This window comes from Rhinatrema bivittatum, chromosome 10 (genome assembly GCF_901001135.1).
Source record: "Rhinatrema bivittatum chromosome 10, aRhiBiv1.1, whole genome shotgun sequence".
Taxonomy (NCBI): Eukaryota; Metazoa; Chordata; class Amphibia; order Gymnophiona; family Rhinatrematidae; genus Rhinatrema; species Rhinatrema bivittatum.
The window spans coordinates 127060325-127192027 of NC_042624.1; the positions used below are offsets into that span (position 1 = coordinate 127060325).

Here is a 131703-nt window from a genome sequence, read left to right on the forward strand (position 1 = left end):
GGCAGAGCAAGGATGAGTAAGAACAGGAAATAAGTGGAAGAAAATACAAAAGGGGGGGGGGGGGGGGAGAATAGCGAGGAGCTACTTTGATACCGGAGGAGCAGAAGAGAAGATGACAGGGGAGAAACTGAAGAAGTACCTTGCAAATAAACAATGACATGGTACAGGAACTAGCGGATAAACCATATGACAAGATACAATCTTGAAAGCACGGAGATATAGTGTTGTAAAAGTGCAATGGAGGGATTGGGGGGGGGAGGGTAAAAGGTTAAGGGGAATAACCGGGGGGAGAGGAAGGAAGGCGGGGGGACGGGGACTGTAAGCTGGACAGAAATAGGAGAATAGAAGTGCAGGGAAAGGGGAGGTCTAGGTGGGGGTCCAGTTCCGGATATGCCTGTTTCGAGAGCCAGGTCTTTAGCTTTTTTTGGATTTGAGTACAAGATTCTAGTCTGAGATCATGGAGCATGGTGTTCCAGCGGGTGGGGCCTGCGACAGATAGGGCTCGCTCCCTGCTGGAGGTGAGGTGAGCGATTTTGAGGGTGGGGGTATAGAGGGTACCTTTGTGGGCTGTTCTGGCGGGACGGTTGGAAGGGCAGAAGTGGAGGGCGTCATCAAGCCAGGGGAGATTGTGGTTGTAAAGGGACTTGTGAATGATGGTGAGGATTTTGTAAATGATACGGGAGGAGGTGGGGAGCCAGTGGAGTTCCTTGAGGACAGGGGTGATGTGGTCAGCTTTGCAGGTATTAGAATTCTGGCCATTGCATTCTGCAACATTTGGAGTGGTTTGATGATAAGTAGGGGAGGCCTAGGAGTAAAGAATTGCAATAATCCATTTTTGATAGTAGGGTCCCTTGTAAGACTGTACAGAAGTTTTGTGCATGGAACAGGGGTTTAGGTTTTTTGAGGATATGGAGCTTGAAGCCTTCTTTTAGGGGTTGAGTTAATGTGGTTTTTTTTGTTTAGTTGGTGGTCTATGGAGATTTCAAGGTCTCATATGGTGTGTGGGAAAGAATTCAAGGGGAGGGTGGGGTCGCAGGGGGTGGGTGGCGTAAGGTTGTGGTGGTTAGATATGAGTTCAGTTTTTGAGGTGTTTAAGGCCAGGTGGAGGTTGGTGAGGAGTGTGTGTTTATGGAAGTAAGGCAGTTTCCCCAAAACTTTAGAGATTGGGGAGGGATTCTTGTATAGGGATGAGTATTTGGACGTCATCAGCATATAGGAAAAACTTGAGGCGAAGGTCAGAGAGGAGATGGCAGAGCGGCAACAGGAATATATTAAAGAGGATGGAGGATAAGGAGGAGCCCTGAGGGACATCTTGGGTAAGGCGGATGTGAGAGGATTCAGAGTTTGCAATTTTTACAGTGTAGTCTCTATTATTAAGGTAGGAAGTAAACCAATGAAGGGCTGTGCCTGTAGTGCCAATTTCAGATAGGTGCGATCTTGTGGCTAATAGTATCGAAGGCTGAGGAGATATCGAGGAGGGCAAGAATAAAGGATTGCCCGTGGTCCATGCCCTTGAGAAGAGTGTCAGTGAGTGAAAGTAAGAGGCTTTCTGTATTGAGAGACTTACGGAAGCCGAATTGGGATGGGTGTAGAATATTATGATCTTCCAGGTATTCGGAGAGCTGGGAGTTGACTTTTTCCATAATTTTGGCTAAAAAGGGAAGGTGGGAGGGTAATTGGAGGGGTTGGTAGGGTTGAGGGTGAGTTTTTTGAGGAGGGGTTTGACGGCAAGTTTGAGGGGGTCTGGTACTTTGCCAAGGGAGAGGGAGCAGTTGATTATATCGGCAATGGGTTTAGCGATGATCGTGGGGATGGATAGTAATGCTTTAGTGGGGATGGTATCAGAGGTGTGAGTAGCAGCCCATGCTATAAGATCTATCCTGGAACTTGTATTTCATTTATTTATATACTGCAGAAACTAGGCTTACAAAGCCGAACAATGCTGTGAACTGCCAAAACAGATAAAAATACATCATTTAAAACACCCAAAAACAGTCCATTTTTAATTCAACCATCCCTTGAATAGAACTTCGGTCCTGACATCTACAAACCTGAAGCCCATTATTCCTCCACTGCCCACCTCTTCCTCTTTCAGATTTTTCTTCCTTCAGGCATGTTTTCACTTTCTTCCTGAAAATCAAAGCTCCTCCTTGGAGTGGAATTCTCTAATTCTGCTGCAAAGACTGAGAATGTTCCCCTGCGATGCCTCATCTTACCTACTTCTCTCCACCATGGCACCTTCCCAAAATATGCGATTGCAAATCTATAATTACCCCCAAGTCTCTAACTTTATCCACTAATCTACTTCCTTCAAATGTACTTTTATTTTCAAAGGAATGAAAGGGTCCTCGGATGCTTTTATCAACAGTTGTTTTAGATGCATTTACCCACAGATTTACAACCAACCAGTCAGAGATCCTGTGCAAGCCCTCATTCACTGTAGAAGAGCTCACTCCACAATCCTTCCCACAGGGATCACCAACTACATCCTCCGCATATAAAAACCTTAAACCCAAGGAACACATTACAGCTCCCAAAGGTATCAAAAGCAAGGGGGACAGTGTAGAGCCTTGTGGGACTCCACACTTCATTTCAAAAGCTTCAGCCAAGTCCCTTTGACACTGACAACTGATTATCTTTTACTTAAAATAGAAAAAAATCCACTGTACTGCCATCCCCTGCCCCCAAACCTACCTGCCTACAGCGTGCAAGACGATCGTATGATCCACCAGATCAAACAATCAGCAGAACGGGCTTCCTCATTCTCTGCCACTCGGCCAAACCGTTTACTACAGCGTGCAAGACGATCGTATGATCCACCAGATCAAACAATCAGCAGAATGGGCTTCCTCATTCTCTGCCAAACCGTTTACTACAGCGTGCAAGACGATCGTATGATCCACCAGATCAAACAATCAGCAGAACGGGCTTCCTCATTCTCTGCCACTCGGCCAAACCGTTTACTACAGCGTGCAAGACGATCGTATGATCCACCAGATCAAACAATCAGCAGAACGGGCTTCCTCATTCTCTGCCAAACCGTTTACTACAGCGTGCAAGACGATCGTATGATCCACCAGATCAAACAATCAGCAGAACGGGCTTCCTCATTCTCTGCCACTCGGCCAAACCGTTTACTACAGCGTGCAAGACGATCGTATGATCCACCAGATCAAACAATCAGCAGAATGGGCTTCCTCATTCTCTGCCAAACCGTTTACTACAGCGTGCAAGACGATCGTATGATCCACCAGATCAAACAATCAGCAGAACGGGCTTCCTCATTCTCTGCCAAACCGTTTACTACAGCGTGCAAGACGATCGTATGATCCACCAGATCAAACAATCAGCAGAACGGGCTTCCTCATTCTCTGCCAAACCGTCTACTACAGCGTGCAAGACGATCGTATGATCCACCAGATCAAACAATCAGCAGAACGGGCTTCCTCATTCTCTGCCAAACCGTTTACTACAGCGTGCAAGACGATCGTATGATCCACCAGATCAAACAATCAGCAGAACGGGCTTCCTCATTCTCTGCCACTCGGCCAAACAGTTTACTCTCTCCAGTCATTCTGGAAGTGGCTGAACGACACTGTTACCTTTGGATAAAAAAGGAATATTTGCCACCAGGCGATAGTTCAAACGGTTTGACACGTAGTGTCTGCATTTTAAACATTTCAGCTTTGCAGGGAGAACGCCCTCCTGCAGAGAGGCATTAACAATCTGAACCAGCAACAAAATAAACCATCCATGAACGTTTGGATCACAAGTGAGGAACATGGATCCAGTAAACACCAAGCTGCTCTACATTCAGACAAAATCCTCTCTAACTGCAACTCATTCAAACCTTCCTCCACTTGCAGCCTAGCAGCCCAGCCTCCCAATTCCTCGTACAATGAGAAACCTGGGAGAGGAGACTCGCCTTACCCAAATGTATTTATTTTAAAGAGGTGACTCTGCCACAGCTTGAGCAGCTCACTAAGGAATACCCAGTAACCCAGGGCTTTGCTGAAAGGGGGTAACTTTCCAAAAAAATGTACGTGCTTAGAACTGGGTTTTACCTGTATAAACCCAATCTACCTGAGTGGTACCTGTGTAACCGTCTCTTTTTAGTCAGTAAGGAGGCCCAGACAACTGATCCGTAAAGATAGACTTTTATTGCCAGCAAGATGCAGCTAAGACAACGGACGGCTTAGTACAACTGCATGCCACGCCCCCTTAGGAGCAAACCTTTATACACTTTACAGTTCTTATCTTTCACACATGCGTTCTGGTTTTTGCTGAACAAACAATTTACAAACTGCTGAACAAGCAATAGCTAGCGTGGTCTCTAGTAGGTGTAGCTTATGATCAGACTATTGTTTCGTCATTTAATTGACGGGTTAGACATTTGCGGCAGCGTTCGTATTAATACAATACAAATTATGATTCCAAAATGGAGTTACGTTTCACTAAATGTTAGTGCGTGAGTACGTCACTACGTATTAGGTTCCGTTTGCGTTGCAAATGTTAGTAAATCAAGATGGCTGTGCGTTTCACTGCAGGCATGAAGAGACGAGAGGCGTCTCAGTGGTGCAGTCTTCAGGGGTTCATGGAATCGAACTCCTTCACCTGTGCCCTCGAATTGTCAATAAGTTTTGCCCATGTTAAGTGCACGTCATGCAGATAAATGAGTTTTGGAAACTGCTATGATAGGTATGTAAATGTAACATACTAACTCCTTTGAAAATGACCCTCATAATGTCATCCTGTTAATCGCCAAAATGTGGCAGTTCTACTGCACCTCCACCAAAATCCTAGCTTTCCATTTTGGCATCCGTGAGTTGGCCTCAGATTCTGCCCTCTAGCACTGTGAAGACCTAAAGGTGTTGCAAGCCTTGAGTCTGGCAGAGTCGGGCCACTTTTACATAGATGCTCTCGCCTTTTTTTTTTTTATTATTTTTATTATTAAAACCCCAATTTTCCGGTACTGTGTTGTTACTAACAATAAATAGCATGTGGCTGACAAATAGATAAACGAGAGTCCAAGCTATTATCCAGAGTCATAGTCACTTCATTGCAGCGTGAAAGAAAAGCTTGTGATTGCTCTCGTCTTTTTGACTCGAGTGCGGAGGCAGTTTAGCACCTGCCCCTGCAAGAAGTGGCTCCGTTGTGATCACAGCAGCAGGCCTGTCCCGTCCCTGCGTAGGCAGTCACAGGAGTGATGTTAGGTTGGTTGTGTTGTGGCGAGTCGGGCAGTATTTTCCATCCTGTTCATAGAGAGTGTTTAGTGTACGCTGTTGCCAGGCCATGACGTTCGGATGTCTGACACTGCTATTCCAGCAAGATTAGTTGGTTTAAGGAAACCTGTGACAATTCAGCAACTGATTCATCATTTGGTCAATGTTTTTTCATTGTAAAGGCAGTGCATTTTATATATAGCAAACCTAGGGGCTGATGCAATAAATCAGGGTGGGAAACGGGTGCTCAGCACCTCTCCTGGGCCAGAGATTGAATATTTAAATGAGGGGGTCGTGCTGCTGAGGAGGCGCTAGGGACAAATGTGCACCCCTAGTGCCTCCTTGTAAGTTAATTGAGCATCGCTTTTGCCAACCAGACAGCCAGCACAGTTTTGTTTTTTTGTTTGTTTTTAAGCCTTTTGGTTCCTGCCATGATATTAAGACAAGCAGTATTTTCTGTTTTTCTGTGCACTTTTTTGGGCTGCTCAGAAATTAACGCCTGCTCTGCAGGTTGGGTGCACGTTTTTTATGATCTGGGGAGGATGCATTTGCGTGATGAGTGCTATTAGATTCGGGGGCGGATGTGCATTTTGGACGCGCTAATCCCTTTATGCTACAAGGGGTTGTGGATGTGTGTCCATCCACGGGTTAAACAGTGCGCTCGGCCCTATAGTGAGAAGTGGAGTAAAATACACTAAGCACACTAGTTCTGATCAGAGCTTAGTGCATGAGTTTGCAAGATTATGGATGATTCCTATACTGACAGTTTTTTTTTTTTGTCAACTACCAAAGAAAGCGTTGGTTCTCTTAGTTTCCTCGGTGTTTTCTGCAGACAGATAAAAGGAAATGGGTCTGAGTAAGATGTAGGCACAACAGGCTCAATTCAGCAACAGTTTTAATGAAAAGAACATAAAAATCTGCCTCTCCTGTCTTACAGCAATGCAGGAGGAGCAAATAAAGTAAACTTCCCTTACTGGGTAAGCAAAGTGATATCCAACAGCGGCTGGAGCTCTGGCCACAGAAGTACAGGGGCGGGCCTGCCCTGCCTTTGGGCCACCGAGCTGCTGGCTGGCAATGACCCAGCCCCCCCCCCCCCCCCCCCCCCGTATCTGGAAAGGAACAGCACTGCTGGATCCTTAGTCACCAGAGGGAAAATCTTCAGAAATATTTCTTAAACATTGTAGAGAGAAGTTATGGAAAAGGTATAGTGATGTCAAGGTCACGGGGAGCCACAGTGGGATTTGAACCCTGGTTTCCTTTGTTCCTAGCCTGCTGCTTTAACCATTACACGACTTCATGTGACCTTGTTCAAAACAGTTAACATCTTTACAAATACGCAATCAAAAAAACATAAATATAAAGCATGTAAACTATAATAAAATATTAAAAAGATTTTTAAAAAAGCAAGCAGAGAGCCTTATGCAGCCATAGCAGGAGGAAAGGTGCGGGCAGCAGAAGTGGGTAGTGTCATGGTAGAGGCTGTGAAGCCCCGAGGTACGAGATTGCCTCTGACGGGGGACGTGACGGAAGGGACGACGGCGCACGTGTATAGCTGCGGTGCTCGCCTCTGACGGGGGACGTGACGGAAGGGACGACGGCGCACGTGTATAGCTGCGGTGCTCGCCTCTGACGGGGGACGTGACGGAAGGGACGACGGCGCACGTGTATAGCTGCGGGGCTCGCCTCTGACGGGGGACGTGACGGAAGGGACGATGGTGCACGTGTATAGCTGCGGTGCTCACCTCTGACGGAAGGGACGACGGCGCACGTGTATAGCTGCGGTGCTCGCCTCTGACGGGGGACGTGACGGAAGGGACGACGGCGCACGTGTATAGCTGCGGTGCTCGCCTCTGACGGGGGACGGGACGGAAGGGACGACGGCGCACGTGTATAGCTGCGGTGCTCGCCTCTGACGGGGGACGTGACGGAAGGGACGACGGCGCACGTGTATAGCTGCGGTGCTCGCCTCTGACGGGGGACGTGTATAGCTGCGGTGCTCGCCTCTGACGGGGGACGTGACGGAAGGGACGACGGCGCACGTGTGTAGCTGCGGTGCTCGCCTCTGACGGGGGACGTGACGGAAGGGACGACGGCGCACGTGTATAGCTGCGGTGCTCGCCTCTGACGGGGGAAGGGACGACGGCGCACGTGTATAGCTGCGGTGCTCGCCTCTGACGGGGGAAGGGACGACGGCGCACGTGTATAGCTGCGGTGCTCGCCTCTGACGGGGGAAGGGACGACGGCGCACGTGTATAGCTGCGGTGCTCGCCTCTGACGGGGGAAGGGACGACGGCGCACGTGTATAGCTGCGGTGCTCGCCTCTGACGGAAGGGACGACGGCGCACGTGTATAGCTGCGGTGCTCGCCTCTGACGGAAGGGACGACGGCGCACGTGTATAGCTGCGGTGCTCGCCTCTGACGGAAGGGACGACGGCGCACGTGTATAGCTGCGGTGCTCGCCTCTGACGGAAGGGACGACGGCGCACGTGTATAGCTGCGGTGCTCGCCTCTGACGGGGGACGTGACGGAAGGGACGACGGCGCACGTGTATAGCTGCGGTGCTCGCCTCTGACGGGGGACGTGACGGAAGGGACGACGGCGCACGTGTATAGCTGCGGTGCTCGCCTCTGACGGGGGACGTGACGGAAGGGACGACGGCGCACGTGTATAGCTGCGGTGCTCGCCTCTGACGGGGGACGTGACGGAAGGGACGACGGCGCACGTGTATAGCTGCGGTGCTCGCCTCTGACGGGGGACGTGACGGAAGGGACGACGGCGCACGTGTATAGCTGCGGTGCTTGCCCGTAGTAATATGGGGGATGCCGGCCTGGAACTTCCATTCGGTCTAGGGTAGTGTGCGTTGGGGTTTGCATTCCCACCATTAGGGGTGGGAGCTGATTGGCGCTGCGGGGCTTACAGGGAAGGGGAGGAGTTGAGCGCCCTTGCCTGCCGTCACTGCTGCTGCCTCATCCCGCCCACCTGCCCTTCTACTTAATCTGGTTAGTGATTTGTGATTGGTTGCAGCTGGGGGTGGGCGGGTTACCCGAGCTGGTCGGGGTTCAGCCTTGTGCTGATTGGTTGCCTGACCTGACAGAGGTGGTTGTCCCACGTGTGGCTCCTTGCTGGGCTGTGGCGGGGGTCATGGGAATGGCTTGTCAGGTCCTGTGACCCAGCAGTGCTGGATGTTCACTGTGTGGGTTATTGGTTTCCCACTTATGTTAGGTTTGGGCACCTGTTATGTAAATAAAGATGCGGGGTATTTGATCTCATTTTGGTGTCCGTGTATCTTATTACATTTGTTGTTGTTAGAGGGCGGATGCTGGAAGAAATGTCCTGGCTCCCGATATTACCTTTTAATGAGGGAGGGGGCACTTCTGGCAGTATATGGGGGAGAGGGGGACGTGGCAGGAAGCAGAGCTTTTAAGTATCATGGTGCCGACTTGTGGCGCACGTTCGTGGCGCTCCTTCGTGGCGCACGTTCCAGCTATGCTGCAAGCAGCCCTTGAGTTCTGTGCTGTGGATCTGCCAGGGGAACTCCTGCCTTCTAGTCCCAGAATTTCTGCTTTGGCTGCATCAGGCTTTGTTTTATTTAAAAGGGAGGTGCAGGGGCTGCTTCTGTCCTGCCCTTCCTCATGGAGGTGTCCCTGTGGGCGGTGGGAAGAGGAGGACTGGAGTGCAGGGAAGTCGCAGGATTGGTAGAGGAGAGGGAATATTCCCCCAGGGAGGATGTTCCTTCCATCAGGACGGAGTTGTTTTCTCCTTTGATTGTTCAATCTTGCTTGATCTCTAGCATTTCAGGGGAGAAGAGAGAAAATAGGGTTGGTCCTCTGGCTTATCCTGTGGAAGCCTTCCTGATTCATAAGCTCATAAAAAATGACTCTTTGGCGTGAGATGCTCCTGACGCCAGTCTTAAGGCGGGAGCGTCCTTGTAACAGGTTTAAGCTCCAAGGGTAGCTGTGCAGCATACAAAGATGAGATCCTGGCTCATACAGGCCTTGAGACTCCTGGATATGTGCTGGCAGGATAGCTGGAGCAGGTTTGTGCATTCTCTCAACTTCTTCAGCTATGGCCAGGGTATAATCTCTGATCGGGGCTTGCTGAGTTGCTTGCAAAACTGGATGGCAGACTCTGTACTATAAACTATGGCGCGTTTAGTTGCGTGGTTTTTTTTACATCTTTATTTTTGCAAACTCCGGGTATAGACATGGGCATACAATGTCTAAAGACATCTTGCACGATATACAAAAAATGAATCAGTAAAACAATATTACATCAATATAAAATCTTTGAGATATAATAAGTTTATGTATATCTTGCACTGTAAGTCACATAGCTCAACAATGTTGGATGTTGTGGATTATAAATGAAACAAATATAAAAGTTGGCAGTAAGAACAGCCATCCTGAAATAGTGACAGTGCTAATAAACAGAGCTCTACAAACTCAACTTTTTGTCACTAGGAGGATACTTTTCGGGAGGTCTTTCAGAAGTATACGAATGTGAGATCAGTCTTATTACTGAGGAAATAAAACCATGCTGGACCCCATGATAGCTTCCACAGTTCCCCCAAATCCATGCCATACCACCACCATGTATATTATAACTCCCCTCTTTGTGACGTCTCCAGCAAAAGGGACTCGAGTCACTGAATCTGGAAAAACTTAAGGGATAGTAATATCTGCAGTGTAAGAAACCGTACATCAGCTCCTGGTTTTTACTACAAATAGACCATTTACAAATGGATCACAGATCAATTGCCAGTCTGCATCTAGACCAGTCCCCGAGTGCCACAAACAGGCCGGGGTTTCAGGATATCTACGATGAATATGCATGCACTACCTCCATTGCATGCAAATCTTTCTGATGCATATTCATTGCAGATATTCTGAAAGCTCAGCCTGTTTGTGGCACTCAGGGACTGGAGTTTGCCATCACTGATCTTGACAGACAAATTCTCATTCCATTTTTCAGACAGACAAAGACTAGTAGTCAATCGCTAGCTCCAAAATGGAGAGGGAGCTTTGTAATTAGTTTAGGAACTGCTAGTGATTGTGAACAAGTTCTCCATCCATATTGGTAATAGCCTCTCACATAACTTCATATGCTTTATAGAAGTCGTTATTAAGCAGTAAATACCCTGTTAATATCAGTGATGCAAGGTCCCCATATCTTTCACTCTACCAATCGCCAACCTGATGCTCTAATTGCCCTGACCAGAAGAGACCTCCATTTTTAATTTCCATGCTCATAATAATTGTGCCTGGTAAAATGTAAAGATTTTTCCATTGGATTAGCCTGTAACCTATGCAGTTCTTCTTGTCTAGCAGGTTGCAGCTCTCTATATGTCCTGTCAGAGCAATTGCACTTCTGTTTCTCAAGGTTGTGAATGGTAGAAAGTAGTCCATCTGCATGCGCGATTGCTGCTTATTATAGGGACCAATAAATGCTGTTTTTGCTTCAAGCACTGCCTTTAGTGTTTCCCATCTGAGGACCAGGCTGTAATCTTCTGAGTGTATACTCAGGCTCTGTAATGGTGCTCCTAAGATTTAACCTCCACTGACCACGAGTGGAGCCTGTCAGTCAAAGCCAAGGTAACTGGGTAGTAAATCGCAGTCCCAGACCTCGCCATTGCCAATTCACTACACAGGAAAATCTCTCCTACCTCAGGTTTCGTGGCAAGTAAGTATAATCTCAACTGCTGGCGTTATGCTCCCTCCATACATCTCTCAAACTAAAGGTTTGTACCCAAACTGTGCTGTCCAGCAAGGGCCCGCGATCTGTCGTTCCTTATCCATTCAGGCAATTCCAGTCTATCCCCAAGATGAGAGAACCATTCAGATCTAGCCAGCAAAGCAAAACACCTTTGTATATATTGCTTTGGTCAGCAGATTCAGAGCTTTTCCATATAGGATAGTTTCTAATATGATAAATCAACATTCAGAGCTTAACAGGACTTGATAATTAGTGGCAATGCCTTATTTATAAGGACACATGCTGCCAGTATAAGAAGTGGGAAAATTCCACTCCGCCCACCCTCTCCTTGATGTGGCAGGCTCGGCATGTGATGGACGATGTATGGACGATGTACTGCAGTATTTCCGCCTGCGTGACGGGGGAAGAGATCCCCCGCGCATTATATGAAGATGAGATCTAGCCGTTCTGCTTAAACAATAAAACTGTAGCCTCATAGCCACCCCTCCCAACCAAAGATTTGGATATGAAACACAAATCTCTTATTGCAGTATAGTCCTGTAGGGGGAATTAAGGTTTTATTACCTCTCCCCTGCTGCTTCCTTTTTACCAGCTAGAAAAGTACTTAAGACAGTTTCTGAGAAAAATCATTTATTTAGGACCTAGTGCAGGTCAATGCTCCCCATTAGTTTAAGCAAAACAAACAAATAGTTACAAAAGCATGCCTGGCATCTGCTGCTTATCAGGCTACAGAATTAACTTTGGACTTGCGTAAAGGCTGCGAGGGAGCCTAATTTAGTAACTTATGGAGCCTCCAGTTCCTCCCAGATACATAGGGGGTGCAGAGGGCTGTCTGCCACAGACACTGCCCTGCCATCATAAGTCAGGCAAGGGACAATGGGTGGGCTCCTCGGAAATAGACTTTTATTCATCCGATTTGGCAGGACATAGCATTCAGAAAATAATAATTCCTATCTTTAACATCCTGGCTACTAAGCAGCAGTTTTCCCTATAGAAAGCTCTGTGGCATGGCACAGCCCTTGGCCTGCTTTGATATAAATAACTGTGGCTAATTCCTCTGCACCTGAGACGCAGGCTCTGGCTGGAGAGCGAGCCGTGGGGGAGCCTTGCTTCCTGCACTGGCTGCAGGGAGATCTGGCAGGCTTCAGACCCGCCTTCTGCTTCCAGGGACATCTTGGCACAGCTTCTCGCTCTCAGGGTTTGTGCTCCTACAGGGGTCCATGCCGCTACCTTTTAGGCTTCTGGGTCCCCTCTGGCCTCTTCCTTTCTGGAACAGAACGTCCTCCCTTCCAGATTCTTAACATTTTTTTCTTTTTTTGGAAACAGAACTCTGTGCCCCCTTGTCTCGTGCTTCTCCGCTGATGAATATGCATAAGCTCATGCGTACCCTGCTAGTGGGTGGAGGGTACTGCCACGTAGTCATCCCAAGCTGTCCCCGACGTTCTGCTCCGTTTCTCTCTCCAGTCTGCCTTCTTTATTTGCATAGGAACTTCTGATAATGGCCCCAGTGCTGCTTGCAAGGTAGTTTAAAGCTCAGGGTAGCAGGGTTTGGGCCTCTCCTGTGCGTGGCTATTATAATTCATAACCGGTGCATCGCTGGTGAACAAGAGTGCCCCCTGCTCTCAGGGGAGGGAACCCCAGCTCCTTCATTTCTACAGTAACTTAAGAGACATGTGGTGTCCTTGTTGCAGGAGCCTCTCTCACTCTACGTTATCCATGGAAATGTAATAATGTCTTATGTATTTTTTGTTCCAGAACAATTAAGGACCTTTTTGGACTCTAAAATAAATAAATAAACCTGGTTGAGTCCTGCACTTCCCTGAGTCTTGCTCAGTTCTTAGTTAGTAGCTCCTCGTGTTGAGCCCTCTTTTCTCTCCTGTAAATTTGGCCTCCCGTTGGTCTGATTTTGAGATGTTGATAGGTAATCAGAAATGCTTATAACTTCCTTTTTCTTTCCTGTGTAACTATTTATACTTTCCGTGCTACCTACATGTTACCATGCACAAGCAGAGCTTTGCTTTGTATATTTGAAAAAGTCATTTAAAAAAAAGGTTGTAGGAGACCACATGATATCTAAACGTTAAGAGAACTGAGAACTGCCAGCGGATATTCCACATACTTTGCTTTGAAGATGATCTGTGTCCTATCCTTCCATCCTCAGGCTAAAGCTATGGACAAGGGGGCATTTTATAAATTGTGCTTCTTAAAAAGGATTCAACCTTAGAGCTGGAGGATTTCTGCAGGCAATGATCTCGCATAGGTTAGATTATTGCAGGGCACTTTATGTGGGAGAGGTTCTGGGGGGGCGGCACTGAGAGAGATGGTATTACCCCTGCTCTCGCATAGGTTAGATTATTGCAGGGCACTTTATGTGGGAGAGGTTCTGGGGGGGCGGCACTGAGAGAGATGGTATTACCCCTGCTCTCGCATAGGTTAGATTATTGCAGGGCACTTTGTGGCAGAGGTTCTGGGGGCGGCACTGAGAGATGGTATTACCCCTGCTCTCGCATAGGTTAGATTATTGCAGGGCACTTTGTGGCAGAGGTTCTGGGGGGGGGGCAGTGAGAGAGATGGTATTACCTCTGCTCTCGCATAGGTTAGATTATTGCAGGGCACTTTATGTGGGAGAGGTTCTGGGGGCGGCACTGAGAGATGGTATTACCCCTGCTCTCGCATAGGTTAGATTATTGCAGGGCACTTTATGTGGGAGAGGTTCTGGGGGCGGCACTGAGAGATGGTATTACCCCTGCTCTGCACTGCTTGCCCATTCCTTGACTGGTTAGATCCCGTTTCATTCCTGGAGCTTGCACCCCTTTGTATGGGTCACTCCGAATCCTGTGAGAGGATGTGGGCTGGAACCTCATTCCAAGCCTTTACGATGTCTCCGTTTGATTCAGCCGCTCCGAGGCTTGTTTAGAGGTGATTGGGAGGTTGTGTTTTGCAAAGTCAGCAGGCGCTCTGAACATTTGACACGGGGCGATGGAGAAATAGTTTGCATCAGCAGTCGGTTTGTTAGTTTTGTGCTGGTTTTTAATTGTGATCTGCTTAGGACTAAGAATAATGAGGAATAAAAATGACTTATCCACTCTGAATTCCAGGTTGGTAAAATCCCTGTGGTGAAGATGATTAAGGCTCTGCCTTTCCGTAATTTTATCAGTGGAAAATTGAGTTGATGTAACTTGTTCTGAATATTTTTGAGGGGAGTGGTCAATCTTTCCCAGCCAAAGAATATTGCAGGATGAACCTTTTTACTGTGATTTTTTAAAATAATTCTTCTGTGCTGCCTCTTGAATTAATCATGCAGAGCGGTGTGCACCTTTGAAGACCTGCTCCAGTGCGTCTCCTGCTGCTTCCGCCTCTGCCGTCTCTTCTCTTTGCACGCGGCGCTTGGAGAATGTGAGAGGGATGGGAGAAGCGTTTTTGCAAGCTCCGAGCAGAAAGGTCATTGTAGAAAGGAGGCATTGTGTGAGTATTGTAGTGCTCTCTGAGGACAAGGCGTGGGACACAAGTCACATCAATAGGAAAGATTTACACAGAAATAATAAAAATTTTTTGAGGCCAGGGCAAAGCTTGCTGTCCCAGTTAGCAACAGGTTCAGCGACTCCAATCCAGTTTGCGATATTGAGCTAACGCAGCTGTACAATGTGGAGTTGGTCTGTAGTGCCAGAGGTGTTCAACCGCTCCTGCCGCCTCCTCGGGCAAGATATGGACAGATTATTAGGCCTAGTGATGCTGAGTGCGGAAGAGGAGCACTTCCTACATGCTGTCCTGGACCTGGTCGTACTGTTGTGCTATCAAGAAGCCTACTTTGTCTCCTCAGTCTTCAAATCTGCATCACTGTCTCCACTTCCACTTAGGAAACCTTATAAGGCCTCTGTTTGATGAAACCTTTAGGCTATTCAAGGGTTGATAAGTATCTCGTTACTATATTTCTTTTCTTTTCTGTTTGTCAGTGTGTGTTGCTTAATTTTATATTAGGAATTTTTTGCATTTATTAGAGTATTAGGAATGATGCAATTCTCTATACAGGCTATGTCCTCACTCTAGTCTACAACAATACACCATTAAACCAGCATTTGAGGAACCCAATGTTTTTCAATGAATTAAAACTTTTTTAGAAAACATAAGTGTGGGCAAGAGCCAGACGACTGTGCCTGCTATAACAGCACATTATTTTCTGATACTAATTCCCTTATGTTTTCTAAAAAACATTTAAATTCATTGAAAAACATTGGGTTCCTGATAAATTTATTTATTTTTATTTATTTAACATTTTATATACCGACATTCATGAAAAATATCATATCATATATATCGGTTTACAAGGAAGGAAAGAAATAACATAACCTTAACTAGTGGAAGTTTAAAGTTTCAATAAACAGGGGTATGTAACTGGGAAGGAAGAGCATAGAGGGGGATAGATAACTCATGAACTAATTACAACGAGGAAGAAGTAAGTGCAGGAGAGTTATGATCGTATCTAGATGTGTCTAATGTTAGCCCTGGTCGGGGAAGGCTTGTCTGAACAGCCTTCCCCGACCAGACACAAGCCCCAAGAAGCAGACTGTGGAGAAATAGACCCGCACTACTCTTGTGTGCAAAATGCAAAGATGCCAGAGATGCACATTTTCCCCAAAGCTCACAACGAAAAAAAGAATGAGCAGGAAAAATTCTGAATAATCCTGGGAGGAGGAGAAATAGCAGATATAGCATCAAAACGTTTATAGAAGCAGTATGGCCCGTAGCCTGCCTGCCCGCCCGATTAAACCCTACTCTGGCAGTGCGGCACTTTATTTCCTTCCTTTCTTGGCTGATCGTATCACTTTTTGGCAGCACATGCACACAGTCTGTTATCAGCCAAGTGATGCTGACAGCCCCCAGTATGGGAGGAGGAGCGAGAAGAGCAGTTCCTGCAGGCTGCCCTGTGGCGATCGGGCCCAGAAAGGTTATTAAAACTTCCCTATCACGGATTCAGGCTCCCACCTGAGTTGGAAGCAGAGCTGAGATTTGGTGTCCCCCAGGGGTTTTTCTCCTACTTTCTCTCCATTCCCAGGCATTACAGTGATAGTCCTCGGCTAGGGCCCAAGCACCAGCCATGAGATATCAGCGTTGCAGAACATTTAGTTCTCACTCTCCTTGTGCCCAGGGCTGTGAACAGTATCTCATGCTACATCCTGAGTTGGGAATCCAGCCCCGGTTCTTCGGCAGAGCTGCTGTGCCAGGGAATGGGAGGAAGAGTGAGGGAAAGATGGTACAAAGGCAGAGAAAATGCTATAAACAAAACCTAGAATAAGGCAGGACTTGATAAATTTTCTTTTGATCTAGGAATCAATGCTTCTAACGCTTTATGGTGAGTCCGCACCTTGGAGCAATTCTGGTCACCGCATCTCAAAGGTACAGAAAAGGGCAACCAAAATGATAAAGGGAATGGAACGGCCCTTTTATGAGGAAAGACTAAAGAAGTTAGGACTGTTCAGCTTGGAAAAGAGACTGCTGAGGGGGGATATGATAGAGGTCTTTAAAATCATGAGAAGGCTAGAACTGGTAAATGTGAATCGGTTATTTACTCTGTCAGATAATAGGACTAGGGGGCACTCCAGGAAGTTAACAAGTAGCACATTTAAAACTAATCAGAAAATTCTTTTTCACTCAAGGTCCTTAATGTCTGCACCATGAGGAGGCAGCGGGTCCACTCATTAATAACCATGGCGGAAAGCTGCTTGTAGGAGTTTTACAGGGACTGGACCCAGATAACCTCAGGTCAGTGGATGGTAGAGATAATCCACACTGGTTACAAAGCTTTCTGGCAACCCATTCTCCATGCTTTTATTGTTTCTCCTTGTTTTCAAGCCAAGCAGAAGGTGGTTCACAAAACACTATTGAAGCTGCATCTTTTAAGGGTGGCTATACCGGTACCTGCTTCGAGCAGGGCCAGGGATGCTAGTCCATCTGCTTTGTGGTACCCAAAAAAGGATGGCTCCTTTTGGCCTATTCTGGATCTCAAGGGGGTAAAGCACAGTTTGCGAGTTACCTACTTCAGTATGGAAACACTTTGCTCCGTCCTCATGACAGTCTATCAAGGGGAATATCTGTTACCTCTATTTTTGTCAGAGGCCTCCCTCCACATTCCCATTTGGCAAGAGGATTAAAGGTACCTTCAGTTCTGTAGGAGGAATTCCAGTTCAGAGTGTTACCATTTGGGGCTAGCGATTGCGCTACGCATATTTACCAAGATAATGGTGGCAGTTCTGAGATAGGAAGGCCTTATGATCCAACCATATCTGGATGACTAGCTGATCCAGGCAAAGTCCTATCAAGAGACTGTATGTACAACAGGGTGATTCACATCTTAGAAAACTTGGGTTGGATAGTCAATTTTGCAAAGAGCAAACTTCAACCTGCTCAGTCCCTGGAATATTTGAAAGCATGCTTCAACACTCAGCATGGCCAGATGCTCAAGGACGAAAGAGTGAACAAGGTGATCCTGCAGGGGTGGAGGTTGCTGGCTCTACTTATTCTGACAACTTGCAAGTCCTTGAGTTGATGGTGGCAACACTAGATCTGGTCCCATGGGCTAGAAATGCATATGAGGCCACTGCAGTCTTCACGCCTGACTCGCTAGCCTCTTTGGTGGCTGGTGTCCTCTTACCTTCTGCAGAGAGTCTGCCTAGTCACACCCTGTTGGATTCTGGTTATGACAGATGCAAGTCTGACCAGGTGAGGCTCATTGCTAGCAACAGGTGACTTGTGGCTATTGGTCTCTGGTGGAGGATTTGTGGTCTAGCAGCAGGTTGGAAACCAGGGCAATCCTTTTGGTCCTGAAACACTTCCTCTCTGTTCTTGAAATCAAAGCAATCCGGGTTCTGTCACTCAGTGTGACAGCAGTGCCCTATGTGAACCGACAAAGGGGCACCAGAAGTCAGTGGGTGTCAGAGGAGAAGACACTGCATTTCCCATGGGCGGAGGTGAATCTTTTATCTGCTGCATACATCGCAGGACAAGAAAACAAAGGAGAACTTCCTCAGCCTGACACACCTGGATTCAGGAGAGTGGGAGCTGAGTCAGGCAGCCATCCGGCTGATCAGTCAAAGATGGGGTTATCCTTTAATGGATCTAATATGATCCACCAAATCACCAAGTTCCATCGGTGGAGAGAGCTGGACACACACCCCCTTTACATCGTCCCCCCGTGGCCTTTCATGGGAAGAGTGCTTTGGTGTGTAGAAGTGGAATGCAGTTGATTATTTTGTTTTGGTCGTGCTGGATTGGCTACAGAGACCCTGGTACGCAGATCTGATGTATCTCCAGGTAGACCGTCCATTGCAGCTGCTAGGGAGCCCTGGGCTGTTGATTCATGGACCATTGGTCATGGAGGACCCATCTGCATTGCCTTATGCCATGCTCTTGAGCAGCAGTGGTTGTGCAGGAAGGGATATTCCCCTTCAGCGACTTCCACCCTTTTGAGCCCTTGAAAGACGTCAACCTCATTGGCCTACATTCAAGTTTGGCATTTGTTTTGAGGCCTTCTGTGGAGCTCTGTTGGAATCTCCCTAGCGGGCCACGATTCCATGCATCCTGGCATTTCTCTGAGGTGGGGGGGGGGGGGGGGGATTGGAAAAGGGATTCATGCTGCAATTTCTGAAGGTTCAGGTGGCAGCTAATTCTTGCTTCTGAGGGAGGCTGGCAGTGTCGAAGGTAGGTTATCCAGATGTCGCTAGGTTCCTTCAGCGGGGTTAAGAGGTTGTGCCTTCTTTTTGGTTACCAGTAATTGTTTTCATGGGAATTTAATCTGGTGTTGAGTCCTGATGGGGGCTCCCTTTTAAGCTCTTAAAGCACAGCTCCCTGAAGGATCTCTCCCTGAAAATGGCCTTTTGGTTGCTATCTGTTCCACTCATTGCATTTTGGAGCTATAGGCATTGTCTTCCCGTGATCCGTAACATAGTAAAACAGCAATGATGGCAAAAAAGGACCAAATGGTCCATCCAGTCTCCCAGCAAGCTTCTTATGGTAGTATCTGCCATGCTGTGCAGGTTACCCCCAAGTTACTCTGAAGGGTAGTAACTGCCACTCTGCAGTTATCCTCAAATCTTATAAGGGTAGCATTATGTACAATCTCTTCTTCTGAAGGTCAGTTCAATGTTCCATATCAGTTAGATGGTCTCTCTTCTGGCTTTTCACATTATGAATGCAGAGACTAATTCAAATCTGATGTCTGGATGTCCATAGGCAGTTGATTTAGATATCTGGAGGAATATCTTGGGTACTTGCCAGGTTCTTGTGGCCTGGTTTGGCCTCTATTGGAAACGGGATGCTGGGCTTGATGGACCTTGGTCTGACCCAGCTTGGCAATTTCTTATGTTCTTATGCTTTTTGCAAATCTGAACGTTTTGTAGTTTTTGGGGGACTGCGTAAGGGAGAAGCAGCTTCAAAGGCCACTCTGGCATGCTGGATAAGAGGCAATTTTCTTGGCTTATGTGCTAGTTGGCAAGAGGCCTCTGGAGTTGGTTCGAGCACATTCCACAAAAACCCAGTAGTAGTCTTGGGCAGAGGTGCTGGTGCTTACACCTGCAGATATTTATAGGCTCATGGTCCTTCTTACATACATTTGTGAAACATTACCTACTGAATGTTTTGGCCAAGGAGGTTCTCAAGGGGGCCTTTGCCCTTCCCACTTGGGTCAGTATGGCTTTGGTATTTCTACATGTGTAGGATGAGATGGAAGGAGAAATTTTCCTGTTAATTTCCTTTCCTTTAGTCCTGTTACACCAGTCCAGGACCCTCTTGGGAAACAAGGCCAACTTATATCAGGTGCTAGGTGTTTCTTCTGTCTGTTGCCGAGCTGTACATAGTTGTGACCTTCTTCCTGTCTTTTTCTCTGTGTTCAGGATAGGTTAGAGACCACAGAGTCTTCTCAAGTTCAATTTATATTTGTTGCTGCTATTTTAAGTTCAGTTTTTGGATCTGATCTGGAGCTTTGTCACTGGTATATACTGGATGCCTTCTGAACTGTATCTCCCTTAAGTAAGATGTTACTTAAGGAAAACCGTGTTCTTTGCTTCCATCTGCTGGTAGGGGGAACAAACAACCTGCGAGGCCTGTCCTGATGTAACAGAACTAATAGGAAATTTAACTTCTCCTCTTCTAACATCCTGGTGGTGTTGATCAGCCCCCAGGATCAATCCCTGAAATACTCTTTTTTTTAATCTTTCCCCAGTAAATTTCATTTCATCCCTTTCCACTGATCTAAGCTCATGGTAAGGAAAACCCAGTTATTCCCAGTTCTGCTTGCTGTGGTATCCCAGTTCCTGGCAAAAAAACAGAGAAAAATAGGCTGTATTTTCTAGTTTTCCTGCCATCATATTTCTATTTAGTCCTCCCATCTATACCAACTTGTCAGTTTTATAATCCCTACCACTGCCTGAGGTCCCCTGTGCTTGTCCCATGCTTTCTTAAGTTCAGATACTGTCCTGGTGGCCTCTCTGTAAAGAAATACTTCCTTAGGGTTTCTCCTGTCTGCCCCTTTTCTCCTTTCTTTTGAGGCCCATCTTCTGTATTTAAACATGTTTAAATCTTTTTTTCCCCACAGTCTTAGTAGCCACCCTTTGGACCAGTTCACCTCCTATACTGTGTTTTTGTAGCCTAGGAGCATGACTGATTTTTTAGCATTAAATCTCAATTGCCAAACTTTGGATAATTCTTTAAAGTTCTCTACTTCGTGCCACATGTTTTCCACACCTTCCTGGCTGTCTATCCTCTTGTAGTTCTTGGTATCAATTGCAAAAGCAAACCTTTCTTGACAGTCCTGCAATATTGCTTACAAAAATGCAGAGAAGCAGTTAGTGGGTCAGTTCTCGAGGCAAACTAACGACTCCATTTATTGCTCCCCTTCATTGCCTGCCACTCAGCCAGTTTCAAATCCAGGCCCACACCAAGGTCGCCTATAGGGAAGCAGGTGAAAGGCCTTACTGAAGTCAAAGTAGACTGCATCTAATGCGCTCTGGCCACCCAGTCAGATTCATCTGCCGAGACTTCCCTCTGGGAAAACCCTGTTGTCTTGGATCCTGCAATTCTTTGGATTCCAGAAATTTCACTCTGCTTTAGCAGCGATTCCACAGAGGTCAGACTAACTGGTCTGTAGTTCCCAGCTGCCTGCTTACTTCTAGGAACAGGAACCAGAACGGACTCTAAAGAAGCTGCCAGGACATCTCCAAGTTCCTCCGCATCCCATCCGGCCCCGTCTCATGACCACAATCTTCTGAAAATGGATTCAGCTTTTCTGCACTTCTAATTTTGTCTGTTTTCTGTGGTTCCATTCCTGGCCCTTCCTCAGTGATCGCTTAACAGAAATATTAAGCAATTTGACCTTTTACTCATTGCTTTCTACATTCTCTTCCCGACTCTCGGTGCCACATCTGCACTTCCTCCTGTATCTAACACATCTAAAGTTTTCTCCCCAACTTTACCATTTTTGCTTCCGTGTGCATCTTTCTTCTCTTGACCACTTTTCCTAGCTTCTATTGGCTTTTCCAGATACTGCGGTCTCTTGTAACTTATGAATATTAACCTTTCTTTTCCTTACCTTTTTAGCTGCTGCTCTAAAGGAAAAACCCCAAAGTTGCTGCTTTCCTCTTACCTATATTTACTTTCCTAACAAAAAAGTTAGTTGCTTCTAGTTTTCCTCATTCCTTTTGTACTTCCCCTAGATTTTCCCATCCAGCTAATGACTCCTTGAGGGGCTCCCCCCATTTTAACAGTTTTTCTGAAGTTAAGATCCTTGCCCTAGAATGAACAATCACTGCCTGTGCTCTAATACTAAAGCACAGTGTCCAGTGGTCACTGCAGCCCTGCTTGATAGGTCATCAAACACTGGCTCCATTGGTAAGCACAGCGTCCAGTGGTCACTGCAGCCCTGCTTGATAGGTCATCAGAAACACTGGCTCCATTGGTAATACTAAAGCACAGCGTCCAGTGGTCACTGCAGCCCTGCTTGATAGGTCATCAGAAACACTGGCTCCATTGGTAATACTAAAGCACAGCGTCCAGTGGTCACTGCAGCCCTGCTTGATAGGTCATCAGAAACACTGGCTCCATTGGTAAGCACGGCGTCCAGTGATCACTGCAGCCCTGCTTGATAGGTCATCAAACATTGGCTCCATTGGTAAGCACAGCGTCCAGTGATCACTGCAGCCCTGCTTGATAGGTCATCAGAAACACTGGCTCCATTGGTAATACTAAAGCACAGCGTCCAGTGGTCACTGCAGCCCTGCTTGATAGGTCATCAGAAACACTGGCTCCATTGGTAAGCACAGCGTCCAGTGGTCACTGCAGCCCTGCTTGATAGGTCATCAGAAACACTGGCTCCATTGGTAAGCACAGCGTCCAGTGATCACTGCAGCCCTGCTTGATAGGTCATCAGAAACACTGGCTCCATTGGTAAGCACAGCATCTGTAGCTCCCTCTCCTACCAGCTTACAGCATACTTCTTGCATAGAGCCCAGGATCTCCCTGCTTCTAGAAGACTGCAGCTGGGATGTCCCAGTCAACATCTAGCAGATGGAAATCCCTAATTTATTGCAACTTCATGAATATTCTCCATTAAATCCCTATCCATGTCTTCTGCAGCAGTGGAACATCCATTTATATTAATTTAATTTTAATTTTAAAAACTTTTCTATACCGTTGTTTAGTACAGCACCATCACAATGGTTTACAGTTAGGCACAAATATGTTTGGTTTGGTTTTTAAATTATCCAAAAAGGTGCCAGTATTATACGGTTACATAGTTCAATAATATACTCTAAATGGGAATGGGTGTGGTTACCATTTATGATTGTTAGTGTAATCATATGTTTATACTGTCTTTCTAATATAATACTTAAATATGAGAAAAAGTAATAAAAATAAGCAACTCTGCATTTTATACTGGTGACTTTCAGCTGTTTTTGTGTTGTTGTTCCACTAACTCACTGTGAAATGCTTTTTTGAAGAGCCATGTTTTTAAGCCTTTTTTGAAGAGTTTTAAATCTTTCATTAGTCTTAATTCCAGGGGTAATGTGTTCCATAGTAAAGGTCCTGCCAAAGATAGTGCTCTGTCTCTGACTTGGGTCAAGTTAAGTCACAGAGCTGCCTCCTCATCTCAATAGTTCTTCTGTTCTGATGCTTTAGTTTTTCTTTTTATATATAGCACATTCTTCCTTCCCTTTCTTCCTATCCTATTCTTCCTGAATAGGTTGGAACTTGGAATAACTATTTAGAAATATTTATAAATCTTTCCAGATTTAAAAATTGCTCAGTGATGTACAAAATACTTCTACAGATTTCATCAATTATAACACACAAGTGAAGGTAGTAATCATAGACCAATTAAAAGGACATAAAAAGAACTATATCCTAATCATGGTTTTCCATGTACCATATTTCCGAGAGCCAATACCTCCAAGGCTCTCTAGATCTGGAACTTTATTTCCGGTACCATGTGGAAGAAGCTACTCTATCAACCTTGTACTGGCCCTGGGTGCCTTAGTCTCCTGCATTTGCATTCCATTAACCCTGCACTTTCATTAATGAATGGTGAGGTTCCTTTTGGCATTATGGAATGACATCAAGGTGACTCTAAGGTTTAGAGATGAGAAGATAAGTGCTATGCTAAGTTATCGGCAGTTCGAGCCTAGCATCCTATCTCGTCAGTGGCTGGTCCAGGTCTTCTGCAAGTAGTTGGCAGATCCCATTCCTGTCCATTTCCAGATGTAAGAGGTGGCGATCTCTAAGTTCACCTGGAGGGCAATTGTTTAAGGACTGTTCTCCAGAAACTTGTCCAACCCTTAATTCAGCTATACTATTAACCTTGATCACATCCTCTAGCAACGAGTGACATGGCTTAACTGTGTTCTGGATGCAAAAATACTTTGTTTTGAATCTAGCAGATTCATGGAGTGTCTATTAGTACTACTGGAAAGAGTAAACATCAGTTCCCCATGTACCTTTTCCACCCCACTCATAATTAAACCTCTATCATGTACGTCCTCGCTCATCTCTCCAAGCTGAAGAGCCCCAGCTCGCACTTCCATTACCTTTGCCGTGGTCTTCCGCACGTTTTCTAGTTCAGCTGTTTTATAAATGGAGTGACTGGAAGTGCAGGTGCACCATGGCTGAATAGAGGCAGTACATGTTCTCTTCTATTCCTCGTTTCTATTCAGATCGTTCCTAACATTTCATTTGCTTTTATCCTGCAGCTGCAATCTGAGCTGAGGATTTCATTCAAAGTGACTTATGCGGCTAAGTATCGGCCACCGAATATGTACCTAAGTTCAGCGGCCGCCGTATAATCTACACTCCCAGCGTAGAAGCCGGCATCGTCTACCTGCAGTTGGGATTACTTTTCCCTCTGTGCATCACATTGGATCTGAATGGCAGATGAAATTTAGTCTCCCACCAGTTCCTCAGTCTTTTTCTGAAATCCTGTTTTTTTGCCAAGTTACGGATGCTCCCCAGGCTCTAACCTCTTGCTTCCCTGCTAACAATTTTCTGTATGTTCTGCAGGCTTGACTTTTAACTGGGTTAGATGTTTGCAATTTACTATGTATTGGCCGCCTGACTAGCTACTTCCACATTTTGTAAATAGTGCAGAACTCTGCTGCTAGAATCATAAAAAGTCTTGGCCCTCATGATCTTATTACTCCAGTTGTACAATTTCTTCGTTGGCTAAGATAAAATCGTGGTACTAGTTCACAAGTTTTTAATTAATAAGACTATTCCTTGGATAAATTCTGTACTTCAGGTTTATGGCACCTTGCTTCCTTCTCATTGAGAAGAGATCCTAGCTGCTTTATTAGATGAGGCTCAGGAGCAGGCTCTCTCTGTTGTGGGGCCATCTTTAACCCTAACCAGCCATTGATTGAATAGGATTGCTTAGGCCTAAAGCTGTCCAGCTTCATGTGGCCGGATATCTTCAGAGAGATGCAGGTAAGTAGTGCACCTCTAACTCCACGTCACAGGTCTCCCAGCTAGATGCTCACCCCGCTGACCCAAAACGTTGTCTCAACCTAAAAAGCATTGAAAGCTACAACAGGATCTCTGCTGACCTGGGCTCCCCCTCCCTTCCTGCTATAAATAAATACCTGCCCCTCCTCCCCCATCCCAGGCAGACCCCTCTCACCCACCACTTACCTTCAAAACTGAGCCCTTTGCCCATGCTGGGATCAATGTGCTATGTGATCCTGGCGGCTTCCAGAGTTGGTTTATAGAAGTTCCTATTTTGTTCTGGGTGGATTACAGCAAAGTAGCACAGGATGAAAACATAATCAGTAAAACCTATGAACAATAAAGCAACAAAATGTGTATAAAACAATCTGATAACAGCAAAGTAGCACAGGATGAAAACATAATCAGTAAAACCTATGAACAATAAAGCAACAAAACAAATGTGTATAAAACAGTCGGATAACTTCTAATCTTTTATAATAAAAACAAAAAGCATAGAATCTCAAAGCATTAAAAACTAAGAGACAACGAAGACCTTAAAAGCCTCACTAAATAGATGTCTTGAAAGCTTTCTGAAATAATCTGTAATCTGATATTGAGCAGAGCTGTAAAAGCAGCAGAGGGGGGCGATGCAAGGAAAGGCCCAGCGCTCGGTACGTGGCACTAGCACCAGGGATTGATAGTAAATGCCCTCAGCCACCAGCTTCATCCATAATCCGGGCCCTAAGCAATGCTGGAAGTGGCTGGGCATCCTGGCATGGACAAGGTAATGGCTGGGGCTGTTGCAGGGGTGCAGAAGGGATCATTTAAAGAGGGGGCGGCCTGACTTTCAGTGCCTTTTTTTAGGGTGAGGCAGCAGGGAGGTGGTGGAAGATTTGGGGCTCGGGTAAGTAGCGAGTTATCTGGCCACATGAGGCTCTGAAGCAGGTCGAAGGCTATCCGGCTGAACCCCAGGACACCCCTTTTATATCTGGCTAAGTTACAGCGAGGATAAGTGGCTGAAATTGCCAAATTAGGCATTTAAATGGCTAACCTTTCAGTTATCTGTCTAAACGACTTCTGAATTATCTACCCCTCTGTGTCTGAGCAGAAAGTAATTGAGATTCCCAGAGGTGTAACTGCAGTGTGAGGGCGGTGTTTTCACACTATCCCCGGCGGCACGGGAGGAGCCGGAGTGGGAGTGCGATGTCACCTGAGGGCAGGTCAGAGGGGCAGTGCTGGAGTGTGTCTGCATCCTGCCCTGCTTTGCCTCTCCTCTCATTCCTGCCACCTCCTCGTTCACGGGCAGAGCCCTGCCCAAGGTGCCAAATCCCTGCTGAGTACAAACAGGTCTCCCCCTCCTGTCCAAGAAAGAGAGATGTGGCGAGCCCAGCCCAGTCCTGCTCTGCCTGTTCTGCAGATACCCAAAACGATTCCTTACCTTCAGGGTGTCTCTACCTACAGCTCCTCTTTCTGTGCCGAGCGACAGGAAGAAGGTTGCCAGGCCTTGCTGCTGGCCAAGTTGCACGTTTTATTGAGATTTGTATTGTGCAGGTCCTTCCTGCTGCCCAGGGAGCTCTCATCTTCTGTTTCTCAGGCCTGGCAGTGCATGGGAGCCCTGCAGTCTCGCTGCTCTTTCTCCTCTTTCCCTGAGCACTAAACTGGTTTTCTTGCTCCTTGCTTTGGGGGAAGCCTTTCAGCTTTGGGAAATGTGCATCTCTGATATCGCAGGAGGAAAATCCCATTTCTTTCTCTGTGGGCAGACTCTCACCTTGGGCTGTGCAGATTAATCTTGGTCTGAGGGTCGGCCCGTCCTGTACGAGTCCGCCTAGCTTCTTCCCAGGAGCAGGTGTATTCCTCTTCCAGGTCACTCTGCTTTCTTAGGTAGCAGGTTTACTCGTTTGTGCTGTTGGATTTAATGCTGGTTTGCTAGGCTAGCTTTGCCACATAGGTCCTGAGCTTTGTTTTATTTCACGGAGAGCCTGGTAGCTTGAGGCAGTTTTGTGTTTTTTGCAGTTACGGAGGTGACATCAGAATTATTTACTTTTGCATGGTAAGTAGTAAGGGAACCGGCCTGCATTCCCTGTAAGAAAAAGCCAGAATATTGAATGTTTATAAATAAAACGACTTGTGGTTTGTTTGCAGACGTGGAGGTGCATGCAAGCCACGTTCATTATACATTTATTTATTTTTAACTTTTATATACCCATATTCCTGTATGGATACTGATTAGGCTAATTCCTATTACCCCGTTATGTAAAATCATTGTGCACCCGATGTGCACATTTTTACCCTCAAAACTTATAACACCAGTCCCGGAGCTGGCGTTAAGTCTTGAACAGAAAATACTGCTTTTCTGTGGCTTCTCCAACTTGTGGCAGTAAAAAGTCAGAAGAACCACAGAGCAGCAATGCAAAACAATAGTTTTGCCAGCAGTCGGGTTAGGAAAATGGATGCTCAGTTTTGAGCGTCCGTTTTCCTAACCCGGGCACCAGATCGCAGGGACGCACTAGTGATGCTCAGTTTATCCCTTAGTGTGGTGGCTCATTTGCATGTTGCATTGAGCGCCGTGCGGGCATTTTGGTAGTGCATGGGCCTCTTGCTGTCTGTGTGCTGGTCTTGTGACAATCAGTGTTTCTTTTCCAGATTCCTGTAGGGCTCTAGCACCTCTGTGCTTGAGCAGCCTGCTGGGGGAGGGTGGGGATGGGACCAGGGAGGTCAGGCCCATGTGGGTGCGGTGTCTTGATGGATAGTAGGATATGCTGGGTGTGCCCTGGCTTTGTTGTGAAGCTGGTTTCACTGGTGCAGTTACTGTTTGCTGTTGGCAGAGGAAATGTGAGTCACTCAGGGCGGGACCAGCATAGTTTGCTCCCTCAGCTTGCAAGATTACTTCTGCCTGCAGCAGGTGAGAGTACAGCGGGGCAGAGCTCTCTTCTCATCCCAGCAGCAGCCAGGGACACGAGACGCAGAGCTTTCCTCACTCCTCTTCCAGCCTTCGTCTACAGCAACAGGTGAGGCAAGAGTGGCAGTGCCTAGTCCTGGTGGGAAGACACCTTGCATTGCCTCTCGGCTGCTATCCTGTTGTATGTTTAAGGACAGACACATCCGGTTATCTGGCTGCACTTAGTCACTGCCATTCAGCCGGGTAACTTCTGACTTTTCGGGCTGAGTGACGGCTCTTTGCCTTATCCAGTTAAGTGGCAGTGAGCAGGAAACGTTTTGCTTTTCTTAGGGCTGGGAGTACTACTTAACGTCCTTATTTGCATGGGATTTCCCTGTGAAGGCGCTAAGTAGTGCTCAGGCTTTGTGATGCACATTTTGTGAGCAGGGTAACTCCAACCCCCCCTATTTGAGGGCTGGACATCAGAGAAGGAAGAGATTTGATGTTTAAAATGTTTACCTATTGTGATGTGATGTTTCTTTCTCTGTGTTTCCTATCAAGAGAATTATCTCGTTAGTTTGTAAAAATTGCATAAACATAAAATAAAGTCCTTGCTACATCAGCAATAAGGTTTATGCTCCTAAAATGTGTATTTTAAATGAGGGTTCAGCTCTGCATTTGGCTGTTGATGTGGGCTTCCACTGCGAGATTTAGGGTCGAGTTGAAGGCTTGGGCGTCATACGGAGTGCATGTGAGACGTTGTCACTGCAGATTGTATTTAATGCCAGGGCATTGAGGCCTAACTTGCAGTGGAGTAGGAGAGATCTGCACATCTTTGGTATAATTAGTGTTGAAATGAGTTTGGGTGGCTGTGAGGTTCCCCTACCCTATGTGACATGAACATGGAGAGATGTCTTATTGAAACACATCTGGGCTGCCTGTGCTAGTCCTGAAGGAGAGTGTTAAAGAGTAGGTGAAGAGAATTTAATAAAGAAGTATTGATTAGTGGTTTATATATCTCTCACACCTCTCTCCAGTAAGAATAAGGAAAGATGTATTGTGTGTGTGTGTGTGTGTGGATAGCAGGGTGAGACTCTGTCATGTATTGTGGGAAGGGGGAGAACTTGATGTACATGGGCGGGAGTTATTCTAGGGTAGGAGACCTCCTCCATGGGTTACTCACAAGGCTTGGGAGATGGGGAAAGAAGCCACGTTTTCCTCAGCATCCTGAAGATGCTTGCAGTGTGTGGCCCCAGTGAGCAGGGAGAGAGTCTTTTTGTCCTGCTCCTACAAGATCATGCTGGAGGAAGGGGCAGGAGTATTGGTGTAGTCTCTTCCTCAGTCTTTCATTTCATTTCTACCTATCTCTGGTTTTGAAGTCCTCCATCCTAACTCTGTCCCCACCAGCAATCCATCAAGAACTGAGCAACTTTCCTTTTACTGTCTTCAGCTCCTCACTGGTACTGCCCAGACCTGTCCTCTGGCAGTGGACTACGGCTCAAAGACTTTTGTGGGATGCAATCTCTTTATTATCCAGTAATGCTGATTTTTAAAATTTGTATTGGACTCTTTGCACATCGGAGCCCACTTGCTTCCCTTATGTTCTCAGCTGTCTCAATAGTGCTGCTCATCATTCTCCTTTCCACCCTGACCTCACAGCTCATCACTAGGTTTCCTCTTGCCTTAATCACAGCTTCTGGGTCCTGCCTAAGAGCTGCTCTTCATGGGATGTTGCTGTTCTTCAGGACTCTTTTCTGGGTCTCGGGGACCTTCTCCTCATATTTTGGCTGCTCTTTTATGCTTACCTTTACCAGTGATACTTAAATATTTTTCTCCCACCTACCTCGCTAAGTTTCATCTTAATGCTAGAATGTTAGGAATTATTTGGAAAGGAATAGGAAACATCTTTGTATAGATCCATCGTGCGACTGCAGTTCTGGTTGCACATCTCAAAGACGTAGGTACAGAGAAGGAAAGCAAAAAGATAGAGGCTGGAAAACCTCGGGTAAGGAGAGAGACTAAACATGTTAGGGGATAGGATTAAAACTTATAAACTCACGAGTGGGGTGGAAGGGTAAATGGGGACAGTTATTTACCCTTTCAAACACTAGAACTAGGATGCTCCACGAAACTGGCAGCAAGCAGATTTAAAAGAAATTGTAAAAAGTATTTGCTCACTCAGCACACAATCAAGCTATGGAAATCTGCTGCCTGAGGATGTGGTCAAGCTTCAAAAAAGGATTGGATAAATTCTTGAAGGAAAAGTCCATAAAACAGTTGTTAGGCTTGAGAAAGCCAGCGCTGCTTCTTCCTGGGAGAATGATCAACTATTGGGGCTTTAATGGGCACTTTTGACTGTGGCTGGGCTCAGTGACCCAGCAAGGTATTTAGTTTTACATATTCCTGAACCCCATCTAACACGGACAACCTGGACTCTTCCAGAGCTTAATCCTCTTTAAACTTTCACCATTTAACTTGGCTAAAAGTTGGGGTGTAATCATTGACCCAGCACTCTTCCTGCCAGTCTCTTATTTCTAGTTTCTATTCTTCTGACACTTCTGCATGCTGTCCTCTTCTTCTGATTCTCGTCTTTACCCTCTGCAGCTTCATGGTACTAGGATGTGGCAGTACTGACGGAGGTAGGATGCTGCTGCTCAGATTCTCCTTCTCATTACCGGAGACAATTCCCTGCTATGCTCACATAGGTGAGTCCAGGACTCTACCTGCTCTCCCTCTACCAAACACGTGCTGGCCCTTAGATCAGAAGAGCTGCCATGCATAGAGTCCAGCATCCCGCCTCCCAACAGAGGCCAATCCGGGTTACCAATAGCCGGCAGATCCCACAAAGTAGACGAGTTTCTTGTGGCTTCCCAAAATCTACCTGGCCTACTGATGGTTTATGGACGTTTTCCTCCAGAACCCTTTTCAAAGTAGCTTTCTTAGATACCTTGAGAGAATCCTCCAGCAGCAAATTCCACAACTTAAGTGCCTAAGAGAATAAATGCTCACAGGACAGCAGGATGCCAGTCCTCACAGATGGGTGACGTCATCAGATGGAGCCGGCATGGAACTTTGATCTCAAAGATTCTAGGACTTCCAAACATGCCCTACTGAGCATGTGCAGCTGAGGTCATCACCCTGGCCCCTGGGCAGAGTCCCTCAGTCTTTTTTTTTTTTTTTTTTTCCCTTTTCCCCATGGAGCCGTATGGTCTTGAGAGACTAATGTGTTATGGTATTTAGTTTTGCTCTTTCCTCTCAGTTTTGTAAGTGATTTTTTTTTTTCTAGAGCTGCAGCTGTTTTCCTTTCCTTTCCCTTATGGTAATTCTATTTTCTTTTACTCTTCTTTCCACTGTCTGCCCAGCTGCATGGCGTTCCTTAGTCGCTGTGCAGCCTGGCAGAGTCTAATGCTATTCCTTATTAAATACTGCACCTGCAGTTTAGTATCTGTGTCCTCTCCTTGCTCTGTTTTTGCACCTTTGTCAGATGCTGGCAGGACTGATGGAATGCAGTCCATGGGTGATCTGTGTAGGCCGCTGAGCCTGGGGCCTCACCTGAGTTCTACCCGGGCAGAAGTTCATGTCATTTCACCGCTCGGCATCGATGGAGGTTTGGACAGTGAAGAGATCAAGGGACCACACTATTCCTGTCGGGAGGGGAGAGCTCATTCAAAGGAGCCTTGGACAACGTAGCCTTTCCTCCTGCTTGCTTGTGATGAGTGTGGTCTCCTTGAGAGAGAGGGTGAGCAGCAGCCATGTCCAGTAATTGCCTGTGCACATCTGTGACCAGTGCCCCAATGATCTGACACATCAATGTCAGGAATGTGTCAGGGACCAGGACTGCCATTGAGTGCCATGGTCACCCTTGATGCTGTTGAGTTGCCAGGGTACCCTCTATGCCATAAGGGACATTTAGATTTATATGCCACTTTTCGCAACGCTTCAAAGTGGATTACATTCAGGTACTGTAGGTATTTCCCTATTCCAGAGGGCTTACAATCTAAGTTTGTATCTGTTTGTATTAAGTTTGACATGTGGGCACCATCAAGCGACGTGCACGCTTCGAGCACTCTGGCTCAGCCTTCTGTGCCGTAGGCATCTTCGGGCACTGTAGAGTTTCAGTGCACCGGCGGAATCTCATCTACCTTAGCATCATAGAGTGCCTTGGGCCCTGATGTGGAGGAGTAGCAGCGCTGACCTCTAGTGTCAGACTAGGACTGCCATTGAGCACCATAGTCTCCCTAGACACCATCAAGGTGCGTTGGGTAGATGCTTTCTACAGTGACAATCACCATTGAGTGCCCTGGTCACCCTCGAGGTCAAAGACTGGAACTCCTGATAGCCCTTGGGTTACAGGGGTGTTTTGGCCATGGACGAACTTAATTCTGTCAAGCGCTGGAGTCTCCATCTACTCAAGGCATCCAGGCACAGTGGTCCAGTACCCTAGAGGCTCCTTTGCAGTGTCCAAATGGGGCATCATGCTGTCCTATCTGGCCTACAGCTATTGGCAAAATGAATGCAGATTATCTCAGGGGCCTTGAGCTGCTGGGATCGGGGAGCATTGGAGGCCCCACCTGGCTTCATGCACCATCTGTGCTAATGAGCACTACGGTTGCTGTCGAGGCTATCATCGGCCGTAGCTGCTGGCAAGGGATGCCATCAAGCTCGCAGCATAAACACCCTTGGATGTATAGGTGAGCCAAGAGGAACCATCGATGGAGCTGGCAGTCACCAGTTCCTTTGGGCATATTTGGGGCCGCAGAGCCTCTGCCACTGCTATTAATTGCATCAGTAGCATGGGATCTTCTTAGTGTTTGGGTAATTGCCAGATTCTTGTGGCCTGGTTTGGCCTCTGTTGGAAACAGGATGCTGGGCTTGATGGACCCTTGGTCTGACTCAGCATGGCAATTTCTTATGTTCTTACGTTCTTAAGACTCTTTACACAAGAATGTCTTACTGGTCATACCATCAATATCAGCAGCCGCTTCGGTCACTTCGATAACAAAGCCAACCTTCCCAAACTTGAAGTCACCAGATACACAGCAAGAGCCACAAACCCAGCTGGCTCCTAAACCCCAGCAGGCTTTTAAGAATAACACCACTACAGCACATCGGTAGGGGCAGGATCCAATTTTACCAACAATGGACTGGGATAATTACCGACCAGTGGGTATTGACTATAGTTCAGAAGGTAGTTCAACAAGGGTAACACCTGAACTTTTTTCAGTCACCCATGCCTGCCTCATCTACCATCCTTCTCAATAGATCGCTCCCCCTCTGCCATCTTGTCCCAGGAGATTGCATACTTACCTCAACAGAATGCCATCCAGGAGTTGCGTCCTCCCCCAACACAAACAGGGGTATTACTCCAAATACTTCCTCATTCCCAAGAAATCGGGGGGGGGGGGGGGGGGGGCTTTGCCCCTTTAGATCTCAGGGTGCACAAAATACATCCAGTGAGAAGTTCAGGTAACATCTCTGGAAATATTACCATTTATCCGACCTCTTCATTGGATGTGCTTTCTCTCGACCTCAAGGATGCTTTTGCACACATCCCCATATACCCCTCTTGTTGGCAATACCTCTGCTTCAAAAAGTAAGGATGAGGCACTATCTGTACAAGTTCCTCCCATTTGGAGACTTGTCTTCCCCCAGAGTCTTCATGAAATACCTAGCTGTGGTGGTGGCACACTTGATGATCGGGAATTCGCATATTTCTGTACTTGGATGACTGGTTAATCACAGCCCCTTCCAGGGGAACTCTGCTGTCAGACATGGTAGCAACCCTGTCTAGAGTAGCTGGGGCTTCCTAATAAATTACAAAAAGTCGAATCTACAAGCAATTCAAGTTCTGCAATTCATAGAGACCTGGACAGAGACACTTCAAATCGGGTCTTTTCTTCCTGATGGAGCCAAAGCTCTTTGGCGATGCAGTTGCAGCACAGTGAATCCACAACAGTGTGCCATATGTTGTGGCTCCTTAGACACATGGCAGCAAAGATCATGTAGTCCCTTTCATCAAGTTACACAAGACACCTTCAGTGGGGGTTATGGTTTCAATGGATCAATTTCTACAACTCCTAAAGTCCCAGATTCAAATGACTGACCCGATGAAAGCGGACACTTGATGGTAGCATTGCCCAGATGCTCTAGAGATGGGGGTTCTTCTTCAACCACTCCTCTACTGGATAATGCTAACCACAGATGGGGGGGGGGGCGCTTTCATCATCTTCAGTTCAAAACACAAATTTTTGGGACTTTCAGAGAGAGTATCAAATCAATCTGCTGGAATTATAAGTGATGCACTACACCCTATGTCCATTGCAATATTTGCTTCAAGGAAAATGCATAATTCACACAGGCAACCAGATAGCCATATTATATGTGAGCAAGCAGGGGGGAACTGGCTCTTGGATCTATGTCAAGAAGCCCTTCAACTTTGGAGCCGAGCTCACCGCAGTGGTGTGATGTTGCAAGCAGCATATTTTCCGGGCATAGAGAATAAGGAAGCAGCCAGACTAGGCAGAATTTTCTGCCCACACAAATGGGCCCTAGCACAGGAAGTCAGACAACCTCTTCTGATGATGGGGACAACCATGCAACAGAAAACATGAAGTTGAAGTGTTTCTGTTCCATTCGTCCCAGTCTGTACAGAGAAGCACCAGATGCCACCTTAATATGGAGCAGGGGATTTCCCTATGTTGTTCCCAATTCTGTTACACTCCAAAACAATTTAGAAGTGCGTGCAGGATGAAGCCAAAATGACCTTGATGGTTCCGGCATGGCTAAGACAACCATGTATGCATATCTCGTACAATTTTCAAGCAGCTCTCTGCAGAAGCTGGGATGCATCCTGACCCTCCTAAGCTAAGAGGAGGGCTTCCTCGTGCTCACACTTCAATCTTCCCTCACTGCATGGATGCTGAACATGCAGCTATAGCACACTGGGTCCTCCCCACCGATATCACAGATATCTTATCGTCAGCCCTGAAGCCTTCCATAAGAGGAAGTTATGCATTAAAATGGTACAGGGAGCATTCAGTCAAGCCCCTCTCCTGCGGAACAAAGCAGCTATTGTTACACCTGCAGCAACATCAGTCAGAATGCATATTGGTACTATCACCAGCACATTGGAGCCCTGATCTGTTCACCCACTGATCTTCAAGTTCATGAGGGGTCTCCTACATCTTCTTTCCCCTATGAGGAAGCCTCCAGTTCTCTGGGACATCAGTGTGGTCCTAGCAGCAATAATGGAAGCCCTATATGAGCCCTTGGACACAGTTGACCTAAAATTCTTGGGAAAGTACTGTTTTTAGTAGCAATTACATCCACACGAAGTGAGTGAGCTGCAGGCCTTGGTTCACCTCCCTCCTTTATTACAATTCTACCATAATAAAGTGATGCTATGAATGCACTCAATGTTTCTACAAAAGGTTGTAGCTACTTTTCATATCAATCAAGCTATGTCATTTTATTTATTTATGCTTTTTATATACCGTCCCAGCGAATGATCACAACGGTTTACATAAATTGCATATAAGTGTACAGTGTAATAAACAAGATTTACATATCATTAAAGAAGCAATAATTAAGTTATATGTTCAATAACATTAGTTAGATGCAAAACAATTCACTAGATAAAGTGTTCAAAAAGGATGGGAAGAGGTTCTGATATATTAGAGTATAAATCTATAACCAGGGTAAAGATATAAAAGATTTAGTTTTGAAAAGCCAGGTCTTTGGTTCTTGTTAGAATTTTTTTTCTGTTAAAATTCTTAAAGGACTAGATAGTATATTCCAGAGTTTTGGTCCTGCAAAAGAGAATAGTCTATCTTATATGAGAGAGGTGAATGCTATTCCAAGGCTTAGAAATGGAGGTTTAAGGGATGTATTGTTTCTTCTTAGCCATATTATTTGTTTTGTTCTTGTTAAGGGTTCGTTTTAGATTAGAAAGCTCTTTGTGTATTGATTGCAAGTGTTTTGTTAAGGTTTCTGTAGTTTTATCAAAGGGAATTTAAAATCAGATGTCAGCATATATAAAGAATTTAGTACCACGATTTTCTAGAAGTGAGCATAATGGAAGGAAGTAGATGTTGATGACAATGTTGAACCGTGTGGAACTCCAGTATTTATCTCAAATATATCTGATATTGTGGTGCCTAATTTTACTTGGAAAGATCTATTTTCTAGGAAGAAGAGAACCATTTGTGAACAGTTCCACCAATTCCAATTCTTTTTAATTGATTGCAGAGGAGATTGTGTTCTAAAAAGCTGCTTTTAAGTCTAGGATCAGTAACTATGATTCATTATGGTCAAATCCTTTTAGAATGTTAGTTAATGAAATCAGCGATGTTTCAGTCAAGTGGTTTTTCCGAAAGCCAAATTGAGTTGGCAATAGAACTTTGTTGTCCTCAAGGTGATTTTCTAGTTGAAATAAGTCTTTTCTTTTGAAATGAAAGGCAAGTTTGAAATTGGTTTGTAATTGTCCCAGTCATTAGGATTTCCAGCTTTGTTTTCTAAGGTTGGTTTAATAATAGCTTGTTTTTGTCATTTTGGGGACTATTCCAGATGATAGAGAATGATTTATAATTGGGGGGGGTATGGTGGTTGGTTGGTTTTTTTTTAGTGTATTTGTAAGGATTGGATCAAGCGGGTGAGTTGCAGGTTTTAGCTTATTAATAATCTGATGCACTTCAAACTTTGAAAACTATTTCAAAGGATGTCCATATTGAGTAGAATTTAATTCAGGAGTATTTAGTTCTTGGTTGTTGGGGGGAATTGAGATTTTAGATTATTTTATGTAATAATGAGCATGCATAATCATTACATGATTTTGTGAATTCATTGTTTTTGTAGATGAGGATGGGTCCTTTAAGGTTTTTTACTGTTTGGAATAGTAGTTTTCAATTGAAGATAGCAAAATGGATTTGGTTAGCAAAGTATTGTCTTTTTATTTTGTTTATCAGATCTCTGTATTTTGCTAATTGAGATTTGTATTTTAATAAATTTTCTGTTGAAGGATTTTTTCTCCATTGTTTTTTCTGTTTGTTTTTTAGTTCTTAGTTCTTCATTATACCATTTGTGTTTTGATTGTTTATTTGTTGTTTGTAGCATTTTTTCTTGTTCTGGGGATAGATCAACAGCTATTTCTTTTATAATCTTTTGCCAGAGTTCAAATGGAAATGGGGTTATCAAAATTTGATTCAGAACACTGGTCTACATGTGAAAAAATGGTTTTCTGCTGACCTAATTATTTTTGCTGATTTTACCCATATGAAAGGTGCTGATTCCAAATATGAAGTCAAAAATATACAATACATCACATTTTTTCACAAATGAGAAATGTTTGATTAAAGATTATAAAGTCGAATATCAAGAATAATAAGTTCTGAAGAAGATAGCACGTAATATTTCATGCAAAAAAAAAACTAGTCTATTGTCTAACCAAGAGAGCAATAGTTGTGTAAATTTTAATTGTTAGGGAGAAATGTTCTCTTTGGATTCTCCGGAATAGTTTATGATCAGGGTTGTCGCGCTGTAAACACCAGCAGTAGTCTGCCATCATATTTGTGTCTTATAGCTGAGGGGAGATTTGGGTACTAGATGGAAGATTTTGTCTGTGTTCATGCCGGTAATAATTACCATGCAGAAGTAGCAGTCGTCAACATGGTTTTGGGGCTCTCGCCACACCATTGGAACTCCGAAGCTGAGACCTATTCTCTGATCTTTAGTCCACACTGTCCTGCACACTTTATGTGGTGCCCAAGGTTTGTCCTGGTCATCCAGTTTAACCCTGAAATATGCATAAGCTTTTTGTACAAAGTCAGATATATTAGAGTGTTGTAAATCTATAACCAGGGTAAAGCCTCTTGAACGACTGAAAGCTGCCGTCAGGTTTCACACTGCTTATATAGCCATAAAATGCTGACATAAGCAGTCTTCCTGTTGGTTATACCGATTGCATATTCAGCATGTCTTTTTGCGTATTCAGCATATCTAAATGATAATGTTACGTTATTGCTATAAGAGTTTGAGTAGAGAGCGTTTTGTGGGAAAACCGGATGTGACTGGAGGAAACGGATGAGATTTTTTGATTCAGCACACTAAAATACATAAAGATCACATGTTATCTTGCAGTCAGCAAAATTGATATACACCTGTGTAATTTATTTTTGAAGTGGTGTTCAAGGGTTTCTGGTTCTATTTTTTTCCGGAATTTAATCATTTGAAATTTTTTTTTATTTGGTTATGTTGATTGTAGAGTAATATCTGCTTTGATTAATTAATGATCTGACCATGGTATAGTTGTGTGGGTTAATTTGATTTGGCAGTTTTTTTTGGTATGCAAATATGAGGTCAAGGATGTGACCAGCTTTGTATGTTGGTTTATTTACAAATTGTCCATCCCATTGCTTCCATTGTGTCCAGAAATATTTCGAATGGGCTGTTTTTGTTTATATTATCAGTATGAAGGTTGAAGTCCCCTACAATTATTGTTGATTCATGGTTTGGGAACGATTTGAAGGTTTCGATTAAAGGTGAGCAATCTTTTTGGAGTGTTCCAGGTGGGCTGTAGATTGATCAATTTTTATTATGGTTGATTTAAATATTGCTATTTTATTTGGAGAATTTATTTCTACAATATAAGGATTTAATTTGAGATCTTTTAATTTTTTTTTTTTGACTGAATACAAATTTTAGTAGATGTGAAAACTGTTTGAAAGGGTATTCAACTGTTGTGAGGATTCTATATGAATGAGTGTTCAATCATTCAGGAATATTCATTAGAGTGATTTATTCGGTAGATGTAAAAACATAGAAATGACTGCAGAAAAAGACCAATCTGCCTAGCAAGCTTCCACATTTTCCCATACTTATCTGTTTCATCAACCACCAAGTTCCAGGGTCCTTGTTGGTAACTGTTTGATTCAAATTTCCTGCTATCCTGTCATTGATGCAACTCCAACATTACTCTCTGCATCAAAGGTGAGCATAATGGTTAAGGGTAGTAACCGCCTCATCAAGCAAGTTACCCCGATGCTTGTTTCCCCAGACTGCACAGATCAGTGCCTTGTTGGATTTTGTCTGAATATAAATCCTGTTTTCCACATTTCCCCCTTCCATAGAAGCAAAGAGCAATGCTGTATATGCATTCAAAGTGATATCAGGTTTAATTGGTTTAGGGTAGTAACGGCCGTAATAAGCAAGCTACCCCCATGCTTAAGACGCTGAATTAATATTCAATAGATGTTATGACTCTGAAAATTACGTTGAAGTGAGAACTCTGTTAGAATGAGTATTCAGTTCTTGTGAAGATCTAGGCATCATAGTGGATAATACTTTAAAATCGTCAGCTCAGTGTGCTGTAGCAGTCAAAAAAGCAAACAATGTTAGGATTATTAAGAAGGGAATGGTTAATAAAACGGAAAATGTCATAATGTCTCTATATCGCTCCATGATGAGACCGCATCTTGAATTCTGTGTACAATTCTGGTCGCCGCATCTCAAAAAAGATATAGTTGCGATGGAGAAGGTACAGAGAAGGGCAACCAAAATGATAAAGGGAATGGAACAGCTCCCCTATGAGGAAAGGTTAAAGAGATTAGGGCTGTTTAGTTTGGAGAAGAGGCTGCTGAGGGGGGATATGATAGAGGTCTTTAAGATCATGAGAGGTCTTGAACAAGTAGATGTGACTCGGTTATTTACACTTTTTTGAATAATAGGACTAGGGTGTATTCTGTGAAGGTAGCAAGTAGCACATTTAAGACTAATCGGAGAAAATTCTTTTTCACTCAACGCACAGTAAAGTCTGGAATTTGTTGTCAGAGGATGTGGTTAGTGCAGTTTAGTGTAGCTGGGTTCAGAAAAGGTTTGGATAAGTTCTTGGAGGAGAAATCCATTAATTGCTATTAATCAAGTTGACTTAGGGAATAGCCACTGCTATTAATTGCATCAGTAGCATGGGATCTTCTTGGTGTTTGGGTACTTGCCAGGTTCTTGTGGCCTGGTTTGGCCTCTGTTGGAAACAGGATGTTGGGCTTGATGGACCCTTGGTCTGACCCAGCATGATAATTTCTTATGTTCTTAGTAGTTGTGGGGTCTTTGTATTAATGATTTTAGTGTTCAGGCTCAACTTCAGATACGCGCAAAGAGGCAAGCCTGTTGACGCAAGCGCCTCTGACGCAGTCAGTTTAAATTGTTGCCGATGGGATGACGTCGGGAGGTGGGCAGGTTGAGGGGGGAAGGAGGGATCCTGCTCTCAATCTGGTCCTGCCCCTCGCGTCTGCTCCTGGGCACTTGTTGACTTCTCCAGCCCCATCGCGCCGAGCTCGCAGTCTGTCCAACTACCTCCTCTTCTTCCAGTGCAGCCACCAGCCTTCTTTAGATCTTCACTTTTATCTGGTGAAGCTGTCTGTGAGGTATTAATGGAGGCTGGAGGGTGTTTACTTCTCCTGCAGATGTCAAGGGGTTCATTTTCCAAAACCACACACAGGAGAGAAACTCCTGCACACCCTGGATTGTAAGAGAGCCTTAGCCTGTTATAAACTGAGAGCACAGGAGCATAGATGGTCTTCGCAACTTTTTGTATCCAATGATCTCAATATGCTGGGTGCTTTGGTTGCAAAAAGGACTTTATCAAATTGGATCACATCTTGCATACAGGATTGTCATATCTCCAGGGCCTCATTTGTCTTATCCAATAAAGGCGCATTCTGTAGGGCTGCAGCAACATCAATTACCCAATTGCACAATGACCATTGAAGACATTTGTAAAGCTGCTAAATTGTTATCCATGCACCTTCACGTTTCACTACTGTTGGATGCACTGGCAAGTGCGGATAGTTCAGTAGGTCAAGAAGTGTTTAAACCATTTCTCAGCCAAGTAGACTGCTGTCCACAGAGCTATCGGGGCTGCACAAAAAAAAAGCTTGGGACTCTCCTTGCAGCATGGTTAATTCATACTACTTATCAACAGAGAAAAAACAAATTTGCTTACTGCAAACTGTTTTCTGGAGATAGCAGGATGAATTAGCTATGTGTTCCGGCCTTCCTTCCTGGACAGCATATCTTGGATGTAAATCGCCAGTTATCCACTTGAATATGGACAGAGGAGCCGATTCACATGGGAACAGTTGCGCATGCCCAATAGAGCTAAAAGCTCTACAAGCTTTGAGAAACAGCTCTGCCTAGTTCCTCCTGATGATGTCACCCACAGATCATGTCTAATTCATCCTGCTATCTAAGGAAAGCAATATTTACAGTAAGCAAACTTGCTTCTCATGCTCTTCTGTCCAGCTGCCTCCTTGGGGCTTGTCAGGATTGTCTCTCATACTGTAAGATATGGCATGATGTTCTTAACTTATTGGAGTTAGATACTGACTGTTTCCCCTCTCTCTTGACATAGGGGAATGGGTGCATAAAGGTTTTCAGTACCTTGGGAAACTTGGGACAAGGGTACATTGAAATCTTTTTCCAGATTTCGTAAGGGAGTTTGCTATATAAGAACATAAGAAATTGCCATGCTGGGTCAGACCAAGGGTCCATCAAGCCCAGCATCCTGTTTCCAACAGAGGCCAAAAACCAGGCCACAAGAACCTGGAAATTACCCAAACACTAAGAAGAACCCATGCCACTAATGCAATTAATAGCAGTGGCTATTCCCTAAATATAATTGATTAATAGCCATTAATGGACTTCTCCTCCAAGAACTTATCCAAACCTTTTTTGAACCCAGCTACACTAACTGCACTAACTACCTTCTCTGGCAACAAATTCCAGAGCTTTATTGTGCTTATATACATTATTTGTTTCTCCAATTACTGAGCAACATCTTTCATAAAAGAGGAAATCTGCACATATTACAAGGGGGAAAAGTGGCTTGGAGAAAATTTTAACCAAAACTTTCTGGTAAACTGATTTCTCATTTCTATTTGCACAATGCTACTTGAGAATCCAAACCAAAAGCTTCCTTGATTAGCCACTGAGCTTTCCCTGGATTTAAATTCGGATGATTGGAGTACTATATGGTACGAGTAAAGATTTAATGTTCCGGCAATTACATAGAACATACCCATTTCCTCTTTAATTTGCTAAATTTAGCTGTTTGTGTCGGGGATGTGGCTTGCTGGCTTCCTATATCCATATGTGTGGGAGTGCCCCTGCATCCATTACTGGATTGTGTCTCTGGACAACTCTGTATGCTGGGTAGATGGGTCTCCTTACATCTTCCTATTAGTTAGATTTGTAGCATGCTGCTCGCCGAACCATTGCCAGGTACTGGAAATCCAGACCATGTATGGAATATTACAAAGCTTCAGTGGCGGAGATAGCTGTAAAGATTACTTTTCCCTACAGAATAAGTCAAACTTTACAATTGATTTTGGTACCTTTATTGAACCTGGGGGAGGAAGATGTGTGCTGCTTAATGCACTATGATTTGTGGACACTGGACGTTTTTAATCTTTTATTGGCTTTATGCTATTGTCCATATTCATGACGCTGTCATGTCTTTGTGTGATTTTGGAAAAATAAACAGTAAAAAATTTGATTCTCAGCTTACCTTCAAAGCCCAAGTGTCTAAATTAGCTGAAAACTCCTACTTTTTTTTCCATGTCTTACCCAGGGCCTAAGTACTTTCTTGGGCATTACTGGTGTGAAATCACTAACTCACTCGTGATGATTCAGCTAGATTACTGAAACACTCTAGACTGTTGCCTTTCAACCCAGGGTGTGCATTGTCTTCAAGTAGTTCAGGACGGGGAAAGAAAGTGTGATCATGCGACTCCACTACAGCAAAATCATCAGTCGCTGCTTCGTTGTTTACGCAGCCCATTAGGGCAGCCCCTCTGCTCCTCTCAGCTGTGTTTAAAGGAGGATTACAGTAAACCCTATGAAATGTAGGCTTGCTCCTGCCATTACCCTGACATACTGGCTCTGTTTTCTTATTTAATCCTAGTTTCCTAGCGTGTAGCAGATGGACTCAGGACCAATGGGTATAGTGTACTCCTGATAGCAGTTGGCGACGGATCAGATTTCAATCTGACGTCAGCTCTAGTACATACACCCCTGCAGGAAGTGCAGCTCTTCAGTATTTTCCATCTCCATAGCAGTTAGGGACTATCTGCTCGCTCGCACAGCGTTAGAGTAATTTTACCAAAGAGAACCAAAATAAGAAGAAATCTTACCTCTACAGACAAGCCCCGCTCTCCTGTGGTGACACCCATTGGGTCCCTCCCCCAGTTGAGATTTCCTGAGGTGATTTCCACGATCCCTCAGAGGTAAGCCTTGGTCCGGCTGCCAACCCTTGGCGGGGACCTAGCCCCTGACATCGGGTGAGGCTGAGAGGCAGTGGGTGCAACCTCGAGCACGGTGGTGAAGGTATTTTCCCTCTCCCCCCACAGCAGGAGACCGCCTGGAACGAATCCGGGAAGCGCCGAGACAAGGTAAGGTAGAAATCTATTTAAAAGTCTCCGGTCTCCAAAGCTCGAGGAGCCGCACAGATCACCAGCCGGGACCAGAGCCACCAGGTCGATCTGCCCTAGCAGGGCTAGACCCTGGTCAGATCCAAGGGTCCTCCCACATGGAGACCCGAGGTGGTCGCCATATTGTCCGCGTGGTCGCTGTCACCATTTTGCTCTTTGCCGCCCTGTCCGCCGTTTCAAGCCGTGCGCACAAATACCTTGTGCGCACAACGTTGCGCACCCAAGTACTGAGCGCACAAGCGACGCACATAGCCACGAGCTTACTGTGCTGGGCGCATAACTTCGACCTGCGCGCACACCAAACCTACGCGCACAACTTTGACGCACACCGGAGCGCACAACTTTATTTTATGCGCCCAAGCCATGGCACCACCGGAAAATAAACTCAATCTCTGGGTCTTTGCCCAGCATGCCACATTAGAGCTGCACAGCATGAGGAGGCCACGGCCCTGTGTATACAGTGCGAAGAGGCCCTAGGGGATCCAACTCATGGCCCTCCCCAGCTGGTACTGGGCTCCAGCCTCTTGAGCAGTACGCTGGACCTAGCATTGCACAGTGGGACCCCCCCCCCCCCCCCTCAAACGGGGCTCCCCAGGGATACATCGCTCAAGGATGCTCAAGACAGATGTCTGGAATCTATCCTCACAGTCCTTTGACGTCTCTACTATGTCTTTACAGATCGCAGCCTGCTGTGCCTGCTTAGCACGGACCAGGAACAACACTCCTAGGGAGGCCCTGGAACCAGCTGTATCATTCCTCACAGATGCCGCTTCTGATCTGGTACGCACAGCAGCTAGAGGAGTGTCATCTGCCGTGGCAGCCAGAAGACAAATCTGGCTCCGAAACTGGTCGGCCGATGCATCCTCCAAAACGAGACTCACAAGAATGTCTTTCAAGGGAACACTCCTGTTTGGAGGTGAACTAGAGAAACTAGCCAACAAATGGGGTGAGTCCCCACTGCCGCAGCTACCGGAGGACAGGAATAAGAGAAACCAGCGATCCTTCCCCCAAATCTCCAGGGGCAGAGAATCACAGCGCTTCAACCCATATAGAAGCACATATCAAGCGACCCGCCCCCGCAGGCCGGAGCCAGTCCTTTCGGAACAAGCACAACAAAAGGTGAGCCAGCTCAGGCTCTGGCCCCAGCCACACCCCACAATGAAAATCAGCCGACCCATCCAAAGGAGGAAGCCATAGGGGGCAGACTTGCCCTATTCTACCAAAAATGGGTCAAGAGAACTTCGGAAAAGTGGGTCCTTTCCATCATTCGAGAGGGATATTACCTGGATTTCCACCACCTCCCTCTGGACAAGTTTGTGGAATCTCCCTGCCACGACCCTTCCAAGAGGATGGCAGTGGAAGCTACATTCTGGACCACAAGGTGGTCAGCAGTGGAAGCTACATTCTGGACCACAAGGTGGTCAACAGTCACCTGAAGATTCCTCTCTTCCGCATGGAAACCCTACACTCTGTAATAAGGACGATACAACTGGGAGAGTTCCTTACATCTCTGGACCTGTCGGAAGCCTACCTGCACATTCTGATCCATCAAGAGCATCAGCGTTTTCTACGCTTCTCGATGCTGAACAGTCACTACCAGTTCCGGGCACTACCTTTCAGGTTAGCCACTGCACCCCGGTCGTTCACCAAGATCATAGTGGTGGTGGCAGCAACACTGAGGAAGGAAGGAATCCACGTGCACCCTTATCTAGACAATTGGCTGATCAGAGTGAAATCCCCAGAGGAAAGCCACCAGGCGACCAACAGTCAGAACTATACTGGAGAGCCTCGGGTGGGTGGTCAACACAAACAAGAGCTGCCTGCAGCCCTTCCAATCTCTAGAATACTTGGGAGTCCAGTTCGACACCAAACAAGACAAGGTCATCCTGACACAGACAAGGAGATCAAAACTGATGAACCAGTTATGAATCCTGTTGAGCGAACTTCGCCCCACAGCATGGGATTACCTACAAGTTCTTGGCCTCATGGCATCCACACTGGAAGTAATACCATGGGCACGAGCTCACATGAGACCCCTACAATACTCACTACTATCACGATGGAATCCACTGTCCCAGAACTACACCGTACGGCTTCAGCTCCTGGACAGCGTTCGGGCCCAACTACGATGGTGGCTACAAGAAGCCCACCTGAGCCAGGGAACGAGACTATCCTCACCAACCTGGATCCTACTCACCACGGATGCCAGCCTACGAGGATGGGGAGCACACTGCCAGGAGCTAACCGCCCAAGGGCAAGGGAACAAAGAAGAGTCGGGATGGAACATCAATCGCCTAGAAGCCTGGGCAGTCAGACTAGCCTGCCTAAGGTTCGTTCACAGACTCAGACAAAGCAGTCAGAGTAATGTCTGACAACGCCACAACAGTGGGCCTACATCAACCATCAGGGAGGAACCAGAAGCCATCAGGTGTCTCTGGAAATAGACCTCCTAATGTCATGGGCGGAAGTGAATCTTCAAGAGATCTCGGCCATCCACATTGCCGGGAAAGACAACGTCGCTGCGGACTACCTCAGCAGAGAAAGTCTAGATCCAGGAGAATGGAGGCTGTCTACCACAGCATTCCAATTGATAGTAAACCGTTGGGGAACACCAACCATAGACCTCCTGGCAAACCGGTCCAATGCCCAAGTACGCAGTTTCTTCAGCCACAGGCGGGAACCCCAGTCCCAGGGAATCGATACCCTTGTACAGACATGGCCACAGGAGACTGTTATACGCCTTCCCGCCGTGGCCCCTATTGGGCGCAATCATCCACAAGAGAGAACACCACAGGGGACCAGTACTTCTAGTGGCCCTGGACTGGCCAAGAAGACCATAGTACACAAACATGCGAAGGCTGCTGACAGGAAGTCCCCTGCCGCTACCTCCACACAGAGACTTGCTCCAACAGGGACTGATCCTCCACGAGGATCCAGCTCTATTCTCTTACGGTCTGACCATTGAGAGGACTTGCCTAAGGAAGAGCAGATACTCGGGGGCAGTAATTGACACCTACTCCGAGCACGCAAGTTCTCCACATCCCTAACATACATAAGGATTTGGAGAGTATTCTAAGACTGGTGCGAGGACCGCGACATCATACCACGCTCTGTCAAAATTCCTGTGATTTTTGGAATTCCTGCAGAATGGCCTACAGAAGGGATTGTCTCAACTCCATCAAGGTACAGGTGGCCGCATTGTCATGCTACAGAACAAAGAGCAAGAGCGGCAGCATAGCTTCTCACCCGGATGTCTCCTCCTTTCTGAAAGGAGTCAAGCAGATCCGACCACCCCTGAAGTGGCCAGTGCCTCTTTGGAATCTCATCCTGGTCCTATATTTCCTAGCAGGAACCTCCTTCAGACCTCTCCGCGGCCTGTCTCTCTGATAATTAACACTGAAGACAGCCTTCCTGCTGGCAGTCTGTTCGGCCCATCGTATATCCGAGCTACAAGCACTGTCCTGCCGAGAGCCGTTCCTCAGACTCACCCCGGGAACCATCCAGTTATGCACGGTTCAGTCATTCCTCCCCAAAGGGGTCTCACTTCCATTTCAACCAAACCATCTCGCTACCATCGCCAGATGATCATAAGAATTTGGAAGAGGCTTGAAGTCTACGCCATCTCAACGTCTGCAGGCTTCTAGTCCAGTACCTGGAAAGGTCGGAATCCGTACGAAAGACAGACCATCTATTGGTCCTTCACAGCGGGAAGAAGCAAGGGGAAGCGGCCTCGCAAGCAACCAAAGCCTGCTGGATCAAAGAAGTCATCAAGGCAGCCTACGTAGAAGCAGGCAAGCATCGCCTTTACAGGTCAAGGCCCATTCTACTAGAGCCCAGGCAGTGTCCTGGGTGGAAACCAAGATGCTGTCACCCGCCGAGATCTGCAGGGCAGCGACATGGTCCTCCGTTCACACCTTCTCCAGGTTTTACCGCCTGGATGTTCAGGCTCAGGAGGACACAGCATTCACAAGGGCAGTACTAAGTGGGTCACAGGCAGCCTCCCACCCGGTTCGGGAGTAGCTTTTATACATCCCATTGGGCCTGAGGCCATCTGCTACACGCTAGGAAATGGAGAAATTACTTACCTGATAATTTCGTTTTCCTTAGTGTAGACAGATGGACTCAGCATCCCGCCCATGGCTGCCGTTACTCATGGAATTCTCGGGGGACATCCCCGGGAGCGAGTGATTCAAGGGTAAGCCATGCTTTACTTCATCTAAGACACCCATCCTACCGGGTGTCAACATTTCTCGGTTGAGGGCACTGGTGGTCTCCAGCTATAGCCATTTCAACCAGTTCAAATTAATCGTTAACGAAGTTATAAAGTTAATCAAGTTATTCAAGTTATAAAGTAGTTCAAGTTATTCAGTCATACATATATCCACAATGCTTTTCGAGGAGAATACTGAAGAGCTGCACTTCCTGCAGGGGTATATGTACTAGGGCTGACATTTATTTATTTATTTAGGGTTTTTATATACCGGCATTCGAGAACGCAGTCCCATCATGCTGGTTCACATTAAAACAAGTGTGCATCGTAAACAAAACTAAAACAATGGTGCGGAAAAAGGCAGTTACAAATAACAGGGAGATCAGAACTTGGCAGAGAGAGAAGAGAAAGGACAGGTTATTAATTCAAACATGTAACGATAGTGTAAAATAATATAAAATTCAAACAAGAAGGTTAGTCATGGTGTATGTGAAGGTAAGGATTGGCGTGGAAGAGGTAGATCAGTTTGAGTCCGGGAATGCTTGTGTGAATATCCATGTCTTTAGTCTTTTTTTGAAGGTTGAGATGCATGTTTCAAGTCTGAGGTTTGAAGGGATGGAGTTCCATAACGGTGGAATGGCTGTAGAGAATGCCCGATCTCTTAGTGTGATGTGTCTGGTAGATTTGGACGGTGGTACCTGTAGCGATCCTTTGTATGCATCTCTTGTTGGTCTTGTTGAATTATGTAGTTGGAGAGGGATCTGTATGTCGATGGGAGCCAGTAGGTGGATATTTTTGTATGTGGTAAGGATGGCCTTGTAAATAATTCTAAAGTGTATAGGTAACCAATGGAGGCTCTTTAGGATGGGGGTTATGTGATCCCTTCTCCTGGAGTTTGTCAGTATTCGTGCAGCTGTATTTTGTACCATCTGAAGCGGTTTAGTATAAGAAGCGGGAAGACCAAGTAGGATGGTGTTACAATAGTCTAATTTTGAAAAAATGATTGCTTGCAGGATGGTTCTGAAATCTTGGGCATGGAAAAGAGGTCTAATTCTTTTCAGCACCTGTAGTTGGTAGAAACAGTCTTTGGTTGTTTTGTTAATGGTGGCTTTGAAATTCAGGCGATTGTCAATTAGGACTCCTAGGTCTCTCACTTGTGTGATTGTTGGTGTGATTGAAATCTGATCCATCTCCAACTGCTATCGGGAGCACACTATACCCATTGGTCCTGAGTCCATCTGTCTACACTAAGGAAAACAAAATTATCAGGTAAGTAATTTCTCCATTTTTGGACTTTATTTGTTTTTTGTTTAGTATGTGTGCTAGGAATTTTAATTGAAATTTTTCGGTTTACAATCAAGACTGATTATCAGCACAGAAGTATTCAATGTAATATAGGAGCATATAATTGCCAGTAAAAGTAACACTGGATAAACCATTTTCTTCCGGATGCACCAGTTTATGGATTAATCTTAAATTTATGAAGTACTCGTCAGAGAATAGATTAGCAAATAAAATGTTATCGCATGGAAATACATGTTGTGCACCAAATGCCAATCTAGGCTAGACCTCCATTGTCAGTCTGTGAGGTTAGATGGATAGATCATGTCACTGCGTCATGTACAGGGCCCGCTTTCTGCAAGACCTCCATTGTCAGTCTGTGAGGTTAGATGGATAGATCAGGTCACTGCGTCACGTACAGGGCCCGCTTTCTGCAAGACCTCCATTGTCAGTCTGTGAGGTTAGATGGATAGATCAGGTCACTGCGTCACGTACAGGGCCCGCTTTCTGCAAGACCTCCATTGTCAGTCTGTGAGGTTAGATGGATAGATCAGGTCACTGCGTCACGTACAGGGCCCGCTTTCTGCAAGACCTCCATTGTCAGTCTGTGAGGTTAGATGGATAGATCAGGTCACTGCGTCACGTACAGGGCCCGCTTTCTGCAAGACCTCCATTGTCAGTCTGTGAGGTTAGATGGATAGATCAGGTCACTGCGTCACGTACAGGGCCCGCTTTCTGCAAGACATCCATTGTCAGTCTGTGAGGTTAGATGGATAGATCAGGTCACTGCGTCACGTACAGGGCCCGCTTTCTGCAAGACATCCATTGTCAGTCTGTGAGGTTAGATGGATAGATCAGGTCACTGCGTCACGTACAGGGCCCGCTTTCTGCAAGACCTCCATTGTCAGTCTGTGAGGTTAGATGGATAGATCAGGTCGCTGCGTCACGCAGAGGGCCCGCTTTCTGCAAGACCTCCATTGTCAGTCTGTGAGGTTAGATGGATAGATCAGGTCACTGCGTCACGTACAGGGCCCGCTTTCTGCAAGACCTCCATTGTCAGTCAGTGAGGTTAGATGGATAGATCAGGTCACTGCGTCATGTACAGGGCCCGCTTTCTGCAAGAAAGCCTCCCAAATTTTAGGATTCTTGGAATAAGTCCCACAACTGAATTTTAAATGTTTAAGTTTTAATGTACATCACTTTGGTTCTTAAATGGAAGAAAGGCAGGCAGTTTTATCAAAGTGTAAACTAACTAAAAATTCAGATAGCGCTTACATTGATAGAGGCGACACAGGACTGTGTGCTGCAGGATTGTACAAACTGGGGTTATTTCTTTAAAATACTTAATTATAATTTATGTACAAATCTGTCTCTCTCTGACCCTAAAGGGATCTCTCTGGTTATTTTTCACTTTTAGCAATAAACAGTGCATCCTCTAAGGGTAAGAAGTAATAGATTTACCTGCTTCCATGGGAAGGGTTTCTTTATTCAAAGTGCTGTAATTATAAATTTACAAAGGACATTTTATAGTCACCTTGCATGAATCAAAGAAATAAGGGTCTGATGTAACTAGACTTTAGAAAGAGGTACATAGACCTCAGCCAATCCGCCATATTTTGAGTCTGGAAGGAATGGTTTAGTGTTGCAGCATTGCTTATAGATGCACAAATGGTTTTGCTTTCTGCATTATTACATAGAACTGTGTGGTCAGAAGAGGTTTAAATTTGTGAGCCTATGGCTGTGTATTCAGAAGACGTACATAATTCTTAACCTTGGCAGTGCTGTGGTCTGGGATGGGTTTCTGACAGCTATGGGGTCCCTTCATTTTCATTAGCCCTATGTTTGGATTTTAGACTTTAATTACCTTTTCCACATCTGAGCTCCAGGCAAGTTACAATTCATGTGCTGTAGATCTTTCCCTGTCTAAGACTTATCTTGTTTGCACCTGAGATAACGGAGGATGAAATAACTTGCCCACAGTCACAAAGCATGAGTGGGAGGAACGGGATTTGAACTCTGGGCTCAGTGCTCTAACCAGCAGGCTATGCCACACTCTCTATACCAGTGAGATCTGAGTACTGCTTTTGAGAAAAGTTGGTTATTGGCCAGAATAATACTGACTCTAAATCAGACTTAAAACTTCCTGTTTGTAGACGTCTTGTTGAGACAGAGTAATGGGTGGAAGCAAGTTCATTTATGGTGCTGTAGTAACACTTTACTGCTTTTTCAACATTTTTTTCAGTGTGGATAGAGAATCCCCAGAAAAGGTGGTGTCAGCATGGAAGAGTGGGTGACCCGAGGGGTACAGATGTACCAGGACCTCATAAAGGGAGCAGGTGAGACCCCCGTTCCCTCAAAATACAGTGTGAATCTCTTCTGGACCCATGACTATCTCCAGAGCCTATACCCAGGCAAACCATTGCTGCTGAAGCAATGAATGTGCTCTTATCTTTCTATTTTCCCTTTGTAGGAGAGGACTTCTTAGATGACTGCTGCTCCTAAGACATTTATTAGATAGTGCATGCACTAGAAGCTTTTTACTTTCCTTATACCTTGAAGGAGTTGCTATTTAGGGCATTTGGTGAGTAATTTGAGTCTGGTTATGATGCCAGGTTCTGCATGACAGCTCACTGGGGCTGCATTACTTCCCACACAGAGGAAAGCTCCTATGTCAGCTGGGCTCGGACCCCGACCACGTGATCTTCACGTGGTCGGGGTCCGAGCCCAGCTGACATAGGAGCTGACACACTAGTGTGTCACCAAGCACCGGTTGAGAACCGCTGCACTAGAGAGAGGGAGCATGTGTGTGAGAGAGGGAGGGACAGAGGAAGCCTGTGTGAGGGGCAGTACTGAGAACGGGGTCAAACTCTGGGACTGGTGATAGAGTGGAAGGGGAGAAATACTGGCAGGTGGAGGAGTTGGGGCCTGAGAGGGCAAAGTGCCCAGGGGAATAGGGAGAGCGAAAGAAGGGACACTTACAGTGAATTTCTATGGAAATTCTGCTCAAAATACTTAAAATTGTGCATCTGTAAGTAATAACTTTACATTTCAAATTATTACAGAAAAATTACTTAGTCTGTCATGTAAATTGTTATTTTGACCAATATAAAGTTTGCAGAATTTTACGTTTGTGCGCAGAATTCCCCCAGGAGTATAAACTACTGCCTTAAAGATCTTGGACTGGCTATTCTACAACAAACTGAAGCAGAACCCTCTTAAAAACAGAGGTACTGGGATGACTTGGAATAGACTCCAGCCACATCCACTTGAGGGTTCCCATAGTCTGCATTTTATCCTGTACTCCAGATACTCTCATTAACAGAATCTGCCTACTCCGGTTGCACCACAAACTGCAGCTCATACAAAATGTTACTAAATGCCAGAAAGTTTGAGCAAATCCCCACACTCTGAGCACTACACTGGCTTCCAATGCACTACTGTGCCATTTTGAGAAGCAGGGCCTGGTGCTACCCTTACAGACATCCCCCCGGCCACTACACTCTGCATTATGCCAGATGTGCAGGAATATTTTTGGATAATCCCCACCCTCTGGAACTCTCTGCTGCTAGAGATGTCCCAGACTGTCACTTGTGGCCCTGTCCCATGAATTCCTGACCAGAGACTGCCCTACTCATAATCGTCACCTCCGTATCTCAGAAGTTAGAGCACTGTTCTGTTGAAAACCAGGGGTCACCGGGGCCTAGTGATTAGGGCAGCAGGAAACCAGGGTTCAAATCCCACTGCCATGGCTTGTGACCTTGAGCAAGTCACTTTACCATCCATTGCCTGGGGTACAAATGTAGAATGTAAGCCCTCTGGGGACAGGGAAATGTAATCCACTGAGAGGTGCCAAAGGGACTAGAAATAAATGCGAGCCGGCCATGCTGGGTCACTCCATCAGGTCCTGCATCCTGTCTAACAGCTGCCCGTCCAGGTCACACTTCCTGAGAAGATTATGAAAGAAAAGCTTATTAAGACAAATGAAATCTACCCATCTTTCTGCGCAGACTTGCCATGAATTTATTATTTTAAATTTGAGAATACTTTGATACATTAAGTACAATTTTAGTAAACATAAAATAGAACAATTGTAAGTAAAAGGAAAAGCACAATAATTAGACTAGTAAGAGAGAGGTGGAACTGGTAAAACAGGTCTCATGGAGCTTAAGGAGATGGAACCTTTTTTTACAAACTGTGCTTTAGCTGGGTGGATACAGATTCATAGCAAGATGTTAGATTGTTAATTCCTCAAGCTCGTTTCTGATTTGATTCAAGGACTGCATATAGATCTGAATTATTATATAAGGCTATTTTTTGTTGTAGGTCAGATGTACGTTCTTTTTGTATTAATTACTTGAGTTTGACTTTCATCTGGCAGTGTAATGCATTTTAATAAATAAAAGCTTGGGGCAAAGGATGTTTCATCCAGTCCTTGGGTCCATAGGTGGTTGCCCGATGATCATGGAAGTGCTCGTTACTCTTTGCCACATGGCAGCACTTCGTGTGCTTGCTCTAACCAATCTTCACAATGGGACCACGCTGGTGAATATCTTGTCGGGCATGAAACTAGAGCCCCTTCCGCCCCATCTACTTCTCCATCAAGTAACTTTTTAGTTAGACACCTTTAGTTGGAAACCTTCATGACTTGCACTATAAAAGCACTGACTTACTACCAGAAGAACTCAACCACAATGCTGGGCCTCACAACTATTCATCTCTTACAATCCTGTTCAGCTGGGCATAGTAGTTGCCAAACGTACTTTGTCCAATTGGCTAGCAGACTGTATCACATATTTGGGGCCAATGGGATATGCACGGTAAAACAAACGCTCATATTGAGTGCCTGCTTTCCTAACGAGTGCACGTCCACCTCTCCTGGGTGCCTGATACTATATGTAAGTGAGCTGCCTTGTTAAAAAGGATGCACTAGGGAAAATTGTGCGCCCTAGCACTCATGCATCAGGTGCCCAGGAGACGTGGCTGTGTGTTTGTGTTTGTGTGTTGGTTTTTTTTTAATGGGGTAGCTAGAACTGCACACAATACTTGAGGTGCAGTCTCGCCATGGCTTGATACAGAGGCAATATGTCTTCTGTTTTATTCTCCATTCTTTTTTGGATCATTCCTAATATTTTGCTTTGCTCACAAGAACTCAAAGGTTCTCTTTCTGGCTGCATCCCTTTTGCAGTGGGGACTCCCCACATGTAATGGCTTATTGACTGAAAAAGCATGTTCCCTGTACGTAGCAGGATCAGTCCAGACTGCTGGGTTATGCCTCCCTTCCAGCAGATGGAGAGAGAAGCTGAAAGGCACCCCCCATATAACCTGGTGTGCCACCTGCGATCCCTCAGTATTCCCCCGACCCCCAACAGACCGAGAGAGCATAACCTGCGGTCCTGATCTTATCTAAATTTGGAAAGTTTCTTCTGATAGGTTTGATTATGGGAGACTCCTTTGACTAGATCAATTTAAAAAGCATAGGTAATACACACACTTTTTTTTTTTTTTAAATTTTAAAAGCGCACCTATTGCTCAGCCCTAGTCTGCCTCGATCTCCTGGGCCTCTGGAGGGGGTGGCGTGTCACCCAGCTGCTTCACACGTTTTCTTCATGCTGCGTGGGTCCCTTTTGTGGTGCTTGTGGAGAGCCGGGGATCTGGCTCTCCCGCAAAGGCCTCTGCTCCCGGTGTATCCCTGGGGGCGAGGGGCCTTCACAGCAGCCGATTTCAGACCGGGGGTCAGCCTTGCCGTGACCGAGGGGATATCGAGGCGAGCAGTCAGCTCGGAGGCAGAGGCCTGGCACGCTCCCGATCGGTGCGAGAGCGGCAGCCATCTTGCCTCCATCAGTCGCCAATGCTGATTCAGTGGGGGGGGGGGGAGAGGATCCCCTCCTCTTTCCCCGCTGGCATTAAGCCCACAAAGACTGTGCGATTCACAACCAGACTTGGCTCCTTCCCCCGAATTTGCCCAAGGGGGGGGCCCTTAAAGAGGCAACACCCGTCTTCCTCACAGTTTGTTTTGCTTCTACATAAGGCATAAGGCTTATGTAGAAACTGAAGCTGACTGGGAAACCCAGTCTCCTGTCCAGGCTAAGCTTTTTAAGGCTTCTGCAGACCAGGGGAGGCCTGGACCTCAGACACCCCGCGCTGTCCCGGGGGATGGGCTTATCCATTCCTCTTCCACCTGCGGATCCGGTGACTCAGGACCCCTCCACCCCAGATCTGAGCGAGGATCTAGACGTACCGCTCCGGTGGAGGGGATGATCCGCAGGTGCTCTGTTCCGCAAGGAGGAACTGGACCCATTGATTTCCCATGTGCTTCAGGAGCTGGAGATCCCAGTACCACACGTGGTACCGGATTCTTCACCGGGAGATTCGGTCTTATCGGGACTTCAAGCTCCGCCTCAAACCTTTCCTTTCCATCCGAAGCTTTTCCAGCTTGTGTCCCGGGAATGGGATACCCCTGAAGCCATCTTGTGGGTTAGCAGAGCCATGGAAAAGCTTTATCCGCTCCCTATTGAGTCTCTGCATCGTCTTAAAATTCCTAAGGTGGACTCGGCAGTCACGGCTATTGCCAAACATACTACCATTCCTGTAACAGGAGGCACAGCGCTCAAGGACCTACAGGATAGGAAGCTGGAAGTTTTGCTTAAGCGGATTTTTGAAGTGTCCGCTTTGGGAGTGTGGGCCGCTGTCTGTAGCAGCCCTATACAGAGGGCTACTCTCCGTTGGGTTCAACAGATGCTTACGGCCCAGGACCACCTTCCGGGGGAAGCTGAGCAAGCGAACCGCATGGAATCTGCAGTGGCCTATACGGCAGATACTTTATATGATCACCTCTGCCCGCACTATGTCCTCAGCGGTTTCCCTAGGGTGGCTGCTATGGCTCCGTAACTGGTCAGCAGGTGCCTCCTCTAAGTCTTAGCTGGGTTCCTTTCCTTTCTGGGGCAAGCTTTTATTTGGAGACTAGCTCGAGCAGCTTATTAGGGCCTTGGAAGATGACAAGGTTTACAAGCTTCCAGAAGACAAGCCCAGATCAATTCGCTCACCCGGCACTTTTCACTACCGTTTTTCGAGGGCAGTGCCATTTCCGCTCCGGCAGGGTTCTTCCTATATCCCCGCCAGACGTCAACAAGGTCTCAAGCATGGGCGCATTCCTTTCGTGACAGGCAGCCTCAGCGCACTGGAGCCTCTCATGCCTTCGCCACCAACAAAGCTCCCCAATGAAGGGGCACCGGCCCATTCCTCAGTTCCGGAGATCAAGGGGGCGGCTCTCCTGATTTCGCGAGGAATGGGTCAAGATTACCTCAGACCAGTGGGTCTAGATATTATAAATCACGGTTACGCTTTTGGATTTTGCACGACCCCTTCGTGATCTGTTCCTAGTATTTCCCGGTGGGTCTCAGACGAAGCAACAAGTGGTTCTTAAAACGTCTCGATTGAAGGCTCTGGGAGCCATTGTCCCGGTTCCCACAGCCGAACGTCAGACCGGTTGCTACTCCATTTTCTTCGTAGTTCCCAAGAAGGAGGGCTCGTTCTGACCAATCTTGGATTTGAAGCAGGTCAACAGGGCATTGCGTGTCCCTCTGTTTCGTATGGAGACATTGAGATCCGTCATTGCAGCAGTCCACAAAAGCAAATTGTTGGCTTCTTTGGATCGGACAGAAGCTTACCTCCACATAGGAATTCACGAATACCATCAGATTCCTATGGTTCGTGATCATGGGACAGCATTACCAGTTTCGTGCCCTACCCTTAGGGCTGGCGAAGGCTCCGCGGGTTTTCACAAAGGTGATGATGGTGGTAGCAGCGAGCCTTCGGCGGAAGGGATATTGGTGCATCCCTACTTGGACAACTGGCTCATCCCGAGCGAAATCGGAAGAACTTTGCGAGAACACAGTACAATCAGTTTTGAGTCGGCTGCATTCCCTAGGCTGGGTCGACAATTATGCCAAGAGTTATCTGGTTCTGTCCCAGGTGTTGGAATTTCTGGGAGCACGTTTCAACACCGGTGTGGGCAAGGTTTCCCTGCCTCTGGTGACTTATAAACTTTTTTTTTTTTTTACTTATTTATTAGGTTTTCATTTTACAAATCCAGAAAAAACTCATATTAATGACATATGATGTAATTACATAAGTATATCATCATGTAAGACTACATAAATCCAATCTTAAACATCACCATCATATTATGTTATGTTATTAATTAAACTTTAACACAAGCATTTAAATAGAAACTTAAAGTAGGAGGCAAGTGAAAACTTAGAGAATTCCGAAAAATATCTTTATATTCAAAAATAGGGCATTTTACATAGTTATCCTCCAGCATTTTAGTATTCAACCCTCTACTCATTTGGAGTTATTGGAGATGAAGTGGTAGGTTGTCTGGCTTCCATGAATTTTTTTTAACTGATCAAGCTGAAAAAAAAAAAATACTTCAGTGCCTCTTTTTAGGATACATTTGCATGGGTAATGTAAGACAAATGAATAACCTAATTCTATAACTTTGTCGAAACATGAGAAATTCTTTTCTCCTGATTTTGGGTGGCCTGAGCCACATCAGGAAATAACTTCACCGGCTGGTCATAGAAATTCAAAGGAAACATCTTAAAGTAGGATTTCATAATGGAATTCACATCCTGTTTATAGATGAAGGATGCCAAAAGCGTGCCCCTCTCCATAACGTCCATGTTAGTATTTTCCAAAAAGCTTGTCAAATTTGCTGGAACATTTATTTGATTTGTTTCTCTTGATGAAGCTCTTATTCACGAAGTAACAACTGTTTATAGATGGCATATTCTCAGGCAAAAAAGAGAGCTTTGGTGAGAAATATAGAAACATAGAAATGACGGCAGAAGAAGACCAAACGGCCCATCAAGTCTGCCCAGCAAGCTACACACTTTATCCATTTTTTTCCCTTTTTCTCTCTCCCACCTGTTACTATTGGCTTCCAGTACCCTCCAGCCCTAATCAATTAGGGGTAGCAACCGCTGTAACAAGCTGGCCACACCCTTGCCCCATACTCTTACCCACCCCTGTTTTTATTTATTTTGTTTTGTTTTATTTTTATTTTTTCTTTGGAGATAGCAGCCCTCCATCCTTCCGCTCAGTGAAGGTGGAACACCAACTACTGGCCACTGGCATCCCGCTCCGTGAATGCCTCTGTGGCTACTGCCGCTCCGTGCAGTGTTTTGAATGCCTCCACTTTATTCACGCCCTCTAGACTTGATGGATCCACAGTGTTTATCCTAATGTAGTAAAGGGGATTTCTCCCACTATTTTAGGGAAATTTAAAATCCTTAAGGTATTTTGAACTATTTTCAATGGCTTCCAGTCGTCTTAAACAGGATATTTGATCTGAGAACTGTCCCATTTAAGTCCTGTATAGCTTTAATCTTATTTTCTGCCACGTCAACCTTATTCGAAACTTGTGTTAGTCTTTCCTGAATTTCATCTGTTCTCTGCTGTGAATGGGTTCAAAAAAGGTTTGGATAAGTTCTTGGAGGAGAAGTCCATTAACGGCTATTAATCAATTTTACTTAGGGAATAGCCACTGCTATTAATTGCATCAGTAGCATGGGATCTTCTTAGTGTTTGGGTAATTGCCAGGTTCTTATGGCCTGGTTTGGCCTCTGTTGGAAACAGGATGCTGGGCTTGATGGACCCTTGGTCTGACCCAGCATGGCAATTTCTTATGTTCTTATGAATTATGTGCTACTGAGTCCATTTTCTTTTCTAATCTATTCAAGGAAGCCCCAAGTCCCACCATTACCTCCCATATAGTCTGCAAGGTTATAGTCTCCAGTCTAGTTGGAATGACCGTTGACTCACCCCCAGCATTAGATGTCCTCTGGGCACGATTTTCATCTGCAGACGCCTCCTCTCTCCCATCTCCTCCGATGCTCTGCAGTCCAGGGTCCAATCCCTCCACGGTGTTTCGAGAGTCCTCTGCGCTCACCTCCTCCGGGGCGAATCCCCCCTCGTGCTCTGTCGACTCTATTTATTTATTTATTTATTTATTTATTTTTATATACCGGCAACCGTTTGCACATCGTGCCGGTTTACAAGTAACTTACAACAAAAGATATATAGGCGTAGCCTTTACAGAGAACGGTGTATAACATAAACGCAGTAACAGAATAAATAACTAAAGGGAGGGATGGAGAGCGACTGAGTAGGTTCACCTCCGGGGTCGCGCTGTGCTGGAGGTTGCCGCTGATCAGGGCTCAGTGACACCTCCAAGGGAGCTCCCGGCTCTTTCATCGGGATTCCCACCGGGCTCATCGGCTCCCTGCACTTCTGGAGCGGACAGGAAGCATTCGATATCAAGCTGAATGAATGGTGGTAAGGATTCGGAGGGGTAAATCCTCACTTTACCCTTTCTCTTCGCAGGCATATCGCCGTTTTTCCAAGTAACAATTACAAAAGTTTCAGCTTGAGCGTTCCCTGCCACATGCTATGCTGCCATCTTGCCTCCCTGACTTATAGATTTTAAAAGGTTTATATTTGACTTGATCTAGTCATTGGTTGTTAGCAATTGTTTGAAGTTCATTCTGCTTTGATATTGATCATACTGAGGGATCGCAGGTGGCACACCATATTATATGGGAGGTGCCTTTCAGCTTTTCTCTGACTCCATCTGCTGGAAGGGAGGCATAACCCAGCAGTCTGGATTGATCCTTGGTGGTACAGGAACGAAAATTAACAGGTAAGAACTAATTTTCCTTTTGCCTACTGTAAATGGTGTTTCTCGTAGATAACAGGATGATGAAGCCATGGAATACCCACTCTCCTCTCTGGCGCATGGACTACTCAGCTTAGCTTTGTTACTGATTGAGAAGGCTTACGAAACACTCGTGCATATACTTGATAGTGCTCAAAGCACTACAGGCTTGGAGAGAAGTCCATTCGATACTGGCGGATGACGTTACCCACATGTAATAGCTAATTCATCCTACTATCTATGGAGAACACAGTTTACAATAAGCAAGCATACGTAAGTCCAACCCACGATTCACTATCCCTTTTAACCCAATCTTACTGCTTCTTGAAATCAACGGGTAACCCTTTCCGCCCGTGGCATGTATATATGTAAACGATCGGATTAGCTATTCCCTCTGATCCAGTAACTTGCGCCCCGATTATCGCCTTTTTAACCTGCAGTTTTGCCGCGTGTTTAACCTGCTAATTTACCACCTACCCCTTACTCCTGCTTTAGTGTGGAGCGTCAGGCAAGCCCCAGCAGAGAGAGATGAAATTTCATGGGCAAACTTTCTTGTGAGGCTTCAGCAGCCCGGGGCGGATCGGGCACTCCCCATGCGAAGCGGCTTCCAGCAGCCCTCGCTGGCGAAGGTGCATGAGCGCCCGGCTGGACACCGGCGAAGGTGCATGAGCGCACGCCGTGACCTGAGCGCCCGGCTGGATGTCAGAGGTCACGGCGCGCGCTCATGCACCTTCGCCGGCGACGGCTGCTGAAAGCCGCCTCGCATGGGGAGCGCCCGGTCTGCCCCGGGCTGCTGAAGCCACTCTCGCCACCGGCTGCCCCCAGGAGGAGGGGAGAGAGGACTGGGGCTGCTCCGGAGCTGTCAGCACGGGAGACCGGCACCCATGGACGCGGCCAGGGCAGGTGAGCGGGGGCTGGGGGAAAGTTTGCCCGATCCTGGCTCCTCTAAAGGTCTTGTCCCAGGGGGTGAGGGGGTCAGGCAGTGAAGCAATCATTTGCACAGGACAACGAAACAAACTGCACCAGCCCTTCTCCTGTATCCACTTCCTGGTACCTGTCATTTCAAATGACAGGTACCAGCGCACCCAGGATACTGTATAGGTGCTGTAAAGCGCTCTTATATAGTAAAATGGATTGCGCTTCATGGACGTGCTTTGGACGCGGCTTGCATTTGCATGCCATTTAAATACTGTATCAAGCGGTATGTGATCCGGACTGTGCATGCGGCAAACGAGGGTGCGCCCGGCACTACTGCACTCTTTCTTCCACGTCCTTACTGTATTGGCCTGTGTGTTAGCTGCTGTTTAACACCGTATTGCTTGGTTGGTATCTCAAGTTATCTTTCCATTCCAGAGTAGGAAGTCAATTCTGGTGACAAAGTGGAGGCCAAGGTAACTGAGCCTTCCACAATTCATTGGGCTTGACACTTCAGCCTGGTAATCCCAGGATGACCAAGAAATGTAGTGCGTGGTTGATGTGAAAGGTGGTGTGGGTGTGAGCCCTTTGTGTTGCAGTGTAGTTGACGCAACGTTAGTAGGCGAACCTATGGGGCTTATTCTGGCAGCAGGCAAATGCACCCTGTTGCAAGACATTGGCGCATCACCTATACCAGCCGCCTCCCCCGCAGGTTGAATCCTTAGGTTCTGGCAGTTGGCAGGTCTTTGGGTCCCTAGGGCAGTGGCTAGAGCAAGAGTCAAATGACACACCGGGGGCAGGGAAGACAGCAGACTAACGGGTTTGAGACTGGCCAAGCTCGCGGCAGGCAATTGTGGTCTGTGATCTGCAAGTTAGGCTAAGAGTGGACGAGGACACTGGATGAGATGGGCAAATCAAGTCAAGGTTGGACAAGGCAAGCTGGATGAAGAACCAGGAACTCAAGCAACACGGACTGGTTGCTGAGGGAGGTAGTACTGCGAGGTCCTTGTTAAGGAGACTGGTAGGAGGTGGCCACTCAGCATTTCCTGCTGTGGGGCCTATATAACGTGCGTATATGTACACGTGCCTAAGGACAGCAGTGGCTGGCAGACTCTTGGGCCGGTGTGTGCTGACAGTGGGATGGGTTCAGCCACATCTGGGGTGAGGCGGCTCGCCGGGCTCTCCTGTGAGCCTCTTTATATAACAGATGAGATGTATTTATTGCATTTTGTTTCTGTATTTGTTATCTGTAACTTACTGAGCAGCTGGACCTCAGAGAATGAGGATCCATGTCACTTGCATTGGAAACTCATGAGGCTTGGCCAACACGGGAGTAAGAATGTAACTTTTCTTTTGATTTGCAAGTCTAATGTAAACAATAAAATGCTTTGCAATTTACAATGCATAGCATATATTTGTTTTTTTCTATACCGATGTTCAACTGGTTTTATCGCACCAGTTTACAGCTTAACAATGGAATCTATAAGTATAGATTTCATATTTTAGATTGAAACATTGTAACATGGAAACTTTGAAACATGAGTGAATATGTAACCCGGGTAACTTTGTGACCAGGACATCACCATAACTTAGGTGTAGATGCCGCAGATGGCTTGGTTCGCATTGGGCTAACCATTATAGGTTCTGTGGGGGGAGTGAAGTGTGTATATGACAACAGAATACAAATAGAATTAACCCAAAGAGTATATCACAAATGTTTCCATCAAATACAAAAGTTAGTGACATCTGGAACTGGTTCTGTTTAGTTTTTATATTAACTTGAACCAAGATCAGCATGCATATAATTTTGTCTACATTCTGCCTCTCGGCTAAACATATAGTAAATAGTCATTAAAATATGCTAAGACAGTTAACATTGGAGAGAGATTGATCTCCATAAACCTGAAAGAAAAGTTAAGTGTTTAATCCTTTCAGAACCTTTACTTAGCTTTGTTCTTGATCTGATAATCAAGAGTTTTAGAAAGCTGGTGCAGGATAACCAAAAGTCATTTACAAGTAGATTCCACCCTTTATAGTGGCTTCCATCTCCATCCCCTGTACTGGGGCTGGAAGAGCCTGTTTGCACCTCTGGGGTCTGGTGGGGAGTTGGCCATAAAGTACCCAGTTAATTCACAGTCCTTAAGCTGATCACTGCTCCCCTATGCCATGGATTCACCCCGGGTCACTCTCTTCTCCTTGGTCCTGTTCAGTCCTGCTCAGTGCTTCTAGAGCCAGGGAGACGGCCTGCGACTGGTCTCCTTGTGTCTCAGCTCTGATTCCCAGCTCTGGCACGCTGTAGGACATTGAATAAATGCTCTGTGCTTCTAGAGCCAGGGAGACGGCCTGCGACTGGTCTGCTTGTGTCTCAGCTCTGATTCCCAGCTCTGGCACGCTGTAGGACATTGAATAAATGCTCAGTGCTTCTAGAGCCAGGGAGACGGCCTGCGACTGGTCTCCTTGTGTCTCAGCTCTGATTCCCAGCTCTGGCACGCTGTAGGACATTGAATAAATGCTCAGTGCTTCTAGAGCCAGGGAGACGGCCTGCGACTGGTCTCCTTGTGTCTCAGCTCTGATTCCCAGCTCTGGCACGCTGTAGGACATTGAATAAATGCTCTGTGCTTCTAGAGCCAGGGAGACGGCCTGCGACTGGTCTGCTTGTGTCTCAGCTCTGATTCCCAGCTCTGGCACGCTGTAGGACATTGAATAAATGCTCAGTGCTTCTAGAGCCAGGGAGACGGCCTGCGACTGGTCTCCTTGTGTCTCAGCTCTGATTCCCAGCTCTGGCACGCTGTAGGACATTGAATAAATGCTCAGTGCTTCTAGAGCCAGGGAGACGGCCTGCGACTGGTCTCCTTGTGTCTCAGCTCTGATTCCCAGCTCTGGCACGCTGTAGGACATTGAATAAATGCTCTGTGAGGTGGTCATTGGATGATAAGATCCAGGGGTGGGGAGGGGAATTGCTGTGTTAGAGTTCAGATTGGACTAGTGGTGCTCAGCGACTGATTGAGGCGAGGGATCAGTAGAGAATAACTTCTTAAAGCACAACATTTCTTATTTGGTAGGCGTTTAAGAGTTAGTTCATGTATTTCAGAAAATGTGACGTGTCCACCTGCTGTGCAGTCCCAGCATTTGACTGTCCCATGTGTTATAATCCCGCACGTAGCACTCTATGTACATCTTGTCTAACTTTCTCCCTACAGACCCTCGGGTGTACAATTACCCCTTGATGCAGTCTCCTCTCCTTCCAACGAGTATCCTGCTGGCTTATGTCTCCTTCGTGCTCTACCTCGGACCCTGGCTCATGTCCAGCAGAAAACCCTTTGACTTGAAGCCACTTATGGTGCTTTACAACTTTAGCATGGTGGCACTGTCGTCTTACATAGTGTATGAGGTAAGGGCCTAGGGGCAGGGGTGGGAGGGAGTGATGAATGTTACACCACTGCCAGCCAGCGCGCCTTCAGCCTGATCCGATGTGCCCTGAACGTCATCACTAACTGATGCTGGGTCTGCTCTCCGCGTCAGACAGCAACCAGATACACCAGTGATGGCTGTGAGACGTGCAGGAGCTCCTTTCTCAGGACACTGGTGATCATGCAGCCTCTGCTTCCTAAGCACAGCATGAGCCCCAGAGTCCTTTGCCGCTGCCTCCTGAGAGTCATTCCACTGACTCCTACCCTCAGGTTGAGTGAGACGGAGCTTGCATGGCACTCGCTCTTGTGGTTATGACTAGCAGCAGTGAAGGAGCTCTCATGACAAGTGAGCCAGCTGCCCACACCACACACAGCACTTGTGTACAGAGAGAGCTGGTCCGTCCTGAAGGCCATGCATCTCTGCCACTCTCTCTCCTTTTAAAATGTAGAAGACAGTGGTGGCTTTCAGTGCTTCCTGAGCTCTGCTTTTGGCCTTTGAGTAGTCCTCACTGCTGCTCTGTGCAGGCTGTTGTGCCACACGTTTTTGTTACTGTGGATGTGCCCTGAACGTGAAAAGGTTGGGGAAACGCTGTGTACATGGTAAGGGCCTGGGTGGCAGGACCTCTTACAGCTGATTGTGTATGAGTAGGGACCTTGGCTTTCACTTATTTTATTTTCTCTTTATCCATGCTTATTGTAACGAATAAAAACAGGAGAAAAATCACTGCACAAGTCATTCTTTTCTGCTTATTTTATGATAAATGCTGATTAAATTTCCCACAACAAAACTATTCTGAGGTAGGTTTCAGTAATTCATATAGACTTCTCTGAACTAATGAAGCAATCATTTTATCAGCAGATGCAGAGTACTAGCAATAGAAAAGAAGCAGGTTTTGATTTTAGGCAGTATTTTGTGACTCTTGGTGGATTTCTGTTTCAGTTCCTGATGAGTGGTTGGCTGACGGGATATACGTGGCAGTGTGATCCTGTGGATGTCTCTCATAGCCCCATGGCTCTACGGGTATGCACTCTTTCTCTTTTCTTGACTGAGGAGGCTGCAAGTCTGCAACTCTCCCCTGCCCTCCTTTCTCTGTTCCCTGGTGAGGTCTCTGAGGGGGGGGGGGGATAAGAGGGTAATGTGTATTGTGCTCCTTATCTGGTACAGAGCCAAAGCAACAGGAACAAACACTTCTCCAGCTGCACTTTGCTCCATAAACCCAGGAAGTCTGATCTGCAGTCTTTACATCTGCCTAGTTACACAGCTGCTGAGTTACACAATAGGTTTAGGTGGAGAGGAGACCAAAGGTGCATTGATTGCAGCCTTCTCTGCTCTTAGGTAATCTGTAGAAGGTTGCAATCGATGGCTCTTTGGTCTCCTTTCCACCTAAGCCTGCTGTGTAGCCTTGGTTCTCTCTCCGGAGCAATCCTGGGAAGGTGGATGTCTCTTGGCATCTGGAGCCAAGACTGCAGCAGTGAGAGAGAGGAAAATTAGGTTCTTACCTTTGCTAATTTTCGTTCCCGTAGTACCATGGATCAGTCCAGACAGCTGGGTTATGCCTCCCCTCCAGCAGATGGAGTCAGAGAGAAAACTGAAAGCACCTCCTAGATATACTGGTGTGCCACCTGCGATCCTTCAGTATATGTGATATCAAAGCAGAAGAAATGAATTAAACACCATACACACTGCCCCCCCCAACTTTTTTTTTTTTTTTAAAGTAGTGACCAGATCAAGTAGAAACATCCTTGAGAACAGGTAAAACCAGAAACAACAAGTAGGACACCAAGAGTGTACAGTAAAAATACGATAAAATGACCAACGGAACTATGAAAACTGTGGCATCTGTCGCAAGACAAACTGCAATGGAAAAAAAATATAGAATACGAGCGGACTCCCAGAAAACACTGTGGGCGGGCGTCTGGACTGATCCATGGTACTACGGGAACGAAAATTAGCAAAGGTAAGAACCTAATTTTCCTTTCCCAGTATGTACCAGGATCAGTCCAGACAGCTGGGATGTACCCGAGCCGCCTTAACTGGGGTGGGACCCTAAGAGTCCCGCTCGAATCACACTGCTCCCAAAGGACTCTGCAGGAGGACCACGGACATCCAGTTGATAATGCCTGGAAAAAGTATGCCAGGATTTCCACGTGGCCGCCCTGCATATCTCTTGGCAAGAGACCAAGTGATTCTCTGCCCACGAAGTCGCCTGAGAATGCAGAGAATGAGCCTTAAGTCCAGCGGGAACAGGCTTACCGCAGCCAACATACGTGGACACAATAGCACCCTTTAACCAGCGTGCAATCGTAGCCTTGGAAGCCTGAAGACCCTTCCTGGGTCCATTCCACAACACGAAGAGGTGATCTGACCTTCTAAAATCATTGGTAACCTCCAAATAGCGCAAAAGAATCCGACGGCCGTCGAGACGCCTCAAATCCCTACCTTGAGAAGACTGGAGGTCCTCTTCCGAGAAGGAAGGCAATTCCACCGTTTGGTTGACATGAAACGTGGAGACCACCTTAGGCAAGAAGGAAGGAACAGTTCGTAGAGAAACTCCTGACGCCGAAATGCGCAAAAACGGTTCCCTGCAAGAGAGCCTGAAGCTCCGACACCCGACGAGCCGAGGAAATGGCCACAAGAAAAACCGTCTTGAGGGTCAGATCCTTCAAGGAAGCCACCGTGATAGGTTCAAACTGAGCCGCACACAAGCCACGGAGTACCAAGTTCAAGTTCCAAGACGGACAGGGAAGCCTGATGGGAGGACGCAAGTTTCTAACCCCCCGCAAAAAACGAGCCACATCTGGATGACTCGCGAGGGAAGAGCCTTCGACCTTACCCCTCAAGCAGCCCAAGGCCGCTACCTGAACTCGAAGCGAATTATACGCCAAACCCTTCTTCAGGCCATCCTGTAAGAACATGAGGATATCCGCCACGGACGGATGTCTGGCCGAGGTACCCGCCGTGTCACACCAATCGTGGAAAACCTTCCATACCCTCGCATAGGCAAGCGTAGTGGAAGACCGACGCGCCCGAAGGAGAGTAGATACCACCACATCCGAATAACCTCTCTTCCTCAACTGCTTCCTCTCATAAGCCAAGCCGCCAGACAAAAATGATCCGCCAGATCGAAAAATACTGGACCCTGACGAAGAAGATTGGGAAGATGACCGAGACGCAGTGGCCCGTCTATTGCCAGGTTGACAAGATCCGCGAACCACGGGCGACGCGGCCATTCCGGAGCCACGAGAATCACCTGCCCGTGATGGGACTCTATGCGTCTTAGCACTTCCCCAGTAGAGGCCACGGAGGAAACACATAAAGGAGGATGTGACGAGGCCACGGAAGTACCAGCGCGTCCACCCCTTCCGACGCGTGCGCTCTCCTTCGACTGAAGAAACGTACCGCCTTTGCATTTTGGCGGGTCGCCATGAGATCCAATCGCGGAGTCCCCCAACGCAGAGTGATGAGCACCATCGCCTCCGAGAGCTCCCATTCTCCTGGATCTAGGTGTTGCCGGCTGAGGTAATCTGCCTGAACGTTGTCCATGCCGGCAATGTGGGTGGCCGCGAGGCGCGCTATGTGCCGTTCCGCCCAGGACATTAACAGCGCCGCCTCTGTCGCTACCGCGCGACTTCTTGTGCCTCCTTGCCGATTTATGTACGCCATTGTGGTCGCATTGTCCGACAGAACTCTTACTGCTCGCCCGCGCACCATTGGAAGAAGGCGACGCAAGGCCAGCCGAACCGCTCTGGTCTCCAATCGGTTGATGGACCAAGTCGCTTGGAGCACTGACCAGGTGCCCTGGACTGCACGGGACTGGCAGACCGCTCCCCAGCCCGAGAGGCTGGCATCCGTTGTCACTACCAACCAAGACGGGGGTTCGAGGTCCACCCCCTGTAGGAGATTGTCTGGAGTCAGCCACCAGGAGAGACTGGAGCGGGCCGGCTCCAGCAAAGGTAATTTTATCCCGTAATCCTCTGAACGGGGATCCCACAGAGACAGAAGTGCTCTTTGTAACGGTCGCATATGTGCAAAAGCCCATTGTACCATTTCCATAGTAGACACCATATGACCAATGACTTGTAAATAATCCCAGACCGTGGGAGTCGCGAGCTCAAACAGGCGCCGCACCTGAGTCATGAGATTGAGCATGCGTTGCTGCGGAAGAAAAACCTTGCCTACCACGGTGTCGAACCGAGCTCCCAGGAACTCCAGCTGTTGGGTCGGCTCGAGTCTGCTCTTCGCGAAGTTGACTACCCAACCCAACGCCTGGAGCTGGCGCACCACTAAGGAAACCGCCTGGGTGCAAGCCGCATGCGACTTCGCTCGGATGAGCCAATCATCGAGATAGGGATGCACAAGGACTCCTTGTCGCCGGAGGGAAGCCGCTACCACCACGAGAACTTTGGTGAACACCCTCGGCGCGGTGGCCAAACCGAAGGGGAGGGCACAAAACTGGTAATGGGACCCCATCACCATGAACCTCAAGTATCTTTGATGTCGTTCTCGGATTCCGATGTGGAGATACGCCTCTGTCAGGTCCAAAGAAGCCAAGAATTCTCCCTTGTGGACGGCCGCAATAACAGACCGGAGAGTCTCCATGCGGAAGCGAGGCACACGCAACGCCTTGTTTACTCCTTTGAGATCCAGAATGGGCCGGAAGGTGCCCTCCTTTTTGGGAACCAGGAAGAATATGGAATACCGACCCGACCGGAGCTGGTCCTGTGGAACCGGAACCACCGCCCCCAGAGCCTGTAGATGATCGACTGTTTGGGCTATAGCCATTTGTTTTTCCACCGGGCCGCACGGCGATATCATAAAGAGATCCCGGAGGGGACGTACAAAATCCAACTCGTAGCCGTACCGAACCACAGCGAGGACCCATTGATCCGAAGTGATTTTGACCCACTCCTCCCAGAACCGGGATAGGCGACCTCCGATAACGGGAACGGAGGAGTGGGCCTGCGCACCTTCATTGCGCGGGCTTGATGGCAGCGAAACTTTGGGACGAGCCCCCGCGTTGAGGCCTCCTGCCGCGAAAGGAAGGAGACCAAGACTGGGTTCTTGTTGCCTGCTGCCGCTGGGGAAAGGAACCACCTCTTCCCGCACGGAAACGCCTTTGCCCCCGAAAGCAAGCCCTGGTATTACCAAACGACCGAGGTTGCCGAGGCCTATCCTCCGGCAACTTGTAAACCTTGTTGTCTCCCAGGTCCTTAATGAGCTGATCTAGTTCCTCCCCAAACAGCAACTTGCCCTTAAAGGGGAAGGAACCTAACCTCGCCTTGGAGGTGGCATCCGCCGACCAACGACGGAGCCACAGCAACCTCCTGGCTGAGACCGCCGAGGACATAATGCGAGCCGAGGTGCATAACAAGTCATATAAGGCATCCGCTGTATAAGCGACCGCCGCTTCAACACAATTGGCCTGCTCAGCTTCGCCCGGAGGAAGCTCCTGCGTGGTCAGCAGCTGCTGGACCCAGCGCAGGTTGGCCCTCTGCACGAGGCTGCTGCATGCCGCCGCCCGGACACCCAGTGCCGCCACGTCAAAAATGCGCTTCAGTAAGACCTCCAGCTTGCGATCCTGGAGGTCCTTCAATGCTATGCCCCCTGTCACGGGGATAGTCGTATGCTTGACCACAGCCGTGACAGCCGAATCTACCGCGGGTGTCTTCAAAAATTCCAATGAATCCTTAGGTAAGGGATATAGCTTTTCCATGGCTCGATTAACTCGCAGGGAAGCCTCTGCAGTTCCCATTCCTTCGAGACAATCTGCAAGACCTTGTGGTGGAAAGGAAAAGTCTGAGGGGGGGCCCGAAGCCCTGCCATAGCGATATCCCCCGTGGACGTGTCCGCCTCTTGAGGCGTCGTCGTCAACTCTAGCTCCTGCAGCACGTGAAGAATAAGGGAGCTTAACTCATCGTTTCCAAACAAGCGTAGCACCTGGGGGTCATCCCCCTCTACGGACCCCTGCTCATCCGCTGTCAACAAATCCGGAGCCCCCGGGGATTCCGGAGCGGCTCCTGTGTCTCTCATGCCCTCAGCTCCCCCCCGCCGCGGGCGGGGAACCTTGACCCCGGAGGACCCCACCCCCTGTGGACTCCCCCGGGGCAAGGAAGTTATCTTGGGAACCTTCGGGGGAGTGGGAACCTCCGCCTCCCAGCCGGATTCTGCCTGCAAAAAGGCTTTGTGCATTAAGAGCACAAAGTCCGAAGAAAATGGCACCGACCTTTTTAAATTCTTCCTCGGGGAATCCGCTGAGGGGGGGCCTCGGAGACCCCAAATCGGGCTGGGAGCGTGGGCTTCGAGCGCCAGGAGAAGGAGGAGGGGAGATTTCCTCCTCCGCTGAAGATTCAGACTGCCTCGTGGCCAAGATGGCCGCCGCACTCCTCCCCGATGGAGGAGGGGCCGGAGACCGGCTGCTGGATGCGCTGCTATGCCGCGACGCAGAGGGGAGAGGAGACCCGCGAGGGTCCCCCGCCCCCGGGAACACGGGAGAGTTGCGCCCCCGCCTCCCCACAGGTCAGACAGACCGAAGATCGCGGCATCAAGGAGAGCCCGAGCTGCAATCAAGAAATGGCGCCAAAATCCCGGTGAGGAGAGCCTCACAGCTATCGCGCGCCGGGTGAGCTAGCCACCCCCTCCGGGGTCCGAAAGGCACTGGCAGGCCGGGGTTAAAAAGAGTGAGCTCACTGCCTGTCTCCAACAGGTCTTAAGTGGCTCTGCAAGAAAACACTTCAACTTTTTTTTTTTTTTTTAAACCCCCTTCAGGGCTAAACTCCCTGGAATTGGGGGGAGGGTGACCGGCCCACCGGTAAGCTCTCCCCCAGCCACACGGACACTCTATCCCGGGAATAAAAGGAGGGTATTGCCCTCCGAGCCTGCCCCACACTGAGCTCCAACCGCGCAGCGCAAGACAAACTGACACAGACAGACAGGCAGACAGAGATCTTGTCCCCTGTCCTCTATTTCTTTTTTTTTTTTTTTTAATATTTCCCAGTACCGAGAAAACTGACCAGACCAGGACCGCAGGTTATGCCTCTCAATCTGCTGGAGTCAGAGAATATACTGAGGGATGGCAGGTTATGCCTCTCAATCTGCTGGAGTCAGAGAAGATACTGAGGGATGGCAGGTGCCACACCAGTGTATCTAGGGGGTGCTTTCAGTTTTCTCTCTGACTCCATCTGCTGGAGGGGAGGCACAACCCAGCAGTCTGGACTAATCCTGCTACGTACTGGGAAATTCCTGTCCATCCCCAAGCTTTGGTAATTAGTCCCTGGAGTCTGACTACATCAAAAGAAGCAAGAATATATAGTAAGGTAGCCACCGTCCCTCATTTCACCTGTCAGGTTTGATCTCCTAAGGTAAGAGGTGTGTGTGTGGGACTGTTGCATGTTGCTTACCTTATCCTTGGATGAATTCAGCCTCTGGTTTGTTGGACCCAGGAGCCCATTGGTAGATTCCTATCGTATATCAAGTCAACCCCAAATCATCTTGCATTTAAGGTGAAGAGCCTCAGTTTGGACATTCATAATATGTAAACCCTTCTGGCCTTTCTTTGTACCTTTTCTGACATTTTGGAGATCTGAATATCGTGCTTCAAATACGATGCGCGTATGATGGGTCTGTAACACGTGTGCACCACATCTGTAACACGCGTGCACCACATCTGAAACATGTGTGCACCACATTCTGTATGGGGGGTGATTGATGTGTGCGTATGATGGGTCTGTAACACGCGGGCACCACATCTTGTATGGGGGGTGATTGATGTGTGCGTATGATGGGTCTGTAACATCTTGTATGGGGGGTGATTGATGTGTGCGTATGATGGGTCTGTAACACGCGGGCACCACATCTTGTATGGGGGGTGATTGATGTGTGCGTATGATGGGTCTGTAACACGCGGGCACCACATCTTGTATGGGGGGTGATTGATGTGTGCGTATGATGGGTCTGTAACACGCGGGCACCACATCTTGTATGGGGGGTGATTGATGTGTGCGTATGATGGGTCTGTAACACTCGGGCACCACATCTTGTATGGGGGGTGATTGATGTGTGCGTATGATGGGTCTGTAACACGCGTGCACCACATCTGTAATACGCGTGCACCACATCTTGTATGGGGGGTGATTGATGTGTGCGTATGATGGGTCTGTAACACTCGGGCACCACATCTTGTATGGGGGGTGATTGATGTGTGCGTATGATGGGTCTGTAACACGCGTGCACCACATCTGGAACACGCGTGCACCACATCTTGTATGGGGGGTGATTGATGTGTGCGTGTGATGGGTCTGTAACACGCGGGCACCACATCTTGTATGGGGGGTGATTGATGTGTGCGTATGATGGGTCTGTAACACGCGTGCACCACATCTGTAACACGCGGGCACCACATCTTGTATGGGGGGTGATTGATGTGTGTGTGTGATGGGTCTGTAACACGCGGGCACCACATCTTGTGTGGGGGGTGATTGATGTGTGCGTGTGATGGGTCTGTAACACGCGTGCACCACATCTTGTGTGGGGGGTGATTGATTTCATGCACTTAAGAACATAAGAACATAAGAAATTGCCATGCTGGGTCAGACCAAGGGTCCATCAAGCCCAGCATCCTGTTTCCAACAGAGGCCAAACCAGGCCACAAGAACCTGGCAATTACCCAAACACGTAGAAGATCCCATGCTACTGATGCAATTAATAGCAGTGACTATTCCCTAAGTAAACTTGATTAATAGCAGTTAATGGACTTCTCTTCCAAGAACTTATCCAAACCTTTTTTGAACCCAGCTACACTAACTGCACTAACCACATCCTCTGGCAACAAATTCCAGAGATTTATTGTGCGTTGAGTGAAAAAGAATTTTCTCCGATTAGTCTTAAATGTGCTACTTGCTAACTTCATGGAATGCCCCCTAGTCCTTCTATTATTCGAAAGTGTAAATAACCGAGTCACATCTACTCGTTCAAGACCTCTCATGATCTTAAAGACCTCTATGATATCCCCCCTCAGCCGTCTCTTCTCCAAGCTGAACAGCCCTAACCTCTTCAGCCTTTCCTCATAGGGGAGCTGTTCCATCCCCTTTATCATTTTGGTCGCCCTTCTCTGTACCTTCTCCATCACAACTATACCTTTTTTGAGATACGGCGACCAGAATTGTACACAGTATTCAAGGTGTGGTCTCACCATGGAGCGATACAGAGGCATTATGACATTATACAGAGGCATTATGACATTTTCCGTTTTATTAACCATTCCCTTCCTAATAATTCCTAACATTTTATTTGCTTTTTTGACTGCTGCAGCACACTGAGCTGACGATTTCAATGTATTATCTACTATGACGTCTAGATCTCTTTCTTGGGTGGTAGCTCCTAATATGGAACCTAACATCGTGTAACTACAGCAAGGGTTATTTTTCCCTATATGCATCACCTTGCACTTGTCCACATTAAATTTCATCTGCCATTTGGATGCCCAATCTTCCAGTCTTGCAAGGTCCTCCTGTAATGTATCACAGTCTGCATGTGATTTAACTACTCTGAATAATTTTGTATCATCTGCAAATTTGATAACTTCACTCATCGTATTCCTTTCCAGATCATTGATATATATATTGAAAAGCACCGGTCCAAGTACAGATCCCTGAGGCACTCCACTGTCCACCCTTTTCCACTGAGAAAATTGACCATTTAGTCCTACTCTCTGTTTCCTGTCTTTTAACCAGTTTGTAATCCAAGAAAGGACATCGCCTCCTATCCCATGACTTTTTAGTTTTCGTAGAAGCCTCTCATGAGGGACTTTGTCAAACGCCTTCTGAAAATCCAAATACACTACATCCACCGGTTCACCTTTATCCACATGTTTATTAACCCCTTCAAAAACATGAAGCAGATTTGTTAGGCAAGACTTCCCTTGGGTAAATCCATGTTGACTGTGTCCCATTAAACCATGTCTTTCTATATGCTCTACAATTTTGATCTTGAGAATAGTTTCCACTATTTTTCCTGGCACTGAAGTCAGGCTCACTGGTCTATAGTTACCCGGATCACCCCTGGAGCCTTTTTTAAATATTGGGGTTACATTGGCCACCCTCCAGTCTTCAGGTACAATGGATGATTTTAATGATAGGTTACAAATTTTAACTAATAGGTCAGAAATTTCATTTTTGAGTTCCTTTAGTACCCTGGGATGCATACCATCCGGTCCAGGTGACTTGCTACTCTTTAGTTTGTCAATCTGGCCTACTACATCTTCCAGGTTGACAGTGATTTCGTTCAGTTCGTCTGACTCATCACCCCTGAAAACCAACTCCGGAACTGGTATCTCCCCAACATCCTCATTAGTAAACACAGAAGCAAAGAATTCATTTAGTCTTTCTGCAATGGCCTTATCTTCCCTAAGAGCCCCTTTAACCCCTCGGTCATCTAATGGTCCAACCGACTCCCTCACAGGTTTCTTGCTTTGGATATATTTAAAAAAGTTTTTATTATGAGTTTTTGCCTCTATGGCCAACTTCATTTCAAATTCTCTCTTCACCTGTCTTATCAATGTTTTACACTTAACTTGACAATGCTTATGTTTTATCCTATTTTCTTCAGATGGATCTTTCTTCCAATTTTTGAAGGATGATTTTTTGGCTAAAATAGCCTCTTTCACCTCACCTTTTAACCATGACGGTAATCGTTTTGCCTTCCTTCCACCTTTCTTAATGCGTGGAATACATATGGACTGCGCCTCTAGGATTGTATTTTTAAACAATGTCCAAGCCTGTTGAACACTTTTAACCTTTGCAGCTGCACCTTTCAGTTTTTTTCTGACTATTTTCCTCATTTTATCAAAGTTTCCCTTTTGAAAGTTTAGTGTTAGAGCTGCAGATTTACTCATTGTCCCCCTACCAGTTATTAGTTTAAACTTGATCATGTTATGATCACTGTTGCCAAGTGGCCCCACCACCATTACCTCTCTCTCCAAATCCTGTGTTCCACTAAGAATTAAATCTAAAATAGCTCCCTCTCTTGTTGGTTCCTGAACCAATTGCTCCATGAAACAATCATTTATTACATCCAGGAACTTTATATCTCTAGTGCTTCACGTGCAGATCCTGCAGGTACTTCCCTGTCCCCAGTCTGAGTTTCTACCTGAGGCAGCAAAGTAAAGGGACTTGGCAAGGTCGCCGTGGGATTTTGGACCCTGGCTTCCTTGCTTCATGAAACACCAGGCAGACAAAAAAAGACAAACGGGGATAGACAATTATCTGAGCCGGTATTGCTTATGCTGGGAAATGACCACTCAAAGGTACAAAGTCCTTGGATAGCCAAATACGGCTTTGCTCTCTGTAACTGATAAATGTTTTTAATCTGTTTTGCAATTCTCGAATTTATTTCTTTAAACACTTACAGGAAGAATTTTTAAGGTAGAAACCTTTATATAGTAGTCCAGGAAAATACAGCAGTTGTATTAAAACTTGAATCACGCTTATCTTTATTTCTTGTGCACAAATCTTCCATCCGACGACTTTTTCCAAAATTAGACAGCACAAGCTTGCTCAGAAGTTGAAAACATGACTTGCCCGAGGCTGGCTGTGTTTCCACGCTCTGTGTCAGGGCTGGGGGATGGAGTTAGAAGATGGATGAACACTAACTACTGTCTCCTTTCTCACTTATACAGAGCAAAGCCGTATTTGCCTCTCCAATGAGTTTGTACCTTTGGTCATTTCACAGGATAAGCAATACCGGGCATAGGTTTATAGGCTCATGTACAGGGAGAGCTGGCGAGCTCGGGTGCCCAGGCCATTCACCTGGGCGTGCAATTCAGTAAAAATATTTAAAGGAGGCGCTAGGGACACTAGTGGATCCCTAGCGCCTCCTTTTTGACAGGAGCGGCGGCTGTCAGCGGGTTTGAAAGCAGATGCTTAATTTTACTGGCATCGGTTCTCGAGCCTGCTGACAGCCACAGGTTCGGAAAACAAACGCCAGCAAAATTGAGCGTCCGTCTTCAGGCCGCAGGCAGATTGTAAAAATGTTGTGTTTTATTTTTTTACTTTTGGGGCCTCTGACTTAATATCGCTATGATATTAAGTTGGAGGGTGCACAGAAAAGCAGAAAAAACTGCTCTTTTGTGCACTTTCCCAGTGCCTCTGGCAGGCGTTAAATTCTGAGAGTAAAATGTGTGGCTTGGCTGCACATTTTACTTTCTGTATGGCGCGGGAATAACTAATAGGGCCATCAATATGCATTTCCATGTTGTGGGCGCTATTGGTTTCGGGGGGGGTTTGGCTGTGTGTTTTCTCTACGTGGTATTACCCCTTACTGTATAAGGGGTAAAAATATCGTGTCAAACGCGCGGGCTGTTTCTCCTGCTGCTGTATTCACTTTACTCCTCCTAGTGGCTGCAGGTAGTGCTACCATCAGCTCTTGCTTCTACCTCCGTTTAATATACTTTAGCACACACCCAGCTTTAGCTACTGTTGCTCAGCTTTGCAAACACATTACAAGTCGTCAAGCAATAGCCCCTGGTTCGTGTTAACCCTTCACAGTGGTACCTGCCTATTCCTGTGCCTCAGATTAGCCGAGCCTTCCTTCTGTAAGATGCATGAATCAGATGGCAGCAGAGCCACCAGACTTTGTAATCTCTCTCTCTCTTCCTACCCCTGCACAGATGGTCCGCGTTTCCTGGCTCTTTTTGTTTTCCAAGTTCTTTGAACTGCTGGACACGGTAAGTGGAGCAGGAAGTGACAGGGAGGGGGTTGGATGAGGTGCACTCTGAGAGGGGGGGAAGAAAGGTGCCTTTATTGCTTATGTAATATTTACATGCCTGGCCCTGTAGCCTAAAAGAGCAATGGATATCTGCTAAGGGCGAGGTCTGTGGGGGGGGGGGGGGGGCTCCTACCAGGCTTTGGGGCCAGATACACTAGGGAAGAAGGGGTGTGAGCCAAGGATGCGGCAGCACAGCTCAGGAATTCCTGCACTGATACCCACACTGTGCTTCCCTGCCACCTTCAGGTGTTCTTTGTCCTGCGGAAGAAGTACAGCCAGATCACATTCCTGCATATCTTCCACCATTCGGTCTTGCCCTGGAGCTGGTGGTGGGGAGTCAAGTTTGGGCCAGGTAAGAATCGCTCTCCAGAATATTTGGGTTATAGGAGCAGCACAATGGTGGTAGCTGGAAAGAGGGGAGGTGCTGAGGACGGGCAGCTGCTGCTGAGGAGGTAGGAACCTGGGGGTAATGGGGAAGGTGCTGAGGAGGGTGGGAGCCCCCGGTGAGGACGGGAAGCTGCTGCTGAGGAGGTAGGAACCTGGGGGTAATGGGGAGGCGCTGAGGAGGGTGGGAGCCCCCGGTGAGGACGGGCAGCTGCTGCTGAGGAGGTAGGAACCTGGGGGTAATGGGGAAGGCGCTGAGGAGGGTGGGAGCCCCCGGTGAGGGCAGGCAGCTGCTGCTGAGGAGGTAGGAACCTGGGGGTAATGGAGAGGCGCTGAGGAGGGTGGGAGCCCCCGGTGAGGGCAGGCAGCTGCTGCTGAGGAGGTAGGAACCTGGGGGTAATGGAGAGGCGCTGAGGAGGACGGGAGCCCACGGTGAGGGCGGGCAGCTGCTGCTGAGGAGGTAGGAACCTGGGGGTAATGGGGAAGGTGCTGAGGAGGGTGGGAGCCCCGGGTGAGGACGGGCAGCTGCTGCTGAGGAGGTAGGAACCTGGGGGTAATGGGGAAGGTGCTGAGGAGGACGGGAGCCCCCGGTGAGGACGGGAAGCTGCTGCTGAGGAGGTAGGAACCTGGGGGTAATGGGGAGGCGCTGAGGAGGGTGGGAGCCCCCGGTGAGGGCGGGCAGCTGCTGCTGAGGAGGTAGGAACCTGGGGGTAATGGGGAGGTGCTGAGGAGGGTGGGAGCCCACGGTGAGGGCGGGCAGCTGCTGCTGAGGAGGTAGGAACCTGGGGGTAATGGAGAGGCGCTGAGGAGGACGGGAGCCCCCGGTGAGGGCAGGCAGCTGCTGCTGAGGAGGTAGGAACCTGGGGGTAATGGGGAGGCGCTGAGGAGGGTGGGAGCCCCCGGTGAGGGCGGGCAGCTGCTGCTGAGGAGGTAGGAACCTGGGGGTAATGGGGAGGCGCTGAGGAGGGTGGGAGCCCCCGGTGAGGGTGGGCAGCTGCTGCTGAGGAGGTAGGAACCTGTGGGTAATGGGGAGGCGCTGAAGAGGGTGGGAGCCCCCGGTGAGGACGGGCAGCTGCTGCTGAGGAGGTAGGAACCTGGGGGTAATGGGGAGGCGCTGAGGAGGGTGGGAGATGGTGGAGCCTCCAGGGAATGGACAGAAATGGGGTTGGCTACAGCTGAGAGGGCAGGAAATTAGGGTGGATGGGGTAGGGGACATAGGGGAGTACTAAGGAAATCAGAATATGGTGGCCCCCCCCCCCCAGTGAGTGAATGAATGGAGATGGTGACTTGGGGAGAGAAGGAGGGGAGGCAACGCTGGAATGAGAGAGAAGGGGAGCCCCCAGTGAGGGAGCAGGCACAGTCATGGGGGGCTGTCACTGAGGTGGAAGGGACAAGGGAGCTTGCAGATGAAGGAACACAGAGTTGTACTTCATACCTTGCAGGTGGAATGGGCTCCTTCCATGCCATGATCAACTCTCTGGTCCATGTCATTATGTATTTCTATTATGGGCTTTCGGCTGCTGGCCCTCGTTTCCAGAGGTACCTGTGGTGGAAAAAGCACATGACGGCGATACAACTGGTGAGTAGCTGGGCTGGGGATGTGATTATAGATATAGAGATAGATATAATATGTATATTGTGGTTATGGCCTGCTGTGTTAGCCTCGAGTGTAGAGAGAGGTGGGAAGAGTTTCCCTTTGATTCTATCAGTCTATGAACTAACCAAAGCTTATTTGTACCACGTAAGTGCTGTCTTCAGATAGCCAATTCCCATCAATTAACCACAAATGTTCCAGGTTCCCAAACAATCACAGGTCAAGTCCTGTTACCTAGCACAGAGCTGCAGGATGGCCTCTAGTACCAGACTGATTATCCCCTGAAGGGACTGAAACTGCATTCATATAGGAGCATAGGCAAATGGCCCATCCGGCCTGCCTAGATATTTCTCTCTGCTTCTCTACCACTTTGGGTAGGCCTATGCCCATAGAAGGCAGTCTAGAGATATCTATAGGAGCGTGTATGTGTATGTTCCCTGTACGTACCTGGATCAGTCCAGAAAAAAATAACTATCCAATGAGGGAAACCAAACGTAATAAAGGAATGCATATCAGCTTAACGTATGTGCTCGTAACGAAAAATCTACAGGCTCTTACCCGCAATCCATTGCGGGCCTGTGGATTATTCGTTAAGAGCACACATGTAAATCTGATGTGCATTCCCATTTTATTACATTTGGTTTCCCTCATTGAATAGTTACTTTTTGTGTGATTTTGTACAAAAGGGTTTTTTTGGCTGTTATTATTCTTAATTATCACCACCAGCAGCCTGCTGTGTGTCTTACTCTGCTTCTCAGTCCTGTTCCTAGCACTGTCCTCTTATCTGTTCCAAGCAGGTTTTTAAACTTTATTACCTTGCTGGCCTCCAGCACCTCCGCTGCTAGACTGTTCTAGGCCTTGTCATCTTCCTTTCGGTTCTCTTACAAGTTTATTTAATCCAACATTCCCTGTACGTACCAGGATCAGTCCAGACTCCTGGGTTTATGGAGACAGAGAAAGTTTTACTGACACTGCTTGATATAAGCACTGGTGCCACCTGCAGTTCCTCAGTATTTCTCTGTCAGCAGCTGCTTTTTGGTTTTAGGGCGCTCTCTCCTTTCAGGCTGAGCTGAAGCTGGACAGCTCCCCTCAGCCTTGGGAGAGCAGAGGCCCTGTTTTTGTAAAGTTTAAAAAAAAAAAAGTTTCCGCAGGAAGCAGCTGCAGTGGGGTGGTAAGTATCTCCCGGGCTCTGCAGGGACAGTCTCGCCAGGCTCCATGGGTAACCGCGTGGTCGGGCGTGCTGCACGGCTCCTGCCCGCCTCTGCCGTCTCTTATCTCTCACTGCTCGGCGTGTGAACAAGGTCAAGGAAGATATTCAGCACCTTTTGGTCAATGCGCCCCTGTGGATGCCGGAGATGCTGCAGACGGTGACTACAGCGGTGCGCAAGGGGGATTTCCTTGTGTCCTTGGATCTAATGGAAGCGTATCTGCACTTTTTCATCTGAACAGACCATCAAAGGTTCTGCGATTCACGGTGCTAGAACATTTTCAGTTTCGAGCACTTCCCTTCACGCTGGCGACTACACCAGGAACATTCACAAAAGTGATGAGGGTGGCAGTGGCCCTCAAGAGAAGGGAAACCAGTGGCACATTCGGGCGAAGTCGGAGATTGTGTTGCTGTTCCATGCGACTGTTTTCCCTGGGCTGGGGAATAAACCTAGCAAAGAGCCACCTGGAGCCGTCTCAGTTGCTAGAATATCTGGGAGCAATGTGTGCCTCCCCCTGTTCAGCTGCTGGAGCTGTCGGTTCCCAGAGTCTGGGATTATTTACAGATGCTGGAGTCTGTGCCATGAGCCTTTAGAAAGCTCACACGTCACCTCTTCAGAAGATACTGTTGTCGGAGGAGTTTCAGCTACCATTGCTACTCCAGATCCAGTCTCTCGTGGTGGCGGAGAATGGAGTGGATCTAAACCATTAAGAAGGGATCTTTGAAGAATCTTGCCCTGAAATCTCTGTTCTTGGTGACTATTCGGTTAGGCGAATTTAAGAGCTACAAGACTTATGGTGCAGTGATCCTTTTTTTGTGGGTTTCGGATGACTGAGTCTCATTGCGTGCGGTGTCATGTCGGCTATTCTGTTGTCACTGCCCCGGTTTCAGCCGGTCTGGTGCATGTTTTGCACTCTCAACTTTGTCAGGCACTTCTTACATCCTTGTTTTCTATTTTTTTTACTTTCACTTTCCTTTTTGTCTCAAAGAGCCCATAAAAAAACACCCGACACTGTTTCCCTTATGGGTTTTCTTATCTCTACCGCACAGTGGGAAGCTTTTTCTATTTGCTGTCACTGCACCCTTGGCATTTTCACGCGCTTTGAGCGTTGTAGAGCGTTTACGACTGCTCCTCTCTGCACGTGCTTTTCAGCCGTGGTTGGGCTCCATCCTTGATGTCACCCATTTGTGAGGACTAACATCCTGCTGTCCTGTGAGAACACCTGTTACATCAGGTAAGCAACATTTGCTTTCTGGTCTTGAGTCATTTTTTAGGTTGATGTTTGAGTAATTTGATTTTTTTTCATTAAAGAAGTTGGCGAAGTCATCACTGCTGATCTTTGGTGGTGATAGTGATTGATCGTCTTGAGAGGTTTTTGTAAGGGTTTTTACTATGTTGAAGAGCATCTTAGGGTTTTGTTGGTATTTGGAAATTTTTTTGGAGTAGAAGTCGTTTTGTGTTTTTTGTTTTATGGATGAGTTTTTACATTCGGCAAGTTGTGATTTGTATGCATATAGAAGTGTAGTTGTGGTGTTTATTCTCCAGGAACTCTAATTTTCTGAGTTTCCTTTTTGCTGCTCTGATGTTTTTGTTGTACCAGGGATTTTGATTTTTTTGTTTCTTTTATTGTTTTTGTTGTTATGGGATTTATCTTGTCTGCTACAGTTTTCGTGATGTTGAACCAAGAAGAAGTTGCATTTTCTATGTTTGATAAATCAATATTTGTTAATTCAGTCTGCAGATTTGTTTGAACTGTTTCCATGCAGAAAGGTGGATGATAGGTTTTGGTGGTGTGTTTTTTTTGTTGAGTGTTTATAAGAGAATAGATTTGTGTGGATGATAGAATGGTCTGACCATGGAATTTTAGAAATTGTCGTTTGGTGATTCGACCAGAACTTGGTATTGATGAAGATTAGGTCTAGTGTGTGACCTGCCTTGTGTGTAGGGCCAGTGATAATTTGATTAAGACATAGAGATGATAGTGCATCAGTGATTGATTGAGGATGCAGGTGATAGGGGGGGTAGAGTCCATATGTAGGTTGAAATCACCTAGAATAATAGGTTTGGTAATAGTTTGGTCAGAAAAAAGTTAAGTGGTGAGCAGTTTTTTCGAGAGTGGTGGGGGCAGTATAATAGGCAAATTTGTAAGTGTGGAGAATCAAATAATGCAATTTCTAGTGGAGAGCAATTGCTTGTTGGAATTGGTTTCAGTTGTAGATTTTTTTTTGAGATGAGCATTAAGCCTCCTCCTTTCTTTTTTGGTCAGGGTAAAGAAAAAGTTCTATAAGAAGAGTTGTTGATTTGGTTGATTATTAGTGTCAGTGTGTTTTGCCCAAGTTTCTGTGATAGCTATAAAGTCTGGTTTATCATCTTGGAGAAGGTCGTTGATAGGAATTTTTTTGATTATTGATTGAGCATTAAAGAGTAGGAAGGAGAGTGTTAGAGTGAAGTGTTGTTGTGATTAATCGTTGTGTGTTGAATTTTGAGATTTGTTTTAGATTTCATACTTTTTACTTTCCAGTTGTTGTTGGAGTTTGTTCTGTTTCTGTTGTCTTTGCATTCTGATGAAGGTTGATGGATTGCCATTTTTCTTTATGTTCAGGGTGAATTTGGAGTTTATATATTGCCGGCACTTGGCATTGCACAAAGGGGATAGCCTCTTTGTCGTGCCCCTTTGGGGGCGCCACGCACATGTTTCTATTTTTAATTTGTGGATCCTTATTTTGTGTCTGAGGGTTAGTGTTCTGCATGTGTGATTTAAGCTTAGGGATTCTGTTGATATGTATTTTATAGCAGTCTGGATTGTCCTTGTTCAGTAGGAGCTGTATTGGCCTTCTAGGGCCTGGTATAGTTATGGTGTTGCCTTTTCATAGATAAGGTTGTTTCTGTTTGAGTCCTGGGAGTTAATGTTTTGGTACAGTGGATTCAGCTTCTGGAGTAAACCATAGTCTTGGCAGGCTGTGAGCGCTTTTATTAGCGCTATATAAATATCCAAAAATATTTTTCCTGAGGTTGTGAGACAAAGGTCTTTTTCAGATGTAAATATCTCTGATCCAGCATGGACCTATATAGCTTCAAAACTCTCTACAATATTTATAGGTAAATCTTAAGCCGTTTCAGAATCCTACGACTGGAATTTATTTTATTTGAGTTTTTGTTTTGTTTTTTTTCATCTCCAATTCTGAATGTGATTTTCAGAATTGTTATATTCTATGTACAGTTTATTTTATCTGGAGAGAGAGAATTTTGTGAAATCAAGGCACACTCCACGTGGCATAGAGCTGGTGAGAGCACACTGAGTTGAAATTGGCAGCTTATTTTTGAGACAGAGTCAACCAGAATGATCATCCCTTGGTCCTTGCAGTATGGTTGGTGACAAACATAAAGCTCGCAGGAACTCAGCTGTACTCTACTCTGTTCTGTTTGGGTTTTTTTTATGATCCTTTTGGAAAACGGGAGCTTAACCAAAATCTCAGGGTGGGGAGTCTAAGTATGTAAAACTTTTTTGTAGAAAGGAAAAGGTGTTCCCTGTGTTAAAGGAATGTTGTTTGTAATAGGAAGTCTCCCCGGTCTTCACGTCCGTGGAAAAGTTGGCCACGCTGCCTGGAAGGGGGACGTAACCCAGTTGCCTTGACTGGACTGGGGTGGCAGGATGAAATGGAACTCTAATTTATATAAAGGGTTCCAGAGCTGGGCAAAATGCAGGAAACTCTCAAAGAACAAAATTGCTGAACATATAAGTATAGTTTAATGGGACAAAGCCAACATGGATTTAGACAAGGGAAGTCTTGCCTCTCCAATCTGCCACATTATTTTGAAGGCGTAAGTAAACATGGATAAGGGCGAATCAATTGATAGAAGTCTCTCAGGGACTGTAAAACTTTCTGGAAATCCAGATACACTGAGGAAATTAAAAATCCATGGGATAGGAGGCAGTGTCCTTTTATGGCTTGGGACCTGGTTGAAAGATACAAAACAGAGTAGGGCTAAATGGTCAGTTCTCTCAATGGAGGAGAAAGTTAAATAGTGAAGGGCCCCAGCAATCTGTGCTGGGACCACTGCTTTTAATATATTCATTAATGACTTTGAATAATTATGTCATCTGCAAATTTGACCACTCATCTCATTGTCCTATTTCTAAGTTATTTAATCAGAAGAAGATTATGAGAAATTGCAAGAGGACCTTGTGAGACTAAGACTGGGCATCCTGTAAATACAATTTTATGTGGGCAAATGCAAAGTGATGTACACAGGGAAGAGTAATCCAGATTATTACTACACCATGCAAGGTTCCACATTTGAAGTCACCATCCAGGAATAAGGATCTAGATGTCGTCATGGATAATACATTGAAATCTCCTGCTCCGTGTGCAGCAGCCAAGAAAGCAAACAGAATGCAGGGATTATTAGGAAAGGAATGGAGAATAAAACAGAGAATATCATAATGTCTCTGTATCACTCCATGGTGCATCCTCATCTTGTGTTCATATATCATACACAAACAGAATGCTGGGGATTATTAGGAAAGGAATGGAGAATAAAACAGAGAATATCATAATGTCTCTGTATCACTCCATGGTGCATCCTCATCTTGTGTTCATATATCATACACAAACAGAATGCTAGGGATTATTAGGAAAGGAATGGAGAATAAAGCAGAGAATATCATAATGCCTCTGTATCACTCCATGGTGCATCCTCATCTTGTGTTCATATATCATACACAAACAGAATGCTGGGGATTATTAGGAAAGGAATGGAGAATAAAACAGAGAATATCACACTGCCTCTGTATCAGTCCATGGTGCGACCTCATCTTGTGTTCATATATCAGACACACACAGAATGCTGGGGATTATTAGGAAAGGAATGGAGAATAAAACAGAGAATATCCTAATGCCTCTGTATCACTCCATGGTGCATCCTCATCTTGTGTTCATATATCATAAACACACAGAATGCTGGGGATTATTAGGAAAGGAATGGAGAATAAAACAGAGAATATCATAATGCCTCTGTGTCACTCCATGGTGCATCCTCATCTTGTGTTCATATATCATACACAAACAGAATGCTGGGGATTTTTAGGGAAGGAATGGAGAATAAAACAGAGAATATCATAATGTCTCTGTATCACTCCATGGTGCATCCTCATCTTGTGTTCATATATCATACACAAACAGAATGCTGGGGATTATTAGGAAAGGAATGGAGAATAAAACAGAGAATATCATAATGTCTCTGTATCACTCCATGGTGAGACCTCATCTTGTGTTCATATATCATACACAAACAGAATGCTGGGGATTATTAGGAAAGGAATGGAGAATAAAACAGAGAATATCATAATGTCTCTGTATCACTCCATGGTGCATTCTCATCTTGTGTTCATATATCATACACAAACAGAATGCTGGGGATTATTAGGAAAGGAATGGAGAATAAAACAGAGAATATCATAATGCCTCTGTATCACTCCATGGTGCATCCTCATCTTGTGTTCATATATCATACACAAACAGAATGCTGGGGATTATTAGGAAAGGAATGGAGAATAAAACAGAGAATATCATAATGCCTCTGTATCACTCCATGGTGCGACCTCATCTTGTGTTCATATATCATACACAAACAGAATGCTGGGGATTATTAGGAAAGGAATGGAGAATAAAACAGAGAATATCATAATGCCTCTGTATCACTCCATGGTGCATCCTCATCTTGTGTTCATATATCATACACAAACAGAATGCTGGGGATTATTAGGAAAGGAATGGAGAATAAAACAGAGAATATCATAATGCCTCTGTATCGCTCCATGGTGCATCCTCATCTTGTGTTCATATATCATACACAAACAGAATGCTGGGGATTATTAGGAAAGGAATGGAGAATAAAACAGAGAATATCCTAATGCCTCTGTATCTCTCCATGGTGCATCCTCATCTTGTGTTCATATATCATACACAAACAGAATGCTGGGGATTATTAGGAAAGGAATGGAGAATAAAACAGAGAATATCCTAATGCCTCTGTATCACTCCATGGTGCATCCTCATCTTGTATTCATATATCATACACAAACAGAATGCTGGGGATTATTAGGAAAGGAATGGAGAATAAAACAGAGAATATCATAATGTCTCTGTATCGCTCCATGGTGCATCCTCATCTTGTGTTCATATATCATACACAAACAGAATGCTGGGGATTATTAGGAAAGGAATGGAGAATAAAACAGAGAATATCATAATGTCTCTGTATCACTCCATGGTGCATCCTCATCTTGTGTTCATATATCATACACAAACAGAATGCTGGGGATTATTAGGAAAGGAATGGAGAATAAAACAGAGAATATCATAATGTCTCTTTCCCTGTACGTACCAGGATCAGTCCAGACTGCTGGGTTATGTCTCCCCTCCAGCAGATGGAGTCAGAGAGAAAACTGAAAGCACCTCCCAGATATACTGGTGCGCCACCTGCCGTCCTTCTGTATTTCCTCTGACTCCAGCAGATGAGAGACATAACCTGCGGTTTGTCCTGACTAAAATTCTTTTCGGGTGTTTTCTTCTCTTTTTTCCGCCTAAACTATCTACACTGTCTAGCTCAACTGGGTTTTCCCTAGTTTAAAAAAAAAAAAAAAAAAAAAAAGAGATTGTTTATTTCTGGTTATTATTTTATCAGCGGTGCTCGTTTGGGATCAGTGTTCAGGCAGGCGTGGAGAGCTTCGCTCTCCTTCTTTCCTGGATTAAGTGTCCTTTTGGTCTCGGGGGAGAGTTCACCGGTGGGCCGGTCACCCTCCCCCCCCACTGCCAGTGGAAACTGAAGAGGGCTTTTCTCAAATTTCAAAAAAAAAAAAAAAAATAAAAGTTGATCCGTTGCGAGCACTTAAGTCCTGCTGGTTGCAGGCAGTGCTCTGTTTCATGCCCTAGCCTGCCGCGCTTACCAGGGACTCCGGAGGGGGTGGATTGTTGTTCACCCGGCGATATTTTATAGCTCCTGTTTGGCGCGCTTTTTGGCTACTGTACAAGCACTTACCTTTGGCGCGTTTTGTGTGCTGTCTCCGGATGCCGCGATCTTCGGCCTGCACGGCCTGTGGCAGGGCGGGGGCGCGACTCTCCAGGGAGGGTCTCTGCTCCCGTTGTATTCCCGGGGGCGAGGGACCCTCCCGGGGGCCGAGCGCTGCCCGCAGCGGCACGATCCAGGTTTCTTCGGCGCGGCAGGGGAGACTGGCTGCCACGCGGTCGACAGCCCCGCCTCCCTGTGAGGGGGAGCCGGCGGCCATTTTAGGCGCGCGGCAGCCTGCTGAGATGGAATCGGAGGATGAGGGTTCCTCTCCTCTTTCGCCGCCCGATTTGAGCCCGCGCTGGGGAACTGACCGAAATGGTCCTCCGGCCCCTCCCCCTTCGGGCTCCACTAAACGGAGGGTTCCTTTCTCCTCCAAATTTGTCCTTTTAATGCATCAGGCATTCTTAGAGGCAGAGGCAGGCTGGGAGCCGGATGACCCCCCCCCCCCCCCCCCGCAAAGGTTCCTAAGGTGTCTCCTATTATAGGCATAGCGGGGGTGACTAGAAAAGCGGGGGCTTCAGGGGGAGCCGGCGACGTATCTTTAGGGGGCGCCAGTGATCCAGATGTCGACCAGGGATCTCCGGATGCTGCGGGGGCAGGGGTCTCGGAACCACAGGAGGCTCTCGAGGGGGATGACCCCGAAATTTTGCGCCTGTTTGGCAAGGATGAGCTGAATTTTCTCATTCAGCATGTGTTAAAGGAATTAGAGATTCCCGCCCCGCAGCAAGACACAGATACCTCTACGGGGGATGTAGCAACGGCGGGTTTGAGGGCCCCCCCCGCAAACTTTTCCTTTACATCCCAAGGTTGTACAGCTGGTATCTAAAGAATGGGAGGTTCCAGAGGCTTCCCTGCGGGTTAGCAGGGCAATGAATAAGTTGTACCCTCTGCCCTCACAGTCTTTGGAAATTTTTAAGGTTCCGGCCGTAGATTCGGCGGTCACCGCTGTGGTGAAGCATACTACCATTCCGGTCACGGGAGGCGTAGCGTTGAAGGATCTTCAGGACAGGAAGTTAGAGGTGCTCCTGAAGCGCATGTTTGAAATAGCGGCCCTGGGAGTCCGTGCAGCAGCGTGCAACAGTATGGTGCAGAGAGCCACTCTCCGCTGGGTTCAGCAATTGCTTACCACACAGGAGCTCCCGCCTGCCGAGGCGGAGCAGGCTAACTGTGTGGAGGCGGCGGTGGCTTACACAGCGGACGCCTTGTATGATTTGCTGCGAACCTCTGCCCGTACTATGTCCTCGGCGGTCGCTGCTCGACGATTACTTTGGCTTCGCCGTTGGTCGGCGGACGCCTCGTCTAAGTCACGTCTAGCCGCTTTCCCCTTCAAGGGGAAGTTATTGTTTGGTGAGGAATTGGACCAACTCATCAAAGACCTGGGGGATAATAAGGTATATAAATTGCCGGAGGACAAGCCCCGGCAGTTTCGTCCTTTCGGGAATGCGCGATCCCGTTTTCGGGGGCAGCGCAGATTTCGCTCCGGAAGGGGTGGTTCTTTTTCGCAGAAACAGCAAGGCCCAAGGTCGCAGTCGTGGTCTCCTTGGTCTCCTTCCTTTCGTGGCAGGCGGCCGCAGCGATTGGGAGCTTCCCAGCAACCGTCCGCAGGGAAACCTCCCCAATGAAGGCGCGCTGGCCCACTCCTCCTTCCCCCGTATCGGAGGTCGGTTATCCCTGTTTTGGGAGGAGTGGGTCAAAATCACGTCTGATCAGTGGGTTCTCGACGTGGTGCGCTACGGTTACGAGTTGGACTTTGCTCGGCCCCTCCGGGACTTTTTTATGATATCGCCTTGCGGGCCTCGAGAAAAGCAACTGGTTATCGCCCAGACGGTAAACCACTTACGGACCCTCGGGGCGGTGCTGCCCGTTCCCTCGGACGAGACAAGAACGGGCCGCTATTCCATTTATTTCCTAGTTCCGAAGAAGGAAGGTACGTTCCGTCCTATTCTGGATTTGAAGCGAGTAAACAAGGCGTTGCGCGTTCCCCGGTTTCGCATGGAAACTCTACGGTCTGTTATTGCGGCCGTCCACAAGGGAGAGTTTTTGGCTTCTTTGGATCTAGCCGAGGCGTATCTCCACATCGGAATTCGGGAACGGCATCAGAGGTATCTGAGGTTCATGGTGTTGGGAGAACATTACCAGTTTTGCGCCCTCCCATTCGGCCTAGCTACGGCTCCGAGAGTGTTCACCAAGGTTCTGGTGGTGGTCGCAGCCTCCCTGCGACGGCAAGGGATATTGGTTCATCCCTACCTGGACGATTGGCTCATACGGGCGAAATCGGAGAGCGACTGCCACAGGGCGGTTCAGTTGGTGGTGCAGCAACTACAGTCGCTAGGCTGGGTGGTCAACTTTGCGAAGAGCCAGCTAGTTCCAAGTCAGCGGTTGGAATTTTTGGGAGCTCGTTTCGATACCCTGGTGGGCAAGGTATTCCTGACTCGGCAGAGGATGGACCATCTGATGTGTCAGGTTCAGAGGCTGCTGGGTCTCCACTTGCCCACAGCCTGGGACTATATGCAGGTCATTGGACATATGGTGTCTACTCTGGAGATGGTACCGTGGGCTTTTGCTCATATGCGGCCGTTGCAAAGGGCTCTCCTTTCGCGCTGGGATCAGAAATCCGAGGATTACGGAGTACAGTTACCACTGTTGGAGCCGGCGCGCTCCAGCTTAGCGTGGTGGTTGGTCCCAGACAATCTGCTACAGGGAGTGGACCTCGAGCCTCCCGATTGGGTCATCGTGACGACGGATGCCAGCCTGACCGGTTGGGGAGCTGTCTGTCAATCACGTGCGGTACAAGGGTCGTGGACCCCTCGCCAAGCTTCGTGGTCCATCAACCGTCTGGAGACCAGGGCGGTCCGCCTCGCCTTGCGTCAGCTTCTGCCCTTGGTGCGGGGACGGGCAGTTCGGGTCCTCACAGACAACGCAACCACGGTAGCATACATAAATCGCCAAGGCGGCACGAGAAGTCAGCAGGTGGCGGTCGAGGTGTCCTTATTAATGACCTGGGCAGAGCGCCACCTCGCCCGCATCGCGGCCACTCACATCGCAGGCGTAGACAACGTGCAGGCGGATTATCTCAGCCGTCAGTACTTGGATCCCGGGGAATGGGAGCTCTCGGACCAGGCGATGAGACTCATCACCCGGCGATGGGGTGTGCCTCGACTAGACCTGATGGCAACTCGGCTCAACGCCAAGGCAGCGCGTTTTTTCAGCCGGAGGCGAGAACACGGATCGGAGGGGGTGGATGCACTAGCGATTCCATGGCCTTGTCACATCCTACTATATGTGTTTCCCCCCTGGCCCTTAGTCGGCAAGGTGTTGAGGCGTCTCGAATCCCATCAGGGTCCAGTGATTCTGGTGGCTCCCGAGTGGCCAAGAAGACCATGGTTTGCGGACCTAGTCAATCTTGCCGGGGACGGACAGTTACGGTTGGGCCACCTTCCGAATCTTCTTCGTCAAGGACCGGTATTTTTCGACCTGGCGGATCGCTTTTGTCTCGCGGCTTGGCTTATGAACGGAGGCGCTTGAGAAAGAAAGGTTATTCTGAACCGGTGATCTCCACCTTGCTTCGCGCGCGGAGGCCTTCTACCACGCTTGCTTATGCCAGGGTGTGGAAAGTTTTTGACTCCTGGTGTGCGGCCGCCCAAGTTCAGCCTCGGCGTGCGGAGATAGCGGATATCCTTACTTTTCTTCAGGATGGTCTGAAAAAGGGCTTAGCTTACAGTTCTCTGAGAGTCCAAGTGGCGGCTCTGGGTTGTTTGAGGGGAAAGATTGAAGGCTCCTCCCTCTCATGTCATCCGGACGTGGCCAGATTCTTACGCGGTGTTCGAAATTTGCGTCCTCCTCTCAGAGCCCCTTGTCCTTCCTGGAACCTAAATTTGGTACTCAAGGGCCTCACCGTCGCGCCTTTTGAGCCACTGAAGCGAGCCACCTTAAAGGATCTCACCCTCAAGACTGTGTTTTTAGTGGCTATAGCGTCTGCGCGTCGGGTATCGGAGCTACAGGCACTTTCGTGCAGGGATCCGTTCTTGCGTATCTCGGACTCAGGGGTGTCGTTACGTACGGTTCCTTCGTTTTTGCCTAAGGTCGTATCGGCTTTTCACGTTAATCAGTCCGTGGACTTACCGTCGTTCTCGGAGAAGGAGCGGCAATCTTCTCAGGGGTCCGACTTGAAGCGTTTGGATGTTCGTCGAGTGCTCTTGCATTATTTGGAAGTCACCAATGCTTTTCGGCGGTCGGATCATCTCTTCGTGTTGTGGCAGGGGGCCAAGAAGGGTTTACAGGCCTCTAAAGCAACTATTGCCCGATGGCTGAAGAGCGCAATAGCGGCCACGTACATTGGGTGTGGTAAGTCCGTTCCAGACGGGCTTAAAGCTCATTCTCTCCGATCCCAGGCGTCTTCCTGGGCCGAGAGTACCCTGGTCTCTAGCCAGGAGATTTGCAGGGCGGCCACTTGGAAGTCGTTGCATACTTTTGCCCGACATTATCGAGTTGATGTTCGGGGGCCGTCGGCTGATTCTTTTGGCAGCAGTGTGATTCGAGCGGGACTCTCAGGGTCCCATCCCATTTGAGGCGGCTTGGGTACATCCCAGCAGTCTGGACTGATCCTGGTACGTACAGGGAAAGGAAAATTATGTTTCTTACCTGATAATTTTCGTTCCTGTAGTACCAAGGATCAGTCCAGACGCCCGCCCTATCTTGTGCAAGAGATTCCGCTCGAATCCCGTTTCTATCACACTTCTGGTTTGAACATGGTAAATTAACTTTTTCTCAAGTCTTTTTTGGGGAAGGAATGTCTTCGGACTGCAGATTTGTTGTTCGCGTCGTTTGCGCATTACGTTCTATTAGGGTTTGCCTTTTCTGAACTGTTTTTTACCTTACTTACTACTTGAGCTAGACAGTTGCAATGGTTCTTTGGCTAAGGGTGCGGAGGAGTTCTTTCTTCTTCTGCTTTGTTATCCATTATACTGAAGGACGGCAGGTGGCGCACCAGTATATCTGGGAGGTGCTTTCAGTTTTCTCTCTGACTCCATCTGCTGGAGGGGAGACATAACCCAGCAGTCTGGACTGATCCTTGGTACTACAGGAACGAAAATTATCAGGTAAGAAACATAATTTTCCTGTATCACTCCATGGTGCATCCTCATCTTGTGTTCATATATCATACACAAACAGAATGCTGGGGATTATTAGGAAAGGAATGGAGAATAAAACAGAGAATATCATAATGCCTCTGTATCACTCCATGGTGCATCCTCATCTTGTGTTCATATCATACACAAACAGAATGCTGGGGATTATTAGGAAAGGAATGGAGAATAAAACAGAGAATATCATAATGCCTCTGTATCACTCCATGGTGCATCCTCATCTTGTGTTCATATATCATACACAAACAGAATGCTGGGGATTATTAGGAAAGGAATGGAGAATAAAACAGAGAATATCATAATGTCTCTGTATCACTCCATGGTGCATCCTCATCTTGTGTTCATATATCATACACAAACAGAATGCTGGGGATTATTAGGGAAGGAATGAAGAATAAAACAGAGAATATCATAATGCCTCTGTATCACTCCATGGTGCATCCTCATCTTGTGTTCATATATCATACACAAACAGAATGCTGGGGATTATTAGGAAAGGAATGGAGAATAAAACAGAGAATATCATAATGTCTCTGTATCCCTCCATGGTGCATCCTCATCTTGTGTTCATATATCATACACAAACAGAATGCTGGGGATTATTAGGAAAGGAATGGAGAATAAAACAGAGAATATCATAATGTCTCTGTATCACTCCATGGTGCATCCTCATCTTGTGTTCATATATCATACACAAACAGAATGCTGGGGATTATTAGGAAAGGAATGGAGAATAAAACAGAAAATATCATAATGTCTCCGTATCACTCCATGGTGCATCCTCATCTTGTGTTCATATATCATACACAAACAGAATGCTGGGGATTATTAGGAAAGGAATGGAGAATAAAACAGAGAATATCATAATGTCTCTGTATCACTCCATGGTGCATCCTCATCTTGTGTTCATATATCATACACAAACAGAATGCTGGGGATTATTAGGAAAGGAATGGAGAATAAAACAGAGAATATCATAATGTCTCTGTATCACTCCATGGTGCCACTTCAGCTTTGAGTACTGTGTGCAGTTCTGTTTTCACATCAAAGATATAGGAGAATTAGAAGAGGTATAGAGAGAGAGGCAACCAAAATGATAAAGGGGATGGAACAATTCCCCTATGAAAGGCTAAAGAGGTTTAGGACTCTTCAGCTGAGAGAAATGAGGTCTATAAAATGAGTGGCGTGAAACAGGTAAACATGCATTGGTTATTTACTCTTTCAAAAAGTCAATTATTAAAGGACACACGATAAAATTGCTAGTAGCCTATTTAAAACAAATAGGAATGAGAATTTTTTTTACTCAACACATAATTAAGCTCTGGAACTCATTGCCAGAGGATGTGATTAAAGCTGTTAGTGCAGCTGGGTTTAAAAAGTGGTTTTGGACAAGTTCCTGGAAGAAAAGTCCATGAACCATTATTAAGGTGGAGTTGGGGATAAGTAACATTGGGGATCTTGTCAGGTACTTGTGACTTGGATTAGCCTCGCTTTGAAACAGGATACTGGGCTTGCTGTACCTTTTGGTCTGAGCAGTATGGCAAATCTTTTGTGTGCATGCATGTTTTTATGGCCAGCCTGGCTGTGCATCATCAGGACACGTTTCTCACGTGCCTTCCCTCCCCTCCTCCTCTCAGATTTGAGAGTTTATTAGCATGACAATTTGTTTGTCTTCTCTTGCTGTTTTACAGGTGCAGTTTGTGCTGATCTCTGTACACGTGTCTCAGTATTACTTCATGTCCAGCTGTAAATACCAGTTCCCCATCTTCATCCATCTGATCTGGATCTACGGTACAGTCTTCTTCATCCTCTTCTCCAACTTCTGGTACCAGGCCTACACCAAGGGCAGGCGGTTACCCAAGGGCAAGGAACAGCCCCAGAGCCAACATGTTAGCAATGGCAGCATCTACGCTGAGAACGGAGTGGCCAGCAATGGGAAAGTGAAAGCTAATTAGAAATATCTGCAATGCCGTACCCGACTGGTCAGAAGAGATACAGAATTATCTTGCAGATTTTAAGTGTAAGACGACCAACAGAAACTGTAGCCCTGGACTCAGCTGCCAAACCAAGTGCCTAAAGCCCAGCACTGCCAGTGCCATCTCCAGACAGGTCTCTCCCCCACTCTCTGCTTACATACACGGCAGGTCTCCTGTCTCTGCAACTGTGCGGCCTGAGCTGCGTCTTCTCTTACAGCATAAACAGTTGTGTATGTGGTGAGAGGGGCAAGATGAACGCACTCCTTCAGGTGCAGTGTGCATGCCGGTTCCTGTCTGCACGTATTCACTGCATTGTCTCTTTGTACTGTGTATTTCTGTACATATTTGTGTACCTTTGTTGTATGAGTTTTAATAGGAAGGAAAATAGTGCCAGGGAGCAAGATCCATCGCTTATCTGGAACAAGATCTGATCCAGTTTGCTGGGTGTCTGGCTGTTTAAAAAGCAGAACTGAACGTCTTTTATCCTAACAGTAAAGGTGGGGAGAGCCATTCAGACTGTCATGTGTGAATGGTGCAATGTGGGTTTGCATGTCTGTCTCTCTCTCTCTATATATATAGTTGTTTTTTTTATTTCCCCTGTCATAATTTCAATATTGTCATTAAGCTTGGAATCTTCTGTGATTCAGGTTTGAAAAATCTCATTAGCTGGTAAATGCTACTATGTGAAATTGGACAGTTAGGTGATGCCTCTCTCCCTGTGTAATGGTGTAGACTTCTGGATGTCGTCTCCTTGATCCTGATGTCAGTCACAGCCTAGCAGCTTGATGCATTGTCATGAGCAGAAAGACGAAGCTGCCAGAGGTATTCTCCCTGTGCGGAAACTGAGTCTTCAGTGGCAAAATAGTAAAGCTATGCAGGAATCTACCCTTTAATGCCCCTACCCTTGCCTCAGAGGAATGCCAGTGAACTCAGTTGCAACAAAAGCGTCCTCACGATTGAGGAGCATGGAGGACTTGCGTACAGAAGTGGCCCTAAGATCCTATTTTAGAAAAGCAGCCCACAGTATGAGTTTGTGTGGAAGAATCTCTCTCTTCTGATCTGTACTTCTGTTGTAGTAGAGAGAGGGTCTGCCTTTTTGTTGGGGTAATTAGTGTGAATGTTTGTTAGTCATACACATGATGTATAGAATATGCCATAGACTGCAAGATGCAGGGCAGAAAGGATCGATTTCTATAGGGGATAAGAAACTCTTCTAGATTAGTAACACTCAGGGGGAAAGGAAAGGGGGCTTAGCTCTATTCCCAGTTACTTGACTTGGTTTACACAAATAATTTTTGCAGTCACGTCCTTGTGGAAAGAAAGATGTGCTGGGTGTAAGCACAGAGATGACACAGGACACGCATGTTGACAGGCCTGCAGCACTGGAGCAGTGGTTGGAAGAAGGTGATTAGGCTGAGATTTAATTAATATGGTCACTTCCCACATGCATCATCCATGATCACTTCTGCTACCTGCTTGATGCTTGCAGCCAGGGCCTATGTTTGAGATGGCAGAAAGCTGGTTGTAGAAACATTGAGCAGGGGTGGATTGAGTTAGGCATTGACTCTGAGTTGGGAACAGCTTACCTTTGCTCTTGAAGTAGATAATTAGGCATTCCCTTGAGGCATCATGGCAGTAAGAACAGAGGATAATGTTGAGCAGGGGGGATTGAGCTAGGCATTGACTCTGAGTTTGGACGACTTACCTTTGCTCTTGAAGTAGATAACTAGGCATTCCCTTGAGGCATCATGGCAGTAAGAACAGAGGATAATGTTGAGCAGGGGGGGATTGAGCTAGGCATTGACTCTGAGTTTGGACGGCTTACCTTTGCTCTTGAAGTAGATAACTAGGCATTCCCTTGAGGCATCATGGCAGTAAGAACAGAGGATAATGTTGAGCAGGGGGGGATTGAGCTAGGCATTGACTCTGAGTTTGGACGGCTTACCTTTGCTCTTGAAGTAGATAACTAGGCATTCCCTTGAGGCATCATGGCAGTAAGAACAGAAGATAATGTTGAGCAGGGGGGGATTGAGCTAGGCATTGACTCTGAGTTTGGACGGCGTAGCTTTGCTCTTGAAGTAGATAATTAGGCATTCCCTTGAGGCATCATGGCAGTAAGAACAGAAGATAATGTTGAGCAGGGGGGGATTGAGCTAGGCATTGACTCTGAGTTTGGACGGCGTAGCTTTGCTCTTGAAGTAGATAATTAGGCATTCCCTTGAGGCATCATGGCAGTAAGAACAGAGGATCCAGGAGAACGAGCATCTCTGACTAGTTTGAGGATTGAAATATTTTGTGTACCTCAAAGTCAAAGAACAGCTACCATGGGCCCTTTCTTTCCCACTGTTTTGCTTATATTTTTTTCTATTTATGACTGTTTGCAAGATATGAAGACTTTGATGGACCAAATGCAGCTTGATATTTGCTATGGGACCAAAATCCTTTTCTAGTATTTTTTTCCCTTCATTCCAGGACCTCTGTAATGTCTTGATCGTGTCAAAGTACCAAATCCCTTGGCATAGGTAATTTGTGCCTGCGCTGCTCCTGTATAAAGGAAGATGTTTGGCATTGTGCTGTAGTACTGGCTTCTTGTGGCCAAGGGCTGGTGCTGCTGCACTGATACCTTTGTGGCCGCTGGAGAGAAACTAATACTTCTCTCTCTGTCAGCAGCAGGCAACTCTGTCCTCAAGTGCTGCAGGTCAGATTAATATCCACAGAGAATATGCAAGCAGTATGGATATCTTGTGCCCCTTGAGGACCTGCGTTCCCCATGCTTTGCTTGGGTTCTGCAGTCGTGTGAAGGCAGCGGTGCTGTGGCCCTGCGCAGCACCGCCATCTAACTCCACGTCCGCACTGATTACGGAATAACGCCTGCTAGCTCCCTAGCCCATGAATAACGCCTGCTAGCTCCCTAGCCCATGAATAACGCCTGCTAGCTCCCTAGCCCATGAAGCTCTGCTGCACACTTGAGTAATTAAGAGCCTGTTTCTTTTTGGCACTATAACAGCCAGTCTGGGTTGTCAATAAATGTTTTCAAGAAAAATCTACCTGAGGAAGACTTTCTGGCTCTGCTAGTTTTCTTTTTACTAATTTGAGCTCTGAATATACAATAGCAACAGAACATGCCAGGGGGCGTTAGGTTACTCTTCAGTTAGTGTGTGCACTAGGCTGGGGCACGGGAATAGTACACACATCGCACTCAAAAAGATGGGGAATTTATTTATTTTTAGTTTTTATATACCGCTGTTCTTGTATGGAATACAAATCAATGTATTTCATACAAGAACATCGGTATATAACATCGGAATGAAAAGTATAAGCAGTGAAACATCGGAATGTTTCAAAATGGAAAAAAAATGCAGCAATTCTGCAAAATTACCTAAAACCTATAGTAGGGTATGCACATGGGGAAGATAATTCAGTTTGCAAATTTGCTATGATGATTTTTTTAAATTACAAAGTGAAATTCATAGCAAATTTGCAAAATGAATATCTTCCCCAAGTGCATACCCTACTATAAGCTTTCATTAAGAGGAGCTAAAGGTGAAGATGGTATTTAAAGTATTAATGTAAGCCTGTAAGCTCAGTAAAATTGATATAGCAGTTTATAAATTTTTGAAATAGATGGTGTTGAGCAGATCTCAAAGCTCCACTATATGGCACAGATCCTGGGAGACCCATTGATACCTGTATGCTGGAGAATTCATTTTAACGGTAACAAGTGAAGTGACTCCAAATGAAGGTATTATGCTCCCTGAGGCTGGTATTTGTACAAAACTTAGCCCGATGAGTTCTGACTACCTTGTAGAGTCCTGAGGATGTTCACTAGCAGCCCGATTATAGACAGTTACAATAAGCCAGGGATGTAAAAAATAGCAATTTCATCTGTCCAAAACACCTCAAGCTTGCACAGCATAAAAATAAAGATGGCTTGACTACTGCCTTGTCCGATTCTAACAGAACATGCATCTTCCTTACCTTGCTGGTAATGGGAATGCCACAGTTATTACATTTGGATGACAGATGGAATGTCATCTACTAGAAAATGGTTTAAAGATGATCATTTGTTTTGTCCACCTTTTGTTGCTTTATAGCAGATAGACAAATTAAGATCACAGATAGTGTTCTGGACCAGGTAGATGACATTGGTATGAAAAAACTGGATAGCATCTGCATAAAGTGAAGTCTCTTACCCGTAACTTTGGTTCTCTGATGGATAGCAGGATGCCAGTCCTGATATGTGGATGACATCAGATGTATCCCGGCATGGAAATTTGAAATCCAAAAGGGGTAACTTTCAAAATTGCTCATGTGCGCCTACATATGAATGCACAGAAATTTATTACTGTATTTTATCCCAGGACAAGCAGGATGCTAGTCCTCACATATGGGTGACGTCAGTGACTGAGCCCTATCGCGGGGAAAAACTTCTGTCAAAGTTTCTAGAAACTTTTGACTGGCAGCCTGAGGCTACTGGGCATGCTCAGCATGCCATGATATTCTCTGCCACAGGGGTCTCACTCCAGTTTTGTTTTTTCCGCGAGCCCCTCTGAGTTTCCACTCAGTATTCTGACTAAAAAGTCAATTTCTCTTTAAATTCTCCCTCACGGGTCTCACTTCGTTTGATACTTCATCGGCTGGTGAAGTAATTTACCTTAAAACATTTTTCAAAATCATTATTGAATTCTCTTCAGTCATCGGCCGTCGATGACACTATGGTGTCGGGCTTCAAAAAATGTCCGACCTGTAATCGCACAATGTCAATTACTGACCCGCACTTGGAATGTGTATGCTGCTTGGGTGAACAACATGATATCTCCTCTTATGAAAAATGCCAGGAGATGACACCCAAAGGCAGAAAACTGCGTCAAGAAAAAAATTCAACAACTTTTCAGTCTGCAGTTAATTCCTACACCTTCGACTTCATCGAAGTCATCACTGGCGGGAACTCCTAAAAAAGTTTTGCTTAAACGCCGACCGGACGGATCGGGCAACAGACCTTCACCTACACCTTCGGCATCAATTCGTTCAGTTATCGAGGTAAGGCCTAAACACAAAAACCGTCATCGACATGCCTCTGCCTCACCGTCCACATCTACCCACAGGGAACCGACCGAAAAACGGTCCAAACACAGACACCCCGATGCCCATAAGGCCCATCACGGTAGACATACTCACACCGCAACCTGTCTTGTCTCCGCATCCACCGAAGCCAATTCCTTCCCCGATTCCGCAGGACATCGCATCTCTTATACGAGAAGCTGTTTTGCAAGCTGTAAAAGACCACCTACTGGTGCCTCCACCGATGCCGGTGACATCGCCGGTGGAGTATTCCTCGTCCATGATGTCACCAATGCAACCGGAACATATGGTGTCGACAATACTGGGAACTATCCCGATGCCGGGCACCGTCCCGATGCTGGGTTTTGCCTCGATGACAGAAATCTGTCCAATGACATCATCATTCCTGAAACCAGGAACCTTCACTATGACACCGGAAATATCAACTATTTCTCCAATGCCAACATCTATGTTTTCCTCGGCCTCACAGGCAACATCGATGCTAACTACGACTTCAGGTCATTTCTCACTACTTATCACTACCACTGCTCCATCATCTCGGGAAAACTATGATATCGACATTGCCATTGATGCCAATCCTGAAATCCTCAATGCCATCGATGTCACACACAGTCAACGATGCCACTTCCTTCTGAACAATATGTGTCATCAGAAGCTGCATTATATACAGCCATTCAAAAGAGATATCAAGATTTAATAGATTCCTTGCCTTCCAATCCACAGCAAGAGGAATCTCAATCTGAAGAACCCATACCAGGACCATCTGGAGTACCTCCTCCATTACCAACAGGGAAGACAGTATTAGACACTCCAGATTATGACACCTGGAGTGATTCTCAGTCAGACACTTCTGAAACTTTCATGCCTGATCCTTCCCCACCACACCCTAGGAAGCAATCGCCACCAGAGGATCTTACTTTCTCTACTTTTATTCAAGACATGTCTGACTCTATACCTTTCAAGCTAGAGTCAGAACAAGATACCCGTCACCAAACAGTGGAGGTGTTACAATTTATCAACCCACCTAAACAAATTATGGCAATTCCCATACATGACGTACTGTTCCAACTACAGCAACGAATGTGGGAACATCTATGTTCTGTTCCCCCAATCAATAGACGAATGGATTCCATATACTTGGTACAAGCTGCACCCGGTCTTCAAAAATCACAACTTTCTCATAATTCAGTAGTGGTAGAATCTGCCCAGAAAAAAGCTAAAAGGACAAGGATTCACTCGTCCAATCCTCCAGGAAAGGACAACAGGTTTCTTGATTCGCTAGGCCGCAAAGTATTCCAGGGTGCAATGTTAGCTTCAAGGATAGCTTCCTATCAATTATACATTACACAATATCAGTGAAACCTCTGGAAGCAAATGGAGGATTTCATCCCATCTCTCCCACAAGAATTTAGAGAACCCGCCCAAAACCTCATTAATAAAGCTTTTGAAGCTGGAAAACATGAGGTAAGAGCTGCATATGATTCATTTAAAACATCCTCAAGAGTTGCAGCTTCAGGTATTAGTGCCAGAAGGTGGGCCTGGCTTAAGGCCTCAGACCTATGAACGGAAGTCCAGGAAAAATTAGTGGACCTCCCTTGCACAGGAGAAAATTTATTTGGTGCAAAAGTTCAAGAGGCAGTCTCTCAATTAAAAGAATACAATGAGACATTGAGACAGTTATCCTCTCTTCCTCATGACCCAACTACCCATACTACCCGATGAACTCAAAGGAGGGACATCAGAAGCCCATATTATCGTCAGAAATGATTTTATCCTCCTTCAAGTAGACCTAGACAATCCAGGCCTCAGCACAGAGCACAAACTCGTCAGCAGAGAGCACCTAGGCCTCAGACCACCACACAACCCAGTCCTGTGGCGGGCTTTTGAAAAGATCCCCAGAGAGCTAAGCCTTTCCTTGAATCCTCGACCAGAACTCCCAGTAGGAGGCAGATTATCACAATTTTACAACAGTTGGACAACAATAACCACAGACCAATGGGTTCTGTCTATAATATCTCGAGGATACCAACTAAATTTCCTCTCCATTCCCGCAGAGTTTCAACCATCTCAGATTCATCTCAACTCGCAACACATGCCTCAACTACAAATAGAATTATCCACCCTTCTGAAATCCAGGGCTGTAGAAGCGGTGCCCCGGACTCAGCAAGGCAGAGGATTCTATTCCCGTTATTTCCTCATTCCAAAGAAAACCGGAGGCCTACGTCCCATCCTAGACCTCAGAAATCTCAACAAATTCCTAAAAAAAGAAAAGTTCAGGATGGTTTCCCTAGGCACCATGCTTCTCCTTCTTCAAAAAGGAGATTGGCTTTGCTCTCTGGATCTTCAGGATGCTTATACTCACATTCCAATATTCCCTCCTCATCACAAGTTACCTGCGCTTCATGGTAGGCCACCAACACTTTCAATACAGAGTTCTGCCATTCGCTCTCGCCTCTGCTCCCAGAGTATTCACCAAATGTCTGGTAGTAATAGCAGCACACTTGCACAAACAAGGTGTCCATGTTTTCCCATATCTCGACGACTGGCTCATCAGAAGTCAATCTCAACAACGAGCAATAACTTCTCTCAACCAAACGATTGCTCTACTTCACGCCATGGGTTTTCTCATCAATTATCAAAAGTTCCATCTCACACCGTCTCATCTGATCCAATTCATAGGAGTAGAACTGAACACAGTCCTTGCAAAGGCTTTTTTACCGAGGATCGAGCAGACACACTTTCCGTCTTGGCAAACTCTATCCACCTCAAGCCACAAGCAACAGCTCATCAGTTTCTCACCTTACTCGGCCACATAGCCTCTACGGTTCATGTCACGCCTATGGCAAGGCTTGCCATGAGGGTCGCTCAATGGACTCTAAGATCACAATGGATCCAAGCCATTCAACCACTATATTCTCCAATTCAAGTAACCCACCAGCTACGTTCCTCTCTTCTTTGACGGATAAACAAGGACAATTTGCGCAAGGGCCTACCCTTCCAACAACCAGTCCCACAGACAACTTTTAACTACAGATGTATCCACCTTAAGTTGGGGAGCTCACATAGACCATCTCCAAACCCAGGGTACTTGGACAAAACTCGAAGCAACATTTCAAATCAATTTCCTGGAGCTTCGAGCTATACATTATGCACTGAATGCGTTCAAGGACTACCTTTCACACAAGACTGTTCTCATCCAGACAGACACCACAGTTGCCATGTGGTACATCAACAAACAGGGAGGCACGGGTTCGTATCTCTTTTGTCAAGAAGCTGCGCAGATTTGGGACTGGGCCCTGAATCACTCAATTCTTCTCAAGGCCACTTATCGGCCAGGCATTCACAACGTAGTGGCGGATCGACTCAGTCGTCAGTTCCAACCACACGAATGGTCCCTGGATCCCTCAGTAGCGACCAGAATATTTCAAAGTTGGGGACAGCCAACAATAGACCTCTTTGCGTCACATCTGAATCAGAAAGTGGACAAATTCTGTTCTCTGCACAAACAGAAGAACCAACCAGCCAAGGACGCCTTTGCTTGCCCTTGGAACTCAGGCCTACTATACGTGTATCCTCCGATACCACTCATAACCAAAACTCTAGTGAAGCTACAACAGGACAAGGGGTCCATGATTCTCAGAGCCCCATATTGGCCTCGACAAGTATGGTTTCCCACACTTCTAGACCTCTCTATCAAGGATCCAATTCGGCTGGGAGTAGCTCCCACTCTCATAACTCAGGATCAGGGTCGGTTGCGCCATCCCAACTTTCAATCCCTATCCCTGACAGCATGGATGTTGAAAGCTTGATTTTACAACCACTCAATCTTTCATCCAATGTATCTCTCAAGTGTTCATAGCTTCACGAAAGCCTTCCACAAGAAAAAACTATTCTTCAAAATGGAAGAGATTTACTATCTGGTGCAAACAAAACAATATTGATCCTTTTACTTGCCCATCACTTCTCTACTAGACTATTTGTACCATCTCTCAGACTCTGGCCTCCAGACTTCATCAGTAAGAGTACATCTCAGTGCAACCTCAGCTTACCATGACAAGATAAGAGATGCACCAATCTCCAATCAACCTCTTGTCAGTAAGTTTGAGAGGTTTAAATCAACTTAAACCACCAATTCGGCCACCAGTCACTGAATGGGACCTGAATCTGGTACTAACAAGACTTATGCATTCTCCTTTCGAACCCATAGATTCCTGTGCTCTAAAATTTCTCACATGGCAGACTATCTTCCTCATAGCTATTACTTCAGCTAGAAGAGTTAGTGAATTACAAGCACTTGTAATATATGCCCCCTACACGAAATTCTTACATGATAGGGTGGTTCTCCATACACATCCCAAATTAGTTACGGAATTCCACTTGAACCAATCCATAGTTTACCCACTTTCTTCCCAAGGCCCCATTCTCACCAAGGAGAACAGGCTTTACATACCTTGGACTGTAAACGTGCTCTTTCCTTCTATTTAAACCGCATGGCAGTCCACAGGAAATCCAATCAACTTTTTGTCTCTTATGATCCAAACAAACCAGGGAAAGCAGTGGGTAAACATACTCTCTCCAAATGGCTAGCAGATTGCATACAGTTTTGCTATGAAAAAGCAGGCCTTCCTCTCCAAGGGCGAGTAAAAGCACATTCAGTATAAAAGCAATGTCAACCTCAGTAGCCCACTATTGTTCAGTGCCAATCCTTGACATATGTAAAGCAGCAACATGGAGTTCTCTTCACACTTTTGCAGCTCATTACTGTTTGGACAAAGAAGGACGACAACTTTGTGTAAATATCCTTTTCCCTCCCATTCACCTAAGCAGTACCCCCTCCAGAGGTGCCTGCTCCTTCTAAATTATAGCCATCTCCCTACTCCTTGTAAATTATAACCATATTTATTTAGTTGTTTTTGTTTCCTAATACCACAGTTACTGTTCAATGTAAAGGCTTTGCCTAAAGTTATTAAGTTACTTGTAAACCGATGCGATGTGCAAACAGATGTCGGTATATAAAAGGTTTTAAATAAATAAATAAATAAATAAGATTCAGCCTATGGACAATCTGTCTTAAAGAACTTGTTTCCAGTTTAATCCCAACTCCTTCCACATCCCTGCTATGATCTTCGGCTGCCTCATTTTCAACGATAATGCTTCACTGTTATTTCACTACCAAATGACTCAGCCTCTAGCTTGCTAATCCACCCATATGTGAGGACTAGCATCCTGCTTGTCCTGGGATAAAGCAAAATTGCTTACCTTGTAATAGGTGTTATCCCAGGACAGCAGGATGTAGTCCTCATGAAACCCACCCGCCACCCCGCGGAGTTGGGTCTCATAATTTTTATTTTATTTTTGCCAAAGCTTATTGCTACAGATGAAACTGGAGTGAGACCCCTGTGGCAGAGAATATCATAGCATGCTGAGCATGCCCAGTAGCCTTAGGCTGCCAGTCAAAAGTTTCTAGAAACTTTGACAGAAGTTTTCCCGTGTTTGGGCTCCGTCACTGACGTCACCCATAGGTGAGGACTACATCCTGCTGTCCTGGGATAACACCTATTACAAGGTAAGCAATTTTGCTTTATATATGCACAGCTTATAAAATACAAATACATATGTGCGCAGAAATGCTGATGTTTATAAAAACTACGAACTGCATGAGTTTGGACTTACGATAAATATCTAAGTAGCGGCATGTAGCTGGATAAGTCCAAAATGCACTACTTAAGACAAATAGTGCTTTCAAACTTAGCTGGCTCAGTAGGCCTGCTGCTATGGACCTGGATAAATCAGAATATTGCTGGATAAGTGCTGCTATTTATCCAAATAAGTTCAAATGTATCAGTCTTATGTAACAGCAAAGGTAGTACTTAACTGGCTAAATTACAACTTTTTCAGCTAAGTGTGTGCAAGTCTGTGTATTTGTACTTCCATTTTAAATGAATACACGATTAGATTGTACTCTCATTATTTAGGTGCATTTAACCCTTTAAGTGCTTTTAAAGGTGTAAGTTTGATTTTATAACATATACTGCAATCAACTTACCAGTTTTACCAGTTTCCTAGCGTGTAGCCAGATAGACTCAGGCCCAATGGGTTATGTGCTCCCCTGCTAGCAGATGGAGACTGCGTCAAAGCTGACGTCACCCTGGATATACCCCTGCAATTACCTCGGCCATTCAGTATCTCTCTCCTAGCAGATATTGATTATGCCTTCCCTATTGGGAACACAGTACTCTTTAGAAGAGGGAATTTCACTTTGAAATTGGAGAAAGATCAAGTCCTGCTCTCCTGCGGTGATGCCTAATGGTCCCTCCCCTAGTTGAGAATTCCTGAGGTGACTTACTTGGTCCATCAGAGTTGTGCCTTGGTCCGGTAGCTGGTTCCACGCATGGACTTTGCTGCTGAAGCAGTTGAAAAGTAGCGAGTGCAAGAAGCAGTGCGGTGGTGACTCCCTATGCCCTCTCCCCCCCCCCCCCCCCCCCCCCCCGCCGCTGGAAACAATCTCTGTACTCATCCAATAAGGGCTGAGCCCAGGTATGTAAAGAACTACTCCAATTCAGGGATGTGGAAGGGCTTCAGTAAGACTCTTTTCCAGCCTCCTTGCTCGGCATGCCGTACCGACGACGTTGTTCCCAATCCCATTAGGGCAAGGGAAGAGGTTTTCTGAGCAGGTTGAACGGCTGCCTGATGGGGTAGGCCCCGCTTCAGATTCAGTGGGCACTCCACGTAGCAGGCTGGTGTGGCGTAATCTTGCTTGCAGTGCCATTTTCCTCCATTGACTGTTGGTATGCACAGTGCGGGCCAGCCCTGTTGTGTGTCTAATGTGTACTTCCCTGTACGTACCAGGATCAGTCCAGACCGTGGGTTATGTCACCCTTCTAGCAGATGGAGTCAGAGCAAAAACTGAGCGGGTGGTCCCTGATAACTGGTGCACCCTCTGTAAACCTTCAATATTTCTCTGACTCCTGTTGTGTGTCTAACACGTACATAACCACGCACATACATGCATGCACAACTGGACGCTTATACTTACACGCAACAGGGTGGATTTTTGTGTGCTTGAGCCCAAGTGCTAGCTGGCTGAATGCACAAGCTACAGTGAACTATGGCTCTGGCAACAAAGAAGCACAAGCGATGCTATATTAGGGCTGCACAATCTGACCTAGACTCCTGTGTCAGCCGTGTGAGGAAGCCCAGGGAGTGCTGAACGTTCAAGAACTTCTCCAAGCCTGGCCCCTCCCAGTGGGAGGACAGGTCAGCCATGACCTTATCTGGTAGCACCCTGGATCTGAGCAATCTTGGGGCTGTGTCCTCCCCAGGAGAGGGCAATTTGGCAGCCGCTATCCCAGTTCCTCCTGGGCTAGGTATGGACCCTGTGACCTTTTCTTGGGTGGAATTCTTTCAGGGCCTTCAAGACTTTGTTCAGGTGTAGTCAGCTGCTGCCTCTAAGAACATGCGAACATGCCATACTGGGTCAGACCAAGGGTCCATCAAGCCCAGCATCCTGTTTCCAACAGAGGCCAAACCAGGCCACAAGAACCTGGCAAGTACCCAAACACTAAGTCTATTCCATTTTGCCATTGCTAATGGCAGTGGCTATTTTCTAAGTGAACTTAATAGCAGGTAATGGACTTCTCCTCCAAAACCGTATCCAAACCTTTTTTAAACCCAGCTATACTAACTGCACTAACCACATCCTCTGGCAACAAATTCCAGAGCTTTATTGTGTGTTGAATGAAAAAGAACTTTCTCTGATTAGTTTTAAATGTGCCCCATGCTAACTTCATGGAGTGCCCCCTAGTCTATTATCCGAAAGTGTAAATAACCGATTCACATCTACCTGTTCTAGACCTCTCATGATTTTAAACACCTCTATCATACCCCCCCTCAGCCATCTCTTCTCCAAGCTGAACAGTCCTAACCTCTTTAGTCTTTCCTCATAGGGGAGCTGATCCATCCCCTTTATTTTGGTCGCCCTTCTCTGTACCTTCTCCATCGCAACTATATCTTTTTTTTTTTGAGATGCAGCAACCAGCATTTTACACAGTATTCAAGGTGCGGTCTCACCATGGAGCGATACAGAGGCATTATGACATCCACTGTTTTATTCACCATTCCCTTTCTAATAATTCCCAACATACTGTTTGCTTTTTTGACTGCTGCAGCACATTGAGCTGATGATTTCAATGTGTTATCCACTATGATGCCTAGATCTTTCTTGGGTGGTAGCTCCTAATGTGGAACCTAACATTGTGTAGCTATAGCATGGGTTATTTTTCCCTATATGCATCACCTTGCACTTGTCCACATTAAATTTCATCTGCCATTTCAATGCCCAGTTTTCCAGTGAGAAGTATGCCAACATGGAGAAGGAAATCCCCAGAACCCTCTGCGTGTCTTTGGCCTGCCTGGGCTGAATGGACTCTGAGTGACTTACAGAATGTCCCTGGATATCTGTGGAGGCAGGCTGGCACCAGACAGGTGATGTCTATTCATAGAGTCACCACAGGGGAGCTTCAGGCACTATTCTCAGGAGTTTGTAATCCACACAGTTACAGACGTGTTGATTGTCTTGACCAGTAAGAGTTTAACAGAACAAAGAGAGCCATGGGAAATGGGCTACACATCCTGGGAAGCCAATCAGGAATAGTTAGCGATGATTTAATCATGCAGTTGACATCACAACTTATGTAAATGATTCTTTGGGCAGTCATGCAAGTCCCTAGAACCTTCTATCCTTTTCCTGTATTTGAATGTTACCTATAAAAGAAGGATCACTTCCTGTATCCAAGGAGATGCTGGTCAGTTTGTAAGGCTAAGGGCACTCAGTACCCAGCATCTCCCGAGAACACTTATATTGACTAATAAAAATACATTATACTTTTACTGAGTCTAAGTGTTCTTGTGTCCCTGGCCATAAGCATAGAGTAAGCTTAACATTTTTGGCACCTGAACAGGGACACAAGAACACTTAGACTCAGTAAAAGTATAATGTATTTTTATTAGTCAATGGTTTCCATGAGCTTTTCTATTATCTACTAGGTGACTCCCTATCAGCGAATGGAAGAAAAAAAGTGCAATATATCTTTTATGTCTGCTCTAAAATCTTTTAAGTTTAGTGTTTGCAAACCCAATATTATGAGCTTCTACCCAAATTCAGAGTTAGCCAGCCAGCGAAAGCTGATGAAACCAAACTTTCTAAAAGATTCTACTAAATTAAATTCACTTACTGTCCACAACTTTAATTCCTCCATAGTCTGTGTATACCTTTTAAACAAAAGCCAGTCAGGTAAATCAGTTTTCCCCCACTGTGTCCTATTATCCATATGAATGGCCTGGAGCTTTACATCCTCCCTCTTTCTCTTTACCTGCCAACCCAGTTACCTCTCCAGCTCCCAGTGGCCTTTCAAGTGCTGAAACTGCCATAACAATCCGACATAAAATAAAAAAAACAGAGTGCAAATTATACTTTCCCAACACTTCAACTTACAACGTATACTATTGTTATTTTTCCAGTACACATTTTATTAACAAATATACAGACAAATAATTCACAATCACTCTTAATAAGTACTCCTTAAATAGAATGGTCTACAATAGGCGTCCCCAAAGTAGATTAAAAAAAAATAGTGCACTGTTTGCAATTGGCCAAAAAGAAATCTTTTACTTACCTAGAAAATTACATTTGCTAATTAATTATATAGACATGATTAACTACTTACAGATCTGTCTTCCCATGGGGTGTACTCACATCTTCCGGGTACTACTTTTGTTTTCTTCCAGAAATCAGAAACCTCTGTTCCTAGGTATCACTATGCAATAAACAAAACTACAAAAACTTCATCCAGAAATCTTTATCTGGGAAACACATCAAACATCCAGAAATCTTTATCTGGGTACAGCCTTCGGACAAGATTGGTCTGAGTATTAGTGTTGGATCTGAGCCTGCCCGCAGAATCAGATGCAAGACCCCACAACAGATAGCCACATGTAAAGCAAAAAAAAATTTCAAAATGTTATAGATAGCCACAGCTATCAAGTCCCTTGTTCAGAGTGCCAAAAATGTAAAGCTTACTCAAGGTCTTCCTGCAATTTATCACAATCTGCTTGTGATTTAACTACTCTGAACAATTTTGTATCATCTGTAAATTTGATTACTTCATTTGTTGTATTTCTTTCTAGATCATTTATAAATATATTGAAAAGTAAGGGTCCCAATACAGACCCCTGAGGCACTCCACTGTCCACTCCCTGCCACTGAGAAAATTGCCCATTTAATTCTACTGATTCCTTTTAGCCAGTTTGTAATATACAAAAGGACATCGCCACCTCTCCCATGACTTTTTACTTTGGCAAAGTTCCTCATGAGAAGCTTCTAGGAAAACACCTTCTGAAAATCCAAGTATACTACAGCTACCGGTTCACCTTTATCCACATGTTTATTAACTCCTTCAAAAAAATGAAGCAGATTTGTGAGGCAAGACTTGCCCTGGGTAAAGCCATGCTGACTTAGTTTAATGGAACAATGTCTTTCTATATGTTCTGTGATTTTGATGTTTAGAATACTTTTCACTATTTTTCCTGGCACTGAAAGTCAGGCTAACCGGTCTGTAGTTTCTCTGATCACCCCAAAGCCCTTTTTTAAATATTGGGGTTACATTTGCTATCCTCCACTCTTCAGGTACAATGGATGATTTTAATGATAGGTTACAAATTTTTACTAATAGGTCTGAAATTTCATTTTTTAGTTCCTTCAGAACTCTGGGGTGTATACCATCCGGTCCACGTGCTTTATTACTTTTCAGTTTGTCAATCACACCTACCACATCTTCTAGGTTCACCGTGATTTGGTTTACTCCATCTGAATCATTACCCTTGAAAACCTTCTCCAGTACGGGTACTTTCCCAAAAGCCTCTTCAGTAAACACAGAAGCAAAGAAATCATTTAATCTTTCTGCGATGGCCTTATCTTCTCTAGGTGCCCCTTTAACCCCTCTATCATCTAACGGTCCAACTGACTCCCTCACAGGCTTTCTGCTTTGGATATATTTAAAAAAGTTTTTACTGTGAGTTTTTGCCTCTACAGCCAACTTCTTTTCAAATTCTCTCTTAGCCAGTCTTATCAATGTCTTACATTTAACTTGCCAATGCTTATGCATTATCCTATTTTCTTCCTGCCTGGTCTGAGCCCCAGCTGCGAAGACCTCGTCCTCCCAGCCCTATCAGCATGCCTCAGGACATACTTTGCCTCACCAAGAGTATCCCTGACAGGGTCCCAGACACTGCAGACTCAGAGGACTGGGAAATCCCTCCAGCCTGGACTCATACTGGACCATGCTATAGTTTTTTTCCACACATGAATTGCTGACCCTGGTCTCTTAGACCCTGAAGACTCTGGGAGTTGCTGGCACGGACCCATGTCGGAACCAGAGAGGAATCCCATCCTGGTGTCTCTATTGAAAGTCTCTTGCTATTTCCTGATGTTGGAAGCCATCCAGGAGTTGATTGACCTGGCGTGGGATGCCCTGGAAGCCAGCTTTAAAGGAGGTCTGGCTTTGGAGGCCTTGTACCCTCTGGACCTGGCAGTCAAAGAACATCTGCATTTCCTGAAAGTGGATTCCCTGGACCGTGTAGTCTTGAAGCGAACAACTATTACTATTGCCAAGTGGCCCTACCACTGTTATCTCTAACCAAATCCTGCACGCCACTAAGAATTAGATCAAAATAGCTCCCTCTCTCATCAGTTCCTGAACCAATTGCTCCATGAAGCAGTTTAGTCCAGGAACTTTAACTCTAGAATATCCTGATGTTATGTTTTTATATATATATATATATATATATACTTTCTAGATACAAATCAAATCGGTTTACATAGAACAAAGCTTTTAACAGTAACAGTCAAAATCAAAATTATATGAGACATAAATTAGTAGAAGCATAAAGTTACATTATAACAAGGGGCGAGTAACTGGGAATAGGAAAAGGAGAGGGGGGAGATACCATAGTAGAAAACTATTTACAGAGAGTGAGGGGAAAGCTAGGAGAGCCAACCTCTAAATTTGCCTCTAGAATTATGGCATGTTTATGTGACTTAATGCTAGTTTATGTAAAACAGAGAGAAACAGAGGATTAAGTTCTGTGATGGAAGTATTGGACGAGGAGCAGGGAAAGGCTCGACCGAACAGCCATGTCTTATTGGGGTAATTGACATCTCCCATTATAACTACAGTGCAGATGACACATCTGACATAGGGCACTGAGGGCTTTGCTTGAAATCAGTTGCAGCATGTTGGCAAGAAACAAAACATAGAAATGATGGCAGAAGAAGACCCAACGGCCCATCGAGTCTGCCCAGCAAGTTTCACACTTTTTTTTCTCGTACTTATCTGTAACTCTTGGCTCTTAGTAACCTTTTGGTTCTATTTCCCTTCCACCCCCACCATTAATATAGAGAACAGTGCTGGAACTGCATCTAAGTGAAATATCTAGCTTAATTAGGGGTAGTAACCGCTGCAATAAGCAAGCTACACCCATGCTTTTTTGTTTACCCAGACTATGTAATTCAGTCCTTGTTGTTGGTTGTTGTCTGTATATAGATCCTCTTTTCTTCATTCCCCCTGCCATTGAAGCAGAGAGCTATGCTGGATATGCATGAAGTATCAGTCTTTCTCCCCTGCCGTTGAAGCAGAGAGCTATGCTGGATATGCATTGAAAGTGAAGTATCAGGCTTATTTGGCTTGGGGTAGTAACCACTGTAACAAGCAAGCTACTCCCTGCTTTTTTGTGAATGCATATCCTTATTTCCACATTTCCTCTTGCCGTTGAAGCTTAGAGCAATGTTGGAGTCGCATTAACCGTGTGTATGTTTATTGAATAAGGGTATTATCTCCAGGTAGTAGCCGTCATTCCCGCGAGCCACCCACTCTTCATTCATGTCCTCTAGACTTTATGGATCCACTGTGTTTATCCCATGCCCCTTTGAAGTCCTTCCCAGTTGTGGTCTTCACCACTTCCTCCGGAAGGGCATTCCAGGCATCCACCACCTTCTCCGTGAAGAAATACTTCCTGCCATTGGTTCTGAGTCTTCCTCCCTGGAGCTTCAAATCGTGACCCCTGGTTCTGCTGATTTTTTTTCTGACGGAAAAGGTTTGTTGTCGTCTTTGGATCATTAAAACCTTTTAAGTATCAAAGTCTGTATCATATCACCTCTGCTCCTCCTTTCCTCCAGAGTGTACATATTTAGATTCTTCAATCTCTCCTCATAAGTCATTTGATGAAGACCACCTTTTTGGTCGTCCTTCTCTGGACCGCCTCCTTCTTGTCTCTGTCTCTTTGGAGTTATGGTCTCCAGACCTGAACACAGTACTCCAGGTGAGGCCTCACCAAGGACCTGTACAAGGGGATAATTACTTCCCTTTTCTTATTCGATATTCCTCTGTCCATGCAGCCCAGCATTCTTCTGGCTTTAGCTATCACCTTGTCACAGATCATTAGACACTATCACCCCAAGGTCTCTCTCCTGCTGCGTGCACATCAGCCTTTTTTTTTTTTTTGTGTATATAATTTTTATTAACCATATTTGTATAACAAAACAGCACCTATATCCAGGTAATGAGCATAACAGCCTGCCACACTTTAACAAAGGTAAAAGAAAACATTACAACAGTCACAACGGCCTTTGGTTGGCGTCAACTAGATGCAAATGGGTGTGCTTCCCGCATTTAGTACCAAGACCTGGGCCCATATACACATGTATACATGTACATACTAATATATATATATATATATATATATATATATCTACATCTACCTACCAATACATACATGGGTGCATATACTGTAAATTTTTAGGACTAAGTTCATAAACAGACAAAGCAATAAAAGGCATCATTGGTCAAGGGTCTACATTTAGTCTGAAAATGACCACTTCCCTTGTTTTCCCATCTCCCCTGCAGTATCCCTCCCTCCCTCCCTCCCTCCCCTCTGGTACTGAAAGAAACACTGATATGCTACAGTACACCTGGTACTACAGGAGGCAGTTCTGCGTATCCATAGATGCTAAGGTGTAATGTCTCAACTGCAGTCAAGTGGAACCAACAGCCGGATACTGCCAAAGCCCTGCTCACATTCAGGGTTATTGTGTTGCCTGGGCTCAAAACTAACAAGGAAGAAAGGTGGTTGTGTCATCAGGGAGCAGAGTGGTGTAGTCTGCCCAAAACTTCTTGATTACATCATAGTTGTCGGTAGATGTTTGTCGTGCCATCAACAACTCCATGTGCGTGAGCCATAGAATTTTCTTCTTCCAAACTTGTTCTAAGTGTGGGCTCTATTCAGTCCACTGTGCCAGAATAGACATTTTTGCAATAAGAGTAATTTTATCTAGCAATTTGGCTTGGTGTTTGTTCAGCTTGTCCTCTGTGGTAGGTGCCAGACCAAGGAGCCACACCGCCGGCTCTAGAGAAAGGGCACAGCCCCACATCAGTTCTGTCAAAGGCTGGAGATACTTCCAAAACTGTTGCACAGTAGAGCAAGACCAAAAACTGTGATAGAAATCTGGAGAATGGTAGCCACATTGCATACACTGTTTTTCAGGAATAATCCCCATATGGAAGGCTTGAGGCTGGGAGTAATAGGCCTGATGAAGAAATCTATACAATTTTTCCTGCAAAGGCATATTTTCAACCGTATCGGGGATTTTGAGAAAGCAAGCTCGAATATCCTTTTGTGAAATCTCCATTGGAAGCTGCGAATTCCATTTTAAAGTCACGTAATCCAATGCGGAGTGTTCTACTAGATCTTTCAGTGCGGAATAATATTGAGAGCAGTTTTGGCGTTTTCCATCTTCGCCACAGAGTAGAGTGCCCACTTTGATGCATTGTGAAAAGGTGGAAGTAACCTTCTGTTCCTCAAATAGAAAATGTTTCAATTGTAGGAATCCATAGAAGCACTCTGAGGGAAGCTGATATCGTTCACGCAGCTCCTGGAAGCTGAAGATCTGAAATGGGGTTGGAGTCCACATGTATGACTTGTGACATATTTCAATCCAAGCTCGGACCACGTTTTAAAAAGAGGCTGGGTCATTCCCGGGAGAAACCTCGGGCATCCTCGAATAGGCAGGCATGCTGTGGAGCCTACCTTCAGCTTAAGCTTCTTGCATATAGACCGCCACAGGAAACGAAGAGGACGGATAACTTTTTACTTTTTGTTATGTAAACTGGGAGATGTTGGCTTTCTAGGTGTAATACAGCCCCTGGAGCGTAAGGAGCTAACCAATGTCTGTAGAGGTTCATAAGTGAGTGAAACTCCGTGTCATAAATCCAGTCCCACACATGTTGCAAAAGGCTTGTGTGGTTGTAGCTTTCTAGATCAGGGCAGTTAAGACCACCCTCCTGTTTTGATAACATTAGAATCTTTAGTGGTATTCGAGCCCACTTTCCATTCTATAGGTATTGAAGAAGGCCCTTACGGACCTCCAGAATATCTGTCTTTTTAAGCCACACTGGTATCATATGAAAGAGGTATAACCATTTTGAAATTTCCATAATTTTCAACAATAATATTGTCGCAGAGAGAGAAAGGGGAAGTCCCTGCCAGGATTCCAAGTGTTTAAGCAATTTCTGTTTAAGGGGACGTATGTTTAAGTCATAAAGTTGATGAGGCTTAGCTGGAATGAAAACCCCCAGATATTTAAGTGCAGCTTGGACCCACTTCAGAGGAAAACAGCCTGGCCAGGAGGCTTGCAACGTACCCAAAACGTCTCGAGCCTCCGACTTGTCAATATTTATCTTTAGCCCTGCAAAACGACCAAAAGTGGTTTGAATATGTAGCATATGCGGTAGAGACACAACTGAGTCAGTCAGAAATACTAGCATGTTGTCTGCAAAGGCAGCCACCTTAAATTGGCCCTGTTTATATATTAACCCTCGAATATGTGGGGATTCAGCTAATTTCCGTAATATTGGATCCAAGGCTAAAATATACAAAATAGGGGATAAGGGGCATCCCTGGCTAACTCCTCTCCTAATGGGAACTTCCTTAGAAAGAGTGTCGTTCGCCCTAATGAACGAAATTGGGTTCTGATAGAGGATAGAGATGGCGTTAATAAAATGAAGCGGGAACCCAAAATGTTGCAATACAGAGAACATGTATTCCCACGACACACGGTCGAAGGCTTTCTCCGAATCAAACCCAACCGCCAAGGCTTCAGTCCATGAATTATGAGGGGTTTCTATCGCCGAGAGAAGCCTGATAACATGAGCCCTGGCATTCCTCCCGCCAACAAATCCCGCTTGATACTGTGATATTATCTTTGGTAGTATTGTGTTTAGGCGGCTCACAAGTATCCAGGCATAAAGCTTGAGGTCACAATTTAAGAGGGATATAGGACGATATGATGCGGCCTGAAAAGGGTCTTTCCCTGGCTTAGGTAAAACTACAATTATGTGCATCCGTGAAGTGGGCAGGAAAGTGGCGTAACTCATGTGCACGATTAAAGAAAGATGTCAGTGGGCCTAACAGATGTGGGCTTAAGATCTTGTAATATTCTGCGGTAAGGCTATCGGGCCCAGGGGATTTGTGATTTTTACTAGTTTTGATTACTCCTTTGAGCTCCCCTTCTGTTATGGGTCTACTGAGGAATGTCTACTGCTCTTCAGACACCTGGGGCAGCCTTAGGTCTTGGAAAAAGTCCTCTTCCTCCTCCTTCCCCCCCCCCCCCCCCCGGGTCTATCGTCCCTATAGAGGCCCTCATAAAACAAACAAATAACTTCATGTATTTCGGGACTCGTTGTGACCTGCGTTCCCACAGGCATTTTCATACCCCCTATAAAGGTTTTCTTCCGTCTAATTGCTACTAGTCTTGCCAATAATTTCCCACATTTATCCCTTTGGTGTTCCAAAGCTTTGAGAGATCTCTGGGCTCTTAAATTTAATTGGGCATTGATAGCTGCTAGGCAGGCCCGATAGGAGTCTCTGTGGTTGGGGGTAGGGAATTCTGCCAACAATTTTTTTAGCCATGTAAAGCTGAGCTTCTAGTTTAAGAACGTCTGCATTTATTTTTTTTTCTGTTGGGCAATCGAGTAGGCGATAATGTCCCCTCTGAGGACCACCTTACTAGCCTCCCAGAACAACACGGGATCCTCACTATGTTGTCTATTGTTGTTGGCATAGTCTGCCCATTTTTGTCTCAAACACTGGTGGAAATTTTTGCCGTCAATTAAAGTCCCTGGGAACCGCCAAATTCTCTGACTCTTCCCAGACCCAGAGCCAAAAATCCACCCAGCCAGGCACATGATCTGCCACCACTATGGCCCCTATGTCTGCCATCTCCACTTTAGCAAATAGAGTTTCTGGAATGAGAATGTAATCAATCCTGGACATTGTGCTGTGTGCCTTTAGACACAAAGGTATACTCCTGCACGTCGAGGTGTAAGACTCGCCACACATCCAGCAAACGTAACTTCTTACAAAAGGTAGTAACCCCTGTTTCAGAGGACAACTTATAGCTGAGTGGTGACTGCAATTTGTCTAATGCAGGGTCATAGACACTGTTAAAATCGCCTGCAAGAAACAGTTCACCCTGCAAGTTAGTCAGCAGGACATTAATAATCTGAGTGGCAAAGGTGGAGTCGGCTTTGGTTGGAGCATACAAGTTACAGATTGTAATAGTCTGCCCTGCCAAGGAGCCTATAATTATGATGTATCTACCAGCACTATCTTTGATTTCGTGTGTGAGGGTAAACGGAGTGTTTTTGTGGACCGAGATTGCCACACCTCCCTTCTTCCCTTGTGCTGCCGAGTAGTAACAGGCCCCAGCCCACTCCCTGCAGAGTTTCATACTTTCCAAAGGATTTTGATGGGTTTCCTGAATGCATGCAATATTTACTTTCAAGCGCTGCAAGTGTTGAAAAACCTTTTTCCTCTTGATTGGGGATCCCAGCCCATTAACATTCCAGGAGATCAATCGATACTTATTCCCCATCTGGCATGCTTGTGGTGATAACATCCATGTCAGATTCTAAGAAGGGAAAAAGAAAATAGAGAACAGGCTCCCAGCCTAGCCTGCCCCCTTCCCTGTGTACCTGCATCCTTATATTAGAGAAAACCTCCTGGAGACCAGGCACTGGAATTTCATACCAGACATACAGAGCAATCAGTATCTCCCTCCCAGAACCATTATTAACCCCAATAACCATCCCAGACTCAAGGAGTCATTTGAGGAGATTCTAGTGTGATAGGTAGGCACAGAGCTCCCATCTGCTACCTTTAGTGGTTATGTATTTATAGAGACAAGAGAGAGAAAGGAATCTGCATCCAGCTATGAACGATTACTTAAGGGAGTCCAGAAACCCCTTCGCTGCTTCTGCACCATAAGTGGTCCGTTTCCCTCCATGACTAATCTGGAGTTTAGCTGGAAATTGTACTGTGAAAAGTATATGGTGTTCAATAAGCTTACTGCAAATCGGGCCATAGGCACGCCGCATAGCCGCCACCTTCACGGAGTGGGCTGGTGCCAAGCGAATTACTGCCCCCTGAAAATGCAGAACCTCCTGCTTCTGTGCTGCCTGCAGGATGAGGTGCTTATGGTAGAAGTTAAGGATTTTTAGCAATTGCCGTGTGCGGACGATTCTGGTCAGTCCCCTTGACTCCTTTACGGTGAATCTGCTCAATTTCCAGTGTATCTTGCAGCTCTGGTAACCCTAAAACTTCTGGCAGCCATTTTAATAGTGTGGGCCTGAGAAGGTGATCTTCCAATGAGTCAGGGATTCCTATGAACCAGATATTTGACCTCCAATTTTTCTTCTTGCTCCTTCAGCGCTTTCTCCATTCTGGACACTTTCCCTTTTAAGGTAGAGATGTCATCTTCTAAAGAGGACGTCCGCTCTTCGACTTGGGAGAGGTGTGGGGCATAATCATGAAAGGCCTCTTGTAATGAGGTAAGTTGTGCTAAGGTCCCCTCTAATTTTTTTATCTAGGACTGCACTTACAGCCTCTTTGATCTCCGCCAGTCATCGGGTGTAAGGAGGGGCCAACCTGTTCCCTTGCACTGCTCGGGTCCTCTGCTGGTGTAGGTGCCATTTTGGGCTCCAGCCCTTTGGATTTTTCTTTGTCCCTTTTCGCCAATTTCGGTGGCATAATGGATGGTGATTTTGACATAAAGGTGGTTATCGACATATGCGCTTCAATATCTGAAAAATGTGGACGTCTCGGCTGGGTTTTGGCCGGTGGATGGTGGCGGGTAAGAGATGTGCCACCCGGAGCAAGAGCATCAGCGTCCGATCGTGTGATCCTCCACGCATCAGCCTTTCTCCCCCCATCCAATACAGTTCTTTCAGATTTCTACACCCCATATGCATGACTCTGCACTTCTTGGCATTGAATCTCAGCTGCCATATCTTCGACCACTCTTCCAGCTTCCTTAAATCCCGTCTCATTCTCTCCACTCCTTCTGGCGTGTCCACTCTGTTGCAGATCTTAGTGTCATCCGCAAAAAGATAAACCTTACCTTCTATCCCGTCCATAAAGTCGCTCACAAAGATATTGAACAGGATATGAAGATATGAAGTGCTGCATCATCAAAATAGATGGTGGTGGTGCTTGATGGCTGGCAGGCACAGAGTGTCACCCCCATCCCCCTGGAATAGACTGTGGAAAAAACCCCAAAAATGTCAAGCCAGGTTGCCAGTGAGATCCTACTAGCAACACAGTAAGAAAAAAAAACAACCCCCAATTAGAAAATGTTTGAGGAGAGGCTCTGCTACTTGCCAAAACACACAAGGCTTTGCAAAAATAAAAAAAGCCTGAGGGCAGCCTGCATGGATCCATGATATATTGTATGCGTGAGCATGCCCAACAAGGCTCAAAGTTCCAGAAACTTTGCCATGTTTTCTGTGCTGGCTTCCATTGGAAAATGTTACCCATGTGTGAAGACTGCCATCCTGCTTGCCTTCTGAGAATTAATCTGAGTGAGAGACCTCAACATTGAGGGATCTAGGCCCCTGCCAGCAGGTGGATGTCATTGATTTGCCCTTGACCCATGCACCATGTTTGGAACAGAGTCACTCCCTGATTATAGGATCATTCCCGAGGGGACATGAGCTTATCCACCCCAGTCTTGGGATCCGCATTAGCGTCCATGCATCCAAGTTAATTATCGCAGCTACTGTCCTGGGTGTTGTGGCTTCCCTTTTGTCCTACAAACCCCTCCAAGCTTGGGAGTAATCAGTAAGGGTGGTAGTGGATGTCTATGTACATCTAGGTGCCAATGTACTGATGGGAATTGGTGCCAGTAGAATCTGCGCTGGGCAAAATCGGCCATTGACACCAACACAACTGCTACTGAGCAGAGCAGCAATGGCAAAATTAATACCTGGCAATGCTGGCAGGTACCCTGTAGCATGGGCGATAAGATGCACCACTGTGCCTGCACCTCACCATCTAGTGCCACATTACCATGCCAGTGACTTCAACACTGCACACCAATGGAGGAAAATGCCAGGCACTGCTGTGTTACTGGGTATCATTATCAGGTGCTCTGCGCTGCTGGGCATTGAGCACCAGTGTACAGATACAGCTCAGAAAATATTAGTCACTGGTGCACAGACACCTCTCTTGAGCATGGAAGCAGCCATCCAGCTGAGCCCTGTAGTTAGATGAGTGAGATTCTGTCCATGCTCTGCAAGATCATGCAGTTTGTTAAGGATGTGACTCGCACTCTGAGCTATAGCGCTACTAATCACTCCTCCAAAGAGGCAAGCCCCTGTGCCAGTTTGTGACCTGGATCCCTGTTACTGAAGATCATGCAGGCGTTACACTAGCCTGAGCTCTCTGAAATGAAACCTTAATTGGCAGGGACTATGGCCAACCAGGGGATGTTAGAGCAGCTCTTTCCATGGCTTTTGCTGCAAAGCTGAGGAGCAGGGGCTGTTCAGAACAAAAGAACATACATTTTGCCATGCTGGCTCAGATCAAATGTCCATCAAGCCTAGCATGCTGTTTCTAACAGTGCCAATCCAGGTCACAAGTATCTGGCAGGATTCCTAAATTCAATAGGCTCCTTACTGCTTATCTCAGGATCAAGCAGTGGATTTTCCCAACTCCACCTTAATAATGGACTTTGCTTCCAGGAACTTGCCCAACCCTTTTTTAAACCCAATTACATTAACAGTCTTTACCACATCCTCCCACAGCAAATTCCAGAGTTTAATTATGGGTTGAGTAAAGTATTTTCTCTTGAATGTATCATCTAGTAACAGCATTGCATGTCCCCTAGTCTTTGTACTTTTCTGTTTACCTGTTCCAATCTATTCATTTTATAGCCCTCTCTTCTCTGAGCTGCAGAGCCCTAACCACTTTAGTGATTCCTCATTGAGGAATTGTTCCATCCCCTTTATCATGTAGGTGGCCAGAAATGTGCATAGCGTCACGGCGATGGTTTTATTCTCCCTTCCTTTCCTAGTCATTCCTCACATTCTCTTTCCTTTCTTGGCCTCAGCCCCACACACACCAGAGAATTTCAACATAGCCCCAATGACACCTCTACCTTCTGCAAATCTGACCATCTCACTTGTTCCCACCTCTAGCCCATTTTCAAATATGTTAAAGAGGAGCAGTGCCAGCACGAATCGCTATTCTCTAAGGGGAAAAGTGAGCATCTAGCCTTACTCTGCTTTCTTTCAGCCAGTTTGCAATCCACCTTAGAACATCGCCTCCTCTCCCCTGGCTTCAGTTTCTTCCAGTCTCTCAGGAGGGACTTTGTCAAATGTTTTCTGATAGTCCAGATCAACTTTATCCATATTTATTCACACTTTCCAAAAAAAAAATGTAGCAGATTGAGGCAAGACTTCCCTTGGCTAAACACATTTTGGGTTTGTCCTATTAAATTATGACTACCGTATGTATATGTTTAGTAATTTTGTTCTTTATATTAATTTCAATTATTTTTCCCAGCACTGAAGAATAAGAGAGAATTAGTATATAGCCCTCTAGTCTTTTGTGCCAGAGATGGTGGTGAATATTTGTTGTAGGCAGAAGTGACTTACTGTTAAGGGCATCACATGCCTGTTCTGCCACTAATATAGCCCCACTCTCTACCATGAACGCTTAAGGGTAAGCTACAATGGGGAGGATCTTCATTTGATCTCTGCACCTGTCAGCAGCTTGTGACAGAGAGTGGAGAGCCTAAGAACTACAGTACAGCTCAGCCAGGGCCTGACTCAGCATTTAGATTGGATCACAGGGTCACTTCTGTAATGCCTCCTGCTCAAAGGAAGGATGAGAGGTTTCAGTTAAAAAAGCAAATTTGCTTACTAAATAACAGTGTTCACTCTAGCTAGCAAGATGAAGTAGCCATATCAGAGGTGACATCATCTGACAGCACCAAACAGATCCTTCTCTCCTTGCACAGAGCTTTTGATCTACTGAGCATGCCCAGGAGTTCCCACACTGGCATTGCTTTGTAAGCCTCAGTCAATTTTAGAACCAAGATTAGCTAGATATGTTTCTCTGCAGGAAGGCAGGGAGCGATTTTGCAGGGCTAATTGATCCTGCTGTCTACAACATACAACATACACCATTTACAATCAGCAACCTTTTTTTCCCCATTGATAAGCAGGGCTGAATTAGCCATGGAACTTGGAGTCCCAAGGTGAGGGTTTCAGGGGAACATTTACTGAATAGCAACCCAGACCCCATTGGGAAGAGTAGACTACTGAGTGAACACGCTATGCAAAACTGCTTACCCAAATTTACAAAGATATGCACTCATGCCCAAGTTGCAGCTTTACAGATGCCTTCAAGAGAACTCACTGATCAGCTACTGATGCAGCTATGGCTCTTACTTAAGAACATAAGAAGTTGCTATACTGGGTCAGAGTAAGGGTCCAACAGTGGTCAATCCAGGTTCCAAGTACCTGGCAAGTTCCCAAACATTAAATAGATCCCATGCTACTAATGCCAGTACTAGCAGTGGCTATTCCCTAAGTCAACTTGAATAGGAGTTTATGGACTTTGCCAGGTTCTTGTGGCCTGGATTGGCCACTGTTGGAAACAGGATGCTGGGCATGATGGACCCTTGGTCTGACCCAGTATGGCATTTTCTTATGTTTCTTATGACTTCTGCAGGAACTTATCCAAACTTTTTGTTTAAGCTCAGCTATACTAACTTCCCTAACCACATCCTCCGGCAATGAATTGCAGAACTTGTGTTGAGTGAATAAAAATGTTCTCTTGCTTTTGTTTTATTAAATGTGCTACTTGCTAACTTCATGAAGCCTTGAGTCGGTAAGGCCTGCTAGTGCATAATAATGCACAATCCAGTCTGCTAGCCAGTTACACAAAGTACATTTCACAACTGCTCTGCCCAGTCAGGTAAGATCATGAGATGAATAGTTGAGGCTGGCGCTGCACTCTAGTTTTTCTTCCAGTAGTAAGCCAAAACACTTGCAGTCCAAGGAAGGGCTTTTTAACCTTCATGTGTATTCAGCCTCAGAAACAGCATCGGTATCACAATGGTCTGATTTATAGGAAAAGTGGATACCACTGTTAGTAGACATGTTGGGTGAGTGCCAAACACCACACTTACAGCAAATTGCATATAAAAAGTAATGAATCAGTGCCTGAAGCTCACACAATCACAGGAAGAAATACTACTTTCCACGTGAGAAACTTGATGCCAACTTGAGAAGTTGATGCCAATAGCAAAGCGTGGCTTCATAAGTTGAACTAGGCCCACATTAAGGTCCCATGAGCAGGTGGCTTGGCAAAAGGCTTTCATAAACTTTGACACTAAAGGGTGAGTGGACATAAGTTTACCCTCTACCTGAATATGGTAGGCTGCTATGGCAGCAAGATGAACCTGACGCGGTACTGAGCCCTGAGGAGGAAAGAGTGAACAATTACTGAAGCTGTTCTTGTGGTTCACATGCAAACGGGGCCAAGAAACTATTAATCCATAAGCTCTTCTCGTAAAGGGCTTCCTTGCAGATATTATGGCTTCAACTTCCTTGGGTAAGGAGAGTGAAGCAACCGGCAAGCGCTTAACATCCAGGCTGTCTAGTTGAGAGGAGAGAAGATTCAGATAATATAGATAACGCTCTTGTATTAAGGACAGTCTGGCCCCTACCTAGATTGGGGGATGGACAGTTGCACTAGGTATGCGAACCAGACTTGTCTGGGTCATGCCGGTGCCATAAGGATCAGGGTGGCCCTAATCTTTGAGTGCTCTTTGTACAGTCTTTACCAAGAGCAGAATCTGTGGAAAAGCGTGCAAGAGATCTGAATTCCAAGTGAGCAGAAAAGCATACTGAGTGGATCAGAATCTTCTACTTTCTTGTTTTCTTCCAACACAAAGAGGTTGCTTGAGGGGTGTCCCAAAGGTTGAGCTGTCTGTCAGCTATTGCCTAACACAGGGATCACCTGAGAGGGTGGAACATCATATTCAACAAGCTAACCTCTTTGGGGATTCCTGGAAGCTAGCTCCTTGTTTGTTGGCATAAAACAGGGTTGTTAGTTTGAATTTCCTGCACCCTAGTAGCCATGTAATTAAACCTCTTTCCCTCAAGGAGACATGAGAAAGTACTTGAGGCATATCTTAGATTGATTTGAAACAGCCTTTCTACCAATGATCAAATCCCCTAGGTTCTGAAGAGAGCGCCATGTGGACTCCCATCTCTTGGTGGAAGCATCCATTGCTAATGGCACTCGAAGTAATAGACGTAGAGGTGCCCTTTTCTGTAAAGGGGGGGGGGGGGGGGGGGGGGGGAGATCTAGTCACCAGTGCAGTTCTAGTTTCATCTCTTGCAAGATATTCATGAATATTATCAAGGGTTGAGTTAATGTGTCACATTGGCAGAGGAGGCCCCACTGCAGGTTAGCAAATCCATGTGAACCTCTGTTCCCTGTACGTACCCGAATCAGTCCAGGACAGCTGGGTTTTTCCTCCCCTCCAGCAGATGGAGACAGCCATAATATAATGAATTTCATTTTCTGAGATGAGATGAGGGTCAATTTCTCAAGATTCACTAGGAATCCCAGGGATTGCAGAAGTTCAATTGTTTTCTCTAGGAAGATCAACACTGCTGCCTGAGAAGCTGCAGTCACCAGCAGTCATCCAGGTAAGGGAAGGCACAGATGCCCTGTCGACGGAGATGCACTGCTGCTACAGCTAGGCATTTAGTAAAGATCTTTGGTGCTGCTGAGACCAAAAGGAAAGCTCCCAGTACTGTTATTAAGATTCCACTACAAAGCGTAGGAGGGATGGAAGGATAGATGGTCTGAAAGATGCCTCAGCACACATCCAATCCCCTGACTAGATGAAAAGTGGAATGATGTGGAGGCAGTTCATCTTGAATTTCTCCCACAGTAGATTCTTGTTCAGATTTCTTAAATCCAGGGTGTCTCAGGGATGATAAAACAGCAGGAGTAGAAGTCCTGGCTTTATTGCCTGTTGTCAGAGGAACAACTAACTGCAGGTGGAGCTGTGCTGAGTGAGATAGAAGGCTGAATAAGGGGCAAGCATAGGAAGCTGGGAGAAACAAACCAACTAGCTTCTACAATCTTGAGCATCCGTTGGTGAACCTGCACCACTCCTCCAGGTAGAGCCAGTCTCCCCTCCACCAAAGAGGAGGAGTCCAAGTTTCGGCTGGACCTGCTCTGTTTTTCAATTGGCTTCTTTGACACTGCCACCTTCCAGCTGGAAGGTGCTGCTGCTGTGAAAGCAGGGGAGGAGCATGGGATTGCTGGAATTAGTGTAAGGGCTTCCCTTATCCTTGGTGACTTTAAACTCCATGTTGATGACCCCTCTAACTCTTATGCCTCAAAACTCCTTTAATTTCTTCATTTGATCTCCAAATCTGCTCTACCACCTCTACTCACCAGCATGGTGACCTAGTCTTTGCTTCCAACTGCTGTGTCTCAGACTTCACCACCTCAGTTCTTCCAATCTCAGACCATCACCTGATAATTTTCACATTAAACCACCCTCCCCCACCAATTCATCCAGACACCACTTACACCTTTAGGAATCTCCAAGCTGTTGACCCTTGCATCTTTTTCATCTCTCCTTTCCTCCATAACTGTCTGAATCTGTTGATGCAGCAGTTTCTTTTACAACACTATACTCCCCACTTTTGCCCCTCCTGTTACCTGTCCTGTAAGGTGCACTAAACACCAGCCTTGGCTCACCCCTACAATTTGCTACCAATGTTCCTGCACCTGCTCTACAGAACATCTCTGGCTAAAATCTCGTGCCCATGCAGACTTCATATACTTCAAATTCATGCTGACCACTTTCCAGTATGCTATTGCACTTGCCAAACAAGACTACTATGTCCACTCTTTTGCATCCAACCCTTGCATCGCTTTGCCACTTTAAATTCCCTTGCCTCCCTCCTGTCCTCCTCTCTCTGCCCAGGCTATGGATAATGACTTCCATGACAAGAATCACAAAATTAGTCTTGAGTTCTCAACTATTTCATCTTTACCCACCTCTCCCCCACTTCTTTCCTCTGCCATTCTCCTCCTTTTCTGAAGTCACAGTGCAGGAAACTGCTCATCTTTTCTCTTCCTCCACATTCACTACTTGTTCCTCTGACCCTGTCCCACCCAATTCCTCAACTCCATCTCCACTGTAGTCAAGGCACCGGCCAGTATTCCATTTACAATTAATTTGTGTACTCCAGCATACCCAACTTACTACACAGATTAGAAATATCCTTTTAAAATATTGGCACGTCCTAAGTCCATATCCAATATTCACTCAAGTACCCATGTTTGCATATTCAAGAGGACGTAACATAAGACAACATATCATCAGGGCAGCAACCACAGAACCCACTAATCCTGTCACTACTGGGCAAACGATATGTGGAAAATGCATATTTTGCGCACAAGCCCACCAGGGCACCAGCTGGACCCTTCCAAGTACAGGGTATGTGGTTAAGTTGAATAATGACGTCAATTGCAACTCGGACCACGTAATATACATTTTACAATGTCCTTGTCCCAAGATATATGTAGACAGGACCAAGAGGAAAATACGGATCCGACTTATAGAGCACAAATGCAGAACAAACAATAAAGATCTAAAGGCTCAGACGGTGCAACATTGTGTGGATGCAGGTCACACTTTTGGAGATTTCGAGTGGGCAGTGCTGGAACAAGCGAATACATCATGGCGAGGCGGTAATCGTGAAATCACACTTAACAGAAAAGAGAATCAGTGGATTCACCGCTTGAATGCATTAGAACCCTTCGGACTCAATGATAAAATTGAGTGGATGTCACTCATCTAGCATCCATCATGCACGTAGCATTCTGAGAATGGGATAGTGCCAATACAGTGAGAGCATTATGACAAGGTGGGATCCGTGTAATTATTTCAAGAAGAAAAGAGAATTAGACTATCCACCGCACGAATTTAACAAAAACCCCACGGTCCTAATGATAAAACAGAGTGATTTTCACTCATCTAGTGACCACCCCGTCTCGATAATCTGAGTGACGTCAACATCTCCGCCCCATACGTCATGAGGTTGACTCGAAAGTCCCTTTAAAAATGGCGACTTTCCCGCCTCACTCCTGCGCTAGAAAAAGGAGCAGGACGCGGCAGCCGTAAGATATCAAGTAAGTACTGAATAATTTAAAAGGCAGAATATGCCACAAATGCAGTGATTGGCAGGTCTAGCATACTTATATCTTTTATACACTCTGCGAGGCTAACAAGAGAGCATTCTGTATTCTACAGCGGAGCATAACACTCTGCATCCTCAGCGCCGGAGTCCACAGTTTTTTATACAGCCACCGTAACAAGTATGTATTCCACACTCAGATCAGAGCAACCCTACTAAGTGACAGAGAATGTCAATAGTTTCAGGATGTTTAGTAATGGTTTATTTTCATGTTATACAGTTGCCACAGTGTTTGAGCAGTCTCTCTTGCCAAAGCACAGCCCATGAAGAAGGAGCACAAGCTCCGAAACGCCTTGGTGTCGGCAGCACAAGATTGACTACACACTCGCAAGTATAAGTTAAGTAGTGGCTTGCATACAAGAAAACAATTTGATGAGCATGCAAACCAGTGGACACAAACAGTAATTTAAAACCACATTGAGGTGCCTAATGATTTTAAAGCCAGAGTATGGCTTACAGACACGATAGCTGAACATCAGTTTAGCATTGTATGAAGGCACTCTCAATCCACATCCTATATATAACAAGTCTTGCACTTATGTAGAAGTAAACATGTATGTTGCATTTTGAAGGAATGGACCAATCCTGTGAGCTCTGTTTCAAGAGATAAACCCAGGGATTCCAGCACCCAAACTTGAACAAGTTGAAGCAAGGTCTTAGTCCTTTCCTATTAGACACAAATTGTTTCTATGCTTCCAATTCTCTCGATTTTCAATATGCTCCAGCAAAATGTTTTCTCTTGAGTAGTTATTTCTACATCTAAGCAGTCTGTAGTTATTTCCTGTGTTGTGACTTGCCCTTCTATAGTTTCCATGCGATTCTCTGCTTGTTCCATTCTTTTCCCGTCGATAGCAGGGCTGAATTAGCCATGCTGTCATGGGATCTGTCCATCAGGTCCAGGAGGCGGAGCTTGATAAAGCAGAGGTTGAGTCCCTCTGCGGCTGCGCGTGGGTTCCCGTGCAGGAAGTACAAGATCTCCTCAGTCTGTTCTTTCCGCGCGCGGGAACGCACGCGGAGCATCGAATCTCCTCATTTCAAAATTAGGTTTTAAAAAGATGTCGCTGCGGCAGAGTAATGTCAGTAACAGACTGCCACGACCGCTGTTATCGCTGCCTCGGCATCAAACACAATGTTAAGAATTGCGAATTTTGTGCCCGAATGTCTCCCAGAGCACAGCGGCAGAGGGCCTATCGCCTCAAAGAACTCCTCAGTACATCTGAGCCTTCAGAAGACCATTCTTCGCCGGGACCGGCAAAAGTAAGTTCTAAAACAAAAAAACGAGCGGCTTCTTGGGATGAGGAACGCAGTAAGAATCAGGGCCCTGATTCTGCAGGCCGGGACCGGTCTACCATGCATGCGCCACGGCCTCCAGCGGACTCTGGAGTCGCCGTTCTGTCGTCCTCACAAGCATAGGGCGCATAAGAAATCGGAGCTCATAGCTCATTCTTTGGCCCTACTGCGCTGTCCCACGGCGCCGCCACTGCCGCCTGCAAAAACGAAGACTCTATCACCGAAGCACCGTTCGGCGCAGTCATCTTCTAAACACCGCACGGTGCCGGCCTCTACGGTGCTGGCCTCCACGGCGCAGATGACGTCAGAACCCATTTCGGTGCACATGGCTCCCTACCGGAATTCGGCGCGGATGGCGCCGCAACACAACACGGAGCCGGATTCGGCGCGGTCAATACCTACATCGGTGCCGGGATCGGCGCCGATTACCGCAAAACAGGGGTCGGAAGCATCATCATTGTCTAAGCCACTTCCGGCGCAGACGCCTGCTATAACTGCGCCAATCTCGGCGCCCCTTTTACTATCTGGACACAGATCACCTACTACAACACTGGTGACTGAACCATCTCAACGCAGACGAGAGTGGTATAGCCTTTCGGGAAAATCAACCCTTATCACCGTGGGTCAAGGTGTGCAACCCTTACTCGTTCAGCGAAAGAGGAAACACCATTTCTCTTCTACTTCTTCCAGTTCAAAACCTCAATCGGGAACTTCCTCCAACACACGGAAACGAGATCACAGCGGGTCGAAATGGAGTCGTCATGACCACAGACACTCCCTTAAACATCGCTCCCACAGAGGTAACTCACCCCCAAGATCGGGCGTATCACCAAATGCCTCGAGGACTTCTTCAAAATCAAGATGTCTAACAGTCCCCTGTATGCCTTTCCTCTACGCATACCTCGAGAGCTCCAAGTTGCTCCCCTTCAATGGTTCACTGTTCTCCATCTCCTCCACATAACCGGGAGTCACCTTCTCTTTCTAAATCGGCCATGCCAACTCATACCAAGCAGGCTTTCTGGCAACTATCTCAATCCCTCGCAGGCTTCTATGAGACCTTAGAGTCCGCATTTGTAATGTCTCATCACGATTCACCAGTACTGCCTCTACGGATCTACCGGCTACTACTTCGTCGTTGCTCGCTCCTACTTCTCCAAACCCAGTCCATGACTTTCCACTACTAGCCAGTCCGCAAGACACCAGAGACTCTTGTTCTCCATCTCTGTCACCTTCTTCTACAGGGTTCCCTTCTGACCCGCAAGAGCAACCCCCTGAACTGTATTCACCACCTGAGGACCTCTCTTATCCTAAGTTTCTTGAAAAAATTGGTAGCATTCTACAATTACCACTTCACAAAGAGGTCGATCCACGAGCGGAGACTCTAGGCCTCCTCAAGATATTTGACACACCAGGGGAACCAACGGCGTTACCACCTCATGATCTCCTGCATCAGGTGCTCTTAAAGTCTTGGGAAACACCGCAGGCTCTCTCAGCAGTCTCCAGGAAATCTGATCTAAAGTTCAGAATGAGGAAAGATCCACCTTACTCACTACCGCAGCTGCCTCATGAGTCTATTGTGGTAGAGTCTGCGATGCAGCATTTTAAGAGATCGAAGACTCATTCTTCCTACCCCCCTAACAGGGATCATAGGTATCTTGATGAAGTCGGTCGCAAAATGTTTCAAAATGCAATGTTGTCTGCAAGAATCATGCACCACCAATTTTACATGGTGCAATACCTATACGAGTGTCTTCAGGCAACAAAAGGATTGCTTACAACATCAGCAGAAACACTACCACAACCACTTCATGACATGGAAGAGTGCACCAGACACCTTCTCAGGTCCATCTACGAAGGACTGGAAACTTCTTCTAGGGCTTCCGCCATCTCAATTGCAGCTCGTCGTACAGCGTGGTTGCGCTCCAGCACGATTCGAGAAGACGTACACCATAAATTAGCTAACCTCCCCTGCACGGGTGACAATCTGTTTGGAGCAAAACTTCAAGAGACCGTAGGGAAACTCAAGGAAGAGGCCCTCGCAGTTCAGTCGCTGCAATCCGCATCATCTTCTTCTCAGTTTCCGAGAAGAATATACACGTCTAGTAGACTGTCTACCTTTGGTCGTAGACCTTACCGCTCCTATCAAGCCTATCGACCTTCTTCATACCCCGCCTATCAAAGGCCCCAGCAGCAATCTCAGCAATTGCAGTTCCAGAGACGAGGGAAAACTCGGGCTCAATGTTCGCAGCCTCAGCAGTCTGCTACAACATCCAAACCAGCGCAGTCTTTTTGAGTGTTCAGCCACCGCCACAGTCCCTTGCACCCCCAGGGAGAATACAAGCTTGTCTTTCGGTATGGAAGCACATTACCTCCGATCAATGGGTATTACAGATTGTTAGTCAAGGATACCAGTTAAAGTTTCATTCCAAGCCAACTTTACCTCGCCCTCCTACAATACAACATCGAAGGGTGCAGTATCAACTACAGAGGGAAATCTCCACTTTGCTCAAACATCGAACCATCAGATCAATTCCCCATTCACAGAGAAACCAAGGATTTTACTCCCCTTATTTCCTTGTGCCAAAGAAATCAGGGGGGTCAACGTCCAATTCTAGATCTCCGAGACCGCAACAAATTCCTCATAAAAGAGAAGTTCAAAATGGTATCCCTGAAATCCATTCTTCCCCTCTTACAACCCAACGACTGAATGTGCTCCATCGACCTGAAAGATGCCAATACCCATATTCCAATCCACACCACATCGTGGCATTACCTGTGCTTCAGTTCCAAAATCAACATTATCAATACAAGGTACTCCCCTTTGGGTTGTCGGCGGCACCCAGGGTCTTTACCAAGCGTATGGTAGTGGTGGTGGCTTATCTCAGACAACAGGGTATGACGATTTTTCCATACCTGGACGACTGGCTTGTCGTGGCACGGACGCAGGACAGCCTAATCGGTCATCTCCAGAAGATTATTCTCTGCCTACAGGAGTTGGGATTAGTAATAAACTTTCCCAAGTCACATCTGCAACCTACCCAACAGTTGCAGTTCATAGGGGCGTGTCTGGATACCACCAAATGCAGAGCGTTCCTTCCGTCAGATAGACAACTTCTCCTACGCACTCTGTTACTCAAACTGCTGAACACTCCTTCACCGACTGCCAGACAACTTTTAGTAATCCTCGGCCACATGGCGGCGGCCAATTTTACGGTTCCCAACACAAGGTTGCATATGAGGCACCTACAGTGGGGACTAAAGCGTCAATGGAGACAGCACACTCAACCGTTGACACACACCATTTCACTAACTGCTCAAATGAAAAAAAGAGATCACTTGGTGGCTATCCAACAACACATTCTCCAAGGGAGCATTGTTCCGGATTCCCAGCCACAACATAGTCCTTTCTACGGATGCATCACGAAAGGGCTGGGAAGCACACCTAGAAGTATACGAGACACAAGGTCTATGGTCCTTGTCCGAACAGAGTCTTCAAATCAACTTGCTGGAGCTCAGGGCGATATGCAACACCCTCCTAGCCTTTCAGGACCACCTGAAAGGCCGCAGAGTAATGATCTACACGGACAATCAGGTAGCAATGTTCTACATCAACAAGCAAGGGGGATTGGGTTCATAGCCCCTTTGCAGAGAAACATTACTAATTTACCAGCATGCTCATTGACACTGTATCCTTCTACAGGCAACGTACCTTCCAG

General features: G+C 46.2%; 1 protein-coding gene across 2 annotated transcripts; it reads left to right on the top strand.

Moving 5' to 3' along the window:
* Nucleotides 1-16588: 16588 nt before the first annotated feature.
* On the top strand, nt 16589-96984 carry ELOVL1 (ELOVL fatty acid elongase 1). 2 transcript variants are annotated; one of them, XM_029618985.1, is made up of 8 exons: nt 16589-16694; nt 50987-51080; nt 63577-63767; nt 64727-64807; nt 76449-76505; nt 76793-76898; nt 78373-78509; nt 93642-96984. In XM_029618985.1, the coding sequence occupies exons 2-8, from the start codon at nt 51023-51025 to the stop codon at nt 93903-93905; spliced, it is 894 nt and encodes a 297-aa protein (XP_029474845.1). In that variant the 5' UTR covers nt 16589-16694; nt 50987-51022; the 3' UTR covers nt 93906-96984. The 2 variants fall into 2 exon arrangements, with proteins under 2 accessions (XP_029474845.1, XP_029474846.1); XM_029618986.1 differs by lacking the exon at nt 16589-16694 and adding an exon at nt 27776-27904.
* The last annotated feature ends 34719 nt before the right edge of the window (nt 96985-131703 follow it).

Excerpts from the sequence above, each read along its gene's own strand:
- ELOVL1 (XM_029618985.1), top strand. The coding sequence starts at position 51,023 with ATGGAAGAGTGGGTGACCCGAGGGGTACAGATGTACCAGGACCTCATA. Across the intron at positions 76,506-76,792 it reads TCTTTGAACTGCTGGACACG|GTGTTCTTTGTCCTGCGGAA; the intron begins GTAAGTGGAGCA and ends TGCCACCTTCAG. Across the intron at positions 76,899-78,372 it reads GGGAGTCAAGTTTGGGCCAG|GTGGAATGGGCTCCTTCCAT; the intron begins GTAAGAATCGCT and ends CATACCTTGCAG.